At 47.3% G+C, this 144179-nt stretch overlaps 1 protein-coding gene across 8 annotated transcripts; it reads left to right on the plus strand.

Annotated features, from left to right (window-relative positions):
• Positions 1 to 27665: 27665 nt before the first annotated feature.
• On the plus strand, positions 27666 to 78426 carry LOC143784328 (NEDD4-binding protein 1-like). 8 transcript variants are annotated; one of them, XM_077272481.1, is made up of 10 exons: positions 50480 to 50631; positions 56409 to 56490; positions 62198 to 62365; positions 63723 to 64297; positions 64376 to 64646; positions 66853 to 66983; positions 67403 to 67499; positions 68062 to 68169; positions 68545 to 68716; positions 77067 to 78425. In XM_077272481.1, the coding sequence occupies exons 3-9, from the start codon at positions 62253 to 62255 to the stop codon at positions 68711 to 68713; spliced, it is 1464 nt and encodes a 487-aa protein (XP_077128596.1). In that variant the 5' UTR covers positions 50480 to 50631; positions 56409 to 56490; positions 62198 to 62252; the 3' UTR covers positions 68714 to 68716; positions 77067 to 78425. The 8 variants fall into 8 exon arrangements, with proteins under 8 accessions (XP_077128591.1, XP_077128590.1, XP_077128592.1 ...); XM_077272476.1 differs by lacking the exons at positions 50480 to 50631; positions 56409 to 56490 and adding an exon at positions 27666 to 27961 and having other exon boundaries at positions 63772 to 64297; positions 68545 to 68650; positions 77067 to 77420; XM_077272477.1 differs by lacking the exons at positions 50480 to 50631; positions 56409 to 56490; positions 77067 to 78425 and adding exons at positions 27668 to 27961; positions 68764 to 68942 and having other exon boundaries at positions 63772 to 64297; positions 68545 to 68650.
• The last annotated feature ends 65753 nt before the right edge of the window (positions 78427 to 144179 follow it).

Below are 144179 nucleotides of genomic sequence, written 5' to 3' on the forward strand. Positions count from 1 at the left end.
CCATAACAGTTAGTTCTCCGGCTGGCGCGAGACGTCTAGAATCAGCGTAGGTACGTTCCCCGGCTGCTGCTATTTGTGTGCTAGGATCAGGTATACGGTCAGCCCAGTTACCACTGCCCTATGAGCTGGTTTTAATGTTTGAAAACTTGGCTATAACCTCTGAGACCCTCTGCCACTGGGGTCATAACAGGTGACCCACCCAAGGTAGCTGGAATATTGGGTATAGGTAGGTTAGTAAAAGGAGAAAACACAAGAAGTGTCAGATAGAGGGAGGACATGACATTAGAGAGAGTGGAGAATCCCTGGCATTTTGTAGTAAACCAGGGGTGATGTCAGGCGACGAGGTGCATAACTGGGTGTCATCATAGAGATGATACTGGAAACCAAATCTATTGATGGCTTGTCCAATAGGGGCTGTGTATAGAGAGAAGAGTGGGGGGCCTAGTATGGAACCCCAACAGAGGAGGACTGAGCCCTGAGGAACCCTGATAGTAAGGGGACGAGGAGGGGAGTAAGAGCCGTCAAACGGTACGAGGAGGGGAATAAGAGCCGTCAAACGGTACAGTGAAGGAGCGGTCAGAGAGGTGAAGAGCAGCTGGTGATCCACAGTGTCAGATGCTGCAGAGATCCAGGATTGTCAGCAGGGAGCACTAACTATTGGATTTTGTGGTTAGTAGGTTATTAGAGAATTTAGTGAGGGCAGTTTCACCAGAGTGTGAAGAACGTCATGAGGAAACCTCCATGGAAGGTTTTAGGAGACACTCAAAAGGTTTCAGACATTTGCCAGTTTTCATCAAATCAGAGTCGATCGGAGACAAGAACACACAACCAGTGTCTGTTAGTGTACCGGCTTGTCGGACTCTCAGCTAACCAGTCACAAGTTTTGCATAAAGATAAGGAGAAGTGGGAATGGCTTCTTACATTACATTACCTACGACAAAAGATCTTTCAATTGGGAAAAACAACATCGTAAATTATGGATTCTGTCAAATTCCTTTCACACTGGTTTTACCCAGATTACTATACTATCAGAGACAAAGGAATGTTTCACACACAGACACCTCTATTTAAGATATGATGCCCTGTGTTATTGGTTTATTAATAACACTTTTAAAGCTAATACTAAAATATATAAAATTATCAGAGATATACCGGTAGGTTTAATTGTCTAAATAACAATAAAAGCAACATATAAATATTTTACCACAACAAGCAGAAACCAGATTGTAAAGGGTCAAGAAGAGAGTGATCTGAGAGATAGCGGATCAGATGGGAGTGAACCAAGCTTGGTTTGGAGATAAAGGGAAGATTAGAGACCAGTCTGTAGTTAGCAGCGCAGTTCTGATCCAGGGAAGGCTTTTTAAGTAAAAGGGTTATGATGGAGTTTTTGAATGAAGAAAAAAATACCACATGAAAGAGGTTCAATATTTTGGTTAGGTGGGTAGAGACAGCTGGGGAGAGGGACTGAAGGAGATGTGAGGAAATAGGGTCACTGTTGCAGTAGTTGTAGGACGCAAAGTAGCAAGGAGTCTGGTCAGTTCTTCTGTGACTGGCTTCTAGATGGAAAGAGAACTTGAGGTGCGAGAGGAAGGGGATCCAGGCTCTGCGGGTTTGCATGAAAATGTCTTGGATAGGATTGTTTGTGGGAAATAAGTGGGCAGAACGTCAGCACTTAAGGCCCCGTCTCACACAGCGATTTACCAACGATCACGACCAGCGATACGACCTGGCCGTGATCGTTGGTAAGTCGTTGTGTGGTCGCTGGGGAGCTGTCACACAGACAGCTCTCTCCAGCGACCAACGATCAGGGGAACGACTTCGGTATCGTTGAAACTGTCTTCAACGATGCCGAAGTCCCCCTGCAGCACCCGGGTAACCAGGGTAAACATCGGGTTACTAAGCGCAGGGCCGCGCTTAGTAACCCGATGTTTACCCTGGTTACCAAAAAAAACAAACAGTACATACTCACCATCTGATGTCCGTCAGGTCCCTTGCCGTCTGCTTCCTGCTCTGACTGAATGCCGCCGTACAGTGAGAGCAGAGCGCAGCGGTGACGTCACTGCTGTGCTGTGCTCTCACTGTACGGCCGGATCTCAGTCAGAGCAGGAAGCAGACGGCAAAGGACCTGACGGGCATCAGCTGGTGAGTATGTAGTGTTTGTTTTTTTTTACATTTACGCTGGTAACCAGGGTAAACATCGGGTTACTAAGCGCGGCCCTGCGCTTAGTAACCCGATGTTTACCCTGGTTACCAGTGAAGACATCGCTGGATCGGTGTCACACACACCGATTCAACGATGTCAGCGGGACCTCAACGACCAAAAAAAGGTCCAGGCCATTCCGACACGACCAGTGATCTCACAGCAGGGGCCTGGTCGCTGGTACGTGTCACACATAGCGAGATCGCTACTGAGGTCGCTGTTGCGTCACAAAACTTGTGACTCAGCAGCGATCTCGCTAGCGATCTCGCTATGTGAGACGGGGCCTTTAGTTTAGTGATGGGAGTCTGTACTTTAGGGCTCAGGAGGGAGTGAAAGGTTTCAAAGAGTCATTTTGGATTGTTGGCTAGAGATGTGATAAGGGTGGTAATGTAGATTTGTTTAGCAAGCAGAGTTATAAGTTTCAAGCTAAACTTATAGTGGATGAAGTCATCGTCTGATAGTGATTTTCTGTGTGTGTGGTAAGTGGGGGTGTCTTGGGTGTTGAGACAATTCTTGACAGAGAAGAAAGGAAAGAAGGTTGTGGTCAGAGAGTGGTAGAGGGGAGTTAGTGAAGTCGTGAAGTGAGCAGAGTCTTGAGAATGCCAGGTCCAGAGTATTCCCGTCTTCATGTGTAGGAGAGTTAGTAAACTGTGAGTGGCCAAAGGAGGAGGTTACAGAAAGAAGATGAGAGGCAGATTGGGGGAGGGGATCATCGATGAGGATGTTAAAATCCCCCATGATGAGAGTGGGAATATCACAGAATAGGAAGTGTGGAAGCCAAGTGGCAAAGTGATCCAAACACTGACGGGAGGAGCCTAGAGGGCCATACACAACCGCCACTCGCCGGGAGAAGGGTCTGAAGTGTCTAACGGTGTGGACTTCGAAGGAAGACAACATATGTGAGGGAACCAGGGGGATGACCTGGAAATCACATTGTGATGAAAGGAGCAAACACCTCCACCTTGTCTGCTCTCAAGTCTGGGGGTATGTGAAAATTGTAGCCCACCATATGAGCGAGCAGCAGCGGCAGTGGCATCAGACTGCTGGATCCAGGTTTTAGTGAGAGCAAGAAGGTTGAGCGAATTTGCAAGGAAGAAATGTTGGATGTAGAGGACTTTGTTGCACGCTTATTGTGAGTTCCAAAGGGCATAATTAAAAGACACAGAAGAAGGCAAGAAACAAATGTTTATAAGATTGGTAGGGTTCCTATGTGCTGCAGGATGAGAGTTAGATATAGCAGTGTATGGAGGTCCAGGATTGGGAGAGATGTCGCCAGCGAGTAGGAGAAGGAGACAGAAGAGAAGGAGCAGGTGGCTCAATGATTTGTGTGAGCGTTTTGTGCGCTGTATGGTGGTAGTGGATGGTTTTGCATGGTTGAGAAATATCACCAGAAAAGGGGACAGAAGGCCAGAGTCACACGGAGACAGGTAAGGCTACTTTCACATTTGTGTCCTTTACTCGCCCATCACAAAGTGTCGGCGCGACGTACTTACGGAAGTTTGTCCTTTCACATTTCCGTCTGTAGTCCCGGGGAGAAAAGAGAGTGAGTGCGAGATTTCCTGCTGGGCATGCGTAGTCAGAAACACTGGATACAACGTACAGAAAAACGTTCCCTTGAACGCTTTTTGCCAAAGACGGGCCGTCTTCACAGGATCCAGTGCACAACGGACGAAACGTGTGTCCATCCGTCATGATAAATTGCTAAAACAAGTGTATGGGAAAATGCAGGATCCTGCAAATTCAAAAATCGACGTATTGTGAAGGCAGAAGAAAGACGGAAATGTGAAAGTAGCCTAAGAAGTATAAGAATGGGGGAAATGAACAAACAGAAGATAATAAGAGACAAATACTACTAACACAGCAGAGAACTGAATGGGAAGAAGCCATAGCAGCAAAGACACAGATGTGAATGGGGATAATGAATCTGCAGAGTATCAGATGTGAACAGATGGATTGGCAGGAACGATGGTGGTACTGAAGAATATAAGATGACATTTCTGTAGATACTCTCCAGATCCCCTGAGATAATACAGGAATGTGGAGATTTGGTGTTAATCATCTATTGTGCACGAAAACAATGTAAATGTCACCAGAACCGGATTTTCTTCTTCGGAGGAGGAACAAGATGTACACGAATACTGCGAGACAGGTGTAACGGGGGTAATTCCCAATCACTAGGCTGCTCTTCCACTGTCAGCCATGGGCAAGAGCCGTGGAGACTATTAGTGTATCATGTGTATCACGGTGCACATACACAGGGCCGCCATCAGGGCATTACTGCCCTGACTGGCGTATGGGGCCTGGTGGGCAGAGGGGGCCCGCGTTGGGCCCCGTCTCATCTGCCCATCGAACTCCGCAGCAGCAGGCTTCTGACGGTACACTGAACCTGCGTCCGAGACGCAGGTTCAGTGTCCTCTATTGCCATGCGGGCCCCTCCGGGCCTGCAAGGCAACAGTTAAAGCTGCTAGCCAATCGGAGGCTGGCAGCTGACGTCAGCGAGCACGTCGCCGGCGTATGATGTCATTGTCATTCGCCGGCAAGTCCGCGCTGAAATGCCTGGTATGGACGTCGGCGCTGGACAATGGCCAGGTAAGAAAGGTGGGTTTTGTTTTTTTTTACTGAATGAGGCAAGCCTGGGGCATGATGAAGACACGGGGCAGGAATGAAAACACAGGGGGCAGGAATGAAAACACGGGGAAGGAATGGAAACATGGGGCAAGAATGGAAACACTGGGGGCAGGAATGAAAACACTAGGAGCAGGAATGAAAACACAGGGGGCAGGAATGAAAACGGGGCAAGACTGAAAATACAGGGGGCAGGAATGAAAACGGGGCAAGAATGATAACAAAGAGGGCAGAAATGAAAACACAGGGCAGGAAAGAAAACGGGGGGTAGGAATGAAAACACGGGGGGCAGGAATGAAAACACAGGGGGCAGGAATGAAAACGGGGCAAGACTGAAAATACAGGGGGCAGGAATGAAAACGGGGCAAGAATGATAACAAAGAGGGCAGAAATGATAACACAAGACAGGAAAGAAAACGGGGGGCAGGAATGAAAACACGGGGGGCAGGAATGAAAATATGGGGGGCAGGAATGAAAACACTGGGGGCAGGAATGGAAACACGGGGCAGGAATGAAAACACAGGGGGCAGGAATGAAAGCAACTCGGGGCAGGAATGAAAACTACACAGGAGGCAGAATGTGTGACAGAGGGCAGAATGTGAGACACGGGGCAGGATGTGTGACACGATGAGCAGGATGAGAGACGGGGGGGCAGGATGTGAGACGGGCAGAATGTGGGACACGGGGCAGAATGTGTAACACGGGGCAGAATGTGTGACATGGGGTAGGATGTGAGACACGGGGCAGGATGTGAGACACGGGGCAGGATGTGAGACACGGGGCAGGATGTGAGACACGGGGCAGGATGTGAGACACGGGGCAGGATGTGAGACACAGGATGGAGACAGATGGGTCAGAATGTGAGACAAATGGGGCAGGAATATGGTGCAGGATCAAGGGGCAGGATGGATACGATGGAAACAGATGGGGCAGGACCATGGGACAGATGGGGCAGGATCATGTGACAGATGGGGCAGGATCATGGGACAGATGGGGCAGGATCATGGGACAGATGGGGCAGGATGGGGAGATCATATGGGGGCAGAATGGATACTCCTGAGGGCAGGATGTGAGAACAAATGGCTGGAGCCAGGAATGAGATACACGGGGCCAGGATGGGGGATATTATTACCATAGGGGCTAATTAAGGGATATTATTACTGCAGTGATGTATTTATTTTATTTTTTGAGGATACTGTTTTAAATAAGGGGGCGGTCCTGTTACTGTGCAGAGTGACACTAGGTTGCCTTTTTTCTTCATCTGGTGTAGTGTAGAAGTCGGGAAAAATTAAGCAATTTGTTCTGCAAGCGGAGCTCTAGATAACTGTTATTTCCTGCAGAAATGAGTCCTGGCTAGAAAACGTGATGGTGGTCTGTGCTGAATGCTGGAAGTGATGGAAAGCGAGGCTGAAGGATGAAGGACTTTGCCTAGAGACGTCACTGGTGAGTTAGTGTGTTACCTGTACACAGACACGGCATACTAAGTACAGATCTCCTATGTATAATGGCACTTATGGTGATAGTATTGTGTTTTTTTATTAATGATTAGTATTGCAGTATTCAGTCACTATGTGGTGGTAACATGTGGTCTGGTCATGGTGTGGCGGTATTTGTTCCCTGTATGTGGTATTATTGGTCACTATGTGGTGGCAATATGTGATCTGGACATGGCATGGCTGTGTTTGTTCCTTGTATGTGGTATTGTAGGTCATTATGTGGTAGTAATATGGTGTCTGATCATGGTGTGGCGGTATTTTTCCTTGTTTATGATATTATTGGTCATTTTAAAAATTGAAAAATAAATAAAAATATACCTAAATTGTATTGGATATTTTAACAAATGTTTAGTAAGTTACATTAGAATAGAGTCCAGCCAGAAGAGAGTACCTTGTCTTGATGGTGGATTAAAAATTCTTTTGGCGAAAACAAAAGCTGCTGGCTATGTATGTGGTGATGGGAAATGTAAGGTTATGTGCACAAGTTGCGGATTGTATGCGTTTTTGCCGCATTTTTCCACTACTAAAACGCATACACAAAACAACCCATTGAATTCAATGGGATTCCGCAATGCTGTGCTAATGCTGCATATTTTTCCGCGGCGGAATCGCATTGCGGAAAAATATGCAGCATGCTCCTTCTTTGTGCGGAATTGCGGCGATTCCGCACACATTGGAATGCATTGATCCGCTTACTTTCCACATGGGGCTATGCCCACCATGCGCAAAGTAAGTGGAACATGTGCGGATGATGATACCCAGGGTAGAGGAGAGGAGACTCTCCTCCAGGGACTGAGCACCATATCCTGTGTAAAAAAAAAAAAGAATTAAAATAAGAAATGAGAATATACTTACCTTCCGATGGCCCCCGGAGTCCTCCTGCCTCTCAGCGGTGCACGCGGCGGCTTCTGTTCCCAGGGATGCATTGCGCAGAGCATCCCTGGGAACGGAAGCCGCCGGGAGCGCTGTTGAGGAGATCGGCAGCCATGAGAAGGTGAGAATAACCATTTTTTAAATTATTTTACACATTCTATCTTTTACTATTGATGCTGCATAGGCAGCATCAATAGTAAAAAGTTGGTCACACTTGTCAAACACTATGTTTGACAAGTGTGACCAACCTGTCAATCAGTTTTCTGCAAGCTAATTACGCTTGCAAAACACTAGTGTTTAGCGGTAATACACATGCCAATTCCACATGCATTTTACCCGTGGCAGGGACTTCCGGAATTGCAGCGGAAATTTCCGCGGCAATTCCACAATGTGTGTGAAGCCCCCCCAAACGCAGGGCAGCGGGGCACTCGGTACCAGGTCCCTCGGTCTCGGTTCTAGGGGTGTCATGGTGGCCCGACCCGGTCCGTGGCCCTGCTAAGGGGCGCCCAAATAAAGGTGTAGGTGAGAGTTTGTCAAGTGTTCGTGACGCCACCTGTGGTATTCGGTCAGGGTGACCGACGCTGCTAGGGGTCCGCTGGGGTGGTGGAATGGCAGCTAGATGGTATAACTTCCCACAGGTGAAGTATGTCCCCAGGGCTTCCCTTGATGAGTAGATGGTAATGGTGTAGGTCGCAGTAAATGACGAGGACACAGGGTTGCAGTCTCTTTACCTTTTTACTGAAGGCTTCGGCATCCACAATCCAGAGCACTGCTAACAGGGCTGGCTGAGACTGGCCGGCCTGAAGGCACATCCAGAGTTCCATTTGCAGGTGGAAATCAGTAGCCTTCCTACTAGCGCCTGTGTGTTGTAGTACTTCCCTGCTGAGCACCACGGGATAGTCTTCACAACTGGCGTGTATGTTTCTGTTCTCTCTCTCCGTCCCCCAGATGGTATGGATAGGACGCACCCGTATGACGGGGTAGGCCTGGAGTTATTTTATAGGGACCCTAGAGACGCCCCTCTCCCACAATTGCCTCCGTTGTCTTCATTAGGTGTAAAGGTGAGACAGCCAACCTAGAGTTAACCGCCCTGCCGTAGTTCAAAGTAATGCGTAGAGCCTATTACTTCCTCGGCGTTCCGGCCGCCAGCTACGCGCCTCAGAAGGATGTTGCCGATCTTGGGGCACGACTCCTCCTGGTTCTATCGCCTTTGTGCTGTGATCTCGTTTCTCACTTCTCCACAATATACTTCGCTTCGTGTCCTTTCTTAGGATGCCGCCGCAATGAGGTGCAGGCACGGCTCCGTAACGATCTGTCTCGTGCTAGGCCACTGTCAGGATCCCACCCCTGACAGGGACCTCCCTGAGTCTTCCCAAGCAACTCTCTCTCTCGCTAGATGTTACCTGGGCAAAACCTAGTCAGCTTCTCCCTAACTTCCTATCCGACTCCCAGTTTTACCAGAGTGTGAGGAGTGGCCTAATACATAGAACCTTTTGCTCCCCCTGGTGGCCGGAGTGTGAAGTGTAGTGTGTGACTGTGATACCTGGTCAGGTGAACTCCTTTAGTGCCATCAGACGTACCATCACTCCCCCATGTGGAAGAGCGACAATACTGCAACGACCAGGACTCTGGGGCGCTGCATGTGCACATAGCCTAAATCTGTGATTGGTGAGGATGTGGTGCAGAAGTGGAGTTTTCCAAAAGAGGGCAGTGGGACTGTGGATTGTAGAGGGGTGGAGCCTGAGCAAAGTCTCAAGGGGGGCCCCGACAATTTTGCCAGTATGAGGCCCCGAAATTCCTAGTGGCAGCCCTACACATACACATAAATGCCCCAGATCCGAGCTCTGCGGAGATCGGGGTTGCAGAAGAGTAAGCTCCTGCCGTTAACCCCATGTCTTGCCACTCATGCCCCAGATCCGGGCTGTGCGGAGATCGGGGGTCAGAAGCGAAAGCTCCTGCCGTTACCCCCATGTCCTGCGCCTCATGCCCCAGATCCGGGCTGTGCGGAGATCGGGGGTCAGAAATGTAAGCTCCTGCTGTTACCCCATGTCCTGCGCCTCATGCCCCAGATCCGGGCTGTGCAGAGATCGGGGGTCAGAAGTGTAAGCTCCTGCCGTTATCCCCATGTCCTGCGCCTCATGCCCCAGATCCGGGCTGTGCGGATATCGGGGTCAGAAGTGTAAGCTCCTGCCGTTACCCCCACGTCCTGCGCCTCATGCCCCAGATCCAAACTGTGCGGAGATTGGAAGTCAGAAATGTAAGCTCCTGCCGTTACCCCCACGTCCTGCGCCTCATGCCCCAGATCTGGGTTGTGCAGAGATCGGGGGTCAGAAATGTAAGCTCCTGCCGTTACCCCCACGTCCTGCGCCTCATGCCCCAGATCCGGGCTGTGCGGAGATCGGGGGTCAGAAGTGTAAGCTCCTGCCGTTACCCCCATGTCCTGCGCCTCATGCCCCAGATCCGGACTGTGCGGAGATCGGGGGTCAGAAGTGTAAGCTCCTGCCGTTACCCCCACGTCCTGCGCCTCATGCCCCAGATCCGGGCTGTGCGGAGATCGGGGGTCAGAAGTGTAAGCTCCTGCCGTTACCCCCACGTCCTGCGCCTCATGCCCCAGATCCGGGCTGTGCGGAGATCGGGGGTCAGAAGTGTAAGCTCCTGCCGTTACCCCCACGTCCTGCACCTCATGCCCCAGATCCGGGCAGTGCGGAGATCGGGGGTCAGAAATGTAAGCTCCTGCCGTTACCCCCACGTCCTGCGCCTCATGCCCCAGATCCGGGCTGTGCGGAGATCGGGGGTTAGAAGTGTAAGCTCCTGCCGTTACCCCCACGTCCTGCACCTCATGCCCCAGATCCGGGCTGTGCGGAGATCGGGGGTCAGAAGTGCAATCTCCTGCCGTTACCCCCACGTCCTGCGCCTCATGCCCCAGATCCGGGCTGTGCGGAGATCGGGGGTCAGAAGTGTAAGCTCCTGCCGTTACCCCCACATCCTGCGCCTCATACCCCAGATCCGGGCTGTGCGGAGATCGGGGGTCAGAAGTGTAAGCTCCTGCCATTACCCCCACGTCCTGCACCTCATGCCCCATGTCACGATATGGTATGAAATCTCATATAAGTAGTTTCTCTTGCTAGCAAGCTGTGGGCTAAAAAGCCCCCCTTCCCTTTCACTCAGCCAAGAGCTGCCTTGCCAATGTACATGGGGGAAGAGCGTTTTATTGCCTAAAGGAATTTTTACGACCAGGTTAGAAGCTTCCTCCAGCAAGAACTGGATTCTATGTCTCTAGAACCATGCGGTCCTTTGTTCCATTTTTGTAAGATATTAGGCAGACGATGTAAGATAGGAAAATGGTAGATATATCTTCTTATTCTCCCTCGGTAGATCTACGCATCACTCTAAATACGGGCATCTAACTCCATCGGGTGAAGAAGTAGGGATTGCTCTGTAAATAATAGGACATATTTGATCTCATCGGAATGCCCACGATAATACGAGATGTATGCTGGGTATGGTACGTTTATGACATGTGCTGTAGCGAAGTTATAGAAAGTAGAGAAATTTAAGGTTGCCTTACTCAAACTGAAGAAAGGGGAGGGCGATCCTAACTCAACCCTTTCTGTGAGGTCACAGGCTGTAGGTTATAAAGTTGCTGGCAGGCTTCCAGGGGGGAGTTGTGAGTTTTTACCTGAAGCGACCTGACTGCGGGTGCTAATGCACTGGGATAGATGGAAACCCCCCTAGCCTGGTTGCCTGCAATGCTCTGAACAACTGTAAGTGTATTTCTCATGTTATTCCCTGTTTTTTTATAATTACCTTGTACATATTTGCAATTGTCTCATTTGTAACATCTTTGTAAAATATTTTGATAAAGCACTGCCTAACCTTTCTGGAGTATAATATTCAATACTAGTTCGTTCTTTATGCTCTAAAAACGTACCCTGTCTCTTGAAGGGAAATTACGCTACTGTTTTGGGTTAGCTCCGGACCCGTTTAATCGGAGCTGGTGGCAGCTTACCGTGTGCAGGCTTTTGGGGGTTGTTTCAGCAACTGCGGCTTGATAATTATTGTTCCTGCCTGAGTGGGAGTAGTTATTGCGTCGCTGCCGCGCGCCCAATAGCCAGTACATGGCAGGCAGCGTTTCTGGCGACTAATCGCCCTAGGTGCAGTACCTAATCTGACCTGACAGAAAGGGGGGCGCCAGAGAGCTGCAAGGTTTAAGTGGAACTGTAAGCGGGATACACAAATCCCTGCAGTTCAAGGTATATTGAAGAGCAGTGGGATACCTAAAATAAGCCCCTGCTGTAACCTAAGAGGTCAATAAACATGTGTTTTTTTATCACATTGTGACAGTGGAGGGATAACTAAGATAAGCCCCCTGCACATGTGATAGCCGTCTGTTGGTCTAAAGTCACCCCAATCCGGGACATATTGGTGGCAGTGGTCAGAAATCCCTGTGGATTTCGTGACAAACTGCTGGCCGCAGCTAAGGGATCTTGACAGTCACGGTGTGAACTGTTGTGAATTTACCTTTTGGCTCCCTCTAGTGGCTACTAGTGATTTGACTCTGGGTATGTCTGTCATCCCTTGTATGCTCACCTGGGTCGTTAGGTCAGGGGTGTTGCTATATAAGCTCCCTGGACCTTCAGTTCAATGCCTGGCAACGTTGATATCAGAGCTAATCTGTAGTGCTCTTGTCTGCTGATCCTGGTTCCTGCTTGATTAAGCTAAGTCCGCTTTCTTGCTTTTTGCTATTCGTTTTTGTTTGCATTTTTGTCCAGCTTGTATATAATCTGTATCCTGACCTTGCTGGAAGCTCTAGGGTGGCTGGTGTTCTCCCCCCGGGCCGTTAGACGGTTTGGGGGTTCTTGAATCTCCAGCGTGGATTTTTGATAGGGTTTTTGTTGACCATATAAGTTATCTTACTACATTCTGCTATTAGTAAGTGGGCCTCTCTTTGCTAAACCTAGTTCATCTCTGTGTTTGTCATTTCCTCTTACCTCACCGTTATTATTTGTGGGGGGCTTGTATCCTACTTTTTGGGGTCTTTTCTCTGGAGGCAAGAGAGGTCTTTGTTTTCCTCTTCTAGGGGTAGTTAGCTCTCCGGCTGGCGCGAGACATCTAGCGACCAACGTAGGCATGTTCCCCGGCTACTTCTAGTGTTGGCGTTAGGAGTAGATATATGGTCAACCCAGTTACCACTGCCCTATGAGCTGGATTTTTGTACTTCGCAGACTTGCTGATATCGCTGAGACCCTCGCCATTGGGGTCATAACAGTTTGCCAGGCCAGTATTAAATGTTAAATACATTGCAGAAGCGGGATTATAAGAAAGAAAGTTCTGAGTTTTTTTTTTCTCTCTCTCATTTTTTTTTTTTCTTTTCCCCTTTACCTCTGAGTGGCTTGTGATTGCTGCAGACATGAATGTCCAGACCTTGATTACAAGTGTGGACCAGCTTGCTGCTCGTGTGCAGGGCATACAAGATTATGTTACCAGAAATCCTATGTCAGAACCTAAGATACCGATTCCTGAACTGTTTTCCGGAGACCGATTTAAGTTTAGAAATTTCAGGAATAATTGTAAATTGTTTTTGTCCCCGAGACCCTGTTCCTCTGGAGACTCCGCTCAGCAAGTGAAAATTGTTATTTCTTTTTTACGGGGCGACCCTCAGGATTGGGCTTTCTCGCTGGCGCCAGGAGATCCGGCATTGGCTGATATTGATGCGTTTTTTCTGGCGCTCGGTTTGCTTTATGAGGAACCCAATCTTGAGATTCAGGCAGAAAAAGCCTTGCTGGCTATGTCTCAGGGCCAGGACGAGGCTGAAGTGTATTGCCAAAAATTTCGGAAATGGTCCGTGCTGACCCAGTGGAACGAGTGTGCATTGGCTGCAAATTTTAGAAATGGCCTTTCTGAAGCCATTAAGAATGTGATGGTGGGTTTTCCCATTCCCACAGGTCTGAATGATTCCATGGCCCTGGCAATTCAAAGTGACCGGCGGTTGCGGGAGCGAAAAACCGCAAATTCCCTCATGGTGTTATCTGAACAGGCACCTGATTTAATGCAATGTGATAGAATCCTGACTAGAAATGAGCGGAAAATTCATAGACGCCAGAATGGCTTGTGTTACTACTGTGGTGATTCTACACATGTTATCTCAGCATGCTCTAAGCGTCTTACTAAGGTTGTTAGTCCTGTCGCCATTGGTAATTTGCAACCTAAGTTTATTCTATCTGTAACTTTGATTTGCTCACTGTCATCGTATCCTGTCATGGCGTTTGTGGATTCAGGTGCTGCCCTGAGTCTTATGGATCTGTCATTTGCCAAGCGCTGCGGTTTTGTTCTTGAGCCATTAGAAAATCCTATCCCTCTTAGGGGCATTGATGCTACGCCATTGGCAGAAAATAAACCGCAGTTTTGGACACAGGTTACCATGTGCATGACTCCTGAACATCGGGAGGTGATACGTTTTCTTGTTCTGCATAAGATGCATGATTTGGTTGTTTTGGGTTTGCCATGGTTACAGACCCATAATCCAGTCTTGGACTGGAAGGCAATGTCAGTGTCAAGTTGGGGCTGTCATGGAATTCATGGAGATTCCCTGCCCGTGTCTATTGCTACTTCTACGCCTTCGGAAGTTCCGGCGTATTTGTCTGATTATCAGGATGTCTTCAGCGAGTCTAGGTCAAGTGCATTGCCTTCTCATAGGGAATGTGACTGTGCAATAGATTTGATTCCAGGCAGTAAGTTTCCTAAGGGAAGACTGTTTAATCTGTCGGTACCTGAACATACCGCGATGCGTTCATATATCAAGGAGTCTCTGGAGAAGGGGCATATCCGTCCTTCTTCCCCTCTTGGTGCGGGATTTTTTTTTGTGGCCAAAAAGGACGGATCTTTGAGGCCTTGTATTGACTATCGGCTTTTAAATAAGATCACTGTCAAATTTCAGTATCCTTTGCCGCTGTTGTCAGACTTGTTTGCCCGGATTAAAGGTGCCAAGTGGTTCACCAAGATAGACCTTCGTGGTGCGTACAACCTTGTGCGCATTAAGCAAGGAGATGAGTGGAAAACCGCATTCAATACGCCCGAAGGTCATTTTGAGTACTTGGTGATGCCATTTGGGCTCTCTAATGCACCTTCAGTTTTTCAGTCCTTTATGCATGACATTTTCCGGAAGTATCTGGATACATTTTTGATCGTTTATTTGGATGATATTCTGTTTTTTTCTGATGATTGGGACTCGCATGTGGAGCAGGTCAGGATGGTTTTCAAGATTTTGCGTGAAAATTCTTTGTTAAAGGCTCAAAGTGTCTCTTTGGTGTACAGAAGGTTCCCTTTTTAGGGTTTATTTTTTCCCCTTCTGCTGTGGAGATGGACCCAGTCAAGGTCCGAGCTATTCATGATTGGACTCAACCCTCGTCAGTTAAGAGTCTTCAGAAGTTCTTGGGTTTTGCTAACTTCTACCGTCGTTTTATCGCTAATTTTTCTAGCGTTGTTAAACCGTTGACGGATATGACCAAGAAAGGCTCTGATGTGGCTAACTGGGCTCCTGCTGCCATGGAGGCTTTCCAGGAGTTGAAACGCCGGTTTACTTCGGCGCCTGTTTTGTGCCAGCCTGACATCTCACTTCCCTTTCAGGTTGAGGTGGATGCTTCGGAGATTGGGGCAGGGGCCGTTTTGTCGCAGAGAGGCCCTGGTTGCTCTACTATGAGACCTTGTGCCTTTTTCTCTAGGAAGTTTTCGCCGGCAGAGCGAAATTATGATGTGGGCAATCGGGAGTTGTTGGCCATGAAGTGGGCATTTGAGGAGTGGCGTCATTGGCTCGAGGGTGCTAAGCATCGTGTGGTGGTCTTGACTGATCACAAAAATCTGATGTACCTCGAGTCTGCTAAACACCTGAATCCTAAACAGGCCCGCTGGTCATTGTTTTTCTCCCGTTTTGACTTTGTGGTCTCGTATTTACCAGGTTCTAAGAATGTGAAGGCCGATGCTCTGTCTAGGAGCTTTGTGCCTGATGCTCCTGGAGTCGCTGAACCTGTGGGTATTCTTAAGGAAGGAGTTATCTTGTCAGCTATTTCTCCAGATCTGCGACATGTGTTGCAGAGTCCACCTGACAGATTGTTTGTGCCTGCTAAATGGACCAGCAGAGTCATTTCCGAGGTTCATTCCTCAGTGTTGGCAGGGCACCCGGGAATTTTTGGCACCAGAGATCTGGTGGCCAGGTCCTTTTGGTGGCCTTCCTTGTCAAGGGATGTGCGGTCATTTGTGCAGTCCTGTGGTACTTGTGCTCGAGCTAAGCCTTGCTGTTCTCATGCCAGCGGGTTGCTCTTGCCCATGCCTGTCCCGAAGAGACCTTGGACACACATCTCTATGGATTTCATTTCGGATCTTCCGGTGTCTCAGGGCATGTCTGTCATCTGGGTGATATGTGATCGTTTCTCCAAGATGGTCCATCTGGTTCCTTTGCCTAAGCTGCCTTCCTCTTCTGATCTGGTTCCTGTGTTCTTCCAGAGCGTGGTTCGTTTGCACGGCATTCCTGAGAATATTGTGTCGGACAGAGGATCCCAGTTTGTTTCCAGGTTCTGGCGATCCTTTTGTGGTAGGATGGGCATTGATTTGTCGTTTTCGTCCGCTTTTCATCCACAGACTAACGGACAAACGGAACGAACTAATCAGACTCTGGAGGCGTATTTGAGGTGTTTTGTCTCTTCTGATCAGGATGATTGGGTGACCTTCTTGCCGTTGGCCGAATTTGCCCTTAATAATCGGGCTAGTTCTGCCACCTTGGTTTCGCCATTTTTCTGCAACTCTGGTTTCCATCCTCGTTTTTCCTCGGGACATGTGGAGCCTTCTGACTGTCCTGGAGTGGATTCTGTGGTGGATAGGTTGCAGCAGATCTGGAATCATGTGGTGGACAACTTGAAGTTGTCACAGGAGAAGGCTCAGCGTTTTGCCAACCGCCGCCGCGGTGTGGGTCCCCGACTTCGTGTTGGGGATTTGGTATGGCTGTCTTCTCGATTTGTTCCTATGAAGGTCTCCTCTCCCAAATTTAAGCCTCGATTCATTGGTCCTTACAAGATATTGGAGATCCTTAATCCTGTATCCTTTCGCCTGGATCTTCTGGTGTCGTTTGCCATTCACAACGTATTTCATAGGTCCTTGTTGCGGCGGTACGTTGTGCCTGTGGTTCCTTCTGCTGAGCCTCCTGCTCCGGTGTTGGTTGAGGGCGAGTTGGAGTACGTGGTGGAGAAGATCTTAGATTCTCGTCTCACCAGGCGGAGGCTTCAGTACCTGGTCAAGTGGAAGGGCTATGGTCAGGAGGATAATTCCTGGGTGGTCGCCTCTGATGTGCATGCGGCCGATTTAGTTCGTGCCTTTCACGCCGCTCATCCTGATCGCCCTGGTGGTCTTGGTGAGGGTTCGGTGACCCCTCACTAAGGGGGGGGTACTGTTGTGAATTTACCTTTTGGCTCCCTCTAGTGGCTACTAGTGATTTGACTCTGGGTATGTCTGTCATCCCTTGTATGCTCACCTGGGTCGTTAGGTCAGGGGTGTTGCTATATAAGCTCCCTGGACCTTCAGTTCAATGCCTGGCAACGTTGATATCAGAGCTAATCTGTAGTGCTCGTCTGCTGATCCTGGTTCCTGCTTGATTAAGCTAAGTCCGCTTTCTTGCTTTTTGCTATTCGTTTTTGTTTGCATTTTTGTCCAGCTTGTATATAATCTGTATCCTGACCTTGCTGGAAGCTCTAGGGTGGCTGGTGTTCTCCCCCCGGGCCGTTAGACGGTTCGGGGGTTCTTGAATCTCCAGCGTGGATTTTTGATAGGGTTTTTGTTGACCATATAAGTTATCTTACTACATTCTGCTATTAGTAAGTGGGCCTCTCTTTGCTAAACCTAGTTCATCTCTGTGTTTGTCATTTCCTCTTACCTCACCGTTATTATTTGTGGGGGGCTTGTATCCTACTTTTTGGGGTCTTTTCTCTGGAGGCAAGAGAGGTCTTTGTTTTCCTCTTCTAGGGGTAGTTAGCTCTCCGGCTGGCGCGAGACATCTAGCGACCAACGTAGGCATGTTCCCCGGCTACTTCTAGTGTTGGCGTTAGGAGTAGATATATGGTCAACCCAGTTACCACTGCCCTATGAGCTGGATTTTTGTACTTCGCAGACTTGCTGATATCTCTGAGACCCTCGCCATTGGGGTCATAACAGTGAACCATGACAATTGGTGGCAGCGGTGGGATATTAGAGCATTAGTGATTTGGTTTGAGCAATCATTCCTCTCACTAAAAACTTGCAGAAAGTTCTTGCGAGAACTCTGCACAAATAAGTTTGGGAGAACGAACTCAGTGCTTATTAGTTGTGAGACAATTGTGTACTGGTAATTATCCCCTCCCTTTCTCTTCGTTTTTCTATCCTATCTTTTATTTGGCAACCATGGTTGAGCTGGGAGAAACCTTCTATGAGCAGCAGACCAAAGACACCCTTGTGGCCTTATGCAAGTCACAGCACATTGACTATGCAAACAAAAACAAAAGCCAACTGGTCGCAGTCCTGATGCAATGGGAAGCCACTCTAGACCACTCACAGAGCCCAGAGGCCGCAGATGCCAGCACCAGCGAACATGGTGCTGCAGCAGAGGTCCAACCACTGAATGCTGGCCCTGTTAGCAATCCGGGCGAATTGGACCCCCACCTGCAGGCGGTCTTGAAAGAATTCCCCACTGACGACCATGAGGGACGTCGGCAGCTGATTCAGCAATACCGGAAGGAGGCTGAGGCCCAAGCCCAGCGAGAGGCAGAGAGAGCCGAGCGAGAGGCCCAGCGAGAGGCAGAGAGAGCCGAGCGAGAGGCCCAGGGAGCCGAGCGAGAGGCCCAGGCCCAGCGAGCCGAGCGCCAAGCCCAGCGAGAACATGCACTGGAGATGCTCCGGCAGGGGGGGACGCCTTCCACCGCCCAGAGCCGTGAGCCCAGCAGCGCTCAGACACCAAAGCCCCGGCCCGACCACTTTCCTGTTATGGAAAAGGATGGGGACTTGGACACTTTTCTGCGGGCCTTTGAGAAAGCCTGCAGACAGTACCAGCTGCCTACACAAGAATGGGCACGATACCTGACACTAGGGCTGAGAGGAAAAGCTCTGGAGGCGTTTGCTGCACTCCCTCAAGAACAAGATGGTGACTATGAGGCTATCAAGCAGGCCCTCATAGCCAAGTACCAGCTTACACCCGAGGTGTACCGTAAAAAGTTCCGGACCCTCCAACGTGGCCCACACGACAGTTACAGTGATGTGGTGCATGGACTGGGGACCCACTTTGACCAGTGGACCCAAGGACTGTCAGTGACCACCTTTGCACAGCTGCGAGACCTGATGATCAAAGACTAGTTCTTCCATCTTTGCCCAACTGAGATGCGACAGTTCGTGATGGACAGAGAACCCAAAGACGTGACGAAAGCAACGCAGATTGCCGATGCCTATGTGGCCAACCGTAGATCGGAAGTGCGGAAGCCAGTCACCCCCAGCTGGAGAGGGGGTAAGCCTGCACCCAACGCCAGTACCCCTGCCAGCCAACATACCAGAGGTCCTGTCCCCGTGGCCAACAGCCCCAGACCTACCACCGAACTTCGCCAGTGTTACCACTGCAGGCAGACTGATCATATCAGTCCCCAATGTCCAGCCAAGCAGAAGAACTCCTCATCCAAGGCCCCAGGGCCTAATGCAGCAGTTCTTTTGGTGGGTGGTGTGGCTGGGAGGGGGTGTGATAACGTACAGCATGTCATTGTGGGAGGTCATGTTGCTACAGGCCTCAAGGACACCGGGGCTGAACGAACCCTCATCCGACCCGAACTGGCGGCCCCTGAAGAAATCATTCCGGGGAAAACCCTAACTGTCACTGGGATTGGGGGCATCAGCTGTCCCTTACCGATGGCCTGGGTTTTTATTGATTGGGGTGCCGGGAGCGGGGTGAAGGAAGTGGGGCTGTCTGATAATTTGCCCACTGATGTTTTGTTGGGGACTGATTTGGGGAGGTTGGTGGCACACTTCGTCATTGACACCCCTCCCAATCTACTAATGAGGGTAAAGTTAACCCTGATGATGATGATGGGAAATCGCATGTGTTACCTGACCATGCTTTATCTTGTAATGTTGCATCTGATAACCATTTTTTCCCTAGGATTGATGGTGGAAATGTTGTACCTGTGCCATCTGTATCTGATAATGATGTTTCTGTGAAAGTTGATGTGTCCATAGGTACAGGAGTGCTCAGCCACGTCGCTCTGCGGAGTGAGACGGCTGAGGAACCCCTAGCAGGGGCAAGTGTCGGTGCTACAAGAAATGGGGAGATACATGGGAACCGTGAGGAAGGTGATGCCATGCAATTGACCAGTGCCACCGAGGAAGGTAACTGGCCCATAAGTAGCAATGCTCCTGAGGTAATGGGGGTGGATGGGGAGGTAGAGCCCATAGCAGCGTCGGCTGATGGGTCTGTAGAAACCCCCGGGGAGACAGCCTACGTAGCTGCTGTCACCCGCAGTCAGAGTGCCCGGAACGCAGATAACTGTCTGCCTCCCGGACCCTCCTCAGTCATCAGTATGACTGAACCAGAGGTGGACCCAGAGCAGGTCCCAGAGGGCTCCCGTGGGGAAGGGACCCTGACGTCGCTTCTGGCTTCCCCTAGCCAGGAGTTTCAGGCCGCTCTGCACACCGATGCGAGCCTAGAGAGTTTGAGACAACTCGCCGGGACGTCATTCTCCGAGACTGATAAGGAGAAGGTGTTCTGGGAAGGAGGAAGGTTGTACCGGGAGACAGTACCCGGAGAATCACAAAAGGAGTGGTTGAGGGAAAGACAGCTGGTCATCCCGCAGCAATTCCGGGGTGAGTTGTTGCGGATTGCCCATGAGATCCCGCTAGCTGGACACTTGGGGATAAGCAAAACTAAGGCCCGGCTGTCTCAACACTTCTATTGGCCTAAGATGGGGACAGATGTGTCAAACTACTGCCGCTCATGTGTCACCTGTCAAAGAGTGGGGAAGGTGGGGCCTGCTCTTAAGGCTTTCCTCATCCCTTTGCCAGTGATAGAGGAGCCTTTCCAGAGGATCGCGGTGGACATTGTGGGCCCGCTGGCCATCCCCAGCAGCTCTGGAAAGCGATATATCCTTACTGTGGTAGACTACGCTACCCGGTACCCAGAGGCAGTAGCTCTGTCGTCAACTAGGGCAGATAAGGTGGCGGATGCCCTGTTGGCCATCTTTTCACGTGTAGGATTTCCCAGGGAAATGCTTACTGATCGAGGGACCCAATTTATGTCTCACCTAATGGAGGCTCTCTGTAAGAAAATGCAGGTGAAGCACCTGGTATCGAGTGCGTATCACCCACAGACCAATGGCTTGTGTGAACGCTTCAATGGTACCCTCAAACAGATGCTACGCATGCTGGTTGAGACACAAGGGCGCGACTGGGAGAGGTACCTCCCACACCTGCTTTTCGCTTACCGAGAGGTTCCGCAGGCCTCGACGGGGTTCTCCCCCTTCGAGCTCCTGTACGGCAGGCGAGTCCGGGGACCCCTTGGGTTGGTAAGAGAATCCTGGGAAGAGGAGCCGAACCCTTCTGAAATGTCCATAGTGGAGTATGTCATGCGCTTCCGTGACAAGATGCAGACCTTGACGCAGTTGGTGCATGACAACATGACGCAGGCTCAGGCTGATCAGAAGCACTGGTACGACCAGAACGCCCGGGAGCGGACCTACCACGTGGGTCAAAAGGTGTGGGTGCTGGTTCCCGTACCAACGGATAAGCTTCAGGCAGCCTGGGAGGGCCCGTACGTCGTCCACCAACAGCTCAACCCGGTCACCTATGTGGTCATGCTTGACCACACTCGGGGTAGGCGAAAGGCCTTTCACGTCAACATGATGAAGGCTCATCACGAACGTGAACCTTTCGTCCTACCGGTCTGCAGCGCACCCGAAGAAGGGGAGGAAGACACCCTCCTGGACATGCTGGCCCAAGCCAAGGCCCATGGGTCCATTGAGGACGTGGAGGTGAGCGCCTCGCTAGATGAACCACAGCGGTTGCAGTTGCAAACCACACTGGAACCCTTCCGGGTCGTGTTCTCCAACCGGCCGGGAAGGACTTAGTTAGCCGTCCACGAGGTGGGCACCGGGAATCACGCCCCACTACGGCGAACAGCCTATCGAATCTCTGACCAGGTGCAGCAGATTATGCGCCAGGAGATCGATGAGATGTTACAGCTGGGGGTGATTCGACGGTCAAAGAGCGCGTGGGCCTCACCTGTAGTTCTCGTGCCAAAGAAGGACCGGACCACCCGGTTCTGCGTGGACTACAGGGGGCTCAACGCCATTGCAGCCTCTGACGCGCACCCAATGCTGCGCATCGAAGAGCTGCTTGAGAAGTTAGCTGGCGCAAAATACCTGACAATAATGGATCTGAGTCGCGGATACTGGCAGATTCCCCTGAGCCCCGAGGCGCAGGAGAAGTCCGCCTTTATCACACCCTTTGGACTGTACGAGTCCACGGTCATGCCCTTCGGCATGAAGAATGCCCCTGCCACTTTCCAGCGGATGGTCAATCTCCTGCTTCAGGGACTGGAGAAGTACGCCGTGGCGTACTTAGATGACATTGCCATCTTCAGTCCCTCCTGGGATGAGCACCTGCAGCATCTCGAGGAGGTGCTCAGGCGAATTCACCAAGCAGGACTGACTATCAAGCCGGGAAAGTGCCAGATGGGCATGAGGGAGGTCCACTACCTGGGGCACCGGGTAGGTGGAGGCACCCTGAAACCAGAGCCTGACAAAGTGGGCATGATCGTGAACTGGCCCACTCCTGGGACCAAGAAACAGGTGATGTCCTTCCTGGGCACTGCAGGGTACTATAGGCGCTTTGTGCAGCACTATAGTAGCCTGGCAAAACCTTTGACGGACCTCACCAGGAAGAAGCTACCCCACATCGTCAACTGGACAGATGGCTGTGAGGGGGCCTTCCAGGTGTTGAAAACAGCACTGTGCAACGCCCCTGTGTTGAAAGCAGTCGACAGCAGTCGACCGTTCTTGGTACAGACCGACGCCAGCGAGTTTGGCCTCGGTGCTGTGCTCAGCCAGGTTGACTCGGAGGACCAAGAGCACCCCGTGTTGTACCTGAGCCGGAAACTTTTGCCGAGGGAAGTGGCCTACTCCACCATCGACAAGGAGTGCCTGGCCATAGTCTGGGCCCTGCAGCGCTTGCAGCCCTACTTGTACGGTCGCACCTTCACTGTGGTGACCGACCACGACCCTCTGCGCTGGCTAAGCACCATGTGTGGAACCAACGGCAGGTTGCTACGCTGGAGCCTTGCCATTCAGCAATTTGACTTCACCATTAAACACAAAGCGGGCAAAGAGCATGGGAATGCAGATGGACTGTCCCGCCAGGGTGAACCCACTGAGGTGCGCATGGAGGCATACCATGGGGTTCTACCTCCCTAGCGCACGCAAAAAGGGGGAGGTGTCACGATATGGTATGAAATCTCATATAAGTAGTTTCTCTTGCTAGCAAGCTGTGGGCTAAAAAGCTCCCCTTCCCTTTCACTCAGCCAAGAGCTGCCTTGCCAATGTACATGGGGGAAGAGCGTTTTATTGCCTAAAGGAATTTTTACGACCAGGTTAGAAGCTTCCTCCAACAAGAACTGGATTCTAAGTCTCTAGAACCATGCGGTCCTTTGTTCCATTTTTGTAAGATATTAGTCAGACGATGTAAGATAGGAAAATGGTAGATATATCTTCTTATTCTCCCTCGGTAGATCTACGCATCACTCTAAATACGGGCGTCTAACTCCATCGGGTGAAGAAGTAGGGATTGCTCTGTAAATAATAGGACATATTTGATCTCATCGGAATGCCCACGATAATACGAGATGTATGCTGGGTATGGTACGTTTATGACATGTGCTGTAGCGAAGTTATAGAAATTAGACAAATTTAAGGTTGCCTTACTCAAACTGAAGAAAGGGGAGGGCGATCCTAACTCAACCCTTTCTGTGAGGTCACAGGCTGTAGGTTATAAAGTTGCTGGCAGGCTTCCAGGGGGGAGTTGTGAGTTTTTACCTGAAGCGACCTGACTGCGAGTGCTAATGCACTGGGATAGATGGAAACCCTCCTAGCCTGGTTGCCTGCAATGCTCTGAACAACTGTAAGTGTATTTCTCATGTTATTCCCTGTTTTTTATAATTACCTTGTACATATTTGCAATTGTCTCATTTGTAACATCTTTGTAAAATATTTAGATAAAGCACTGCCTAACCTTTCTGGAGTATAATATTCAATACTAGTTCGTTCTTTATGCTCTAAAAACGTACCCTGTCTCTTGAAGGGAAATTACGCTACTGTTTTGGGTTAGCTCCGGACCCGTTTAATCGGAGCTGGTGGCAGCTTACCGTGTGCAGGCTTTTGGGGGTTGTTTCAGCGACTGCGGCTTGATAATTATTGTTCCTGCCTGAGTGGGAGTAGTTATTGCATCGCTGCAGCGCGCCCAATAGCCAGTACATAGCAGGCAACGTTTCTGGCGACTAATCACCCTAGAGCATAAACTCACAGACATAATATGGAGAGGCGGCTGGTGAAGAGAGGGGTGCATGAGGAGGCAAGAGGACGACGGCCGTTTCGCGCCTACGCACTTCCACGGGTCCTGGACCCGTGGAAGCGCGCAGGCGCGAAACGACCGTCGTCCTCTTGCCTCCTCATGCACCCCTCTCTTCACCAGCCGCCTCTCCATATTATGTCTGTGAGTTTATGCTCTGAATAAAGGACACTATTATACAGCATCATCGGGTGAGTGCCACTTCTGTTTCTTCATGTTCTGGATAAGATAAGCCCCCTGCACATGTGATAGCCGTCTGTTGGTCTAAAGTCACCCTAATCCGGGACATATTGGTGGCAGTGGTCAGAAATCCCTGTGGATTTCGTGACAATCTGCTGGCCGCAGCTAAGGGATCTTGACAGTCACGGTGTGAACCGTGACACCCCAGATCCTGGCAGTGCGGAGATTGGGGGTCAGAAATGTAAGCTCCTGCCGTTACCCCCATGTCCTGCGCCTCATGCCCCAGATCCGGGCTGTGAGGAGATCGGGGGTCAGAAGTGCAATCTCCTGCCGTTACCCCCACGTCCTGCGCCTCATGCCCCAGATCCGGGCTGTGCGGAGATCTGGGGTCAGAAATGTAAGCTCCTGCCGTTACCCCCTCTGGGGCTGTGCGGAGATCGGGGGTCAGAAATGTAAGCTCCTGCCGTTACCCCCACGTCCTGCACCTCATGCCCCAGATCCGGGCTGTGCGGAGATCGGGGGTCAGAAATGTAAGCTCCTGCCGTCACCCCCACGTCCTGCGCCTCATGCCCCAGATCCGGGCTGTGCGGAGATTGGGGGTCAGAAATGTAAGCTCCTGCCGTTACCCCCACGTCCTGCGCCTCATGCCCCAGATCCGGGCTGTGCGGAGATCGGGGGTCAGAAATGTAAGCTCCTGCCGTTACCCCCATGTCCTGCGCCTCATGCCCCAGTTAGAAGTCCCACATGTGGGGGTCATTCTCTGTGGCTTTCTTGATACATGAAGCATTGGAAAGTCACCAGCAGATAAAAGGAGGAGTTTCTCCAGTTACAGGTTTCTACATGTGATGACTGGAAACATATTGTACTTCTTCACTGCACTGGTCTGCAATCTGTCGTATCCAGCAGCTGGGAAATGCCTTGATGTCAATGCTGGGGACAGGACATGATGGCATACCTCCCAACTTTTGAAGATGGGAAAGAGGGACAAAGCTTGCGGCGCGCTTTGCGCGCCGCGGCAAATTTTAGGTCACACCTCTGACCACACCCATTCATAACTAGCCACACCCATATCCACGTCCCAATCACACCCATTTAGCACTGCTGATCACACTTTCATGAAGAATAATTATAAACAAAAAACTATGGCCACACAGTGCTCCATACTGTATAATGGCCACACATGATGCTCCATACTGTATAATAGCCCCACATGATGCTCCATACTGTATAATGGCCATACATGACGCTCCATACTATTATAATGGCCACACATGACGCTCCATACTATATAATGGCCACACATGACGCTCCATACTATATAATGGCCCCACATGATGCTCCATACTGTATAATGACTGCACATGATGCTCCATACTGTATAATTTCAAAAAAAGCAGTAAAGCCGCACCCTATAATTATATAGTCTCTATGGACATCGGGGCGCACGTCCTCACCAGGGGGTCTATCCCAGACAGAACAACCAAATCCAATTTGAAGAAAAGGACAGCGCCACACCGGATAGTGAAAAGCAGCTCACATATTTATTCTGCCTCCTGCAGCAATGTTTCGGTCCAAAGACCTTTGTCAAGCATGACAAAGGTCTTTGGACCGAAACGTTGCCGCACGAGGCAGGATAAATATGTGAGCTGCTTTTCACTATCCAGTGTGGCGCTGTCCTTTTCTTCAATTTGGATTTGGCCATACTGTATAATGACTGCACATGATGCTCCATACTGTATAATGGCCACACATGACACTTCGCACCGTATAATGGCCACACATAGCTACTCCTACACACGCGGCTGCGCTCCGTACACACACGCTCTACTCCATACACTTCGTACACACGCGGCTCCGCTTCGTACACCTCGTACACATTTAGCTCTGCTCCATACACCTCATACACACGACTCCGCTCCGTACACCTCATACACACGGCTCCGCTCTGTACACCTCATATACACGGCTCCGCTCACCTCATACACTCAGCTCCGCTCCGTACACCTTGTACACATTCAGCTCTGCTCCGTACACCTCGTACACATTCAGCTCCGCTCCGTACACCTCATACACACGGCTCCGCTCCGTACACCTCATACACACGGCTCCGCTCCGTACACCTCATACACACGGCTCCGCTCCGTACACCTCATACACACGGCTCCGCTCCGTACACCTCATACACACGGCTCCGCTCCGTACACCTCATACACACGGCTCCGCTCCGTACACCTCATACACACGGCTCCGCTCCGTACACCTCATACACACGGCTCCGCTCCGTACACCTCATACACACGGCTCCGCTCCGTACACCTCATACACACGGCTCCGCTCCGTACACCTCATACACACGGCTCCGCTCCGTACACCTCATACACACGGCTCCGCTCCGTACACCTCATACACACGGCTCCGCTCCGTACACCTCATACACACGGCTCCGCTCCGTACACCTCATACACACGGCTCCGCTCCGTACACCTCATACACACGGCTCCGCTCCGTACACCTCATACACACGGCTCCGCTCCGTACACCTCATACACACGGCTCCGCTCCGTACAACTCGTACACACTCCGCTCCGTACACACACACGGCTCCGCTCCATGCACCACACACACACACGGCTCCGCTCCATACACCTCGTACACACACGGCTCCGCTCCGTACACCTCGTATACACACGGCTCCGCTCCGTACAACTCGTATACACACGGCTCCGCTCCGTACAACTCGTACACACTCAGCTTCGCTCCGTACACATTCAGCTCTGCTCCGTACACCTCGTACAGACACGGCTCCACTCCGTACAACTCGTACACACTCAGCTCCGCACACATTCAGCTCCGCTCCGTACACCTCATACACACACGGCTCCGCTCCGTACACCTCGTACACACACGGCTCCGCTCCGTACACCTCGTACACACACGGCTCCGCTCCGTACACCTCGTACACACACGGCTCCGCTCCGTACACCTCATACACACACGGCTCCGCTCCATACACCTCGTACACACACGGCTCCGCTCCATACACTTCATACACACATGGCTCGGCTACATCCACACTGTAAACACCTCCTGACCCCACACATAACAGGCAGCACATCACCAGGGCACGTGCTTCTCACCAGAGAAGGGGCTGTGTGAGCCCTGTGCCAGTGCTGCATGGCGCTCACCTGCGGGTGCCCTCACCAGGGCATGTCTGGCTTCCCTGGCAGTGATGGAGGGGCAGCGACAGCACAAAGCCTCATTAGGTGCAGATCAGTAAATCTGGACACATTTCTCTGCACGGTGAGAACTAGTTTCCTTACAAGCAGAGCAACAAGCAGCCTGCTGCAGCACATGGCTACTGAGCACGCCCACTCCAGCTCATTATCCTGCTGGCACCGCACACAGGGGCAGGAGGGTCGGTGTGCCTGCTCGTCCTGCACAACATCCAGCAGAGCTCCTCGTCTTCCTCCTCCAGCAGATCATGACCCCGTGCCCAGCGCTGGCAGCGCCTCCTTCATGCCACAGGCAGGAAGCCCTAAGAGTAAGACTCAGGAACATGGGGAAGGGGCGTGGCCTAACGCAAGGGGGCGTGACGGCAGCTTCTCCTGTGTTGTATGCGGGATCAGCGCGTCGGGCGCTGGACAGCAGGACAAAGCATCAAATCCGGGGCAATCCCGCAGAATGAGGGACGGTTGGGAGCTATGTGATGGGGGGTTGTAGTTTTAGAGCCACAGGTTACGGACCAGCACTATGCACAGCACTGTTATCTGCGACTGAGCGCCGCCATCTTGTCGGAGCCCGACCGCACAACGTCCGCTGTGAGGAAGAGGCAGTGCGGCCTCTAGTGACGGGATCGGTGACCCGCAAACCCGGAAGTGCTTCCTCGGACGAGAACTGTTGGGCTGAGACAGTTTCAGTTTGTGCTGCGGAGACTGACGAGAAAACAGAGTCCGGACACCGGCGGCTGCATGGACCGGTGAGTATCCGTGACCGGGCCTGTGGTGTACACACGGATATACGCCTGCTGTATACTGCTCCCCTGTATACCTCCCCCCCACCGTCACTGCCCTCCACAGTCACTACGGTTGTGGCTAAATCCCAGTCGGCTAAAGGACCAGGTCCTTCTGTGCACTGGGATTTAGCTTTCTCACACAGAGTGGGCTATTTCCCAGTCGGCAGAGGGACCAGGTCCTTTAGCCGACTGGGATTTAGCCTGCTCTATATAAGAATGCTAAATCCCAGCAGATAGAAGGACCCTTATTGTATATAGATAGATATGAATACTGTCATGTGATTTTTTTGAAGTAATATTGAGCCGCAGCCTGGATATGACATCTGATTACATATTTATTTATATGTGACAATTATACACACAAATTTTCCCCCTAATCCCAGTGTGTACAATATTCTGTGCCAATCTCATCTGCGACACGTTTTATTTACTGGTGATCATTTTTGTAGATCACACAACCACAGATTTTTTTTCCATGCATGCACCTAGGAGTGTTTTAACCCTCGGGTGATTTTCCGTTTTTTTTTTTTTTTTTTTAATTTTCTTCCCATAACTTATTTTTCCATCCACATCGCCATTGGGATTTTTTATTTATTTTGGCCCCGAGACGTTCTTATTTATACCATTTTGGCGGGGATTTTTTATTTTTTTTTGTAATGGAGCAAATGCGATTTTTTTTTTGTTTCTTATATTTTTATGATATATGACGTAACTTGTAGATCATGCAACCACAGATTTTTTCCATGCATGCACCTAGGAGTGATTTAACTCTTTGGCGATTTTCATTTTTTTTTACATTTTTCTTCTTTCCCATAACTTATATTTTCATCCACATCACCGTTGGGAATTTTTTTTATTTTGGCGGGACGTTCGTATTGATACCATTTTGGCGCGGATACCATGTTTTGATCACCTCTTATTTCATTTTATTGCAATGTTGCGGCGACCAAAAAAAACGTAATTATGGCGTTTCTAGTTTTTTTCTCATTATGCCGTTTACCGATCAGATTATTTTACATTTTGATTGGTCAGACCTTTCTGAACACGTCAATTCCAAATTTATTTATTTTTTTAAATGGAGCAAAAGCGATATTTTTTTTTTCTGCTATTTTTATGTTATATGATGTAACTGCATCATGCGTTGTGAAGGGGTCAATACTATAATTATTGGCCAAATGGACCAGGTCCTTCTGCCGACTTGGATTTAGCCTGCTCTCTGTGAGAAAGCTAAATCCCAGTAGGCTAAAGGCCCAAATCCTTCTGTGCACTGGGATTTAGCTTTCTCACACAGAGTGGGCTATTTCCTAGTCGGCAGAGGGACCAGGTCCTTTAGCCGACTTGGATTTAGGGTATGTTTCCACGTTCAGGAAACGCTGCGTTTTTCCGCAGCGTCAAAAACGCAGCGTCCAGATGTTACAGCATAGTGGAGGGGATTTCATGAAATCCAGACTCCACTATGCGTTAAAAAACGCATGCGTTTTTGCCGCGAAAACGCATGCGTGGTGCGTTTTTTCTAAACGCAGCATGTTGCTACTATGAGCAAAACACGCAGGCACACAGCAGGTGACCTGCCAGTGACCTCAGGTGCAGTTTTGGTCAGGATTTTACCTGCATAAAATCCTGACCAAAGCCTGAAGCAAAACTGAACGTGGAAACATACCCTTAGCCTGCTCTATATAAGAATGCTAAATCCCAGTAGATAGAAGGACCCTTATTGTATATAGATAGATATGAATACTGTCATGTGATTTTTTTTGCAGTAATATTGAGCCGCAGCCTGGATATGACATCTGATTACATATTTATTTATATGTGACAATTATACACACAAATTTTCCCCCTAATCCCAGTGTGTACAATATTCTGCGCCAATCTCATCCTCGTCCCGTTTTATTTACTGGTGATCATTTTTGTAGATCACACAACCACAGATTTTTTTCCATGCATGCACCTAGGAGTGTTTTAACCCTCAGGCGATTTTCCGTTTTTTAATTTTTTTTTCCTTCCCATAACTTATTTTTCCATCCACATCGCCGTTGGGAATTTTTTTTATTTTGGCGGGACGTTCTTATTGATACCATTTTGGCGCGGATACCATGTTTTGATCACCTCTTATTTCATTTTATTGCAATGTTGCGGCGACCAAAAAAAGTCATTATGGCGTTTCGAGTTTTTTCTCGTTATGCCGTTTACTGATCAGATTATTTTACATTTTGATTGGTCAGACATTTCTAAACATGTCAAGTCCCAATTTGTGTATTTTTTTAATTGAGCAAAATCAATATTTTTTCTTATATTTCTATGATATATGACGTAACTGCATCATGCGTTGTGAAGGGGTTAATACTATAATTATTGGCCAAATGGACCAGGTCCTTCTGCCGACTTGGATTTAGCCTGCTCTCTGTGAGAAAGCTAAATCCCAGCTGGCTAAAGGACCAGGTCCCTGTGAGTGTTTTAATACTAGACCTAGCAGGCTAAAGGACCAGGTCCTTCTGCCGACTTGGATTTAGCCTGCTCTCTGTGAGAAAGGTAAATCCCATTTGGGTAAAGGACCAGGTCCCTGTGAGTGTTTTAATACTAAATCTAGCAGGCTAAAGGACCAGGTCCTTCTGCCAACTTGGATTTAGCCTGCTCACTGTGAGAAAGCTAAATCCAAGTGGGATAAAGGACCAGGTCCCTTGGAGTGGTTTAATACCAGACTTAGTAAGCTAAAACACCAGGTCCTTCTGCCCACTTAGCTTTAGCTTGCTGTATATAACAGTCTAGTGGGCAACGCAGTCCACCAGTGATTCACCAATCTGATGCACTGTGATGATTCCACGGTTCACTGTCGGACATCCGTACTGTAGTGCCCCTGTCACGCAGGGGGCAGTCCGGCAATCCAACCTACTACAATGTTTCCGCCAGGTTATGCATATTGCCGGTCACTGTGCTCCTTGACTTCACCTCAAGTGACAGCTCAGAGGGTGCTGTGATAACCGCAAACTGTCATCTCCAGTGACCTCACAGGTGGCGGCTTCCATGCCACCCTTAGTGTGTGTACGGCGGACACGGGGAGGGGTCACGTTTTATGATGTCACTATGGCTTCTGTATGTATTGGAGCAGGGGATCGTCTTGGGACCTCGATGTGGATTACACTGGACCTTGTGGATCTCATTGAACCTGCAGGTGTTTTTTGGGGGGGTAAATGGGTGAAAGAGGGTGTCTGTTTTTATATTTTAATTACATGTTTTTAATCTGTGTTTCTTTAGTTTTACTTACAGTGTTAGTAAACGGGGTGTTTCATAGGCACCTCTCTTTTACTAACCCTGGGCTTGATGTCAGCTGTGATTTTTGACAAATCACAGTTGTAATTATACTTACAGCCCTGGCAAAAATGAAGAGACCACTGCAAAATGTCCAGTTTGTCTGATTTTTCTCTTTATAGGTATATTTTTGAGTAAAATGTAAATTGCTCTTTTATTCTATAAACTTCTGACATGTCTCAGAATTTTCAAGCAATAAATTTATTATTTTTTTCTAACAAAGAAAAATGGTCAAAATAAAAAAAACCCAGTGCTTTCAGACCTCAAATGATGCAAAGAAAACAAGTTCATAATCATTTAGAAACAACAGTACTAATTTTTTAATTCAGGAAGAGTTCAGAAATAGTGATGAGTGAAAGTGCTCGCCACTACTCGTTACTCGCCCAGGTATCGGTGTACTCGGCGAGCAGCGAGCATTTCCGGTATTATTCGGCGGTAACTGCAGTCTCCACCCAGCAATTTTGGCGGACTTAAGAGACCCAATCACGGTGCAGGGATTGTCTGCCAGGCCATGAAACGCCGCAGCCATCTTTGTTGTGGTCGTGCAGTGACTGGCTTGGCCGTACAGCATCATCCCGAGTATAAGAGACCTTGTGCCGCCCTGCTCGCCGCATGCTGTTCCTGTTTCAGCGAAGAATAGGGAGAGCTGCTGCCGAGATAGGGTCAGAATCGTGGTTTTAGAGTTAGTGTAGGCCTGCAACTCTTACATCCACAACTCCTCAGAAACCAAAAGTCCTTTGTAGGGCTAATTTGTGGGTCCCGATATTGCAGCGCTAGGCAGGCAGGGCACAGCATATCCACATCAATGCAAGGTCTGCAGGCACTGTATGTGCGTCTGCAGCGCCCCAGAGTCCTGGTCATTGCAGTAATGTCGCTCTGCCACTAAGGGGAGTGATGTTATGTCTGATTGCACTAAAGGAGTTTCTCTGACCAGGTAACACTCGCACTACACTTCACACTCCGGCCACCAGGGGGGGGTGGTTCTATCTAATAGGCCACTCCTCACACTCTGGTAAAACTGGGGGTTGGACAGGAAGACAGAGAGAAGTAACTGGGAAGAGCTAGAGAGAGGACCTGTCAGGGATGGGATCCTGGCAGACTCCTAAGAGGAAAAAAGGAGAAGATCCAGCTCAACGATATAGTGAAAAGTCCATAGTTTTATTTCACCTCGAAAATAGCATGGTGTAAGGACAAAACATCAGCATACAAAAGGGTTAAAAACCAAGATCAACGCGTTTCCGGTGACTAAGCACCCTTAATCATGATACCTGGCACATGTCATGTCTCGTACTTTTATACTGGTATCCGGTCGGCACACCGGCATGACAATTAATCAATCCAATAGAATGGACACACATGAAAAATAAGCACAAAACAAGCATGGTAATAGAACTAAGGCAAATGTTCTAGTTGGATGGAATTACAAAAAAAGGAATACAGAAAAAGCATAAAAAAACTACATACAAAATTTAACACTGAAATAATTAATTAAATAAATAGATCTATACAAAGTTTAATTATAATTGTGATTAAATAACCTAAAATATATTGAAAAAATTATTTATATGATATATAATAAAATATATTCTAATGACAATATGAAAAAGATACTATTTTTACATATAAATTAAATTTGTGGAAGCAACCTAATCCACTTGAGTTGATGACAATTTTACATGGGAGGGAGAGAAATTTGCAAGGGAAAACAAAATTGCCTGAAGTGGGACACGAACTCATATGAGTTCTTTATTCGGAGGTGAAACATGCATATAAATCTCGTAATGAACGGAGCTACAAGCTTCTTTGACTCGAGAGTCGGCCTTGGAATATTACGGACTTATAGATGGCCAAGGCTGAAAGAGCAAAATAAACAAATTAGAGGCAATCAAAGTCGAAGTGAATTAGTGCACAGCAGGAGACGCCGTTACAATGTAGAAGCGGCCGACAAACAGGGAACTTTAAAAGAAGGGGGAAAAAAAAGGAAGGAATCATTTTAAATGGATAGTAAATAATAGATAAATGAATGAAAAAATATTATACATAACAAGAAAAGCAGGGAAACATACAGAAAATGTAACCTATACATATAGTAAGCAGATAAACGGATGCACAGTCCATAAGCTGTCAGAAGATTAATAGAAGAGCATTAGATCCTTTCTTTTGTTCAAGCTTGGTACTAGAATACCACATGGCTTAAAGATCCACCATGTTTCTCTATTTCTAAGGATCACCTCAACATCTCCTCCTCTAAATGATCTTTTAAAGTTCCCTGTTTGTCGGCCGCTTCTACATTGTAACGGCGTCTCCTGCTGTGCACTAATTCACTTCGACTTTGATTGCCTCTAATTTGTTTATTTTGCTCTTTCAGCCTTGGCCATCTATAAGTCCGTAACATTCCAAGGCCGACTCTCGAGTCAAAGAAGCTTGTAGCTCCGTTCATTACGAGATTTATATGCATGTTTCACCTCCGAATAAAGAACTCATATGAGTTCGTGTCCCACTTCAGGCAATTTTGTTTTCCCTTGCAAATTTCTCTCCCTCCCATGTAAAATTGTCATCAACTCAAGTGGATTAGGTTGCTTCCACAAATTTAATTTATATGTAAAAATAGTATCTTTTTCATATTGTCATTAGAATATATTTTATTATATATCATATAAATAATTTTTTCAATATATTTTAGGTTATTTAATCACAATTATAATTAAACTTTGTATAGATCTATTTATTTAATTAATTATTTCAGTGTTAAATTTTGTATGTAGTTTTTTTATGCTTTTTCTGTATTCCTTTTTTTGTAATTCCATCCAACTAGAACATTTGCCTTAGTTCTATTACCATGCTTGTTTTGTGCTTATTTTTCATGTGTGTCCATTCTATTGGATTGATTAATTGTCATGCCGGTGTGCCGACCGGATACCAGTATAAAAGTACGAGACATGACATGTGCCAGGTATCATGATTAAGGGTGCTTAGTCACCGGAAACGCGTTGATCTTGGTTTTTAACCCTTTTGTATGCTGATGTTTTGTCCTTACACCATGCTATTTTCGAGGTGAAATAAAACTATGGACTTTTCACTATATCGTTGAGCTGGATCTTCTCCTTTTTTCCTGTTTGTTTACGCCCTGACACAGCGGTTCCGTGCTCCGAGACCTGGGGAATGTCGGTATGGTGAGCTGGACTTTGTTCCTTTACTCTGTTTATTTGTGTCTCCGTGCTTGCCTGGACCCCCATTATTTATTGTGGCAAAAGGATTTATCTTATCTAAACATCAGCATAACGGACTTTGATGCAACAAAATGGATAGGTCAAAAAGACAAAACAAAGCAGAGAAATTGTTTGCATAGTCAGCCACGGAGGAAACTCCTGTGACTAGTAATAAGGATGGATTACTTGATAATTTATTATCTTCAATGCTTAAGGAGAACCGCCTTTGGTGGGACCTTAGTTCACTGAAAAACTATAAAGAAAAAAATGTCATCCCAAGAGGGTTGAGAGTGAAGAAAATTCCTAGCACTGTGTTTTCAGACACCTTTGTTCAGGAGTGGAACACAATTTTATCTGACTGCTCGTTGAAACTAATTGCACTGATAATACAACACGAGGAAAATTCTCTGATTCAGTTGCAACAAAACATCGAGACTATGACCAGAGAAGTGAAGGACAAAATGACATCAGCACAATTCGATGAGTTCATTAACACCAGTAACTCTAAAATCTCTAAAGCGGAGGAAGCTATTATGGACATAAAAAAACGCAAGTTGGATCGTGATCTTTATGACTATGCTAATGAACAGGTTTATGAGTGGGGAAGGTGGGACAAAATGAACCAATCCCAAAGCTCAATCCTTAAACCCCACAGAAACCGCACGCATAGAAATCGCATGCGAAGACAGGTCACTTTCAGCTCGTCAGATTTGGATACTTCAACTGGAGCCACGGAGGACTCAGACTCTGAACCTGCACAGAGTTCAAAAAACTCCTATTACAAAAAAAGCAAACCTCCGTTTTTCAACAGAAGAAGATCTATCGAAGAAAAGGAAGGAAACACCGAAGCAAACAGAAATCCTCCGAGATATCATCTCAGACGCCAGCGTTAGGTCATTACAATGTTGTCAATATGTCTTCTTTTTCCCTTACAGATGACCAACAAGAACTTCTATCATATGGCCTTAATTTTGTACCAAGCTGCAATTTTGACCTTTTTTCCACGGTTTGTGATGTGAACAGATTTATTAGAAATATCACTCTTAAACTGCATTTTAAGGATGATTCATCAGAGGTAAAAAGTAATATTAATTCTCATAATAATGTATTCAGGTCTCTTGACTTCTCAGACCAGTTATCACTCATGTGTCTATTAGAACTACAGGAAGAAAGTTTAGAGGCGAGTAAAGATTTAACTATTCCAAAAAATGTAATTAAAGTGCCTAACCCTCATTATTATCCTGTCCAAGCACGCAAACCTGCTATGGACAGATTTCAAAATGTGATGGAATCTCAGTTGAGAAATCTCTCTGAAGGCACGCGGGACAGACACCTGCACAATAGTAATCTTAAACCCAGGTTACAGAAGGCATTTCGTGAACTACAAAATAATGACGACCTTGTCATTAAAAACTCTGACAAGGGTGGGTCCGTTGTTATAATGGACAAAGCTAATTATATCACATGGGTTAATGACATGCTCATGGATTCAACTGTATACAAGTGCCTGCCCGCCAATCCCACTTTACAAATACAAAATAGAATCCATAGTCTGATAGACGAGGGGCTTAATTTGGGATTATTTAACAAAAAGGAAGGTGACCATTTGAAGGTTTTAAATCCAGTAACTCCAATATTGTATGCCTTACCCAAAACCCACAAAAATAAATATCCACCACCCATGAGGCCGATTGTATCGGGTATTGGATCTCTGGGTGAGAGGCTGGGGGAGTGGCTGGATCTGCTCCTCCAGCCTCTCGTCCAGAGAACTCCTGGTTATCTTAGGGACAGTACTGATGTCCTCAACTTCATGGAGGAGTTCATATGGCAGCCAAACTTTTCATGGATCACCTCAGATGTCACTTCGTTATATACCTCTATACCATATGAAGTGGCGTTATTTGCTCTTAAATTTCACATGCAGAAATATAGTGATTTCTCTGCGGACCTTCAGTCCTATGTCATAAAGGTTACCTCTTTTCTCATGACCAACAATTTTTTCTGCTTCAATCAAATGTATTTCATGCAAATTAGCGGAGTGTCAATGGGTGCTAAATACTCACCTTCCATTGCCAATTTGGTAATGAGTTGGTGGGAAGAATCCTATATATACAATGACGAAAACCCATTTAAGGACTGCATATGTTGGTACGGTAGATACATCGATGATTTGATATTAATCTGGAATTCTGATGTATCTACCGTACAGGATTTAACAAATTATTTCAACGGCAATCCCTTTAATCTTGAATTTATTTCCCGCCAAGATTACACCTGTATAGAGTTTCTAGACCTAAAATTGAAGGGCATACCATATGCTCCTATTGTTACCTCCACATTTCGGAAAACCACGGCAGGAAACACGATATTGCGCGCAAACAGTCATCATCCCAAACATACAATTAAAAGTATTCCTGTGGGGGAAATGGTAAGAGCAAAACGTAACTGTAGCACACAGAAAGATTATTCACAAGAAATCGAGGGTATAAAAGAAAGACTTTCACAGAGAGGCTATAGTGACTGGCACTTAAAAAGAGCAGAAAAAATCGTCGCACGACGACCACATTTTCACAAAAAACAAAACCAAAGTCTACTCCCTCAAGATCCAATCACTATAGTTCTCCAGTATAGTAATCAGTTCAATTTAATCAAAAAAACGATTATCAATAATTTGACTATTCTAAAAGAGGATCCTGATATAGCCGAAATTTTGAGTAATGTATGTAGAATTGTATCCAGAAAAGCACCTTCTTTGGGTTCCAGCTTATCACCGAGCTCTCTCAATACCCCTATTGCACAGCCCTCTCATTGGCTTAGTACAAAAGGCTTTTACAAATGTGGTGCGGGGACATGCAAAACTTGCAAATTTTCGGGAAAACGTAATTTTACTGATGCCAGTGACCAGAATACTTTCCCTATCAAAACATTTTTGAATTGCAACACCAAAAATGTGGTATATATCATGGAATGCACAATGTGTCACCTCAAATATGTGGGGAGTACCATACGTTCCCTAAAAACTCGCATCCGTGAACACATTTATGATGTTGAGAATATCAATGTCAACAGAAACATATCACAAGTTTCACAACATTTTATTAATTTTCATCATTCAAATCTTGAGTCACTTAAAGTTTATGCGATTGAAAAAATTCATAAATCATTTAGAGGAGGAGATGTTGAGGTGATCCTTAGAAATAGAGAAACATGGTGGATCTTCAAGCTTGGTACTAGAATACCACATGGCTTAAACAAAAGAAAGGATCTAATGCTCTTCTATTAATCTTCTGACAGCTTATGGACTGTGCATCCGTTTATCTGCTTACTATATGTATAGGTTACATTTTCTGTATGTTTCCCTGCTTTTCTTGTTATGTATAATATTTTTTCATTCATTTATCTATTATTTACTATCCATTTAAAATGATTCCTTCCTTTTTTTTCCCCCTTCTTTTAAAGTTCCCTGTTTGTCGGCCGCTTCTACATTGTAACGGCGTCTCCTGCTGTGCACTAATTCACTTCGACTTTGATTGCCTCTAATTTGTTTATTTTGCTCTTTCAGCCTTGGCCATCTATAAGTCCGTAACATTCCAAGGCCGACTCTCGAGTCAAAGAAGCTTGTAGCTCCGTTCATTACGAGATTTATATGCATGTTTCACCTCCGAATAAAGAACTCATATGAGTTCGTGTCCCACTTCAGGCAATTTTGTTTTCCCTTGCAAATTTCTCTCCCTCCCATGTAAAATTGTCATCAACTCAAGTGGATTAGGTTGCTTCCACAAATTTAATTTATATGTAAAAATAGTATCTTTTTCATATTGTCATTAGAATATATTTTATTATATATCATATAAATAATTTTTTCAATATATTTTAGGTTATTTAATCACAATTATAATTAAACTTTGTATAGATCTATTTATTTAATTAATTATTTCAGTGTTAAATTTTGTATGTAGTTTTTTAATGCTTTTTCTGTATTCCTTTTTTTGTAATTCCATCCAACTAGAACATTTGCCTTAGTTCTATTACCATGCTTGTTTTGTGCTTATTTTTCATGTGTGTCCATTCTATTGGATTGATTAATTGTCATGCCGGTGTGCCGACCGGATACCAGTATAAAAGTACGAGACATGACATGTGCCAGGTATCATGATTAAGGGTGCTTAGTCACCGGAAACGCGTTGATCTTGGTTTTTAACCCTTTTGTATGCTGATGTTTTGTCCTTACACCATGCTATTTTCGAGGTGAAATAAAACTATGGACTTTTCACTATATCGTTGAGCTGGATCTTCTCCTTTTTTCCTGTTTGTTTACGCCCTGACACAGCGGTTCCGTGCTCCGAGACCTGGGGAATGTCGGTATGGTGAGCTGGACTTTGTTCCCAGACTCCTAAGAGCAGAACTAACGAGTGAACAACGGGAATACAGAAAAGAGGCATTAGGACCAGAAGGAGTCGTGCTGTTAGACCGAGGCAACATCCTTCTGAGGCGCAAACAGTCGGTGGCCGGAACGCCGAGCAAGTAAGAGACTCTAAGTACTACTGCAAACCACGGCCGGACAGCCAATTATAGGTTGGCTGTCTCACACAAATCACCTAAGCAGACAACGGAGGCAGCTGTAGGAGAGGGGCGACTCTAGGGTCCCGGAAGAACTCCAGGCCTACCCCATCATACGGGTGCTTCCTACCATATCACCTGGGGGACAGAGAGAACGAACATCAGAGACAGACAGAATCAGTTGTGAGGACTATCCCAGGAGCTCAGCAGGGAAGGACTACAACACACAGCGCTAGAAGGGAGACACTGATTCCCACCTGTAAAGAGAACTCCTGATGTGCCTTTGGACCGGCCGGTCTCAAACAGCCCTGTTGACAGCGCTCTGGACTGAGGACTCTAAAACCTTCAGTAAAGAGGTAAAGAGACTGCAACCTGGTGTCCTCGTTATTTACTACGACCTACACTGCGCTGCAATATCACCACCATTTACCACCACCTTTCACTGGACGCCCCTCAGCAGGGTCACGGACCGGGTCTAGCCACCGTGACAACCCCAGAACAGAGACTCAGAGGCCCGGTACCGGGTGCCCCTCGGCCATGCGGCAGTGGGGGCGCTCCACGTCCATTGCTCCCACTGCATCCCTCCCAAAGCTCCATAACCGCCTGCTGCTGCTGCAGCTTCTTTACTGTCTATATACCTATTTCTCCTTCTTTTTTTTTCCAAAAATCCCCCCCCCCCCAAAAAAAAAAAAAAAAAAATACAGTCTGTTCTGTCAGACTGAGGCCTGTTGAAAAGTTATAGTTTGTCAGGCATACGTAGCATAGTTGTCTGTGCGATCCTTGTGCTCCCTTTTTTTTGGTGTTTTAAATTCACTGAAAAAGGCCTCATATATCTGCGTCCTCCATGTTTGGTCATTGGAGGCCTGTGTACTTATTTTTTGACTGTGTGATACTCAAATTCTATACGGCGCTATTTCGTATCAAAAAATTCAAAGGCCACAGATTTGCCAGTGTGGTATTTCCGTTAGAGCCGTCATATATCTCTGTGCTCCTAGTTTGGGCATTGGAGACCGGTGTACTTATTTTTTGGCTGTGTGATACTCAAATTCTATACAGCACTATTTTGCATGAATTAACTTAAAAAAATTGAATACAGTCTGTTAGGTCAGGCTGAGGCCTGCCTGGTGTTTGGGTTTGAAAAATCATAGATTTGCAGGCATACTGATCACATATTATTTCGCTACTAATAAAGACATTTGTGTTGAGCATTTGAAATAGTGCAGTAGTCCATTTAAAATGGTTAAGGCAAGGGGCAAGGGACAGGGAAGTGGATGTGATGCTGATGGTGCATCCAGAGGATGAGGCCATGGGCAAGGTGAAAGTGGGCAACAACAAAGACCCACATCTTCTCTCTCGACATTCCTGTCCCAGTTTCTAGGGGACCACAGGACACAACTATTGAAGCCAGAGCAGTGTGTATCGGTGGTTGGCTGGATAGCGGAAAATGCTTCCAGTCACTTAGCCACCACCACCTTGTCTTCCACACAGTCAAGTCTGAGTAGCCGTGAGTGAGGCCAGGATATTCCTCACCCTGATCCTCCTTCCTCCCACCATGCCGAGTGCCCTGAGACAACTGATCCCACACTTGGACACTCTGAAGAGCTGTTCAGTTTTCCATTTCAAGATTCAGAAATCTCTCCCAGTCAACTTGAAGTGGGGAAAGATGAGATCGCATGTAGAGCTGCCCAAAGCTTTGACCAGCCCCAGTCACACGAAGGCAATGGTGGGAAAGTGTCACAAGAGGTGGACCATGATGAGACACAATTTCTAGAAAGTCAGGAGGAGGATCAGAGTGCAGATGTGGAAGACGAGGTGGTGGATGACATAGTAACTGACCCAAGCTGGCAGGAGGACATGCGTAGCGAGGACAGCAGCACAAATGGGGAAGGAGGCATATCCCTCAACAGGCAGGAAGAAGCAGTGTGGTGGCCACAGACAGAGGGCATGCATCCGTTCCCTGTAACGCCAACATGAGTGAAGTTGCCATTCCACCTGTGAGATCTTCCAGAGTCTGGCTATTTTTTCAAGACTCTGCCGATAACCCTAAACAGGCCATTTGCAGCACCTGCCGTGCCTGCTTCAGCAGGGGTAGTAAAACAACCAGCCTGACCACCAGCATGATCAGGCACATGCAAGCAAAGCACCTGACTTTGTGGGCCGAACCCCCAGGCTCGAGGACCACTGCCTGCTGGTCACACCACTGCTTCTTCCACTGTTTTGCATAGAAGCCAATCCCAAGTACACCGTGCATGTGAAGATGCCTCTAGCCCTGCACCTGTTGTGGCCCACAGTCAAGCAGCACCATCAGCAAGCCCGTCCACGTCCTTGACCCAGCACAGCGTTCAGTTGTCTATAACCCAGTCTTTGGAACGCAAGCAGAAATACCCAGCCAACGCCCCACAGGCCACAGTCCTCAATTCTAATATTTCTCTTCTGCTTGTGCTAGAAATGCTGCCTTTTAGGCTTGTTGAGACAGAAGCATTCCGCAACCTGATGGGGGCTGTTGTCCCAAGGTACTCGGTCCCCAGTCGCCACTATTTCTACCGGTGTGCCGTACCGGCATTACACCAGCATGTGTCCCACAACATTACCCGTGCCCTCAACAATGCTGTTACCGGGAAAGTCCACCTAACCACGGACACGTGGACAAGTGCTTGTGGGCAGGGACGGTACATCTCAATGACGGCACACTGGGTTAACATAGTGGAAGCCGGGACCCAGTTGGACCTTGAGATGGAACACTTCCTCCCCACGCTGAGGATTGCTGGCCCTATGTCAATCAGGGTTGCCCCCACAGTCTACAGCTCCTGCACCTCCTCCTCTTCATCCTCCATCTCTGAAGTCAACACATCAGTCAGAAACTGGAAGCACTGCAGCACTGCCTCAGTCAAGCGGCAACAGGCTGTGCTGAAGCTAATCTGCATAGGTGACAAACCGCACAATGCAGAAGAGTTGTGGACAGCGCTGAAAAAGCAGTCAGATGTTTGGATGACACCACTGAACCTACAGCCAGGCATGGTCGTGTGTGACAATGGCCGTAACCTGATGGCTACTCTGAGGCAAGGTGAGCTCATACACACACCTTGCTTGGCCCATGTGCTTAACCTCTTGGTTCAACGATTTCTGAAAAGCTACCCGTAGCTGCCGGATCTGCTAGTGAAAGTATGCCGTCTGTCTGACCATTTTAGAAAGCCAGCTACAGCTTCAGCCGCCCTTGCCATGCTTCAGCAGCGTTTTCAGATTCCAGCTCACCGACTATTGTATGATGTCCCCATCCCCACGCGCTGGAACTCTACGCTGCATATGTAGGAAAGGATTTGTGAGCAGAAGAGGGCCGTTGTTGACTACCAACATCAACAAGGCCATCGAATTTCAGATCAGACTCCACACATAAGACCTCAGTAGTGGACATGGATGTAAGACATATGTAACATCCTCCAAAACTTTGAGGACTGCACTAAGATGGTGAGTGGTGATGATGCCATAATTAGCATCACTATCCCGCTTCTCAGCATTCTGAAAAACTATCTGCTCACAATCAGAGAGGATGCATTGCAGGCGGAGCACGAGGACATGGAGCAAGGAAACATACAGGGAGATTACACTCAGCCCAGCCTCATGTCTTCTCAACCTGGATTGTTAGGCAATGAGGAGGAGGAGGAAGAACAGGAGCTACTTTCATGTGCTATAGATGGTACTACAAACACATCTGTATTAGCTTCTGTTCAGTGGGGATGACCTGAGGACAGGGAGGAGGATGAGGACAGCATCATCAGGCGTCCTGTTGATGAGGACACGGAAGTCTTGCCTGTTAGCAGTCTGGCACGCATGGCTGACTTTATGTTGCACTGTATTTCACGTGACCCTCGGATTATCAAAATTTTGGGTGACACTCATTACTGGTTGGTGACACTTCTAGACCCACGCTACCAGGAGAACTTTCAATCTCTTCTGCCTGAGGCAGAGAGGTGTGCTAAAATTTTGCAGTACCACAGGGCCCTTGTAGCGGAATTACTTAGAAAATTCCCATGTGAGAACGCTGGCAGCAGACGTCAAGGGTTTGTTGTACAACCAAGGACTCCAAGCAAGAGAGAGACAGAAGTACAATCCAGCTCAGGCAGGGGAACAATGGCCAAGTTCTGGGACAGTTTTCTCAGACATTCCCATTGTGGCGGCACAGAGGCAAGGGGCGCTGTCACAAGAAGTGCAATGTTTGGGAAGATGGTGAGGGAGTACCTTGCAGATCGTACAAACATCCTCCGGGATTCCTATGTGCCTTTGAATTATTGGGTATCCAAGCTGGACACGTGACATGAACTGGCTCTCTACACCTTGGAGGTCCTGGCCTGCCCTGCTGCTAGCGTTCTGTCAGAGAGGGGTTTTAGTGCCGCTGGTGGAATTATAACAGAAAAGCGCATCCGCCTGTCAACTGAAAATGCTGACAGGCTGACTCTTATAAAAATGAACAAGGCCTGGATTGGGAAAGTCTTCTGTACACCACCAAGTGAAAACAGCGAAACATAACCTCAAATACATTCTCTCTTTTGGGGAGGCGTATTCTCATGCACCTCTTCACAACCCCACATGGGTATACGCTTACAGATTTGGTCTGTTTGTTCTTATCCTCATCCTCCTCATCCAGAACCAATATATCACCAGGGTGAACATGGTCTGTACGGTGCATTTTGGCCAAGGATGCTGTGATGGCACTTATTTTTTTTTAAAAAAGGACAACACATTGGGGAACTGGGCATGACATTACATTGGGCCTACTTCTTAACTCGGTCGCCTGCAATCTATCCTGTGTCTGCCAGTAGATCACCAGGGTGAACGTGCTCTGTACGGTGCATTTTGGCCAAGGGGGCTGTGATGGCACTCTCTTATTTTTTTTAAAAAGGATCCCACATTGGGGAATTGGGCATGACATTCCATTGGGCCGACTTCTTAACTCGGTCTCCTGCAATCTAAAATGTTCCTGCCACTAGATCACCAGGGTAAACGTGCTCAGTACTGTTATAGGCCGTTGATATTTGGGCTAGGGGCATGCGATGGCACTAGTGTACTTTTAAAAAAGGTACCCCCATTGGGGAATTGTTTGGCAGATCATGCACTGCATTACAAGTCTCAGAGACCCACACCACTACATTGGCCCTAATTCTTAACTGTCTCCTGCAATGTCTCTTCCTTATCTCCGACGACATGACCTGGGTGAACATGCTTTGAATTGTTATAGGCCCGTAAAGTTTGGGCATGGGTGGCTGTGATGGCAATAGTATATTTTTAAAAAAGGTACCCCCCATTGGTGAAACCAGATCCTTGATGGCAAACACTTCACATTTGTGTACCTTAAAGAGCTCACTGGAAAAGCTCCTTTTTGTGTTGCCTGGTTGCGCAAATTGGACACAATACACTTCATATAAATTTGATAATGCAATGATGTTAGTTTGGCTCAGTAGTTTATTACAAATATTTCTTTGTCCACTATATTAGTTTCTCTCCTTGAGAGCCATAACTTTGGCTGCCTCAAATGTACAAACAAGATTTAAATACTGTATACCGAATGCATTCAGACAATCACATAGCTGCATTTCTTGTAAAACATTTACAGATGTGACAGACAATGCTCATAGTGACACAATCTTGATAAATGTTTGTTTTCTCACTTCAGAAACAGTTCGAAGCCTCTATATGTTTGCTGTTTGTCATTGTAAAACATTAAGGTTTACTGAAACTCTGCCTGTGGTGGTTTGGTCTAATTCCTTGTGGCTTTTATATTCTAGTGGTTTATGGCCACTTGTCTGATGACTCCATGATATCTCAGTTTAACCCTGTTTTCTATTTTCTGTAAAAGTACTTTAGTTAGAATTTTGAAAATCTAGGTAATCCTCAGGTATATAGTTGTTAGTAATTTCCAGTTAGTCATATATTTTTATGTTACAGACATTTCGGTATAACAACCTTTTTTTGGGACTACCCCATATTCACGCTCCTGGGGCCCTTTAGGCCTGTACTAGGTTTACATGTGATACTCAATCTTTTTGTCTGTATTGTTGCTGGGGAAGAACTTTTATGACTCTGCTATTGCTGGGAAGAGTGTGGATTCTGCATGACAGCGCTGCTATGTTTGTCCAGCAAAGAAGGAAAGAAAATCGGAGCGTTTCTGTTCTACTTGCGGACAAAATGTATGCAAGGAACATTCAGCCGAAAAAATAATATGCGAGAATTGTCGGGGGAATATGTAAAGTTACAAATAAATATTCCTGCACCAAGTTTGCTACAACCAAAAAATGTTTTCATAAAAAAATTGCATATAAAATGCCTATATTTGGCGTGCCCATTTACTTACTTTTTTGTTGTTTTATGCACATAATTATGTTTTGAAATATACACATCTTAGGCTGTGTTCCCAGTAGCGCTGGGGTTCGCCAGAAGGGTATCCATAATGGATCTGACCTCTTGGTAACTCCAGGATTCTGCCAGCCTTAGCTGGGGTCACCAGGAGGTCAGATCCATTACGGATCACCTCCTGGCGGACCCCAGCGCTAGTTGGAATGCATCCTTACCTTGCAATTGTAAAATCAATTTTGAAAAGTATTTTTGACATTTCCCAGTGAATGCATTTGTAGTGGTTGAAAGCAATGTTAAAGTTGAAAAACGCTTCAAAAACGCTGCGTCTGAACTAAGCCTAAGAGGGAGAGGAAATTTTCGGTCTGGGGTTAAATATTTGGCCTTACAGGCAAGTGGTTAACCTACAAAGGATGTACCTTGACATATTTCGCAGCAAAACCTGTTTTGGTTTTGTTTTTAATGTGGTTTTTGTGGCACCGGGAAAAATGGCATGAATCTCGGAAAAAAATGATTAAGGCCGGTTTCACACTTGCATTGGTAGCAGCTGCGGAGGGCTGCGGACTTCCTCCTTGAAGCCCCGCCCTCCGCTGCTAGCTCCGCCTATTTCTGCATGCGGCCGGTATGCAGCCTGTGTACCTATATTTAACATTAGAGATTAGAAAAAGGAAGGCAGCACTCCAATATTTGTAAAGGTGAAAAAAGCTGTGACGTTTATTTCAGACCCACATCTTCATACGACGTTTCGGCTCACACTGAGCCTTTCTCAAGCAGTGGGAGGTTACAATTCATATGCTTATGTACATGTGATTCACAATTATTTGCATACCATATAGCCATAAAAGTGTTTGCAGTGTTAATTAAAAGTTAATTCATTTCATAAGTGTTTGTTTGATATATAAAGTGCATTGTGCTAAGGTGCTGTTTATGGACTGTTTAGACTCCATTAATCCTCCAATCATTTACTTCCAACTTATTACCTTCTCCTATAACCAGATATTGCCATAATGCTTCATATTTACCGGTATCATTAAGGTTTTTAGCGCTTACCCCACCAAATGAACGAGACCCACATGGAGGACTGCATGGACGCCAGTCTCGGCGTTCCCTATACTCTACTGCGCATGTCTGAATATTAACTTCCTGGTGTGCGAGTCAGTGAGATTGCGCCTGCGCATAGGTGCCTTGTCAGTGCCGCTCCACCATCTTAGTTGTGGCATTCCACTTCATGTTGCTTATTATTTAGCGCTTCTGCGCTGGGCACTATATTTGCCACACTGCACCAACCTGTACGTTAATGATGGTATTAATAGCATTGGTCTAATAATTTTTATTACTTATATGGTTCACTCTTGGCTAGCAGGAAAATACCTTATTCAGGCTATCTCCCACTGCCAATGAGCCTCTGCACTGATCCATGTCCTTCTCAGGTCACATGACCACCGCAGCAGGACCCATATGAGTGTATAACTAAAAAATGAGTATTCCTTAGACCAAATTAGTTGAAATTTATTTTATTGACGCCATATTTGTATATTATTCTCATTTCAATCTCACTGGCTAGCAGACCAAGACATTTTTTATATATATGATAAATTACCAAAAATTATACCATATTTTTTGTTTTTTTTATTTTTTTATTTATTATGTCCTCCTCTGTGGATTTCTTCCATATATCAGTAGGGCAGGGGCCTTTTTGTTGAGGATGGAGTCGTATCTAAAATTACAAACAAAACACTTAGTAAAAATGAAATAATAGAACAGTCCACATTCCATATATTCCATATATATCCAACAGTGTAAAGACACCAAATTTGAAGAACACATAATTTTAAGACTTTTTTCCATATTAATGAATTTTAAACTCTACATTTAGGCCTCTTGGCTTCAGTGTGTCCAACTCATAAATCCAACGCAGTTCCAATTTTTTCAATAGGTATGCTCTATCCCCCCCTCTCCTTTGGACAGGGACTCTGTCTATGATTCTAAATTTCAAGTCCTTTTCCGTGTGGTTAAAGTCCAAGAAGTGTTTTGAGACTGGCAAGTCCTGTCTTTTCTTTCTTATCGTATGCCTATGATTATTCATACGCGTTTTAAGCTCACACGTTGTCTCCCCAATATACCACAGTTTGCAAGGGCATTCCAATAGGTAGATGACATAGTCTGAGTCACATGTGACATATTCCTCAATAGTATATTGTTTATTTGTTACTGGGTGGCTAAACTTAGATCCCTTTATCATATGTTTGCAGTTCACGCATGATAGACACGGGAAGCTACCATGCTGTTTTGCACCTGTTATTGTGGTTTGACCAACAGCCTTTAGAGGGCCAATATCCGATTTAACTATCTGGTCTTTAAGATTTTTACTTCTCCGATATGAGAAGAGTGGAGGTTCTCTAAATTCTTTAATTTTTGGAAGGCACTTTCCCAGCATACTCCAATGTCTCCTAATCACCTCAGCAATGGGCCCACTTTCCTCCGTATATGTTGTGACAAATGGTATTCTTTTTAACACTTTTTTTGCTGTACTGTTTTTAAGCAACTCCCTTCTATTTCTTTTTAGGGTATTGTCTTTTACTCTATTTAACAATTCCTTCGGATATCCTCTCTCCAAAAATTTTTTTGTTAAGCCATCTATTACTTCCTCAATCTCATTTTCATTTTTGACAATTCTACGCACCCTCAACAGTTGGCTAAGAGGAATTGATCTCACCATACTGCGAGGGTGTTGGCTATCAAATACCAAGAGGTTATTCCTGTCTGTCTCTTTAACGAACAGGGTTGTTGTCAACTCCCCATTCTCTTGCTTTATCAGTACATCTAAAAATTGTATACTGGACTTTGAAGAGGTTAGTGTAAACTTAATTGTTTCATCAATTTCATTTAGATACTCATGGAACGTGTTGAGTTCTTTCTCTGTACCTGTCCATAGGAGGAAGATGTCGTCTATGTATCGCCACCACACCAACACATGTTGGAAGTGGTGGGACACATAGATGAGATCCTCCTCCAGTACACTCATTACAAGATTAGCATAAGCGGGGGCCATACTGGCCCCCATTTCTGTTCCGCGTTGTTGCGCATAAAATGTATCACCAAAGAGGAAATAGCTACGCCTCAAAATAATTTCCAATAATTTTAGTATAATTTCTTTACCATCCACAGATATTTCAATTGTATTTAGCTTCTTTTCTATTGCTTTCAACCCAGATTGGTGTGTTATTGATGTATATAGAGAGATGACATCATAAGATGCCATAATCACCTCCCCTTTTAATTTCACGTTTTCCAATTTGTTTAAAAAATCTGTTGTGTCTTGGATGTAAGATTTGCTTTCTTTGGCTATCGGATTGAGGATTCTATCAAGAAATGTTCCTAACCCACTGAACACTGAGTCCACCCCCGACACTATAGGGCGTCCCGGGGGGTCCCTCAGTGACTTATGGATTTTTGGTGTAGTATATAGTACTGGCGTTCTAGGAAATTTAACATATAAATAATCCATAAGTTCTTGATCAATTATTTTTTTATTAACTGCATCTTCTAGGCAATTCTTGATTTCCGCCATAATGCTGAATTTAGGGTCCCCCTCTAGTTTTTGATACACTTTTTCGTCTTGCAATTGGCTGTTAATTTCTGCTATATATTTATGCCTGTCCATGATGACGACCGCACCACCCTTATCTGCAGGTTTAATGATGAGGTCGCCATCATGGACAAGTTCCTGCAACGCTTTAGATTCCTCAACAGTCATATTGGGATGTTTAAATTTTTTTATTCCCCCTTTTCTTATTTCCTCAATCTCCTCTCTTACAGCTTTTTCAAAAGCATTAATCACTGCTGAATTAACGGGCGGCGTAAATTCACTACGTTTTTTAAGTTCCAAAGATCTAGAATTAAATTCACTTTCCCCCTCCATGGTTTTTGTATCCTTATTCTGAAACCACTCCTTTAATTTTATGGATCTAAAAAACCTCTCCAAATCTATTTGTAAATTGAACCAATTGGTATGTGCACATGGAGAGAAAGATAGTCCCTTGCTCAGGATAGAGACCTGTGCTGGGGAGAGTACCTTGTCAGAAATATTGATTACGAGGTCTGCTCCCGCTTCTTGTTGGCTGCCTGTCTCTGGGGCTGTGATCTGTTTTTCTCCGGTTTTCTTTTGTTCCCGGTGGTGCCGCTTGCCTCCTCTCCTCTTACGTTTGATGCTCCTTCTTGTGTCTTTTCCTGGTCTATAAGAAAAATCAACATTATATATCTGCCCAGTTCTTTCATCACCATATCGATTTTGCCCATGGCCACCTTTCTTTTTCCATATGGGTTTGTTATTTTCTCTCTGCCATGTATAAATATTCCCTGCTTCATAATCTTCTAAATCTCTATTCCACTTTTTCCTTTTGATTTCTTCCAAATCATTACGTAATTTAATACTTTCTTTCTCAACTTTTTCTTTAAAAATATTCCATTTATATTTATTCCGTATACTTGATCTCAAGCCAAACACCATCTACATTAGAACTTAAACGCAAGTATGAAAGTGATGTCAAACGTATGATTAATTTGCAGTTACATATGATAACCTTAGGCCAATATTATAAAGAAGGTAAAATTCCAAGAGGCTTGAGATCAAGTATACGCCCAAATTTATTTCAAAGTAACGCTATATACTGTGCACGTTTTGTTATGTTATCCAATAAGTATGCCATGGACACTATCCTGTTAAACATTGAATTTTTGCAAGAAGAAATCAAGAAATTACAACAGAATATAGAAGGATTTGAATGCAAGATTAAATTATTAATAACAATTGAAGAATGGAATATTTTTAAAGAAAAAGTTGAGAAAGAAAGTATTAAATTACGTAATGATTTGGAAGAAATCAAAAGGAAAAAGTGGAATAGAGATTTAGAAGATTATGAAGCAGGGAATATTTATACATGGCAGAGAGAAAATAACAAACCCATATGGAAAAAGAAAGGTGGCCATGGGCAAAATCGATATGGTGATGAAAGAACTGGGCAGATATATAATGTTGATTTTTCTTATAGACCAGGAAAAGACACAAGAAGGAGCATCAAACGTAAGAGGAGAGGAGGCAAGCGGCACCACCGGGAACAAAAGAAAACCGGAGAAAAACAGATCACAGCCCCAGAGACAGGCAGCCAACAAGAAGCGGGAGCAGACCTCGTAATCAACATTTCTGACAAGGTACTCTCCCCAGCACAGGTCTCTATCCTGAGCAAGGGACTATCTTTCTCTCCATGTGCACATACCAATTGGTTCAATTTACAAATAGATTTTGAGAGGTTTTTTAGATCCATAAAATTAAAGGAGTGGTTTCAGAATAAGGATACAAAAACCATGGAGGGGGAAAGTGAATTTAATTCTAGATCTTTGGAACTTAAAAAACGTAGTGAATTTACGCCGCCCGTTAATTCAGCAGTGATTAATGCTTTTGAAAAAGCTGTAAGAGAGGAGATTGAGGAAATAAGAAAAGGGGGAATAAAAAAATTTAAACATCCCAATATGACTGTTGAGGAATCTAAAGCGTTGCAGGAACTTGTCCATGATGGCGACCTCATCATTAAACCTGCAGATAAGGGTGGTGCGGTCGTCATCATGGACAGGCATAAATATATAGCAGAAATTAACAGCCAATTGCAAGACGAAAAAGTGTATCAAAAACTAGAGGGGGACCCTAAATTCAGCATTATGGCGGAAATCAAGAATTGCCTAGAAGATGCAGTTAATAAAAAAATAATTGATCAAGAACTTATGGATTATTTATATGTTAAATTTCCTAGAACGCCAGTACTATATACTACACCAAAAATCCATAAGTCACTGAGGGACCCCCCGGGACGCCCTATAGTGTCGGGGGTGGACTCAGTGTTCAGTGGGTTAGGAACATTTCTTGATAGAATCCTCAATCCGATAGCCAAAGAAAGCAAATCTTACATCCAAGACACAACAGATTTTTTAAACAAATTGGAAAACGTGAAATTAAAAGGGGAGGTGATTATGGCATCTTATGATGTCATCTCTCTATATACATCAATAACACACCAATCTGGGTTGAAAGCAATAGAAAAGAAGCTAAATACAATTGAAATATCTGTGGATGGTAAAGAAATTATACTAAAATTATTGGAAATTATTTTGAGGCGTAGCTATTTCCTCTTTGGTGATACATTTTATGCGCAACAACGCGGAACAGCAATGGGGGCCAGTATGGCCCCCGCTTATGCTAATCTTGTAATGAGTGTACTGGAGGAGGATCTCGTCTATGTGTCCCACCACTTCCAACATGTGTTGGTGTGGTGGCGATACATAGACGACATCTTCCTCCTATGGACAGGTACAGAGAAAGAACTCAACACGTTCCATGAGTATCTAAATGAAATTGATGAAACAATTAAGTTTACACTAACCTCTTCAAAGTCCAGTATACAATTTTTAGATGTACTGATAAAGCAAGAGAATGGGGAGTTGACAACAACCCTGTTCGTTAAAGAGACAGACAGGAATAACCTCTTGGTATTTGATAGCCAACACCCTCGCAGTATGGTGAGATCAATTCCTCTTAGCCAACTGTTGAGGGTGCGTAGAATTGTCAAAAATGAAAATGAGATTGAGGAAGTAATAGATGGCCTAACAAAAAAATTTTTGGAGAGAGGATATCCGAAGGAATTGTTAAATAGAGTAAAAGACAATACCCTAAAAAGAAATAGAAGGGAGTTGCTTAAAAACAGTACAGCAAAAAAAGTGTTAAAAAGAATACCATTTGTCACAACATATACGGAGGAAAGTGGGCCCATTGCTGAGGTGATTAGGAGACATTGGAGTATGCTGGGAAAGTGCCTTCCAAAAATTAAAGAATTTAGAGAACCTCCACTCTTCTCATATCGGAGAAGTAAAAATCTTAAAGACCAGATAGTTAAATCGGATATTGGCCCTCTAAAGGCTGTTGGTCAAACCACAATAACAGGTGCAAAACAGCATGGTAGCTTCCCGTGTCTATCATGCGTGAACTGCAAACATATGATAAAGGGATCTAAGTTTAGCCACCCAGTAACAAATAAACAATATACTATTGAGGAATATGTCACATGTGACTCAGACTATGTCATCTACCTATTGGAATGCCCTTGCAAACTGTGGTATATTGGGGAGACAACGTGTGAGCTTAAAACGCGTATGAATAATCATAGGCATACGATAAGAAAGAAAAGACAGGACTTGCCAGTCTCAAAACACTTCTTGGACTTTAACCACACGGAAAAGGACTTGAAATTTAGAATCATAGACAGAGTCCCTGTCCAAAGGAGAGGGGGGGATAGAGCATACCTATTGAAAAAATTGGAACTGCGTTGGATTTATGAGTTGGACACACTGAAGCCAAGAGGCCTAAATGTAGAGTTTAAAATTCATTAATATGGAAAAAAGTCTTAAAATTATGTGTTCTTCAAATTTGGTGTCTTTACACTGTTGGATATATATGGAATATATGGAATGTGGACTGTTCTATTATTTCATTTTTACTAAGTGTTTTGTTTGTAATTTTAGATACGACTCCATCCTCAACAAAAAGGCCCCTGCCCTACTGATATATGGAAGAAATCCACAGAGGAGGACATAATAAATAAAAAAATAAAAAAAAACAAAAAATATGGTATAATTTTTGGTAATTTATCATATATATAAAAAATGTCTTGGTCTGCTGGCCAGTGAGATTGAAATGAGAATAATATACAAATATGGCGTCAATAAAATAAATTTCAACTAATTTGGTCTAAGGAATACTCATTTTTTAGTTATACACTCATATGGGTCCTGCTGCGGTGGTCATGTGACCTGAGAAGGACATGGATCAGTGCAGAGGCTCATTGGCAGTGGGAGATAGCCTGAATAAGGTATTTTCCTGCTAGCCAAGAGTGAACCATATAAGTAATAAAAATTATTAGACCAATGCTATTAATACCATCATTAACGTACAGGTTGGTGTAGTGTGGCAAATATAGTGCCCAGCGCAGAAGCGCTAAATAATAAGCAACATGAAGTGGAATGCCACAACTAAGATGGTGGAGCGGCACTGACAAGGCACCTATGCGCAGGCGCAATCTCACTGACTCGCACACCAGGAAGTTAATATTCAGACATGCGCAGTAGAGTATAGGGAACGCCGAGACTGGCGTCCATGCAGTCCTCCATGTGGGTCTCGTTCATTTGGTGGGGTAAGCGCTAAAAACCTTAATGATACCGGTAAATATGAAGCATTATGGCAATATCTGGTTATAGGAGAAGGTAATAAGTTGGAAGTAAATGATTGGAGGATTAATGGAGTCTAAACAGTCCATAAACAGCACCTTAGCACAATGCACTTTATATATCAAACAAACACTTATGAAATGAATTAACTTTTAATTAACACTGCAAACACTTTTATGGCTATATGGTATGCAAATAATTGTGAATCACATGTATATAAGCATATGAATTGTAACCTCCCACTGCTTGAGAAAGGCTCAGTGTGAGCCGAAACGTCGTATGAAGATGTGGGTCTGAAATAAACGTCACAGCTTTTTTCACCTTTACAAATATTGGAGTGCTGCCTTCCTTTTTCTAATCTCTGATACTTGGGTGGATAAGTGGACTGTCCTGCCTGGAAGGCCTGGCACCCGTCGGTGAGCTTGTGCTGTTTTCACTTTTTTTGTATATATTTAACATTAGGTACGCAGGTCGTGCCGCAGTATGCAGATGTTGCCGCATGCGTCGTTTTGACGATGCGGAGACCAGCGTAGGACGCAGCTTGTAGCAATTTTTCTTCTCTGCATCGTCAAAACGACGCATGCGGAAGCATCCGCATACTGCGGCACGACCTGCGTACCTAATGTCAAATATAGGTATACAGGCTGCATGCCGGCCGCATGCAGAAATAGGCAGAGCTAGCGGCGGAGCTTCACGGAGGAAGTCCGCAGCTGCTACCAACGCAAGTGTGAAACCGGCCTAAGGGTATGTTTCCACGTTCAGGATTGCATCAGGCTTTGGTCAGGATTTTATGCAAGTAAAATCCTGACCAAAACTGCACCTGAGGTCACTGGCAGGTCACCTGCGGTGTACCTGCGTGTTTTGCTCATAGTAGCAACATGCAGCGTTTTGAAAAAACGCACAACGCATGCGTTTTCGCGGCAAAAACTCATGCGTTTTTTCACACATAGTGCAGTCTGGATTTCATAAAATCCCATCCACTATGCTGTAACATCTGGACGCTGCGTTTTTGACGCTGCGGAAAAACGCAGCGTTTCCTGAATGTGGAAACATACCCTAAGGCTGTGAACTAGGAGTCAGGAATGCTTCTAGGGCTTATCCCCATGATGTTCCTGTGTCTTTTGAGCAGTGTTTCCATCATTTTCAGATGTTTTTAGAAATTAAAAGGACCCCCGGGGGGATCGCAGTAAAAATACTCTGGTCTCACGTAGACTTATATTGGGTTCGCTGTTCTGGCCGAGTACCTGAGAATTCCAATTTGCCCGACCCGAGCAACGAGCACCCGAGCATTTTAGTGCTCGCCCATCACTATTCAGAAATTAATATTTTGTGTAATAACCATAATTTTTAATCACAGCTTACATGCATCTTGGCATGCTTTCCAGCAGTGTTTCACACTGCTTCTGGCGCAAAAATGTAAGCAGTTCTTCTTTGTTTGATGGCTTGTGACTATCCATCATCCTCTTGATTACATTCCAAGTTTTCCAATTGGGTTCAGGTCTGGAGAATGGGCTGCCCATGACAGGGTTTTGATGTGGTGGGTTCTTAATTTTGGCCAGAGCTGTATATATTACCCCAATTGCCACTGCACAAAAGCAATCAGGATGCTCCATTTCTCGTGCAGCTGAGGACTAGTCTTATTAGTGTTGGTAGGGGCCAATATCCATGGACCTTCACAGCTATTTAACATCAGCCCTTAGCGGTCTGTTTTGCCTTAGCTGGTTATTAAAAATGGAGGGGGCCCAATTAATTTTTTGGGTGAGTCCACCCATTTTTTAATAACCAGCTAAGAAAAAGCAGAGAGCTGTTCACTGATTAATAGGCTGAAAAGGTAAATGTTTATTGGGCCCTTCCCAGCATAATGAGACCAGCTCACAGCCAATGTGGTCTCGAACTTTCGTGCTGTAAAATGGGGGTAGTAAGCGGTAAAGGTGAAAAATGGAACAACAGAGAATAAAAAGTAATAATAATAATCTTGAAAAAAGAGGCATAGGTCCAAATGTAGGAGGTGTAGTAGGTGGAGGAGCTTGAGGCGAATGTGGCGATGAAGGTGGAAGAGGCAGGGGATGAGGTATCCAAGTTTGTTTTTTTTTCTTCTAGGGACAGCACTTAGAAGAACATAATATAAAATAAAAAAGAACAATGTAGATACAGTAGTCGGATGTCCTAGTGGAGGAGGAGGTGGTGTAGGTGGACTAGCAGGAGGTGGACATTGCAGTGTAGGTGGAAGAGGCAGGTCTGATGGTATCCAACATTATTTTTGTGGATTTTATTTCTCTTCCTTTTTGGTAAGGCCCCAAAATAAAACAAATGGCAAATAAAATATAACAATGTCTGGGTGCAGATGGTACATTTGTCTGGTTTGCCAGAGGTACAGAAAAGTCCTGTGGACTCCACTCCTGGTTTCTTTTAATGAATGCGAGAGTGCTTATGTTGGCTTTGGACAGGTGGATGCGCCTATGTGTGATATCCCCTGCTGTGATTAACACATGTTCCAACATTACACTTGCAACGGGGCATGCTGGCACTTCCAAGTCAAAAAGTACAAGCCTAGGCCATGTGTCCAGTTTGGAAACCAAGAAGTTAAATGGGCAGACCCAACTTAGACATGTACTCTTCCACCATGTTGTTATAACGCTGGCACCTGGTTGTATAGACCGTATCAGATGGTGGTGCTGGATGATGTGTCATGCTGATGAATTTTTTTCACATTTTAGCCATGTTAACGCTCCCTTCTGAGGTGGTGCCCCAGCTGCGTTGGCGACTTCCTCCTCCTCTGCCTTGTGTTTCTTCTGTCAGGTGGGAATGCCGTCAGTAGTGCCCCTACCAGCATGTGCTTGTATTCACACATTTTGCCATCCCGCTCCAGTGACGGAAGTAATAATGGTACTTTGCAGCAGGGATGCAGCAGGGTGGCCACCCAGTAATCAGTAGGGGTATGATCTGGGCAACTCTGCGGTCGTTGGGCAGGCACAGCAGACTGTATTGGCTCATTCCGCCCTCTCTCTGTTGGAGTCCCTCAAGGCTCTGTCCTGGGGACCCTAATTTTTTCCATCTATACCCTTGGCCTAGGATAACTCAAAGTCCCATGGCTTCCAGTATCACCTGTATGCTGATGACACTCAGATCTACCTCTCTGGCCCAGATGTCACCTCTCCGGTGTCCAGAATCCCGAAGTGTCTATCAGCCATATCCTCCTTCACCTCTCGCTTCCTAAAACTCAATGTAGACAATGCCAATCTCCCCTACCTGATCTATCTATTATGGTAAGCAGAATCACGTTCTCTCCCACACCTGAAATCCGCTACCTCACGGTAACTCTCGACTCTGCCCTGTCCATCAAACCGCACGTCCAAACTCTTGCCGCCTCCAACTCAAACATATTGCCAGAATCCGTCCCTTCCTCTGCCCTCAATCTACTAAAATGCTTGAGCATGCCCTTATCTCTCACCTCGACTACTGCAACATCCTCCTCTGCGGCCTCCCCGCTAACTCTCTTGCACCACTCCAGTCTGTCTTTAACTCTGTTGCCCGGCTAATCCACCTCTCTACTCCCGTTTCTCCCCTCTGCAAATTTCTCCACTGACTCCCAATTCCACATCGAATCCAGTTCAAACTACTAAAACTGATCTACAAAGCCATCCACAACCTGTCCCCTCCTTATATCTCTGAACTAATCTCCCAATATCTTCCCTCACGTAATCTTCGATCCTCCCAAGACCTCCTACTCTCCTCCACACTTATTCATTCCTCACACAACCGCCTCCAAGATTTCTCCCCAATATCCCCCATCCTCTCGAATTCCACGCCTCAACACGTCCAATTATCCACCACCCTTGGATCCTTCAGACGGAACCTGAAAACCCACCTCTTCAGGAAAGCCAACAGCCTGCAATAACCATTCTGCCGCCTCACCACCACCCGAGCTGCTGCACCCCCGACCTTTTGTCTCTTCCCCATAGAATGTAAATCCGCAAGGAAATGAAATTTCAACTCATAGCTGTCAAACAAGTTTATTACAAGTCAAATAGTTAGAAATAAAAAAAAAGAGAAATATAAAAGTATGCATACATACAAATCAATAATAAAGAGTTTTAGAAATTAAAACAATGAATTAAACATTAAAGACAGATTAATTACAAAAAAGAAAAACACATTTTGTACCAAAGTCCCCTGTGCTTTAGCTGCAAAAATTGTATTGTGGTGCTTAAAGGCAACCTGTCACCCCCAAAATCGAGGGCGAGCTAAGCCCACCAGCATCAGGGGCTTATCTCCAGCATTCTGTAATGCTGTAGATAAGCCCCCGATGTATCCTTAAAAATTAGAAAAAGAGGTTATATTATACTCACCCAGGGACAGTCCCAGTCCTGTCCGATGGGCATCGCGGGCCGGTCTGGCGCCTCCTATCTTCATCGGATGATGTCCTCTTCGTGTCTTCACGCTGCGGCTCCAGCACAAAGTACTGCAGTGTGCAGGCCCCAGGCCTCTCTGACCTTTCCCGGCGCCTGCGCACCGCAGTGTGAAGACAAGAAGAGGAAGTCATCCTATCAAGATGGGAGGCCCAGGACCGGACCGCGACTTGGATGAGACCGCCCGCTTGAGTATAATATAACCTCTTTTTCTCATCTTTTAGGATACATTGGAGGCTTAACTACAGCATTACAGAATGCTGTAGATAAGCCCCTGATGCTGGTGGGCTTATCTATAGAGCGGGGAGACAGGGCGCGAGAGCGGGGAGACAGGGCGCGAGAGCGGGGAGACAGGGCGCGAGAAAATCGAGAAAAAGGGTTTATTTTTTGTTTTTTTTAAAGTAATTATACTCATCTATCTGACATTATCAGATGCACACAGTGTCATCCCTTTGGGTCCTCACATGGATTGTGGGGGCACCGCCATTCCACTTGGTGAAAAGAAGTCCAGTGATGTAACGACATCTGCAGGGAGGTCACTGCTCTGGGGGGGGGGGGGGGGGCACAGGATGGGGAAAAGTCAGAATACCTAGAATAAAACAGAAAAAAAAATCATGCAGAAAACTGGATACAAGTAGTGGCTGACACCAGTGGCCATCGGGCTAATACTGAGCAGCACAGCGTGCGAGGGGAGAATAAAGCCAGGGATCTGGAGACATTGTTGTAAAGCTGTTTCGCTCCCAGAGGTCATAGGTCAGTCATCAACCTGACAGCATGTGTCCCCAATAATATTAATAATATTAACAGGACCGACTCCTCACCATCAGGCAGAGATTCTCATGCCAAGTAATATCAATCCCTCAGATCTCCATCATCATTCATCCCCTCCCCTGTTCGCCCCCACACACGTAGCACTATACTTCCCTGCACCCCCCACCGCAAGTGACATCACACACACTGACCTGCACAGCACGTGACATCAGCCCCCCACACCACATAGACCCATGCGAGTAGCATCAGCCCCATTCTGCAGGTAGACCCCCCTGCACGCAGATCCCCCATGCAGGCAACATGACCCCCTTCCTAACAGAGACTCCAGCACACAGCCTCTCTTCCCCAGAGACCTGCAGCCCCCCTTCACAACAGACACCCAGCCCCACTAGCAAGAAACATGACCCCCTTCCCACTGAGACCCCCAGCATGCAGTCACCTTTCCCCAGGCAGGCCCCTCCAGCACGCAGTCCCATGCAAACAACAAATCCCCCTTCTCCCCAGGCGGACCCCCCCCCCGTCCAGCATGCACATGCAGCCCCATGCAAGCACCACCACCCGATTCTCCCCAGGCAGCCCCATGCAAGCACCACCACCCGATTCTCCCCAGGCAGACCCATGCAAGCAACATCCCCCCATTCTCCCCAGGCAGCCCCATGCAAGCAACATCCCCCCCATTCTCCCCAGGCAGCCCCATGCAAGCATCACCCCCCCATTCTCCCCAGGCAGCCCCATGCAAGCAACACCACCCCATTCTCCCCAGGCAGCCCCATGCAAGCATCACCTCCCCAGGCAGCCCCATGCAAGCATCACCTCCCCAGGCAGCCCCATGCAAGCAGCACCACCCCATTCTCCCCAGGCAGCCCCATGCAAGCAGCACCACCCCATTCTCCCCCAGGCAGCCCCATGCAAGCAGCACCACCCCATTCTCACCCAGGCAGCCCCATGCAAGCATCACCACCCCATTCTCCCCAGGCAGCCCCATGCAAGCATCACCACCCCATTCTCCCCAGGCAGCCCCATGCAAGCAGCACCACCCCATTCTCCCCAAGGCAGCCCCATGCAAGCAGCACCACCCTATTCTCCCCCAGGCAGCCCCATGCAAGCAGCACCACCCCATTCTCCCCCAGGCAGCCCCATGCAAGCAGCACCACCCCATTCTCCCCAGGCAGACTCATGCAAGCAACATCCCCCCATTCTCCCCAGGCAGCCCCATGCAAGCAACATCCCCCCCATTCTCCCCAGGCAGCCCCATGCAAGCAACATCCCCCCATTCTCCCCAGGCAGCCCCATGCAAGCATCACCCCCCCATTCTCCCCAGGCAGCCCCATGCAAGCATCACCACCCCATTCTCCCCAGGCAGCCCCATGCAAGCATCACCACCCCATTCTCCCCAGGCAGCCCCATGCAAGCATCACCACCCCATTCTCCCCAGGCAGCCCCATGCAAGCATCACCACCCCATTCTCCCCAGGCAGCCCCATGCAAGCATCACCACCCCATTCTCCCCAGGCAGCCCCATGCAAGCATCACCACCCCATTCTCCCCAGGCAGCCCCATGCAAGCATCACCACCCCATTCTCCCCAGGCAGCCCCATGCAAGCATCACCACCCCATTCTCCCCAGGCAGCCCCATGCAAGCAACACCACCCCATTCTCCCCAGCAGCCCCATGCAAGCAACACCACCCCATTCTCCCCAGGCAGCCCCATGCAAGCATCACCACCCCATTCTCCCCAGGCAGACCCATGCAAGCAACATCACCCCATTCTCCCCAGGCAGCCCCATGCAAGCAGCACCACCCCATTCTCCCCAGGCAGCCCCATGCAAGCAGCACCACCCCATTCTCCCCAGGCAGCCCCATGCAAGCATCACCACCCCATTCTCCCCCAGGCAGCCCCATGCAAGCAGCACCACCCCATTCTCCCCCAGGCAGCCCCATGCAAGCAGCACCACCCCATTCTCCCCCAGGCAGCCCCATGCAAGCAGCACCACCCCATTCTCCCCAGGCAGACCCATGCAAGCAACATCACCCCATTCTCTCCAGGCAGCCCCATGCAAGCAACATCACCCCATTTTCTGCAGGCAGACTCCCACTTACCTGATCTATGACTTTGGAGAATGACCCCCATAATACCCCAAATCTTGCACAAAAATCCTCGAAATCCAGCCATGACATCCACAGCTGCCTCCTGTCTGCTCTGCTCTATGGAGGAAGAGGCAAATCCTGCACAAAACACTCCAAATCCAAACCCTGCACGAAATCCCGCCATGATATCCACAGCTTCCTCGTGTCTGCTCTGTCTGTTCTATGGAGGAAGAGGCACCGCCCCTTCCGGTCACATGGGCAGAGGTCCTTTAGCCGACTTGGATTTAGCCTCTACCCAGTCACTACCCTGCTGTATACTGCCCCCCACCGTCACTACCCTGCAGTATACTGCCCCCTACCATCACCACCCTGCTGTATACTGCTCCCCCCGTCATTACCCTGCTGTATACTGCGCCCCACCTTCACTGCTCTCCTGTATACTGCCCGCTCACCGTCACTACCCTGCTGTATACTGCCCTCCACCGTCACTACCCTGCTGTATACTGCCCCCCACCGTCACTACCCTGCTGTATACTGTGCCCCACCTTCACTGCCCTCCTGTATACTGCCCCCCCACCGTCACTACCCTGCTGTATACTGCCCCCCCACCGTCACTACCCTGCTGTATACTGCCCCCCACCGTCACTACCATCCGGTATACTGCCCCCCACCGTCACTACCCTGCTGTATACTGCCCCCCTCCGTCACTACCGTGCTGTTTACTGCCCCCCACCGTCACTACCCTCCTGTATACCACCCCTCACAGTTATTACGCTCGTGTTTCACCTCTAGTGGAGCTCTCAGTGCACGTTGTGTCCTCGTTGTTGTACACTCCGGTGTCATCTTCATTATTCATTTGTTATTTGACATAATATTGTTTAGGGGATGAGATAATGCAGATTATTCTACTGACGCTACCTGCACCTATTTTGTCTGACACCTCTGCCGACAGCGCATGTGACAGCCTTGTTACAGTGTGCCATGAATCTGCTTAGTCAGTAGGAATTTCCTTCTGAAAAGGCAAATCGCCCCTTACCTTGTTTTCTCCCAACATTAGATGTTTCTGGGTTCACTTTTCACTCACGGGGTGTCATATTGTCCCTGAACCCCAGTGCGCCCCCTCTGGTTACAGCGGTGTTTGTGGTTTGTGCTGTACCCTCACACCTGTCCACTGTACAAGTAATGATTGGCTCCTGGTGATCGAGTAATCTGATGTTTGTTTTCTATCTCTTCTCGCAGGTCCGCAGCGTCTACAATGAGCACCATTCCGGACTGATCATAACACCAGGGATGGATGACGTGGCCGCGCAGAGCAGGGCAGAAGATGAGACCCCCGGCGCAGATGTGGTGGACAAATTCACCGCCCCTGGAGAACAGTTCTACTCATTGCAGCGGAGCCGCTGCCGGGTGCGTATGTTATTCCCGTTGATATTCACCGTTCTCGGGTCTTTGGAGAAATTTAACTATGAAGAACAAGGAAATGGAAAGAACCCCGGACGCATCTGGCTGCAACTTAAAGGGAAAAGACAAGCGGTGCACAAAGCCAAGGTGCGGTGCAGACAGGGAAAGGAGCAGGGAAAGTCTGACGGTGTCTGTGCACGCTCGTAGCGTCCTTGGGGTCCGACTCCTAATCAGTCTCCCTGCCAGTAATTTGGTGTAGGGTCCGTGTTCAGTCCCCTTCATTGTAGACCGAGCACAGCTCTACTGGTTGTTGCGGGTGATGCTGGTACTGATGTGGGACTTTCTCCCTTTCTGTCCTATGTGTGTGGGCCGGGTTCACGGCACATTACTCAGCAGTGCTGGCTCGGAGAGGGGTCACTAATGGGGGGATGTCTTGAGGAGACGACGACTTCAAGAACTGCCTTATTTTGTTGGCAGAAAACCCATTCAGGTGTCAGCAAATTACTGTAAATTCCCCATAAAATGATGAGCAGTCGTCGCAGAGCCGCAGCTTCTCTGCGTCATGTGTCAGAATGTCTTAAAGACGTAATTCCCCACGGAGGAAGCTGGAGTCTCACCAAACCTGTATGTCAGGTGCAGAGGCTCGGATTCCTGTGTACGGTGACACGCGGCGCTGTCATCCAGGGCTGAGAACGCACCTCCCCTTAAGTACCTGTAAAGATGGAAAACAAAGACATATGAGCGCAGCCAACATCTACTTCTGCCGTCTTTGAGTTTCATTCAGCGGACCGTTACTATTTGGACATGGGGGGGGGGGGGTTGGGCAGAGAGGAGTCTGGGGGGGGGTTGGATGGCGGTGTCGGACAGATTAGGGGTCTTGGGACTTAGGGTACCGTCTCACAGTGGCACTTTTGTCGCTACGACGGCACGATCCGTGACGTTCCAGCGATATCCATACGATATCGCTGTGTCCCAGATCGTTTGGAACTTTCTTTCGTCGCTGGATCTCCCGCTGTCATCGCTGGAGCGGTGTGTGTGACACTGATCCAACGATGCGTTCGCTTGTAACCGGGGTAAACATCGGGTTACTAAGCGCAGGGCCGCGCTTAGTAACCCGATGTTTACCCTGGTTACCATCGTAAATGTAAAAAAAAAAAAAACAGTACATACTCACATTCTGGTGTCCGTCAGGTCCCTCGCCGTCTGCTTCCCGCACTGACTGACTGCCGGCCGTAAAGTGAAAGCAGAGCACAGCGGTGACGTCACCGCTGTGCTCTACTTTCACTTCACGGCCGGCATCTAGAAAAATACCTCGGGCCCCCGTAACGGAGTTGACCAGCCAGCTGGATTCTGTGTTTTCCAGTGTACCCGAGACAGCAGCTCATCCCGCACTCATGTCGCTCACCCAACAGGACAGATTGTCCAAAAAGAGGCGATGCTCCGAGAATGAAGATCGATGTCCAAAGAAGCCGTTCTCCTTAGACTGCATCCAGAAAGACGGTCCCGTCTCAAGTGCCAGCGTCGCTACTACCAACTTGCCCATCTTAGATCTGATGACTGACTCTAGCGAAGACTCGTTGATCGACATGTACGAATACGATCCCATGAGCTCCGAATCCGAGTACAAGATCCTTGTAAACTTTTTCAAGAAGATGGGATATTCCAAGGAGGTGGTTGAGAAGGTTATCCGTGAGCTGGGGCAGTCCGAGGACATCTTAAAACTTCTTGATGAGATAGAAAAAGAAAGCAACAAGGTGCCGACGGCAAATATTGAGAGACGGCAAAATGCTAAAGACGGTAATGCATCAAAGCTGAGGCAGGAGGTGATGGAGGATCTGGTCAGGACACGCACAGCCGGCAATGAGGACTTGGGGAACGTCATGAAGAACAACCCAACAGCTACTCAAAGACTTCAGACTCAAGTATCAGGAACGGAAGGTAGTTTACCAAAGAATTTTACTTTTGTTGCAAGAGGTGCCTCCAGCCCTCCAAGGAATAATATCATTGTATTCCCAGACACACCGGGACCTTCCAACGTCCTCCCATGGCCGCAGGTAACAAAACAGATTCCCATAAAATGCTTCAATTCTACCCATCCACCGAAACCTGTGCAGAGTGACGTGAAGCCCTCGGCATCTGTGAGACCAGACAAGTACAACCCGCCGGTGACCGAGGAGCAGATATACCTCAACTCCATCAAGACCCCCTATAGGCTGGAGCTAAAAAATGAGCCGGGGAGAGTGGACCTGAAACACATAATCATCGATGGGAGCAACGTCGCTTTCAGGTCAGTGCTTGTTACCAGACTGGTGGGTGAATTACAGTGCATGTCAGGAGCAGCGCTCATTATATTACTGTGCAGGAGCAGCGTTCGTTATATTATTGTGCAATGCAGGAGCAGTACTCATTATATTACTGTGCAATGCAGGAGCAGCGCTCGTTATATTACTGTGCAATGCAGGAGCAGCACTTCTTATATTCCTGTGCGGGGCTGGAGCAGCGCTCGTTATATTCCTGTGCGTGGCTGGAGCAGCGCTCGTTATATTCCTGTGCGAGGCTGGAGCAGCGCTCGTTATATTCCTGTGCGGGGCTGGAGCAGCGCTCGTTATATTCCTGTGCGGGGCTGGAGCAGCGCTCGTTATATTCCTGTGCGGGGCTGGAGCAGCGCTCGTTATATTCCTGTCCTGTGCACCCAGGATTTTGTTTTTATTGTGACATATCTTTGTCTTAAATTTGGGCAGAAAATTTATCAGTGTTTTATGCGACTTATTACACCAATTTTTTTAAGTATCTGCGCCAAAACTTAAAAATAACAAAAGCAACTTGGTAAGCTTTTAGCACGAAATACCCGTATTGTGTATCAGATGTAAGATGTCGCCTGATGTTGCAGCGGGTCTCTCTCGGGGCGCTGCTGGATGTCGCAGGACACCACACTCAGGACACTGCCAGATGTATGCGATGCTTTCTCGGGGTCCCACCGGATGTCGCAGTGGGGCGCATTCAGGACACCACAGGATGTTGCAACAGGGCACTCTCAGGATGTCACGGGATGTGGCAGCGGGGTACACTCAGGGCGGTGGCGGATTTGGCAGCAGGGTGCTCTTAGGGTGCAGTTGGATGTGGAAGCGGGGTGCTGTTGGGGTGCAGCCGGATGTGGAAGTGGGGCGCTCTTAGGGTGCAGCCGGAGGTGGCAGTGGGGCGCTCTTGGGGTGCAGCTGGGTGGGGGGGAGCTCTTGGGGTGCAGCCTGATGTGGAAGCTGGGAGCTCTTAAGGTGCAGCCTGATGTGGAAGCTGGGAGCTCTTAGGGTGCAGCTGGACGTGGCAGCGGGGTGCTCTTAGGGTGCAGCCGGATGTGGAAGCGGGGAGCTCTTAGGGTGCAGACGGATGTGGGAGTGGGGCGCTCTTGGGGTGCAGCCGGATGTGGCAGCGGGGGCGCTTTTGGGGTGCAGCCGGATGTGGCAGCGGGGCGCTTTTGGGGTGTGGTAGCAGGGCGATTTTTGGGGATGCAGCAGGGTGTGGCAGCGGGGCACTTTTGGGGTGCAGCCGGGTTTGGCAGCGGGGTGCAGTAGGGTGTGGCAGTGGGGCGCTTTTGGGGTGCAGCCGAGTGTGGCAGCGGGGTGCTTTTGGGGTGCAGCCGGGTGTGGCAGCGGGGTGCTTTTGGGGTGCAGCCGGGTGTAGCAGCGGGGCGCCGTTGGGCTGCTGCTGGATGTGGCATGTGGTTCTTTCTTGGGGTGCCATTGGATGTGGCAGTGGGGTGCTCTTGGGGTGCAGCCGGATGTGGCAGCGGTGCTTTCTTGGGGTGCAGCCGGATTTTGGCCACGGGGCGCTCTCTGGGTGCTGCTGAATGTCACCGCACTTTTTTTTCGGGGCTCTTGTATTGGAAGGTGGACAGGATGACTCACATAATAGAAACTCGTGAGTACAGAGTCAGCGCTTCCCTCCTCTCCGCCGGCTGTGTAATGACTGTACTCCCATCACAACACATTGAAGACCAGTAAAGCGTTTAGTGAGTCCCAATACAAGAAAGAACGTGACCCTGTCTGAGGAGACGGAGCCTCCGCATATAGAAACCTGAGAAATACTGAAACCAAAACTTCTGTGGATAGACGTCGTCATTGGGGCGGCGGTGGCTCGCTCTCGCCATCGCTGTAATATATCAGTTTTTCTTTTTTAATAATTTTGCAAAAATTACTACATTTTTTTTTGTTTTGTTTTTTCAGTTAAGATGGGGTGCAGAATGTACATTAATGAGAAAAAATTAACTTTTTTTTAATTTACCAAATGGCTGCAATGAAACAGAGTGAAAAATATAAAGGGGTCTGAATACTTTCCGTACCCACTGTACATTCCTGACCCTGCACTGATACTGGGTTACGTCCTGTGCCGTATTATCCGGGTGCTATCTATGAGCCCATGATTGTCCAGATTGATGATTGTCCCGTGGTGACCTGATTATGGGGTCGGTGTTGTCTCACACTTTCTACTTCTTGCAGTCACGGGTTACGTAAGTTCTTTTCCTGTCGGGGAATCGCGATCGCCGTAGAATATTTCTGGAATAAAGGACACCGGAATATAACAGTGTTTGTTCCTCACTGGAGGACAAAGCGAGACCCCAACATTACAGGTAACGGGTGCCGTCACATGTCACTGATGTGTGTGTAAGGTCTGTGAGCTCTTTCTTCATTACAGCCCCAGATGTGTACACCCGGTACACACTCCAGTGAGCGTGCATGTGTGGAAGGAAAGCAGAATAAGCTGTGCGAGACACTCTGCACCCCTCCACCCCTACTTCCTTCCAGTGGTCTTCAGTACAAAGGTAGTGGGGGGTCCATGGTCTGACATTTCGACCAATCACCCGATTGCAGTTCCTGGATGTAGATGGTGAACACAACAGCGCCATACACTGTGTAGTGGCTATTCTCAGGAACTGCAGCCCAGCCCTTTACCTTCAATAGGTTGTCAGTATATAAATCGTGGATGGCCCCTTTAATTGCAGCCGTACTAACACATGACCATTGTGTTTCCCTTTCTACATTTCTACAGAGCAGCACTTCCTCCAGCAGCTGGAAGAGCTGGGAATCCTATCGTTCACCCCCTCAAGGACCGTGCTGGGCTCCCAAATCTGCTCTCACGATGACAGGTGTGTAGGTCTTCGCACGTATCTCTCCCCCCACCCCCATGGCATTGGCACGTATGTTTCCCCCCACACTCGTGGCGTTGGCACGTATCTCTCCCCACACCCTCGTGGCGTCGGCACGTATCTCTCCCCCCACCCTCATGGCGTCGGCACGTATCTCTCCCCCCACCCCCGTGGCGTCGGCACGTATGTTTCCTCCCACCCTCTTGGCGTCGGCACGTATCTCTCCCCCCACCCTCTTGGCGTCGGCACGTATCTCTCCCCCCACCCTCGTGGCGTCGGCACGTATCTCTCCTCCCACCCCCGTGGCGTCGGCACGTATCTCTCCTCCCACCCCCGTGGCGTTGGCACTTATCTCTCCCCCACCCTCGTGGCATGGGCACGTATCTCTCCCCCCACCCTCATGGCGTCGGCACGTACCTCTCCCCCCATGGCGTCGTCTCGTTGCCCCGTACTAACTAATCATCCTCCTGCAGCCGTGCATTAGATATCCGCACGTTAGGGTCTCGGGTATGACGTGCGATGTTCGGCTCCGGGGTAGACTTTATTTCTTCTTGTCCTGCAGGTTCCTGCTGCACTTGGCTGAAAAGACGGGAGGGATCATAGTCACAAATGACAATCTCCGAGAGTTTGTGGTGGAATCTCTGGCATGGACCAAGATTATAAAGGAAAGGTCGGTGCTCCTTGTTCTCTGGGTGCGGAGATCCGTGATTTTTTCATTTCAGTAATTGGTGGGATATTGATCGGATACGTCAGCACTTACTGATCCTGAGAATGGATGTAGTGCTCCGCCGCCTCCGTGCTGCAGATCCTGCACAGTGTTACCTCTGCTGCAGTCAGGGTTATACCTCCTCTGCTCACTCTGCACCCAGAGGCGGGTGGGCAGAGGATCCGAGCGTGATCAGCAGATATTGTACACATTCACAAGGCGTGGGATAGGTGCACAATACCTGCCAGACCGTGCCCGGTCCTGTGCCCTTACCGGACGCTAGTGGCTCGGTGTGGACTCCGCAGATTTCTCAGTTTCGTGTTTTTTCTATCTCTTCAGATTATTACAGTTTATATTTGTTGGCGACATTTTCATGATCCCGGATGACCCACTGGGACGACATGGCCCAAACCTGGATAATTTCCTCAGCAAGGACCGAGCACAGGTGAGAGGTCTCGCCATGTCTCCACGTGTCCTTTTACCCTCCATTCGTAGGATGAGGAATTAAAAGGTAAACTTCCAAGACTCTCTATTTTGTGCCTTGATTTGATTTTTCAGGGTGATGCGGAGGCACATACCTTATAATTACTGACGACCTCCAGTGCGGTTACTATACTGGGACCAGCAGACTGACACACCTGCCCATCAAAGCGCCCCTGTCCTCCTCTGTGTTTGTGTCTTGTTTATTAAAAATATTAAAAGCACATTAAAAGCTTTTCAGCCAAATAGGGCTTTTATTTATTTTTTTGGCTCTGGTTTATTTCTGGTCTCCAATCATCTCTGCGCTTTTTGCAGATGGCACTGTGCTCCAATGCAGATTTTGCTGCAGCCGATTCCTCCGTCATTTCCACTCTCGGCCTTAGGCTATGTTCACACTTTGCGGGTTTTGCCGCGGATCCGCAGCGGATTTGACACTGCGGATCCGCAGCAGTTTTCCATGCAGGGTACAGTACAATGTTACCCTATGGAAAACAAAACCCGCTGTGCCCACGCTGCGGATTTCCGCGGAAAAAGCCGCACGGCTTTTCTGCGGAAAAAAAGGAGCATGTCACTTCTTGGTGCAGAATCGCAGCGATTCTGCACCCATAGAAATGCATTGATCCACTCACTTTCCGCATGGGGCTGTGCCCACGTTGCGGGAAGTTAAGCGGATAATGTGCCGATGGTACCCGGGGTGGAGGAGAGGAGACTCTCCTCCAGGCCCTGGGAACCATATTTTGGTGTAAAAAAAAGAATTAAAATAAAAAATAATGCTATACTTGTCGGGGTCGTAAAACGACAATATACCCTTCCTTCACCAGTCATTCCAAATTAATATGTGTGCAGGGCATCTGGTACCGGATAAGAATAAATCAGACAGGTAGCTGGTTCAAACTTAGTTAATGCCCCGTGCATCCACACATGTCTGCAGCGGTCACACCAACTGGCTTTATTCTACAATACACAATACTATATTGAGTGTTAGGGGAAGGCGTGCATTGGGCGGGGTTTAAGCTAGCATCCAGTCTTCCTGATTTGTCCTGACGTCTTCTGGTGAATCCTCCCTTTCTTCACATTCCTGAGTTTCGATTCTGAAGAAATGAAAGTTATGTCTCCAGACACTAAAGGGAAACGAAACTGAACTCTGGCGGCCATCTTTAAATACAATTACATTTGCTTTAGCTAGCAAATAGGAAAAACTTATTGTTTCACAGTATAAAAGTATAGCAGTACAAAAAGAGTATAAAGATATATATTTTCACCTTGACAATCCCCCCTAAACACTAAGTTTTTCCCTTAAAGAAGGATCCTTCGAGACTGTCCATGTGATGGGAAAAGGGGAGGTGGATTTCTTCATCCAGACACCTCAGAAGCTCTCCCCTAGCGAGAGGCCTCCAGGCAACTGAACCCTTCACTAACCTCACATGGAGTTCTCCCACTGTCCCTAAACTAAATCTCTTGGCATCATCTGAGAATGGGGGGGTTCTGTCTACTCTCTTGAGAGGAATGTACTTAGGGATCTCCCCTGGATCAGTACCATTGTACTCTGGTGGGTCTTCTTCTTGATTGAGAAAGGTGTCAGTCGGAGTTGCTTTGGCAATAATCTTTTTGTACAAAGGAATAACACAACAGAGGATTATCGATTCAATTATGAGGAGGGCAATCAGTACTAAACAAACTTATTGAAGGAATCCCTTGATACCACCTAACCAATTGGAGAAGAAAAATGTGTCTGCTCCAGCATACAAGACACGTCGTCTTATTGTCCTAATTTGTTCAACTTCTTTAGAAACCTTCAGGTCTTTCGGATCTACATTTCGCCATTCAGGTCTGGCTGTATATATTTCATCTCGTATATCTTTGGTCATACCGTCAATGAATGTATTTACCAATACTCTAACATCAAGTGGGTTTATGGGACTGTACTCCATGTCTTCCCATTTCCGCTGTAACCGTCCAAAGTATAGCTCTACACTCTCTCCTTTGTCACATCTGTAGAAAATCTTAATTTGCGTCCTAGCACGTCACCTGTTTTTGTGCTCACTAACTACCTAGGCCTGCCTAGGTGCACTTAATATGTCCATCATATGGTCATTATTTGTCTGTAGAATGAGAAAGGTTGGTTCTCAGGGTCAGCCAATTATTTTTGCATAGCTAGCTAGTCAGAGGGCCTCCAGGGATAATACTCCTGTATCTGTCTTACCCTACCTGATGTGGTTGGTTCTCTGGTGGTGGGGAGTGACATGACATGCTGGTCTACAGCTCCTTCCCAAAAGGATTACTGTCAGCCTACTCCTAAAAGTTAATGTCCCCACTATCCGCCAACCACAATCCTGTGTCAGCTTCTTATATCACTACATGTGATCTTGTCTGGACAGGATTCAGTGTAATTCTCTTAGGTCGGGTTGCAGCACGAGTCATACAAGTGTTAGGGCCCAAGTCCTCAACTATATCCTGAAAGGCATCACAGCTATAATTAACAAATCTTTGTTCTCTGTAATATATATATTATTGATCCATTCAACATTTTTATTAATCTGCACCTGTGGGATTATAGAAGCAATGCCGGCATAAATCTGGTTCTGGGCTTTAAATTGGTCAGGCACCCCCCTTGGCACTCCAATGGCATCAATATATACTAGTGGATCTTCTTCATAACTCATATGGAGCTGATCGAGACTTCTCCTCTTTCTGGTAGGTTCATCAGGTATCTTTGGTGTACATATATTGTGTATGTTTAATTAGCAAATCAGTATCTAAGAAACTGTTCTCCTTGCAGAAACCTGTCTTGAAGATCCCTACTGGTGTACCTGTGGTGTCGTGGGATTTATAACAGGTGTAATTGTCAGCTAATACGGTTACTTCTCCTGGGACCTTTAGTTTAGGTTCCTTATGAAATAGTGGGACATAATCTGGGCAATCAGTGGACTTCAGACCTTTCAACAGATTCATGACACAGACAATGGTGTTGTCATCAGGAAAAGCAATGCATGTGTGTACAGATGTGTATTCGCAGCAGCACAAGCAATACATCCTACAGAGATATTCTGGACTCTTACATTGTATCTCACCCATTCTAACCATAGGTTTTTCCTTGGGGCTGTTTGTGTTTCTATGGAGAAAACCTCTCGCCAACTGAGACCTGGAATGGGGATCACTTCATTGACTACATTTTTCAAACGCTCACCTGGGCTTGTTTTAGCTGTACTGGTAACAGGGGTCATGGTTGGTCTAGAGCTAATATCCTGGAGCTGTACATGGCCTAAATACCCATGGCATCCACTATTAAATACATAATTAAAATGCCTTCCTAGTACAAACGTCTGCAGATCAGCAGATTGGGGGTTTTCAAGATTTAGGAGGAGGGGGTGACGACTTCTACCCCATTTACAGCCTCTAAGTGGTTGCAGAAGGGCTGTTAGATGCATTTTCTCACGGAGAATCCTACCCGTCCTATCCTTAGAGAACATGGCTTCACTAGGTTTATATCCCCAATCATCCCCCGTATTCCAGGCGGCATCAGTCCAATAATAACAATTATCGTTGTCATTTCTGGTAACACACATATTAAACTGGATGATCCCCTCTACAACCCGTTCAGTCTCGGGGCACTTGACTACATCACAAAAATCAAATCGCCAGATATTTGCCGGGGCTGTCCGGTTTCCCCAGAGAATAGTGGGACCAGAATTCTTATATTTACAATAGGGGCCGAAGAGGTAGGGGCGAGGATAGCCCTCAGTTCCAGGATCAAAAACAACAGCAACATTTCCCTTCAGTCACTTTTGTGACTAAACACTGGTTCGGTCTCTTTTACAGTGTGAGGCGTGGATCCAGGTGCTCTTTCCTTCAAGTTTTACTGCAGTGGGGGTGACCAGGATCACTGTGTGAGGTCCTTCAAATCTCGGCTTGAGACAATCTCTGCGCACAAACTTTTTCACATACACCAGGTCTCCTGGCACAAAGGGATGGTGTCCAGGAACCTTGTCTGGGTCTGGAAAAGAACTGAAAACGGTTAAATGCACTCTGGCAAGGTGTCCATGTAAGGCCTGCACATAGCTAGTCAAGTCCCGGTACTTGAGCTGCAACTGTTGTGGAAAGAAACATTCAAAATTGGGGCCCCTGCCAAACAGAATCTCATACGGTGACAGTCCTGTCCTCCTGTTTGAGGTATATCTTACTGAAAATAAAGCTAGAGGAAGGCATTCTGTCCGTGGTTTACCAGTCTCTGCCATTGCCTTCTGGATTTTAAGCTTAAGAGTTCCATTTAGTCTCTCCACTTTTCCACTACTCTGTGGATGGAGTATGCAATGCTTGACTTACCCCCAGTGCTGCCATTACCTCTGACATGATCTCTCCAGTAAAATAGGAACTCCGATCGCTTTCAATGACTTCAGGAACTCCATACCTGCATATGATCTCAGCCATCAGTTTCTTCGCCGTTGTCCTAGCCGTAGCTTTGGCAACTGGGTAGGCTTCTGGCCAACCTGAAAATAAATCAATGCAGACCAACACATACTCATACGTCCCTACCCTGGGTAACTGAATATAATCATTCTGCAGTCTCTGGAATTGGTTAAAGGGGCCGGGGAGTGTGTTTGGATGGGGTTTTCACTGTCCTACTCTGATTATGTGTGGCACATATCATGCAGCTCTGTACCTGCCTTTCTGCGCAGGTGGAAAACCCGGGGGCAATCCATTGTTTCTGTAGGGTGTCACACATGGCCGTCTTCGAGTGGTGCACATTCCCGTGCAGAACCTGTGCCATCATTGGGTACAGTACCTGTGGTAGGCAGACCTTTTTACCCCTCCCCCATAGTCCAGTAACGGTATCAGAGCAAGCCCCTATCTTTTGCCACCTATTTTTCTCCTCCTTACTTGCCTGTTCTTGTAACCGGGCTAAGATGTCTTTCAACACAAGTGGAGATGGTGGGGTGTCTAGGTGATGTACTTGAGAGGCTACAGGAGTGCTTGCTGCTTTCTTCGCAGCCTGGTCTGCCAGTGCGTTACCCTTTTGTCCGTCCATCAGTGCCTTTGCTATGTGCCTTTACCTTTATGATGCCTGCCTGCTTGGGTGGGAAACTGTAGTGCATTCATAAGTTGCTGGACTGCCTCAGCACGTTTAAAGGGGTGGCCATTTGCTGTCAGGAAAGCCCTGGCTCTCCAGATAGGCCCATAATCGTGTATAATGCCAAAAGCATACCTGGAATCAGTGTAGATATTTACAGTCTTACCTTCTGCTAGTTTGCACGCTTCTGTAAGCGCCTTGAGCTTCTGCTTCTTGTGCAGACATATGAGCTGGCATTGACTCTGCCTTGATTACCTCATGTTCTGAGACCACAGCATATCTGGTACAGTAGCGTCCTCGGTCATCTTGGTGACGGGATCCATCTACAAAAAGCTCAAAATCAGCATTAGAATAGGCACACTAGAGACCAGCCGTTTCCTGAGACATCAATTCTAGACAATCATATAATTTGGAAACCTAATCTTGTTCCTCTGGATCCATTCTAGAAAGAAAAAAAGTGTCCTTGCTCATGTCACCTACTCCTCCCCCCTTTGGATCCAGGGGAACTAGGAGAAAAGTAGCGGGGTTCAGGACAGTGCACCTTTTCAAAATCACATTAGTAGGCATGAGAATAGCACACTGAAGTCGCAGCTGTCTAGCCATGGACATGTGGCTAGGTTGTACCTGATTAGGGATACTATATACATCGTGTGGGGTGGCCATAGCCTCTCCTGGATGCAAGGGGCCATAAACGGCAAGGTAGACCTGACACTCTTGGGCTATGACTGGCCCCCCTTTGGCATAACTGTCCACGTCAATTGTCATCCCTGATAAATGAATGCAAACAGAACTGGCAATCTGGGTGTAATGGAATGCTGAAGAAGCATTGGCAAGATCGATAACTATGAACCAAGCAGCATCCTGAGATATCTGGGACAAAAGAGTATGTGGCTTAGGCACCACCGGAGTTTCTGGAACAGTAACTGCATTAAATGCCTGTAGATCTTGTACCAGCCGGTACACAGGGGGTTGGCCGGGTGGGGTGTGGACCATCAGTGGGTGATCCAAAACAATCTCTGAAGATTTGTGTAGCAACAGCTGGACAGACAACACAGCTCGAACACAGGAGGGCTTTCTCTCGCCACTTTATCCAGGTGGCCGCTGTAATAAGCAACAGGTCTCTGTTTGTCTCCATGAAGCTGAGTCAGCACACCTATAACATATCCTGCATAGATGAGCTCTGTCTGCAAGGCAGTCTGGAGACATAGGGTTAAAAGAAATATTTGAGTAGGGGACTGAATTCATATAAGGTGGGAGAACTGGAGTTGGAGTCTGTTACATAGAGATAAGAAACACTGATCTCGCAGCTGCAACGGTGGGGGCCAGTGAGCGAGCAAGAACTACTACGGCTAGTGATTTAACCCCTGTCTTTTCTGCTGGGCTAAATTCTTTTGACTAAACCAAGGACAAAGAAAACTTTGGAATGCAATACATGGCCCGCACCCCCCCCCCCCCCCCCCCCCTCTAGCCCACAGCACCGAGGGGAAGAATTGCAGGCAGGTCGCGCAGGGGTTCACACAGCCCCTCCCTTCTAGTAACACGGAGATAAGAACTTCCACTGCATTCTTCAGCGCTGAAGGGAGAGCAAGAGCCCAGATGTTTGCCCCCCTTCCCTACACTACATAGCACTGATACAAAGCTCCGTATCCTCTACAAAGTAACAAATTACGGCAGTTTTCAGACTTAATTTCTACAAAACTTTCCTATAATCCTCCGTGGTCTGGGCGGAGCCCCAAGGACGGTCCGTACGCACACACAAGACAGGTCTCCACCCAGGTTGGATTCTGCACAACACAAACAGGACACACCTATGCTTCTGGAAATCTCTTTCCGCCGCCATTACAGGGCGCTGGCTGAGACTGCATTTTCATCACCAGTGGCACGGCGGCCATTTTACAATCTGTAAGATCACAGTTCAAAGGCATTTTATAACCAAATACGGGCTCTATATTCTCCGATTCTCCCTCTCCACCAACCTATTTTCATCCTTTGTTCTTTAAGCTCCGCGCAACTCGCAGATAAGCTTCTTGACTGTCTCTTGCCCTCCCGTAACCATTGTCTTGACTTCCACAGCATCCTCATCTAACTTGTGGGGCACGGACTTCTACTTTAAGATACGCAGCTTGGCTCCCAGGATACTATGGCCTCCTGCAGTAGGCCACTGGCAGCGATCTTCAACACTGTGTTCCACAGTACGGAGCCTCACGTTCGACGTACTAGGAAAAGGGCCTCGCGCTCAATGTTTCCTGTCCATAACCTGAACACAGTGATTAACAGACTATCCTGCCACGATATCCCAAACAGTCGGGAGGCGGTCTCCTAGTGAGAGCCCTCCACAAAAATTCTGGTGGTCCCGTACGGAGCGTCTTAATTACCTGTTTCTGGTGGTCCCGTTCCGGGACGTCTTAATTACCTATTTGTACTCAAAATTCTGGTGGTCCCTGACTTGGGACGTCTTAATTACCGGTTAGTACAATATCACAGAGGCTGCGTCTCCTATCCCTTTCTGTAAGCTGCCCCACAATCTACAACTGGCTCAATCTTTCAGTCCACTTCACTACTAGACAATAGTCACGGGTAGGATGGTTGAATGGAGTGCAATGACCGGTAAAGGAGGTGTGGTGTACAGAGATCGCACAGGATGCGACGTCTCTCAGTTGCTGGTTCAGAGCGTGGCACAGGATCGCGTTCGATCTCACCACTCGATCGGTCACCTCCCGGACCCAAAGAGACCACAGACAAACCAATAACGGCTGAGACACTAGCAAGTGTGACACATACAGTGTATATGATATTTTCACCTTGACATACTCACCTCTCAGCGCTGCCCGCGGCGTCCGGTCTCAGTTGCTGTGCTTGCAGGACCTGTGGTGACGTCGCGGTCACATGACCGTGATGACGCCGCGGTCACATGACCGTGACGTCACGAAGTTCCTTGTCGGCACAGCCGCCTGCAGCACTGAGGAGATCGCGACGTCAGAGGGTGAGTATAGCCAATTTTTATTATTTTTTACATTACTATTGATGCTGCATATTGCTGCATATGCAGCATCAATAGTATAGGAGTAATCCCGCAGCAGAAACCGCAGAACAAACCGCGATAAATCTGCTGGGATAACCGCAGCGGTTTTGCCCTGCAGATTTATCAATTCCGCTGCGGGATTAACCCGCAGAACAGGCCGCAAAGTGTGAACGTGGCCTTACAGTCTCCGCACTCTTAGGATTTAGGGCAGAATCGGGATGGGGTGTATATGTTTCCTTATTTCTATATGTTGTACTGACACAACTTGTTTGTTCTCTCCCCTTTCCCCAGAGTTTACCCTCTCACTCCTCGCCCATCGGACAGCGGAGTGTTTTTTCCCAGCAATGACATCTCCGTTTCTGGGAATTTCCCAACAGGCATCGATCACTCCCGTCCCAGAGGTTTCCTACCCATAGACAAAAAACCCACATTCAGTCCAACCATCCAGAACATCCTGTGCCCGCAGGCCGTCGTCCCCCCAAAGAGGACTCCTCAGGAGACATTATTGCTAAAAGACTCGCTCCTAAAAATATTTCCTGAATCCCAACAAGGGGAGAAAATCAACCAGATCCTGTCCGCACATCCGTACATGAGGGATCTCAATGCCTTGTCCGCCATGAGCCTCGACTGAGCGCCGTCATGCTGTTTTATTATACCCTTTTTTTGTCCTTTTTTTTTTTTTTTTTTTTCTTTTCCTTATTCCGGACCCAACACTTATGGAATTGTCAGTTTTGCTGCTTTTGGATTACAAAAAAACCCCCAAAAAACGAAAAATCCGGTGGAAAGTGAGTAATCGGCATAGATTCTCCAGAAATATTCCTAGCAGCTGATAGGGAGAATAGGGCATGATATATGGAGGCCGCAGTTGCTACATACATAGTGTATGTGTATATGGATACAGAACAGTTTTATTTTTATAGTGCTTTGGAACAAAGCACTATATTGTAATCCGATCGTGGATAACTTCTTATTATTATAGTGCTTTGGAACAAAGCACTATATTGTAATCCGATCGTGGATAACTTCTTCTCCTTATTATTATTATTATTCAGTCCGCACGTAATGCGGCCCGAACCGCTTCACTCAGACTCCAGTGAGGCGTCATTTCGAAGCCAGCGTCCCCAAGAGGTGTGCTAAGTATTTTTCGTGTCGATCGGATTTGTAGTTTTGGCGCAATTTGCGTTTGAAATTTTTTTTCCCCCTCATTGTAATGCATTTTAATAGGGAAATTTTCCCATAGGTTATAATGGCCGGGTTTCTGAGGCAATTTGAAATGTAACTGCCACCTGGCTGATTAGCTCATTGATATGCGCAGTCAGGCCCAGTTACTATGCCAACGCCTATGAACTGTACATGACCACACCAGCACAGTTTTGCCAGATAATATCAGCTCTTAAAGTGATAGCACAAGCACAATTCAAAAGCACTATCTGTATTCTTATTATAATTATTGCCCCGCTCACCAAATCGCCCATCTAATCGGTCCCTGAGGTGCCCCCGCCCACCAAATCGGACCCAGTGCCCCCGCCCACCAAATCGGACCCAGAGTGCCCCCGCCCATCAAACCTGAGTGACCCCGCCCATCTAATTGGACCCAGTGCCCCCGCCCCAAATTCGGACCCCGAGTGCCCCCCCGCCCGCCAAATCGGACCCCGAGTGCCCCCCCCGCCCGCCAAATCGGACCCAGAGTGCCCCCCCGCCCGCCAAATCGGACCCAGAGTGCCCCCCCGCCCGCCAAATCGGACCCAGAGTGCCCCCCCGCCCGCCAAATCGGACCCAGAGTGACCCGACCACCAAATCGGACCCAGAGTGGCCTCAACCCTGAGGGGCTACAACTACCAAACCAGCGCCTGAGGGGCACCCAAGTGTGAAAGTCTTGCAGGGGCAACCAGGGCACCATTCCAAAGCACTATCTGTAGTTCCTTCAGGAACTCTTTTTTTTTATTAAAGTACAAAAAACATATACAAAACAACATCAAATAAATAATCATAAAATGGGGAAACAAAACAAAATTAACTTAAAAACCAGCCTTGAAGATGTCCATTAGACTATTGTCCATAAACAATGCTTGCGTCCTTTAAAACTTATTCAGCTTGAAAAGGACCCCCAGCAGGAACCTCCCTATGCATACTCTAAAAGAAAATAAAAAGAAAACATTAATTTAAACCCACTCATCCACATTCACACCTCCCCCATTCATACTCAAAAAGGAAAAAATAAAAGTCTGGCCCATACTGCCCAAAAGAATAGATGGCCTCACTGGCCGCAAAAACTAAGTTTAATCCTAATATATACAACTTAACCCTAATATATACACAAAACACTTTTTTTTTTTTTTTCTTTTTTCCCGCCACCCGCACTGCAATCATAGGTCCATGATTAGTCCATGCCTTTTACAAAACACCACAGGTCCATGTAAGTTCATGCCCTTATAACGCAAAACAAAATTTTTTTTTTTTCTTCCTTTTTTTTCCGTTTTACAAACACTACGGGTCCATGTAAGTTCATGCCCTTATAATTTTCTCAAAATGTTTTCCAGGGTCCATATGCCCCTTTACAACCCCCAACATACACCCCCCACCCAACCTAAACTACACCCCCCCACATCATACTAACTATGCACACATAAAGCACAAAAACACAAGAAAAATTACACACATGGTATCAAACAAATAAACAGCAACACTTTACAGAACATAACTAGCATCAATATGTTATACCATCATATCACGAAACAAAACAATAACTGAAACCTGTAAGGCCCAAGTTCAGCACCTGCAAGCCCAAAATCCATATATTTTCACCAGAAACAAAACAAAAAGCTAATCGTGCCACACATCAGCCCACCACCGTGAAAGGAGTCTGGAGAGGCCCTGACCCTAACACCAACACAAACACCCTGTCCCTACCCAACTAAGGCTGTCCCTCAAAAAGCTGACCCTAACTATCCCTACCTGCCCCTACCTATCCCTATTCTACCTAACTTAACAATGCTAACTATCTACCTATCCCTAATACTGTCCCTCCCTGCCCCTATCTATCCCTAAATAACTGTCCCTCAACACCCCACACCACCTTATCTCTCCCTATCCCAATCACACAACCAGTCTGTCCCTAGAGTAAAAAGAGAGACCCCTCCAAAGTGAAGAGGCCCTCCTCATACCCGGCCTCCCAAATCCTAGGAAGCTTTCCCTAATCACTCAAACCAAGCTTTCCCTCGGGTACGTATTAAAAGGAGAGACCCCTCCAAAGCCAAGAGGCCCTCCTCGCACCCAGCCTCCCGAACTCCAAAGAGCGCACCTTACCCAGGTCACCCAAGATGTTACTAACCACCTCACCCGGGGGAGGGTTTTATGCTGTATTGAAACTAGGCACCGTGCATTCCAGGTGTAGAACCTAACAACTACACTAACTAGGAATAAAGTGCCCCGATTTCGGCCACCAAGGGATCTGAATGCCCCATAATCCCACTCCGGATAGGAAAGGGATGCCAGCCTAGGCCAGCCTATGGAAGCACCCACCCGGTTATAGACCCCTGCATTAAAGGGACACTGAAGGAGGAAGTGCTCCATGCTTTCCAGCATGTCGCCACACTCTTCACGGGGACAACCCCGATCATCAGAGTTCCTGTACTTCAGATTGTCCCTCACATACAGCCTCCCGTGGAAGCAGCGCCAGGCCAAGTCCCAAAACTTCGAGGGGATCCGTGAAGAATTTAACAACCCGAGCCCCCCCTCCAGATCCCGGCCTGGGCAATCTCTGAGCACCAGGGGCTTCTGGAAATGGGTCAACAGGACCCTACTGTCAAGGGATTTCCTCGACATGGTCCTGATTTCCCACATTCCCAGACCCCACCGGCGGATCACCTTCAGAGCCGGGGTAGCATAAGCCGGGAGATGTCCATGTGGTGTTCGTAGGTCCTTCACCTGCCCTCCTGTCTCCCATTCCTGGAAGAAAGGCCGAAACCATCCCCTGCAGGAGAATACCCACGGAGGAGCCCTCTCTGTCCAGATGTTGGCAATGTTGGTCTTAAGAAAGGTGTTCACTAAGAACACCACTGGGTTGACCATACCCAACCCACCTAGTCTCCTCGTGCGGTACGTGACCTCCCTCTTGATTAGGTTAAGCCTGTTCCCCCATAATAGTTGGAAGAACAGGCTATAGACCCGCGTCCAGAGAGATTCCGGCAAGATGCAGACACTGCCCAAGTAAATTAACAAAGGAAGCAAATAACCCTTGGCCAAGCTGACCCTTTCCCTCAGGGTTAAAGACCAACCCTTCCACTGGTCCACCTTCTGGGCGGCAATCTTGAGCCTGCCTTCCCAATTTTGTTGGGGATAGTCCCCTGGGCCAAAATTGATGCCTAAGATCTTAGCGGAGGACTGGGGCCCTGGAAGGGTGTCCGGGAGATCAAAACTTGGATCTCCCCCTCCCAGCCAGAGACTCTCGCACTTTTCCCGGTTGATCATTAACCCGGATGCCTCCGAGTAGCGCACGACCTCAGACATGACCCAATCCGCCTCCTCTCTCGAGGATACAAAAAGGGAGACATCATCGGCGTACGCTACCACCCTCAGAGTGGCCCCCGGCTCCGCCCGGTCCATCCCGACTCCCACCAACGGTCCACGATCTACCCTCCTTAAGAAGGGATCGATCGCGAACACGTATAAAAGTGGGCTCAGAGGACAGCCCTGACGGACCACGGAGCTCACCTCAAAAGAGTGACCAACCCAACCGTTCACGAGCGGGAAAGTCTCAGCCCCCTCATACAAGGTCTTTAACCAATTGACAAACCTCCCCGGCAGACCATACCTCAGAAGGACAGACCAGAGGTACTCATGATCCACCCGGTCAAAAGCCTTTGCCTGGTCTAAGGACAGCAAGTACCCCTTCCAGCGACCCGCAATGCCCTGCTCCACTGCCTCTCGGACACCGAGCACAGCACTAAAAGTACTGCGGCCTGGAACAGAACAGTGCTGAGCCCCCGAAAGGAGCCGGGGTGCAAACTTCACCAGCCGATTAAACAACACCTTTGCCAGAATCTTTCGGTCCGTATCGAGGAGCGCTATGGGACGCCAATTCTCGATACGGGACGAGTCCTTACCCTTTGACAAGATAATCAGGGCCGACTTCCTCATTGAACTGGGAAGAGCACCCGAGGAGAGGCACTCATTAAACACCTCAGTCAAGAGGGGGACCAAGGAGTCCCTAAAAGTCTTGTAAAACTCGGATGTTAAGCCATCCGGACCTGGCGATTTTTTGGGCCGGAGCCCATCAATGGCCAGTCTCACTTCCTCTTCCCTGATTACCTCGGCCAAAACATGAAGAGAGGGGTCATCTCCTGGCTCAGGAACAGTTTCAGCCAGGAAAGCCGACATCCCATCTCGATCCAGATCCCTCTTCCTCAAGAGGCGTGAGTAAAAGGACCTGACCACCTCCAGGATCCCTGATTTGGATCTGTTCAGGGAACCCGTACTATCGATCAGTCCTGTCACCACCTTACAACTCACTGACATCTTACAGTTTCTGTAAGGGTCGGGCGAGCGGTACTTCCCGAAGTCCCTCTCAAAAACTAAAGATGCGTGCCTATCGTACTGACACCCCTTGAGTAAAGATTTCACTCTGGAGATTTCCTCTCGGTCACCTCCAGTCGAGACGAGCTGCTCGAGTTTCCTCCTCAGGTCCTGATACAAGCGATGCCTGGTCAGGCTTCTGAGGCTCGAGAGCTGATGGAAGAACCCCGCCACCCTTTTCTTGAAGATCTCCCACCACTCAGACTTAGTACTACAGAGATCCAAAAGCGGTACCTGGCTCTGAAGAAAAGCCTCAACAGCTGGACCTTGGTAATTTTGAAATTTTTGAATTTCAGCATGCCGCTCGCGTCGCTCGATCCCGGCGGCCCCCTGAGGAGGAATCAGGTGGCGGAAATTTGATAAACGCTTTCGCTTCCGAAATCATGTTTTCGGCCTCCCGACCGGCCGCGAGGCCGGGCTTGAGGCTGGTATCGCGCATGCCGCGGTCTTATGGCGTGCCGGATGTGGCGGTAACGTTTTCGCGCCAAAGAAGTTTTCGAAAGTCAAGTCCAAATAGCCAGACGTGAATGCTCAAAAAACGCACGTTTAACCGGGTCTCACTCAAAATAGCCAGACGTGAATGCTCAAAAAACGCACGTTGAGCCTGCTCTCACTCAAATTTTTTCTAAATTTCACCGCTGAGCGACGAAACGCGTGCCCATTTGCGGCCCAAAGGCCGGGGGGTGCGCCTGACGCCAACGCCGCTTCGAAGTGACGCTTCGCGGGCCCGTTACGGATGTGCAAACTTGGCTATTCTGTGGGATGTGCAAAATATGGGTCTTTAACCGGCTCTCACTCAACTGACCGTCACTGCTTCATTTTCACCACCAGGTGTCATCTGTCGCTTAAAAATCATTCAATCGTTGCCACACATAACTCAGCCGCATTTCTGGAGAATGAACACCGGATGGCAGCTGTGCTTTCTAAAAGCCATTTAGCATAGACGAATGTCTGAGCAAATGTCTGGGGCAGGGGAGGGTGTGGGACGAATCGAGTGCTTGTCACTAATCCCCGGTCCTCTGCACGGTCTGTCCGGTGCGGAGGGGGCGGGGCCAGTGCTGTGCATCCGGGGCCCTCTTCATCTCCCCTGCTGTGTGCAGTAACATCGGCAGTGGCGGGGGAGGGTGTGTGACGCCTCGGGTGCTTGTCACTAATCCCCGGTCCTCTGCACCGTCTGTCCGGTGCGGAGGGGGCGGGGCCAGTGCTGTGCGGTCGGGGGTCTCTTCATCTCCCCTGCTGTGTGCAGTAACATCGGCACTGGCGGGGGAGGGTGTGTGACGCCCCGGGTGCTTGTCACTAATCCCCGGTCCTCTGCACCGTCTGTCCGGTGCGGAGGAGGCGGGGCCAGTGCTGTGCGGTCGGGGGTCTCTTAATTTCCCCTGCTGTGTGCAGTAACATCGGCAGTGGCGGGGGAGGGTGTGTGACGCCCCGGGTGCTTGTCACTAATCCCCGGTCCTCTGCACTGTCTGTCCAGTTTTCGGGGTCATTTTTCCTTGAAGCAGATTTTAAATGTGTGCATTAGCATCAGCTAAGGATTCCTCAGATTTTCCAGCAAAAAACGCATTAAAAAAAAAATCGCATGCGGTTTTCATGCGTTTTTGCGGTAAAAATCTAAGGAAACCTTAGCTGATACTAATGCACACATTAGAAATCTGCTGCAATGAAAAAAGACCCCAAAAACCGGGGTCACAGTGACTTTTTTGTTGTAGATAAGTGTGTGCTGTCTGGTGCACGGTGGGCGGGGTCAGCGCTGTGTGCCCCCGGGGCTCATAGATGCCCCCCTGTGCTCCGGTGTGTGGCGCAGGGTGGGCGGAGTCAGCGCTGCGTGCCTCCGGGGCTTATACATCTCCCCCCGGGTTTTACTGTGTGTGGGTCGGGGTGGGCGAGGTCAGCGCCGTGTGGTGCGGTGTGGGCGGAGTCGGCGCCGTTTGCCCCCGGGGCTCATAGATGCCCCCCTGTGCTCCGGTGAGTGGCGCAGGGTGGGCGAGGTCAGCGCCGTGTGGTGCGGTGTGGGCGGAGTCGGCGCCGTCTGCCCCCGGGGCTCATAGATGCCCCCCTGTGCTCGGGTGTGTGGCTCAGGGTGGGCGGAGTCAGCGCCGTGTGCCCCCGGGGCTCATAGCTCTCCCCCTGTGCTCCGCTGTGTGGTGCAGGGTGGGCGGGGTCAGGGCCAGTGCTGCGCCCCTGGGGCTCATTCATTCCCCGGCTGTGTGCTGTTACGGCGGACAGTGGCGGGGGAGGGGCGGTGTGTGAGGAGGTTGTCACTCATCCCCCTCCTCAGCACTGTCTTGCCGGTGGGCGGGGTCCCCGCTGTGCGGCCGGAACCAGGAAGTCACTCGCCGGCCTGTGTGCATAGTGGAAGGGGGAGGAATCCTGTGACACGTCCCCTGTAGTGAAGGCAGCAAATTAATAATAACATCCTCTGCCCGGCTGTAAGGTGAAGCGGGGGAGGGGAGGCCGGGTTCTGTGTGACATGGCGCCGAGCCCGCCCGCTGCTTTCCCGTTCTGACTTCAGCAACAATGACGTGACCTGTGAGCGCCAGATTTGAATCTTGGAGCTGCCGGCCGGTAAGTATGAGCCCGTATCGGCACCACCGCTGCATGTCTGTATGGGGTCTGCTGTGGGAGGGGGCACTGCGGGGGGAGACAGGCTGTCCTTGGAGGGGGACCGGGAGCTGAGCACAGTGTATGGGGGGGGGGGGCACTGCGGGGGAGACAGGCTGTCCTTGGAGGGGGACCGGGAGCTGAGCACAGTGTATGGGGGGGGGGCACTGCGGGGGAGACAGGCTGTCCTTGGAGGGGGACCGGGAGCTTAGCACAGTGTATGGGGGGGGGCACTGCGGGGGAGACAGGCTGTCCTTGGAGGGGGACCGGGAGCTTAGCACAGTGTATGGGGGGGGGCACTGCGGGGGAGACAGGCTGTCCTTGGAGGGGGACCGGGAGCTTAGCACAGTGTATGGGGGGGGGCACTGCGGGGGAGACAGGCTGTCCTTGGAGGGGGACCAGGAGCTTAGCACAGTGTATGGGGGGGCACTGCGGGGGAGACAGGCTGTCCCTGGAGGGGGATGGTGAGCTGAGCGCAGTGTATGGGGGCACTGCGGGCGAGACAGGCTGTCCCTGGAGGGGGATGGTGAGCTGAGCGCAGTGTATGGGGCACTGCGTGGGAGACAGGGTCCCTGCAATGGGAAGTGAGGACAATGTATAGGGTCAGCTGTGGGGGGCATGGCAGGATACAGGGGTTCCCTGTGGGGTAGGGGAGGGTTAGGGGGAGCTGCGCACAGTCACTCAGCTGTGAACACTGATTATGAATGCAATGTTTCCCTTATTAATTATTGTTCTTTCTTTCCCTGTCTCTCAGTAGGTAACACTTGGGGCAGTCGCCCGCTCGCTGTGTGTCTGCTGGGAATATACTCTCGTGGAAGAACGGGTTAATGTACCAGTACAATTAATAGGGCTTAGAAGAAAAAATGTCAAAATTCAAAAATTTCCTTTTTTTTCTCCTCTTTTCAAATAGGTAACAAGGCATCGTGCAGACTAAACTCGCTCAAGACCTGGCGGGACAAGGACTCCAAGTTTCCCTAATGGACGACATCGCTATGGAGGAACACTGCTCTCCGGCCTCCATCATCATCATGTGGAGCAGCTAAACCTCTTCAGCCTCGGTTTGGGTAAGTGACAATCCATGTATGGTCTAAGGAGCTGTCATGGCACATGTACATACATGTATGTGTATACATGTATATACAGTCAGCTGTCATGGCACTCAGGAAGTCACACCAGGGGGCTGTGTGGCTCTGTAGTCCTCTACAGCGCCACACAACCCCCTCTACAGCGCCACACAACCCCCTCTACAGCGCCACACAACCCCCTCTACAGCACCACACAACCCCCTCTACACCACCACACAACCCCCTCTACAGCGCCACACAGCCCCATACCAGACCCACGGACTCCCTCAGCCCCCCTTTACTGGCCCCTGCAGCACGCCACAGGCTCTGACAGGCTGTCCCACAGCCCCTCAGAGCCAGCATCATTCTCAGCCCCTCAGAGCCAGCATCATGCTCAGCCCCTCAGAGCCAGCATCATGCTCAGCCCCTCAGAGCCAGCATCATGCTCAGCCCCTCAGAGCCAGCATCATGCTCAGCCCCTCAGAGCCAGCATCATGCTCAGCCCCTCAGAGCCAGCATCATGCTCAGCCCCTCAGAGCCAGCATCATGCTCAGCCCCTCAGAGCCAGCATCATGCTCAGCCCCTCAGAGCCAGCATCATGCTCAGCCCCTCAGAGCCAGCATCATGCTCAGCCCCTCAGAGCCAGCATCATGCTCAGCCCCTCAGAGCCAGCATCATGCTCAGCCCCTCAGAGCCAGCATCATGCTCAGCCCCTCAGAGCCAGCATCATGCTCAGCCCCTCAGAGCCAGCATCATGCTCAGCCCCTCAGAGCCAGCATCATGCTCAGCCCCTCAGAGCCAGCATCATGCTCAGCCCCTCAGAGCCAGCATCATGCTCAGCCCCTCAGAGCCAGCATCATGCTCAGCCCCTCAGAGCCAGCATCATGCTCAGCCCCTCAGAGCCAGCATCATGCTCAGCCCCTCAGAGCCAGCATCATGCTCAGCCCCTCAGAGCCAGCATCATGCTCAGCCCCTCAGAGCCAGCATCATGCTCAGCCCCTCAGAGCCAGCATCATGCTCAGCTCCTCAGAGCCAGCATCATGCTCAGCCCCTCAGAGCCAGCATCATGCTCAGCCCCTCAGAGCCAGCATCATGCTCAGCCCCTCAGAGCCAGCATCATGCTCAGCCCCTCAGAGCCAGCATCATGCTCAGCCCCTCAGAGCCAGCATCATGCTCAGCCCCTCAGAGCCAGCATCATGCTCAGCCCCTCAGAGCCAGCATCATGCTCAGCCCCTCAGAGCCAGCATCATGCTCAGCCCCTCAGAGCCAGCATCATGCTCAGCCCCTCAGAGCCAGCATCATGCTCAGCCCCTCAGAGCCAGCATCATGCTCAGCCCCTCAGAGCCAGCATCATGCTCAGCCCCTCAGAGCCAGCATCATGCTCAGTCCCTCAGAGCCAGCATTATGCTCAGCCCCTCAGAGCCAGCATCATGCTCAGCCCCTCAGAGCCAGCATCATGCTCAGCCCCTCAGAGCCAGCATCATGCTCAGCCCCTCAGAGCCAGCATCATGCTCAGCCCCTCAGAGCCAGCATCATGCTCAGCCCCTCAGAGCCAGCATCATGCTCAGCCCCTCAGAGCCAGCATCATGCTCAGCCCCTCAGAGCCAGCATCATGCTCAGCCCCTCAGAGCCAGCATCATGCTCAGCCCCTCAGAGCCAGCATCATGCTCAGCCCCTCAGAGCCAGCATCATGCTCAGCCCCTCAGAGCCAGCATCATGCCCAGCCCCTCAGAGGCAGCACCAGGCTGCCAGCATCATGCCCAGCCCCTCAGAGGCAGCACCAGGCTGCCAGCATCATGCCCAGCCCCTCAGAGGCAGCACCAGGCTGCCAGCATCATGCCCAGCCCCTCAGAGGCAGCACCAGGCTGCCAGCATCATGCCCAGCCCCTCAGAGGCAGCACCAGGCTGCCAGCATCATGCCCAGCCCCTCAGAGGCAGCACCAGGCTGCCAGCATCATGCCCAGCCCCTCAGAGGCAGCACCAGGCTGCCAGCATCATGCCCAGCCCCTCAGAGGCAGCACCAGGCTGCCAGCATCATGCCCAGCCCCTCAGAGGCAGCACCAGGCTGCCAGCATCATGCCCAGCCCCTCAGAGGCAGCACCAGGCTGCCAGCATCATGCCCAGCCCCTCAGAGGCAGCACCAGGCTGCCAGCATCATGCCCAGCCCCTCAGAGGCAGCACCAGGCTGCCAGCATCATGCCCAGCCCCTCAGAGGCAGCACCAGGCTGCCAGCATCATGCCCAGCCCCTCAGAGGCAGCACCAGGCTGCCAGCATCATGCCCAGCCCCTCAGAGGCAGCACCAGGCTGCCAGCATCATGCCCAGCCCCTCAGAGGCAGCACCAGGCTGCCAGCATCATGCCCAGCCCCTCAGAGGCAGCACCAGGCTGCCAGCATCATGCCCAGCCCCTCAGAGGCAGCACCAGGCTGCCAGCATCATGCCCAGCCCCTCAGAGGCAGCACCAGGCTGCCAGCATCATGCCCAGCCCCTCAGAGGCAGCACCAGGCTGCCAGCATCATGCCCAGCCCCTCAGAGGCAGCACCAGGCTGCCAGCATCATGCCCAGCCCCTCAGAGGCAGCACCAGGCTGTCAGCATCATGCCCAGCCCCTCAGAGGCAGCACCAGGCTGCCAGCATCATGCCCAGCCCCTCAGAGGCAGCACCAGGCTGCCAGCATCATGCCCAGCCCCTCAGAGGCAGCACCAGGCTGCCAGCATCATGCCCAGCCCCTCAGAGGCAGCACCAGGCTGCCAGCATCATGCCCAGCCCCTCAGAGGCAGCACCAGGCTGCCAGCATCATGCCCAGCCCCTCAGAGGCAGCACCAGGCTGCCAGCATCATGCCCAGCCCCTCAGAGGCAGCACCAGGCTGCCAGCATCATGCCCAGCCCCTCAGGGCCAGCACCAGGCTGCCAGCATCATGCCCAGCCCCTCAGGGTCTGCCTCATGCTGCCAGCATCATGCCCAGCCCCTCAGGGCCTGCCTCATGCTGCCAGCATCATGCCCAGCCCCTCAGGGCCTGCCTCATGCTGCCAGCATCATGCTCAGCCCCTCAGGGCCTGCCTCATGCTGCCAGCATCATGCCCAGCCCCTCAGGGCCTGCCTCATGCTGCCAGCATCATGCCCAGCCCCTCAGGGCCTGCCTCATGCTGCCAGCATGGCCTGCCTCTGACTTTGACTATATCTGCCTATTATTCTCTGTACCTTCATAGGACTGAGATGTCATATAGAACAGTTCAGCTGTAAATGCATCTTAGAAAGTATACTACACTGTTTAATATATATTTTTTTTCTCTCCTCAGGTCGAATGCTGGCAAGAAATATGTCACCTCTGCCAAGCTCGTTTATAACAGTTTTCTTCCTTTGCATGTTATTTTTGGCCTACGCCTAATTTCTTACAATAAATAAAATGTTATAAATGTTTGACATGTTTGTTGCCTCTTTAGTGTAGCAGTTGGGTGTAATGTTAATTGAATATAGTTGGGCATATTCAGGAACACCCCAATCACCACTGGTAGGGGACAGCGTGGCAATTCCCCCACAAATGGCACTGCATTCCTAGGCTGTGTCCACCAAAAGTAATGACTTGGGGTATCCCAAGATTTACTCGCCCACTGGAAATTAGTAATGCATGCTGGTGGAGAAAACTGGGGACACCCTGCATGTCATCATTGTGGGCAGGAACAGTCCAGGAAAGCCAAAACACACATCGTTATTGTGATGGTTCTGGAAAAGTTCCCAGGCTTCCCCTGCAGTAACGTGTGCATGGTGGATTTGAGTATCACAGCTTAGATGCAACAATAATACAAATTCAGATGTAATGAAGAATTTTGGTGGTTTATTCAACGCATTTTACGGTCTCCGACCCCTTCATCAGGAAAACACAAAGACAAGGGGCCTTTAGGAGGCAGTGTGGCCTGCCACACAGGCTCAGTAACACAAATTGAGAGACGTCACGGGACGGAAATATGCCATAATGAACTGCTATGATTGTTGCCGATCAGCAACAGAAGATGTGAGTCCTCTCTCTCGCTTTCTGTGCCTCTGCGAGCCCCTCTCTGCCTATATGTGCTTTTCAATGACTATCGGTGCCTTTCTCTGCCTCTCTATCATTCTCTGCCTTCATGTGCCTCTCTGCGCCTTTCTGTGCCTCATTGCGCCGCTTTGTGCCTCTTTCTGTGCCTCCCTGTGCCTCTCTCTCGCTCACTGTGTCTCAGCAATGCAAATTGAGAGACTGGTGAAGTGATTCAAATATGTCACATTGAACAGCCCAGCTTGTTGCTATTCAGCAACAGAAGGTGTGACTCTTTTCTCTATCGTGTTCTGTGCCTCTCTGTGTCTCACTGTGCCTCATTTTGCCTCTGTGCATCTGAAAATATTCAAAAGATGAGAGGCAGCTATTACGTTCATGTTTGGCACAATCAGCCAGCTCTCACTGTTTAAAATGACATAAGGCCCCGTCTCACATAGCGAGATCGCTAGCGAGATCGCTGCTGAGTCACAAGTTTTGTGACGCAACAGCGATCTCAGTAGCGATCTCGCTATGTGTGACACGTACCAGCGATCAGGCCCCTGCTGCGAGATCGCTGGTCGTGTCGGAATGGCCTGGACCTTTTTTTGGTCGTTGAGGTCCCGCTGACATCGCTGAATCGGTGTGTGTGACACCGATCCAGCGATGTCTTCACTGGTAACCAGGGTAAACATCGGGTTACTAAGCGCAGGGCCGCGCTTAGTAACCCGATGTTTACCCTGGTTACCAGCGTAAAAGTAAAAAAAACAAACAGTACATACTCACATGCGTTCCCCAGCGTCTGCTTCCTGACACTGACTGAGCTCCGGCCCTAACAGCAGAGCGGTGACGTCACCGCTGTGCTTTCACTTTCATTTTAGGGCCGGAGCTCAGTCAGTGTCAGGAAGCAGACGCTGGGGGACGCATGTGAGTATGTACTGTTTGTTTTTTTTACTTTTACGCTGGTAACCAGGGTAAACATCGGGTTACTAAGCGCGGCCCTGCGCTTAGTAACCCGATGTTTACCCTGGTTACCCGGGTGCTGCAGGGGGACTTCGGCATCGTTGAAGACAGTTTCAATGATGCCGAAGTCGTTCCCCTGATCGTTGGTCGCTGGAGAGAGCTGTCTGTGTGACAGCTCCCCAGCGACCACACAGCGACAAAACAGCGACGCTGCAGCGATCAGCATCGTTGTCTGTATCGCTGCAGCGTCGCTGTGTGAGACGGGGCCCTTACTGAGGATGAGAGCCGACTATTGTACTCATTTTTTGCACAATTAGCTGACTCTCACTGATGAAAATGACATACAGAGGATGTCACATTGAACAGCCCAGCTTGTTGCTATTCAGCAACAGAGGATGTGAGTCTTCTCTCTATTGCATTCTGTGCCTCACTGTGGCTCTGTGCCCATCCCAGCCTAAATGTGCCTTTCAATGACTCTCCATCTTTATCTGCCTTCATGTGCCTTTCTGCGCCTCACTGTGCCTCATTGCGCCACTCTGTGCCTCTTTCTGTGCCTCCCTGAGCCTCTCTCTCGCTCACTGTGTATCGGCAATGCAAATTGAGAGACTGGTGAAGTGATTCAAATATGTCCCATTGAACAGCCCAGCTTGTTGCTATTCAGCAACAGAAGGTGTGAGTCTTTTCTCTATTGTGTTCTGTGCCTCTCTGTGTCTCACTGTGCCTCATTTTGCCTCTGTGCATCTGAAAATGTTCAAAAGATGAGAGGCAGCTATTGCGCTCATGTTTGGCACAATCAGCCAGCCATCACTGTTGAAAATGACATACTGAGGATGAGAGCCGTCTATTGTACTCATTTTTTGCACAATTAGCCGTCTCTCCCTGAACAAAATGACATACTGAGGATGAGAGCCGACTATTGTACTCATTTTTTGCACAATTAGCCGAGTCTCACTGATGAAAATGAGATACTGAGGATGAGAGCCGTCTATTGTACTCATTTTTTGCACAATTAGCCGAGTCTCACTGATGAAAATGACATGCTGAGGATGAGAGCCGTCTATTGTACTCATTTTTTGCACAATTAGCCGAGTCTCACTGATGAAAATGACATACTGAGGATGAGAGCCGACTATTGTACTCATTTTTTGCACAATTAGCTGACTCTCACTGATGAAAATGACATACAGAGGATGTCACATTGAACAGCCCAGCTTGTTGCTATTCAGCAACAGAGGATGTGAGTCTTCTCTCTATTGCATTCTGTGCCTCAATGTGCCTCACTGTGGCTCTGTGCCCATCCCAGCCTAAATGTGCCTTTCAATGACTCTCCATCTTTATCTGCCTTCATGTGCCTTTCTGCGCCTCACTGTGCCTCATTGCGCCACTCTGTGCCTCTTTCTGTGCCTCCCTGTGCCTCTCTCTCGCTCACTGTGTATCGGCAATGCAAATTGAGAGACTGGTGAAGTGATTCAAATATGTCCCATTGAACAGCCCAGCTTGTTGCTATTCAGCAACAGAAGGTGTGACTCTTTTCTCTATTATGTTCTGTGCCTCTCTGTGTCTCACTGTGCCTCATTTTGCCTCTGTGCATCTGAAAATGTTCAAAAGATGAGAGGCAGCTATTGCGCTCATGTTTGGCACAATCAGCCAGCTATCACTGTTGAAAATGACATACTGAGGATGAGAGCCGTCTATTGTACTCATTTTTTGCACAATTAGCCGAGTCTCACTGATGAAAATGAGATACTGAGGATGAGAGCCGTCTATTGTACTCATTTTTTGCACAATTAGCCGAGTCTCACTGATGAAAATGACATGCTGAGGATGAGAGCCGTCTATTGTACTCATTTTTTGCACAATTAGCCGTCTCTCCCTGAACAAAATGACATACTGAGGATGAGAGCCGACTATTGTAATCATTTTTTGCACAATTAGCTGACTCTCACTGATGAAAATGACATACAGAGGATGTCACATTGAACAGCCCAGCTTGTTGCTATTCAGCAACAGAAGGTGTGAGTCTTTTCTCTATTATGTTCTGTGCCTCTCTGTGTCTCACTGTGCCTCATTTTGCCTCTGTGCATCTGAAAATGTTCAAAAGATGAGAGGCAGCTATTGCGCTCATGTTTGGCACAATCAGCCAGCTATCACTGTTGAAAATGACATACTGAGGATGAGAGCCGTCTATTGTACTCATTTTTTGCACAATTAGCCGTCTCTCCCTGAACAAAATGACATACTGAGGATGAGAGCCGACTATTGTACTCATTTTTTGCACAATTAGCCGAGTCTCACTGATGAAAATGACATACTGAGGATGAGAGCCGACTATTGTACTCATTTTTTGCACAATTAGCCGAGTCTCACTGATGAAAATAAGATACTGAGGATGAGAGCCGTCTATTGTACTCATTTTTTGCACAATTAGCCGAGTCTCACTGATGAAAATGAGATACTGAGGATGAGAGCCGTCTATTGTACTCATTTTTTGCACAATTAGCCGTCTCTCCCTGAACAAAATGACATACTGAGGATGAGAGCCGACTATTGTACTCATTTTTTGCACAATTGGCTGACTCTCACTGATGAAAATGACATACAGAGGATGTCACATTGAACAGCCCAGCTTGTTGCTATTCAGCAACAGAGGATGTGAGTCTTCTCTCTATTGCATTCTGTGCCTCAATGTGCCTCACTGTGGCTCTGTGTACCCGTCCCAGCCTAAATGTGCATTTCAATGACTCTCCATCTTTCTCTGCCTTCATGTGCCTCTCTGCTCCTCACTGTGCCTCATTGCGCCACTCTGTGCCTCTTTCTGTGCCTCCCTGTGCCTCTCTCTCGCTCACTGTGTATCGGCAATGCAAATTGAGAGACTGGTGAAGTGATTCAAATATGTCCCATTGAACAGCCCAGCTTGTTGCTATTCAGCAACAGAAGGTGTGAGTCTTTTCTCTATTGTGTTCTGTGCCTCTCTGTGTCTCACTGTGCCTCATTTTGCCTCTGTGCATCTGAAAATGTTCAAAAGATGAGAGGCAGCTATTGCGCTCATGTTTGGCACAATCAGCCAGCTATCACTGTTGAAAATGACATACTGAGGATGAGAGCCGTCTATTGTACTCATTTTTTGCACAATTAGCCGTTTCTCTATGAACAAAATGACATACTGAGGATGAGAGCCGACTATTGTACTCATTTTTTGCACAATTAGCTGACTCTCACTGATGAAAATGACATACAGAGGATGTCACATTGAACAGCCCAGCTTGTTGCTATTCAGCAACAGAGGATGTGAGTCTTCTCTCTATTGCATTCTGTGCCTCAATGTGCCTCACTGTGGCTCTGTGCCCATCCCAGCCTAAATGTGCCTTCAAATGACTCTCCATCTTTATCTGCCTTCATGTGCCTTTCTGCGCCTCACTGTGCCTCATTGCGCCACTCTGTGCCTCTTTATGTGCCTCCCTGAGCCTCTCTCTCGCTCACTGTGTATCGGCAATGCAAATTGAGAGACTGGTGAAGTGATTCAAATATGTCCCATTGAACAGCCCAGCTTGTTGCTATTCAGCAACAGAAGGTGTGAGTCTTTTCTCTATTATGTTTTGTGCCTCTCTGTGTCTCACTGTGCCTCATTTTGCCTCTGTGCATCTGAAAATGTTCAAAAGATGAGAGGCAGCTATTGCGCTCATGTTTGGCACAATCAGCCAGCCATCACTGTTGAAAATGACGTACTGAGGATGAGAGCCGTCTATTGTACTCATTTTTTGCACAATTAGCCGTCTCTCCCTGAACAAAATGACATACTGAGGATGAGAGCCGACTATTGTACTCATTTTTTGCACAATTAGCTGACTCTCACTGATGAAAATAACATACAGAGGATGTCACATTGAACAGCCCAGCTTGTTGCTATTCAGCAACAGAGGATGTGAGTCTTCTCTCTATTGCATTCTGTGCCTCAATGTGCCTCACTGTGGCTCTGTGCCCATCCCAGCCTAAATGTGCCTTTCAATGACTCTCCATCTTTCTCTGCCTTCATGTGCCTCTCTGCTCCTCACTGTGCCTCATTGCGCCACTCTGTGCCTCTTTCTGTGCCTCCCTGTGCCTCTCTCTCGCTCACTGTGTATCGGCAATGCAAATTGAGAGACTGGTGAAGTGATTCAAATATGTCCCATTGAACAGCCCAGCTTGTTGCTATTCAGCAACAGAAGGTGTGAGTCTTTTCTCTATTGTGTTCTGTGCCTCTCTGTGTCTCACTGTGCCTCATTTTGCCTCTGTGCATCTGAAAATGTTCAAAAGATGAGAGGCAGCTATTGCTCTCATGTTTGGCACAATCAGCCAGCTATCACTGTTGAAAATGAAATACTGAGGATGAGAGCCGTCTATTGTACTCATTTTTTGCACAATTAGCCGTCTCTCCCTGAACAAAATGACATACTGAGGATGAGAGCCGACTATTGTACTCATTTTTTGCACAATTAGTGGAGTCTCACTGATGAAAATGACATACAGAGGATGAGAGCCGTCTATTGTACTCATTTTTTGCACAATTAGCCGAGTCTCACTGATGAAAATGACATGCTGAGGATGAGAGCCGTCTATTGTACTCATTTTTTGCACAATTAGCCGAGTCTCACTGATGAAAATGAGATACTGAGGATGAGAGCCGTCTATTGTACTCATTTTTTGCACAATTAGCCGAGTCTCACTGATGAAAATGAGATACTGAGGATGAGAGCCGTCTATTGTACTCATTTTTTGCACAATTAGCTGACTCACTGATGAAAATGACATACAGAGGATGTCACATTGAACAGCCCAGCTTGTTGCTATTCAGCAACAGAGGATGTGAGTCTTCTCTCTGTTGCATTCTGTGCCTCAATGTGCCTCATTGTGGCTCTGTGCCCATCCCAGCCTAAATGTGCCTTTCAATGACTCTCCATCTTTATCTGCCTTCATGTGCCTTTCTGCGCCTCACTGTGCCTCATTGCGCCACTCTGTGCCTCTTTCTGTGCCTCCCTGAGCCTCTCTCTCACTCACTGTGTATCGGCAATGCAAATTGAGAGACTGGTGAAGTGATTCAAATATGTCCCATTGAACAGCCCAGCTTGTTGCTATTCAGCAACAGAAGGTGTGACTCTTTTCTCTATCGTGTTCTGTGCCTCTCTGTGTCTCACTGTGCCTCATTTTGCCTCTGTGCATCTGAAAATATTCAAAAGATGAGAGGCAGCTATTGCGTTCATGTTTGGCACAATCAGCCAGCTCTCTCTGTTGAAAATGACATACTGAGGATGAGAGCCGTCTATTGTACTCATTTTTTGCACAATTAGCCGGCTCTCCCTGAACAAAATGACATACTGAGGATGAGACCCGGCTATTATTTTCATTTTTGGCACAATTAGCCACCTCTCACTGAAGAAAATGACGTACAGAGGATGAGACCCGGCCATTGTATTCATTTTTGGCACAATTAGCCGGCTCTAACTTTTAAATATAAGTGTCGTAATGTAATGTGTCATTTTTCACAAAATCGGAAATTTCTCAAAATTTTTCTAAGTGTCAAGGACGCTTCCAGAAAATCTTCCCCAGGCTCCTGGAAGCGTCCTCGGTATGCCTCCAGCGGCTGCGCCCGCCTGGAAGTCTGACACACGCCTGAAATTTTGAGAGTATGAAAATATGGATTTTCATCCAAAATTCGACTTTCCGCCCGTGCACCGCAAACTTCACCCACAGGTCACTGCCTTGGGGTACTTTACAACAGAGGTCCCCAACCTTTTTTGCACCAGGGACCGGCTTTAAGCCAGACCAGTTTTCCATGGCCCGGTGGGGGTGGGGCAGGGGCGGGGCTTTGGTCATATGGGGGTGGGGTTATGGAGGGATGGAGCTTAGTGCATACTTATCATATAATTATGACATTTATAATGAGAATGTGATTCAACTTACCATAGGTTCAGAATGAGTGGGAGCACCATGCTTGTTTCCCTGGTGCTCTGCACCATTATTGCCCCATAGCTGTGCCATATAGTGCTCTGCACCATTATTGCCCCATAGCTGTGCCATACAGTGCTCTGCACCGTTCATAATTGCCCCATAGCTGTGCCATATAGTGCTCTGCACCGTTCATAATTGCCCCATAGCTGTGCCATACAGTGCTCTGCACCATTATTGCCCCATAGCTGTGCCATACAGTGCTCTGCACCATTATTGCCCCATAGCTGTGCCATACAGTGCTCTGCACCGTTCATAATTGCCCCATAGCTGTGCCATATAGTGCTCTGCACCATTATTGCCCCATAGCTGTGCCATACAGTGCTCTGCACCGTTCATAATTGCCCCATAGCTGTGCCATACAGTGCTCTGCACCATTATTGCCCCATAGCTGTGCCATACAGTGCTCTGCACCATTATTGCCCCATAGCTGTGCCATACAGTGCTCTGCACCATTATTGTCCCATAGCTGTGCCATACAGTGCTCTGCACCATTATTGCCCCATAGCTGTGCCATACAGTGCTCTGCACCATTATTGCCCCATAGCTGTGCCATATAGTGCTCTGCACCATTATTGCCCCATAGCTGTGCCATACAGTGCTCTGCACCATTATTGCCCCATAGCTGTGCCATATAGTGCTCTGCACCATTATTGCCCCATAGCTGTGCCATACAGTGCTCTGCACCGTTCATAATTGCCCCATAGCTGTGCCATATAGTGCTCTGCACTGTTTATTATTGCCCCATAGCTGTGCCATACAGTGCTCTGCACCGTCCATTATTGCCCCATAGCTGTGCCATATAGTGCTCTGCACTGTTTATTATTGCCCCATAGCTGTGCTGCTGCTGCAATAAAAATAATAAAACACATACTCACCTCTCTTGCAGCTCCTCGGCGCCATCTTCCCGGCGTCTCTCTGCACTGACTGATCAGGCAGAGGGCGGCGCGCACATTATATACATCATCGCGCCCTCTGCCTGCAGTCAGTGAGGAGAGAGAGACGCCGGGAAGATGGAGACAGCGGCGCCCGGCGTGTGGAACCAGGACAGGTGAATATGAGATACTTACCTGCTCCCGGCGTCCCGCTCCTTCCCCCGGACAGCTGCTCTTCGGTGCCGCAGCCTCTTCCTCTATCAGCGGTCACCGGCACCGCTTCATTAGAGAAATGAATAGGCGGCTCCGCCCCTATGGGAGGTGGAGCAGCCTATTCATTTCTCTAATCAGCGGTCCCACGTGACCGCTGAACAGGGGAAGAGCTGCGGCGCCGCGGACCGGCTGAAAAACCCCAACGGCCCGGTCCGCGGACCGGCGGTTGGGGACCTCTGCTTTACAACATATTGACGCCCCCCTGTGGTGGAAGTAGGGGAAATGTGTCATTTTTCACAAAATGTGGATTTTCTCAAAATGTTTCTAAGTGTCAAGGACTCTTCCAGAAAATCTTCCCCAGGCTCCTGGAAGCGTCCCCGGTACACCTCCGGCGGCTGCCCCCGCCTGGAAGTCTGACACACGCCTGAAATTTTCAAAGTATGACAATATGCATTTTCATCCAAAAATTCAACTTTCCGCCCGTGCACCGCAAACTTCACCCGCATTTAGGTCACTGCCTTGGGGTGCTTTACAACATATTGACGCCCCCCTGGGGTGGAAGTAGGGGAAATGTGTCATTTTTCACAAAATGTGGATTTTCTCAAAATGTTTCTAAGTGTCAAGGACTCTTCCAGAAAATCTTCCCCAGGCTCCTGGAAGCGTCCTCGGTACAGCCCCAGCAGTTTCTCCCGCCTGGAAGTCTGACACACGCCTGAAATTTTTAAAGTATGAAAATATGGATTTTCATCCAAAAATTCAACTTTCCCCCCGTGCACCGCAAACTTTACCCACATTTAGGTCACTGCCCTGGGGTGCTTTACAACATATTGACGCCCCTCTGTGGTGGAAGTAGGGGAAATGTGACATTTTTCACAAAATCGGAAATTTCTCAAAATTTTTCTAAGTGTCAAGGACGCTTCCAGAAAATCTTCCCCAGGCTCCTGGCAGCGTCCTCGGTACGCCTCTTAATTAGCCGGCTCTTACTGAAGAAAATGACGTACTGAGGATGAGACCCGGCCATTGTATTCATTTTTGGCACAATTAGCCGGCTCCTACTGAAGAAAATGACGTATTGAGGATGAGACCCGGCCATTGTATTAATTTTTGGCACAATTAGCCACCTCTCACTGAAGAAAATTATGTACTGAGGATGAGACCCTGCCATTGTATTCATTTTTGGCACAATTAGCCGGCTCTTACTGTTAAATATGACATACTGAGGATGAGACCCAGCTATTATTTTCATTTTTGGCACAATTAGCCACCTCTCACTGAAGAAAATGACGTACTGAGGATGAGACCCGGCCATTGTATTCATTTGTGGCACAATTAGCCGGCTCTTACTGTTAAATATGACATACTGAGGATGAGACCCGGCTATTATTTTCATTTTTGGCACAATTAGCCACCTCTCACTGAAAAAATGACGTACTGAGGATGAGACCCGGCTATTATTTTCATTTTTGGCACAATTAGCCACCTCTCACTGAAAAAAATGACGTACTGAGGATGAGACCCGGCTATTATTTTCATTTTTGGCACAATTAGCCACCTCTCACTGAAGAAAATGACGTACTGAGGATGAGACCCGGCCATTGTATTCTTTTTTGGCACAATTAGCCGGCTCTTACTGAAGAAAATGACGTACTGAGGATGAGACCCGGCCATTGTACTCATTTTTTGCACAATTAGCCGAGTCTCACTGATGAAAATGACGTACTGAGGATGAGACCCGGCCATTGTACTCATTTTTTGCACAATTAGCTGACTCTCACTGATGAAAATGACATACAGAGGATTTCACATTGAACAGCCCAGCTTGTTGCTATTCAGCAACAGAGGATGTGAGTCTTCTCTCTATTGCATTCTGTGCCTCAATGTGCCTCACTGTGGCTCTGTGCCCATCCCAGCCTAAATGTGCCTTTCAATGACTCTCCATCTTTATCTGCCTTCATGTGCCTTTCTGCACCTCACTGTGCCTCATTGCGCCACTCTGTGCCTCTTTCTGTGCCTCCCTGAGCCTCGCTCTCGCTCACGGTGTATCGGCAATGCAAATTGAGAGACTGGTGAAGTGATTCAACTATGTCCTATTGAACAGCCCAGCTTGTTGCTATTCAGCAACAGAAGGTGTGACTCTTTTCTCTATCGTGTTCTGTGCCTCTCTGTGTCTCACTGTGCCTCATTTTGCCTCTGTGCATCTGAAAATATTCAAAAGATGAGAGGCAGCTATTGCGTTCATGTTTGGCACAATCAGCCAGCTCTCACTGTTGAAAATTACATACTGAGGATGGGAGCCGTCTATTGTACTCATTTTTTTGCACAATTAGCCGGCTCTCCCTGAACAAAATGACATACTGAGGATGAGAGCCGACTATTGTACTCATTTTTTGCGCAATTAGCCGAGTCTCACTGATGAAAATGACATGCTGAGGATGAGAGCCGTCTATTGTACTCATTTTTGCACAATTAGCCGAGTCTCACTGATGAAAATGACATGCTGAGGATGAGAGCCGTCTATTGTACTCATTTTTTGCACAATTAGCCAAGTCTCACTGATGAAAATGACATGCTGAGGATGAGAGCCGTCTATTGTACTCATGTTTTGCACAATTAGCCGAGTCTCACTGATGAAAATGAGATACTGAGGATGAGAGCCGTCTATTGTACTCATTTTTTGCACAATTAGCCGAGTCTCACTGATGAAAATGAGATACTGAGGATGAGAGCCGTCTATTGTACTCATTTTTTGCACAATTAGCTGACTCTCACTGATGAAAATGACATACAGAGGATGTCACATTGAACAGCCCAGCTTGTTGCTATTCAGCAACAGAGGATGTGAGTCTTCTCTCTATTGCATTCTGTGCCTCAATGTGCCTCACTGTGGCTCTGTGCCCATCCCAGCCTAAATGTGCCTTTCAATGACTCTCCATCTTTATCTGCCTTCATGTGCCTTTCTGCGCCTCACTGTGCCGCATTGCGCAACTCTGTGCCTCTTTCTGTGCCTCCCTGAGCCTCTCTCTCGCTCACGGTGTATCGGCAATTCAAATTGAGAGACTGGTGAAGTGATTCAACTATGTCCCATTGAACAGCCCAGCTTGTTGCTATTCAGCAACAGAAGGTGTGACTCTTTTCTCTATCGTGTTCTGTGCCTCTCTGTGTCTCACTGTGCCTCATTTTGCCTCTGTGCATCTGAAAATATTCAAAAGATGAGAGGCAGCTATTGCGTTCATGTTTGGCACAATCAGCCAGCTCTCTCTGTTGAAAATGACATACTGAGGATGAGAGCCGTCTATTGTACTCATTTTTTGCACAATTAGCCGGCTCTCCCTGAACAAAATGACATACTGAGGATGAGACCCGGCTATTATTTTCATTTTTGGCACAATTAGCCACCTCTCACTGAAGAAAATGACGTACAGAGGATGAGACACGGCCATTGTATTCATTTTTGGCACAATTAGCCGGCTCTAACTTTTAAATATAAGTGTCGTAATGTAATGTGTCTTTTTTCACAAAATCGGAAATTTCTCAAAATTTTTCTAAGTGTCAAGGACGCTTCCAGAAAATCTTCCCCAGGCTCCTGGAAGCGTCCTCGGTACGCCTCCAGCGGCTGCCCCCGCCTAGAAGTCTGACACACGCCTGAAATTTTGAGAGTATGAAAATATGGATTTTCATCCAAAATTCGACTTTCCGCCCGTGCACCGCAAACTTCACCCACAGGTCACTGCCTTGGGGTACTTTACAACATATTGACGCCCCCCTGTGGTGGAAGTAGGGGAAATGTGTCATTTTTCACAAAATGTGGATTTTCTCAAAATGTTTCTAAGTGTCAAGGACTCTTCCAGAAAATCTTCCCCAGGCTCCTGGAAGCGTCCTCGGTACAGCCCCAGCAGTTTCTCCCGCCTGGAAGTCTGACACACGCCTGAAATTTTCAAAGTATGAAAATATGGATTTTCATCCAAAAATTCAACTTTCCCCCCGTGCACCGCAAACTTTACCCACATTTAGGTCACTGCCCTGGGGTGCTTTACAACATATTGACGCCCCCCTGTGGTGGAAGTAGGGGAAATGTGAGATTTTTCACAAAATCAGAAATTTCTCAACATTTTTCTAAGTGTCAAGGACGCTTCCAGAAAATCTTCCCCAGGCTCCTGGCAGCGTCCTCGGTACGCCTCTTAATTAGCCGGCTCTTACTGAAGAAAATGACGAACTGAGGATGAGACCCGGCCATTGTATTCATTTTTGGCACAATTAGCCGGCTCCTACTGAAGAAAATGACGTACTGAGGATGAGACCCGGCCATTGTATTAATTTTTGGCACAATTAGCCACCTCTCACTGAAGAAAATTATGTACTGAGGATGAGACCCTGCCATTGTATTCATTTTTGGCACAATTAGCCGGCTCTTACTGTTAAATATGACATACTGAGGATGAGACCCGGCTATTATTTTCATTTTTGGCACAATTAGCCACCTCTCACTGAAGAAAATGACGTACTGAGGATGAGACCCGGCCATTGTATTCATTTGTGGCACAATTAGCCGGCTCTTACTGTTAAATATGACATACTGAGGATGAGACCCGGCTATTATTTTCATTTTTGGCACAATTAGCCACCTCTCACTGAAAAAAATGACGTATTGAGGATGAGACCCGGCTCCTATTTTCATTTTTTGGCACAATTAGCCACCTCTCACGGAAAAAAATGACGTACTGAGGATGAGACCCGGCTATTATTTTCATTTTTGGCACAATTAGCCACCTCTCACTGAAGAAAATGACGTACTGAGGATGAGACCCGGCCATTGTATTAATTTTTGGCACAATTAGCCACCTCTCACTGAAAAAAAAATGACGTACTGAGGATGAGACCCGGCCATTGTACTCATTTTTTGCACAATTAGCCGAGTCTCACTGATGAAAATGACATACTGAGGATGAGAGCCGACTATTGTACTCATTTTTTGCACAATTAGCCGAGTCTCACTGATGAAAATGACATACAGAGGATGTCACATTGAACAGCCCAGCTTGTTGCTATTCAGCAACAGAGGATGTGAGTCTTCTCTCTATTGCATTCTGTGCCTCAATGTGCCTCACTGTGGCTCTGTGCCCATCCCAGCCTAAATGTGCCTTTCAATGACTCTCCATCTTTATCTGCCTTCATGTGCCTTTCTGCGCTTCACTGTGCCTCATTGCGCCACTCTGTGCCTCTTTCTGTGCCTCCCTGAGCCTCTCTCTCGCTCACGGTGTATCGGCAATGCAAATTGAGAGACTGGTGAAGTGATTCAACTATGTCCCATTGAACAGCCCAGCTTGTTGCTATTCAGCAACAGAAGGTGTGACTCTTTTCTCTATCGTGTTCTGTGCCTCTCTGTGTCTCACTGTGCCTCATTTTGCCTCTGTGCATCTGAAAATATTCAAAAGATGAGAGGCAGCTATTGCGTTCATGTTTGGCACAATCAGCCAGCTCTCACTGTTGAAAATTACATACTGAGGATGAGAGCCGTCTATTGTACTCATTTTTTTGCACAATTAGCCAGCTCTCCCTGAACAAAATGACATACTGAGGATGAGAGCCGACTATTGTACTCATTTTTTGCACAATTAGCCGAGTCTCACTGATGAAAATGACATGCTGAGGATGAGAGCCGTCTATTGTACTCATTTTTTGCACAATTAGCCGAGTCTCACTGATGAAAATGAGATACTGAGGATGAGAGCCGTCTATTGTACTCATTTTTTGCACAATTAGCCGAGTCTCACTGATGAAAATGACATGCTGAGGATGAGAGCCGTCTATTGTACTCATTTTTTGCACAATTAGCCGAGTCTCACTGATGAAAATGAGATACTGAGGATGAGAGCCGTCTATTGTACTCATTTTTTGCACAATTAGCCGGCTCTCCCTGAGCAAAATGACATACTGAGGATGAGAGCCGACTATTGTACTTATTTTTTGCACAATTAGCCGAATCTCACTGATGAAAATGAGATACTGAGGATGAGAGCCGTCTATTGTACTCATTTTTTGCACAATTAGCTGAGTCTCACTGATGAAAATGACATACTGAGGATGAGAGCCGACTATTGTACTCATTTTTTGCACAATTAGCCGAGTCTCACTGATGAAAATGAGATACTGAGGATGAGAGCCGTCTATTGTACTCATTTTTTGCACAATTAGCTGAGTCTCACTGATGAAAATGAGATACTGAGGATGAGAGCCGTCTATTGTACTGATTTTTTGCACAATTAGCCGAGTCTCACTGATGAAAATGAGATACTGAGGATGAGAGCCGTCTATTGTACTCATTTTTTGCACAATTAGCCGAGTCTCACTGATGAAAATGACATGCTGAGGATGAGAGCTGTCTATTGTACTCATTTTTTGCACAATTAGCCGAGTCTCACTGATGAAAATGACATACTGAGGGTGAGAGCCGACTATTGTACTCATTTTTGGCACAATTAGCCGACTCTCACTGTATAACATAATGCATAAGGAGCAATGCTGCCATCTGGTGGTTTTACACTCATGTTTTAAAAAATCAAGTTTTTAGGCAACAGTGTCACCCGGTGGAATTTCCAATTATTACACTTTCATAAAATTTCATAAGTTAGAGCTCGCTAATTGTCCAAAAAAGCAGCGTCCAAAAGCGTGCTAGCTGGCTCTAACGAAACAACTTTTTTACGTTTTTTCTGCGTAGATCCTCTCAGGAGTCCTATCGGAGGCCGCAGTTTGTGAGCTTCCGAACAGAAACTTTCCCGGACCCCAGAATAAAAACGTGCTATTTTTATCGCGTGCGTAAGCGTCCCGTAGCGCCAAATATAAAATTTTCCCCCGTCAGTCCCTATATTTTACTATAGAGAGATGGTGACTACAGTTTTGTGTAGACTATCGTAAGCTCAATGAGAAAACAGTGACGGATGTGTATCCCATGCCGCGTGTGGATGAGTTGTTAGACCGGCTGGCGAGGGCAAAGTATTTGACCACCATCGATCTATGCAAAGGATACTGGCAGATTCCCCTTAGTCCTGATGTTATTCCCAAGTCAGCATTTGTCAACCCGTTTGGCTTATTCCAGTTTCGAGTTATGCCATTCGGGATGAAGACGGCCCCGGCGACCTTCCAGAGGCTGGCTGACCGACTTCTGTATGGTCTCCAGGACTATGCGTGTGCCTACCTGGATGACATCGCCATCTACAGCGCGACATGGAAAGAGCATCTAAATCACCTAGAGACAGTGTTGGACAGGATCCACAAGGCTGGAATCACCCTGAACCCAAACAAGTGTCACGTGGGCAAAGCAGAGGTTCAGTATTTAGGGCATTAGGTGGGAAGTGGGAAACAGCGACCAGAACCAGCCAAGATTGAGGCAATAGCCAAATGGCCCACCCCACGCACTAAAACCCAGGTCATGGCGTTTCTAGGGACAGCGGGGTATTACAGGAAATTCGTTCCCAATTACAGCAGCGTAGCCAAGCCCCTCACTGATCTGACCCGTAAGAACCAACCCCGCCAGGTAACCTGGACCTCGGAGTGTGAGGAAGCCTACCGCCAGCTACAGGACGCCCTCACCAATACCCCTGTATTGGCCGCACCCGATCCAACTAAACGTTTCCTGGTTCACACAGACGCTTCTATGTTTGGATTGGGGGCAGTACTAAGCCAAGTCGGGCCAGATGGCCAAGAACACCCATAGCTTACCTGAGTTGGAAACTACTGCCCCATGAAGTGAGCTATGCGGCCATCGAGAAGGAGTGCCTGGCAATAGTATGGGCACTCAAAAAGTTACAACCATATTTGTATGGATGACAGTTTTCCCTCCTAACGGACCATAATCCCCTAGTCTGGCTTAATCGGGTCTCCGGAGACAACGCCAGATTACTGAGATGGAGTTTAGCCCTACAACCTCTGGACTTCACCATCCACTACAGACCCGGCAAACAAAACGGTAACGCCGATGGACTAAGTCAACAAACGGAACTTGTACCAACCCCATAAACTTCGGTCATCCCCAAACCGATCCGTTAAGGATCAGACTGTGTATGCCGATCGCGTCGCTGAAAAGGGGAGCCGTGTTACAGAACCCCCCAGCACCAAGAATATGTTATGCAGTATATGTATGTATAATAGGTTCCATGTGAAATGCATCAGTCCACAGGCTGCGCCCCTGGACAAGATATTCTCCTTCTGACCTCCCCCACCTTTGTAATTCCCACACTAAATATCGGCAGGCTCCGGCCACCTGCGGCTATTGTAATGTATGTCTGGCCTGCTGTTTTTCTATTGGCCTGCCCTCTGTATCTGTGTTATATATTCTGTGTGCTGTGAATAAAGTGTAGTTAAGGTACCTTCACACTAAACGATATCGCTAGCGATCCGTGACGTTGCAGCGTCCTGGCTAGCGATATCATTGTGTGTGACAGGCAGCAGCAATCAGGATCCTGATATATCGCTGGTCGTTGAAGAAAGTTCAGAACTTTATTTGGTCGTCAGACCGGCGTGTATCGTCGTGTTTGACACCAAAAGCAACGATGCCAGCGATGTTTTACACTGGTAACCAGGGAAAAAAAAGGGTTGCTAAGCGCAGGGCCGCACTTAGTAACCCGATGTTTACCCTGGTTACCATCGTAAAAGTAAAAAAAACAAACAGTACATACTCACCTTCGCGTCCCCCGGCGTCCGCTTCCTGCACTGACTGAGCGCCGGCCGTAAAGTGAAAGTACAGCACAGTGGTGATGTCACCGCTCTGCTGTTAGGGCCGGCACTCACAGTCAGTGCAGGGAAGCGGACGCCGGGGGACGCGAAGGTGAGTATGTACTGTTTTTTTTTTTTTACATTTTACACTGGTAACCAGGGTAAACATCGGGTTACTAAGCGTGGCCCTGCACTTAGCAACCCGATGTTTACCCTGGTTACCCGGGGACCTCGGCATCGTTGGTCGCTGGAGAGCGGTCTGTGTGACAGCTCTCCAGCGACCAAACAGCGACGCTGCAGCGATCGGCATCGTTGTCTGTATCGCTGCAGCTTCGCTTAATATGAAGGTACCTTTAGACTGGAAATACGTGGAGAAGCAGTGAGATTTTATATGCACCCATGTAACGAAGGAATTCCAGCCAGCGTCCTTCATTCAGAATCCAGCAAAAGCAGAGTGGACCTCCTGAACCACGGGGTGGTACTGAAAGAGGTACTACAGCATCTCCTCCCAGTCCTCCTCCTGAATGTTAGGAATCAAGGGTTGCCATTTTCCCTTAACCACCAAAGGGGTAGAGTCCATGTTTGCTGACAATTAGTGTTGAGCATTCCGATGCTGCAAGTATCGGGTATCGGCCGATACTTGCTGTATCGGAATTTCCGATACCGAGATCCGATATTTTTGTAATATCGGATATCGGTATCGAAACAACATTAATGTAAAAAGGTGTAAAAGAAAGAATTAAAATAAAAAATATCGCTATACTCACCTCTCCGACGCAGCCGGGACCTCAGCGAAGGAACCGGCAGCGTTGTTTGTTTAAAATTCGCGCTTTTACTTGCTTACGTGAATTCCCGGCTTCTGATTGGTCAGGGCGGCCATGTTGCCGGGACGCGGACCAATCACAGCAAGCCGTGACGAAATTACGTCACGGCTTGCTGTGATTGGTCCGCGTCACGGCAACATGGCCGCCATTAACCAATCACAAGCCGTGACGTCACGGGAGGCTGGACACGCGCTTATTTTGAAAAGCGCGCGTGTCCAGCCTCCCGTGACGTCACGGCTTGTGATTGGTCACGGCGCCATATTGCCGGGATGCGGACCAATCACAGCAAGCCGTGACGAAATTACGTCACGGCTTGCTGTGATTGGTCCGCGTCCCAGGAACATGGCCGCCATTAACCAATCACAAGCCGTGACGTCACGGGAGGCTGGACACGCGCTTATTTTGAAAAGCGCGCGTGTCCAGCCTCCCGTGACGTCACGGCTTGTGATTGGTCACGGCGCCATATTGCCGGGATGCGGACCAATCACAGCAAGCCGTGACGAAATTACGTCACGGCTTGCTGTGATTGGTCCGCGTCCCAGGAACATGGCCGCCATTAACCAATCACAAGCCGTGACGTCACGGGAGGCTGGACACGCGCTTATTTTGAAAAGCGCGCGTGTCCAGCCTCCCGTGACGTCACGGCTTGTGATTGGTCACGGCGCCATATTGCCGGGACGCGGACCAATCACAGCAAGCCGTGACGTAATTTCGTCACGGCTTGCTGTGATTGGTCCGAGTCCCGGCAACATGGCCGCCCTGACCAATCAGAAGCCGGGAATTCACGTAAGCAAGTAAAAGCGCGAATTTTAAAGAAACAACGCTGCCGCTTACAATCGCCGAGGTCCCGGCTGCGTCGGACAGGTGAGTATAGCGATATTTTTTATTTTAATTCTTTATTTTACACATTTATATGGTTCCCAGGGCCTGAAGGAGAGTTTCCTCTCCTTCAGACCCTGGGAACCATCAGGGATACCGTCCGATACTTGAGTCCCATTGACTTGTATTGGTATCGGGTATCGGTATCGGATTGGATCCGATATTTTGCCGGTATCGGCCGATACTTTCCGATACCGATACTTTCAAGTATCGGACGGTATCGCTCAACACTACTGACAATAGATAGGTGTAGAGAGTGGAGATAAGACCTTGTGGTCCCTGTGATTTAAGTATGCAGATCAGTGGGAGAGAAGATATCTGCATGCCTGTACCTATGTGAGATTGGATCGCTGACCTAAAGGCCCCGTCTCACATAGCGAGATCGCTAGCGAGATCGCTGCTGAGTCACAAGTTTTGTGACGCAACAGCGACCTCAGTAGCGATCTCACTATGTGTGACACGTACCAGCAATCAGGCCCCTGCTGTGAGATCGCTGGTCGTGTCGGAATGGCCTGGACCTTTTTTTAGTCGTTGAGGTCCCGCTGACATCGCTGAATCGGTGTGCGGCCCTGCGCTTAGTAACCCGATGTTTACCCTGGTTACCAGCATAAATGTAAAAACAAAACAGTACATACTCACCATCTGATGTCCGTCAGGTCCCTTGCCGTCTGCTTCCTGCTCTGACTGAGATCCGGCCGTACAGTGAGAGCACAGCACAGCAGTGGCGTCACTGCTGCGCTCTGCTCTCACTGTATGGCCGGCACTGTCAGAGCAGGAAGCAGACGGCAAGGGACCTGACGGACATCAGATGGTGAGTATGTACTGTTTTTTTTTTTTTTACATTTACGCTGGTAACCAGGCCCTGCGCTTAGTAACCCGATGTTTACCCTGGTTACCCGGGTGCTGCAGGGGGACTTTGGCATCGTTGAAGACAGTTTCAACGATGCCGAAGTCGTTCCCCTGATCGTTGGTCGCTGGAGAGAGCTGTCTGTGTGACAGCTCCCCAGCGACCACACAACGACTTACCAACGATCACGGCCAGGTCATATCGCTGGTCGTGATCGTTGGTAAATCGCTATGTGAGACGGGGCCTTAAGTTGTAGGTACCTGAAGAATTGAGCTGTTGGGACTGCGTACTGAGTCTGTATCTGTTCAAAAGACATTACAATGTTTTGATTATATAAGTCTTTTACTTTCAATACATTTCTGGAGCTCCAGAACGCAGAGGAGGGATGTTCTTGTAGAGAAGGGAAGTATGTGTTGTGCCATAGTGGCATTTCTGCCACATCATCAGTGAAATCATCTACTTTTTTTAGCTTGTCTCCAGATTGTGCGGGCAAGCTTAAGAGGTAACATTCTAGGAATGTTTGGTTTATCCGTTTCCAGAAATCCTAAAAAACAGTTTGTCCCTGCTGCTTGTGCCAAGTGATTCTCTGAGTTAGGCGGGAGTCACACTACAGCGAGATACGCTCGCAGGTTAAAACCAAGCTCTGGCACCGGCACTCCGGAGTGGAGCGTGCAGCTCCATGTATTGCTATGCGGCTGCACGCTCCGCTCTGGAGTGTCAGTGCCAGAGCTTGGTTTTAACCTGCGAGACTCAGCCGTTTCTCGCTGTGTGTGATCCCGGCCTTAGGGTACTGTCACACAGTCACACTTTGGACGCTACGACGGCACGATCCGTGACGTCGCAGCGTCGTATAAGTATCGCTCCAGCGTCGTAGACTGCGGTCACACTTTGCAATCACGGCGCTGGAGCGATGCCGATGTCCCCGGGTAACCAGGGTAAACATCGGGTTACTAAGCGCAGGGCCGCACTTAGTAACCCGATGTTTACCCTGGTTACCAGCGTAAACGTAAAAAAAACAAACCGTACATACTCACATTCCGGTGTCTGTCCCCGGCGTCTCAGCTTCTCTGCACTGTGTAAGCAGCAGAGCCGGAAAGCACAGTGGTGACGTCACCGCTGTCACCGCTCTGCTCGCTTTCCGGCCGGCAGGCGCTCACAGTGCAGAGAAGCTGAGACGCCGGGGACAGACACCGGAATGTAAGTATGTACTGTTTGGTTTTTTTTTTACGTTTACGCTGGTAACCAGGGTAAACATCGGGTTACTAAGCGCGGCCCTGCGCTTAGTTACCCGATGTTTACCCTGGTTACAAGCAAACACATCGCTGGATCGCTGCCACACACAACGATCCAGCGATGTCAGCGGGAGATCAAGCGACGAAAGAAAGTTCCAAACGATCTGCTACGATGTACGATTCTCAGCAGGGTCCCTGATCGCTGCTGCGTGTCAGACACAGCGATATCGTAACGATATCGCTAGAACGTCACGGATCGTACCGTCGTAGCGATCAAAGTGTGACTGGGTAACAGTACCCTTAGGCAGAGAAGTATCTGGCATCCACGATTCAATTGTCCTAAGCTGTCCTGCTAGGTAGTATAAAAAGAAGTCTGGTAGCGCCACCTCGCCTTGCTTTTTGGGCCTTTGTAAAGTAGACTGCTTAAGTTTAGACCTAGAGTTTCGCTAGATAAATCCAGTGATTAATGAGCTTAAGTTGAAAAGAAGGACTTAGGAATGGGTACCCCACTATGCTGAAATATATAGCTAAATTTAGGGAGTAGAATCATTTAACTAGATTTATCCTTCCAGTGCCTGAAAGTGGTAATTTTCTCCATTGTGTGAATTTAAGTTTAGCGAGGTCAAGCAGTGGGGAGATGATAGATGGGAACTCATTTCTGCTCTTTCTGTATAATAATGTCAGGTATTTAAATTGAGATACAGTTGGGAGCAGAGATAGCCGCTTCAAATGGACCCCTGCTGAATGTTGGAGGAATTAGTTCTGACTTATCCCAGTTTGTAGAGTCCGGAATATTTGCTAAACGTGTCTATAATGGATATGACCTGTGGTAAAGTTCATTCAACCCTGTCAATAAATATTACCATATCGTCCGTGTATAGGCCAATAGTATTCTGTTCAGTCTGCTAAGGTAATGCCCATAATTGTTGTTGTGGAGCGCACACTACCATTCAAAAGTCTGGGGTCACATAGAAATGTCCTTATTTTTTAAAGAAAAGCAGTTTTTTACAATGAAGCCAACATTAAATGATTCAGAAATACACTCTATATATTGTTAATGTGGTAAATGCCCTGTAGACTGTGAGCCCTCGCGGACAGGGTCCTCTCTCCTCCTGTACTTATGTGCGCCTTGTTTCACTCCTGTTTATTGAACTTGTCTATATTTGCCCCGTTCACATATAAAGCGCCATGGAATAAATGGCGCTATAAAAATGAATAATAATAATTGTAGCTGCAAACATCTGGTTTGTAATTCACTATCTTCATAGGTTTATAGAGGCCCATTACCAACAACCAGCAAACACAAGTGAAAAAATGAACGGCACTAGAGCTAATGTGACTAAATCGCTAGATTAGACCTGGAGTAGGATCGCTGTTTTTCTCAGGTGTCACGAACAAGTGTGGGTTATTGGTGCTCTGCATGAAATTGTCATATAGAAGCCAGAACCATTAAAGAAGAATAAATGCGGCACTCACCCCAGGATGATGATAATGTTTGTGAACTTTATTGGACCGTTGAAGCACATTTCTGTGCGAAACGGCCGTAGTCCGTACTCCAACACCGCACCCTCCAATTTACCTGCATAACTGATGTCCTGAAAGATTTCTTCCAGTTATTTTCTCCAATAAAGTTCACGAACATTATCATCATCCTGGGGCGAGTGCCGCATTTATTCTTCTTTAATGATTACCAACAACCATCACTCCAGTGTTCTTATGGTACTTTGTGTTTGCTGTGTAAGAAGGCTAATGGATGGTTAGAATACCCTTGAAAACCCTTGTGCAAGTAAGTTAGCACAGCTGAAAACAGTTTGACTGATTAGAGAACCTATAAACCTGACCTTCCTTTGAGCTATTAATCCCAAAAAGATATGAAGTGACTAAGAGGTAAATGAATAAAAGAATTCTTTATTGAAACAAAGATTAAAATAGTTTAAAAAGACAAGGAAAAGATGGAAAAAGGGACCTCCAAATGATATTAAGGAATGGTACAGATGGAAAATATACAAATTATCTGCATTTAAGACAATGTTTTCCTGAGAAGGTATATGGGCCAGTTAAATCGCGTTGACTACAGTGTCATAATATCCTTTTTTGCACCCCTGTTATGACCCCAATGGTAGGGGGTCTCAAAGACAATAGCGAAGTCTGCAAACATAAAACCCAGCTCATAGGGCAGTGGTAACTGGGCTGACCATATACCTGAACCTAGCACACAAATAACAGCAGCCGGGGAACGTACCTACGTTGATTCTAGACGTCTCGCGCCAGCCGGAGAACTAACTAACCCTAGCAGGGAAAAGAAAGACCTTTCTTGCCTCCAGAGGAAATACCCCAAAAAGTTGGATACAAGCCCCCAACAAATAATAACGGTGAGGTAAGAAGAAAAGACAAACGCAAGAAATGAACTAGGTTTTAGCAAAGAGAGGCCCACTAACTAATAGCAGAATATAGGAAGATGACTTATATGGTCAGCAAAAACCCTCTCTAAAACTCCACGCGGAATATTCAAGAACCCCCGAACCATCTAACGGCACGGGGGGAGAACATCCGCCCCCTAGAGCTTCCAGCAGTATCAGAAATCACATTTAGTACAAGCTGGACAAAAATAGGAGCACAGTAAATAACCAAAAACAAGAAAGCAGGACTTAGCTTAATTTTGCAAAGAACCAGGACCAGCAGGAAGGAGCAAACAGAAGGATCTGATTACAACGATGCCAGGCACCAGACTGAAAATCCAGGAAGTTCAAATAGCGACACCCCTGGACTAACGAGGCCAGGTGGGTGCCAAGCAAGGGAAGGAATAACAAAGTGTCATATCACTAGTGACCACAAGAGGGAGCCAAAAAGTCTAATTCACAACAGTACCCCCCCCTTAAGGAGGGGTCACCGAACCCACACCAAGACCACCAGGGCGATCAGGATGAGCAACGTGAAAGGCACGAACCAAATCGGCCGCATGCACATCAGAGGCGACCACCCAGGAATTATCCTCCTGACCATAGCCCTTCCACTTGACCAGATACTGAAGCCTCCGCCTGGAGAGACGAGAATCCAAGATCTTTTCCACCACGTACTCCAACTCGCCCCCAACCAACACCGGAGCAGGAGGCTCAACAGAAGGAACCACAGGCACAACGTACCGCCGCAACAAAGACCTATGGAACACGTTGTGAATGGCAAACGACACAGGAAGTTCCAAGCGAAAGGACACTGGATTAAGAATTTCCAAAATTTTATAAGGACCGATGAAGCGAGGCTTAAATTTAGGAGAGGAGACCTTCATAGGAACAAAGCGAGAAGACAGCCACACCAAATCCCCAACGCGAAGTCGGGGACCCACACCGCGGCGGCGGTTGGCAAAACGCTGAGCCTTCTCCTGTGACAACTTCAAGTTGTCCACCACATGATCCCAAATCCGCTGCAACCTATCCACCACGGAATCCACCCCAGGACAGTCAGACGACTCCACATGTCCCGAGGAAAAACGAGGATGGAAACCAGAGTTGCAGAAAAATGGCGAAACCAAGGTAGCGGAACTAGCCCGATTATTAAGGGCAAACTCAGCCAACGGCAAGAAGGTCACCCAATCATCCTGATCTGCAGAAACAAAACATCTCAAATAAGCCTCCAGAGTCTGATTTGTTCGCTCAGTTTGGCCATTAGTCTGAGGATGAGAGGCAGATGAAAACGACAAATCAATGCCCATCTTAGCACAAAAGGATCGCCAGAACCTGGAAACAAACTGGGATCCTCTGTCAGACACGATATTCTCAGGAATGCTGTGCAAACTAACCACATTCTGAAAGAATAACGGAACCAGATCGGAAGAGGAAGGCAGCTTAGGCAAGGGCACCAAATGGACCATCTTAGAAAAGCGATCACATACCACCCAGATGACAGACATGCCCCGAGACACTGGAAGATCCGAAATGAAATCCATGGAAATGTGTGTCCAAGGCCTCTTCGGGACAGGCAAGGGCAAAAGCAACCCGCTGGCACGAGAACAGCAAGGCTTAGCCCGAGCACAAGTCCCACAGGACTGCACAAATGACCGCACATCCCGTGACAAAGAAGGCCACCAAAAGGACCTAGCCACCAAATCTCTGGTGCCAAAAATTCCCGGATGCCCTGACAACACCGAGGAGTGAACCTCAGAAATTACTCTACTGGTCCATTTAACAGGGACAAACAGTCTGTCAGGTGGACAAGAGTCAGGTCTACCAGCCTGAAATCTCTGCAACACACGTCGCAAATCCGGAGAAATGGCCGACAGGATTACTCCCTCTTTAAGAATACCAACTGGCTCTGAGGCTCCAGGAGAGTCAGGCACAAAGCTCCTAGAAAGAGCATCAGCCTTAACATTCTTTGAACCAGGTAGGTACGAGACCACGAAGTCAAAACGGGAGAAAAACAATGACCAACGGGCTTGTCTAGGATTCAGGCGTTTAGCAAACTCGAGATCCATCAGATTTTTGTGATCAGTCAAAACCACCACACGATGCTTAGCACCCTCGAGCCAATGACGCCACTCCTCAAATGCCCACTTCATGGCCAACAACTCCCGATTGCCAACATCATAATTCCGCTCAGCAGGCGAAAATTTCCTGGAAAAAAAAAGCACATGGTCTCATTACTGAGCAACCAGGGCTTCTCTGTGACAAAACGGCCCCTGCACCGATCTCAGAAGCATCCACTTCAACCTGAAAGGGAAGCGAGACATCAGGCTGACACAAAACAGGCGCCGAAGTAAACCGGCGCTTCAGCTCCTGAAAAGCCTCCATGGCTGCAGGAGCCCAGTTAGCAACATCAGAACCTTTCTTGGTCATATCCATCAAAGGTTTAACAACGCTAGAAAAATTAGCGATAAAATGACGGTAGAAGTTAGCAAAACCCAAGAACTTCTGAAGACTCTTAACCGACGTGGGCTGAGTCCAATCATGAATAGCTCGGACCTTGACCGGGTCCATCTCCACAGCAGAAGGGGAGAAGATAAAACCCAAAAAGGGAACCTTCTGCACACCAAAGAGACACATTGAGCCCTTAACAAACAAAGCGTTCTCACGCAAAACCTGAAACACCATCCTGACCTGCCTTACATGGGAGTCCCATTCATCAGAAAAAAACAGAATATCATCCAGATAAACAATCATAAATTTATCCAGATACTTCCGGAAGATGTCATGCATAAAGGACTGAAACACTGAAGGAGCATTAGAGAGCCCAAAAGGCATCACCAAGTACTCAAAATGACCTTCGGGCATATTAAATGCAGTTTTCCACTCATCTCCCTGCTTAATGCGCACAAGGTTGTACGCACCACGAAGATCTATCTTGGTGAACCACTTGGCACCCTTAATCCGGGCAAACAAGTCCGACAACAGAGGCAAAGGATACTGAAATTTAACAGTGATTTTATTCAGAAGTCGATAGTCTATACAAGGTCTCAAAGATCCGTCCTTCTTGGCCACAAAGAAAAATCCCGCACCAAGAGGGGAAGAGGATGGACGAATATGTCCCTTCTCCAGAGACTCCTTGATATACGAACGCATTGCGGTATGCTCAGGTTCAGACAGATTAAATAATCTTCCCTTAGGAAACTTACTACCCGGAATCAAATCTATAGCGCAGTCACAGTCTCTATGAGGAGGAAGAGCACTGGACCTGGACTCGCTGAATACATCCTGATAATCAGACAAATACTCAGGAACTTCCGAAGGAGTAGAGGAAGCAATAGACACCGGCGGAGAATCGCAATGAATTCCCTGACAACCCCAACTTGATACAGACATTGCCTTCCAATCCAAAACTGGATTGTGAGTTTGTAACCATGGCAGACCCAAAACGACCAAATCATGCATTTTATGCAAAACAAGAAAACGAATCACCTCTCGATGTTCAGGAGACATGCACATGGTCACCTGTGTCCAAAACTGCGGCTTATTTTCCGCCAATGGCGTAGCATCAATACCTCTCAGAGGAATAGGATTAACCAAAGGTTCCAGAACAAAACCACAGCGCTTGGCAAATGACAGATCCATAAGACTCAGGGCAGCACCTGAATCCACAAACGCCATAACAGGATAGGAAGACAAAGAGCAAATTAAAGTCACAGACAAAATAAATTTAGGTTGCAAATTACCAATGGCGACCGGACTAACCACCTTGGTTAAGCAGTGTAGTAAAACACGGCACTCTGGGTATCTGGGAGGTGCTCAAGTTAGGTATCCAACCCGTGGTACATAAGCAATAATATACTTGGCACTCAGGAGAACTTTGTAATGAAGTATAACATGATTTATTCAGTGCATCCAGTTCAACATCAACATGAACGTTTTCGGTCCCAACATAGGACCTTCATCAGAAAGGATTTTTGAACACTGGACTGCACAACGTGTCTGAATGGGCCTGCAAGAGGTTCCAATATCAGACCGGGTTCAGGAGGTGTGGTACGGCCTTAAGCAGAAAAACTGAGGAAGCGCTGTGGACCGGCGAGATACTCGCTGAGGAGGGGAGCGCTGGTGCTGCCGCGATTAGAGCGCGCCGTGCTGCAGGGAGCCCTCCCGGAGAAGGCTTCTCCGGGAGGGCTCCCTGCAGCACGGCGCGCTCTAATCGCGGCAGCACCAGCGCTCCTCTCCTCAGCGAGTATCTCGCCGGTCCACAGCGCTTCCTCAGTTTTTCTGCTTAAGGCCGTACCACACCTCCTGAACCCGGTCTGATATTGGAACCTCTTGCAGGCCCATTCAGACACGTTGTGCAGTCCAGTGTTCAAAAATCCTTTCTGATGAAGGTCCTATGTTGGGACCGAAAACGTTCATGTTGATGTTGAACTGGATGCACTGAATAAATCATGTTATACTTCATTACAAAGTTCTCCTGAGTGCCAAGTATATTATTGCCTATGCACCTTGGTTAAGCGTTTAGAGCATGCTGATATAACATGAGTAGAATCACCACAGTAGAAACACAACCCATTCTGACGTCTATGATTTTTCCGTTCAATTCTAGTCTGAACTCTATCACATTGCATTAACTCAGGTGTCTGTTCAGACAACACCACCAGAGGATTAGCAACTTTGCGCTCCCGTAAACGCCGGTCAATTTGAATAGCCAACGCCATGGAATCATTCAGACTTGTAGGAACGGGGAAACCCACCATCACATTCTTAATGGCTTCAGAAAGGCCATTTCTGAAATTTGCGGCCAGAGCACACTCATTCCACTGAGTAAGCACGGACCATTTCCGAAATTTTTGGCAATAAACTTCAGCTTCATCCTGGCCCTGAGAGATAGCCAGCAAAGCTTTTTCTGCCTGAATTTCAAGATTGGGCTCCTCGTATAGCAACCCAAGCGCCAGAAAAAACGCATCAACATCTGCCAATGCCGGATCGCCTGACGCTAACGAGAAGGCCCAATCCTGAGGGTCGCCCCGTAAAAAAGAGATAACAATTTTTACTTGCTGAGCTGAGTCTTCAGACGAACGAGGTCTCAGAGATAGAAACAATTTGCAATTATTTCTGAAATTTCTAAACTTAAATCGGTCTCCAGAGAACAATTCCAGAATAGGTATTTTAGGTTCTGACATAGGACTGCTAGTAACAAAATCTTGAATACTCTGCACACGAGCAGCAAGCTGATCCACACTAGTAATCAAGGTCTGGACATTCATGTCTGCAGCAAGGCTCCAGCCACTCTGAGATAAAGGGGAGGAAAGAAAGAAAAAAAAAAAAAAAAAACTCAGAATTTCCTTTCTTATAATCCCACTTCTGCAATGCATTAAATATTCACTTATGGCCTGGCATACTGTTATGACCCCAATGGCAGGGGGTCTCAAAGACAATAGCGAAGTCTGCAAACATAAAACCCAGCTCATATGGCAGTGGTAACTGGGCTGACCATATACCTGAACCTAGCACACAAATAACAGCAGCCGGGGAACGTACCTACGTTGATTCTAGACGTCTCGCGCCAGCCGGAGAACTAACTAACCCTAGCAGGGAAAACAAAGACCTTTCTTGCCTCCAGAGGAAATACCCCAAAAAGTTGGATACAAGCCCCCAACAAATAATAACGGTGAGGTAAGAAGAAAAGACAAACGCAAGAAATGAACTAGGTTTTAGCAAAGAGAGGCCCACTAACTAATAGCAGAATATAGGAAGATGACTTATATGGTCAGCAAAAACCCTCTCAAAAACTCCACGTGGAATATTCAAGAACCCCCGAACCGTCTAACGGCACGGGGGGAGAACATCCGCCCCCTAGAGCTTCCAGCAGTATCAGAAATCACATTTAGTACAAGCTGGACAAAAATAGGAGCACAGTAAATAACCAAAAACAAGAAAGCAGGACTTAGCTTAATTTTGCAAAGAACCAGGACCAGCAGGAAGGAGCAAACAGAAGGATCTGATTACAACGATGCCAGGCACCAGACTGAAAATCCAGGAAGTTCAAATAGCGACACCCCTGGACTAACGAGGCCAGGTGGGTGCCAAGCAAGGGAAGGAATAACAAAGTGTCATATCACTAGTGACCACAAGAGGGAGCCAAAAAGTCTAATTCACAACACACCCCTTTTCAGAAAAATAGAATTATTCTTACCGTTAATTCGGTTTCTAGGAACCTTCCACGACGGCATATGGAGGTTGTCTCTTTGCCCTAATGGGGAACAGGAAACACAGAGAGGTTAAAAGGACCTCCCAGCTCCCACTTGCCAGTGACTTACAACTGAGACCATAGCACCGGTTTACCTTCTGAATCCCAGAATTAATCCAGGAATATATAGAGGGCGGGAATTAGTGCCGTCGTGGAAGGTTCCTAGAAACCGAATTAACAGTAAGAATAATTCTATTTTCTCTAGTCACCTTCCACGACGGCATATGGAGGAATACCAACTAATTTGGCACTAGGGAGGGACAACGGCCTGAAGAACCTTGCGGCCGAAGACTAAATCCTTATTGGATAACACATCCAATCTATAATGTTTAGAGAAGGTATGGAGTGAGGACCACGTAGCTGCCCTGCAGATCTGCTCCGGAGATGCGCCTGCTCATTCTGCCCAGGAAACTGACGTAGATCTGGTTGAGTGGGCCTTGATCCCTACCGGAGGTATTTTATTTTGAGCAAGGTAGGATTCTGTTATGGCTTTTTTATTCCATGTAGCAATGGTATTTTTGGCTACCTTCTTCCCCTTATTTTGCCCCGAGGAATGGACAAAAAGGTTATGATCAATTCTAAGATCTCGAGTTTGATCCAAGTAATGAAGCAGGATACGACGAACGTCCAGAGTGTTAAATTTCCTTTCCTCTGAGTTTGCAGGTTTGTTGCAAAAGGTAGGTAGAACGATTTCTTGAGAACAATGAAATTCAGAGACCACTTTTGGAAGGAAAGAAGGATCCAGACGGAGTACTATTGAGTCATCTCTAACCAGTAAATAAGGTTCTCTTATTGATAAGGCCTGTAATTCACCAACTCTTCTGGCTGAAGTTATAGCTACCAAAAAAACAGTTTTGTAAGCAAGATTTTGTGGGGAACAGGAAGACAGAGGTTCAAAGGGTGGACCCGTAAGACCTTGAAGTACAATGTTAAGATCCCATGGAGGAACTATGATTTGTTGCCTAGGGTTTATTCTGATTGCTGAGGTCATGAATCTTTTGATCCAGCGATGGCCTGCTAGATCTTGATCGAACATAGAACTGAGCGCAGAAATCTGGACCTTCAGAGTACTGGGTTTCAGGCCCATTTCCAAGCCTTTCTGTAAGAAATCTAATATCCTAGGTATATCCGGCCTGAGAGGGTCTGGAAGGATAGGTAGGCAAAAAGATGAAAACTTTTTCCAGATTTTATTGTAAATGGCGTTTGTTACTGGCTTCCTGGATTTTTGTAAGGTGGCTATGACAGGGATTGATAGCCCTTTTGCTCTCAAAACCTGGGCTTCAGAAACCACGCCGCTAAATTCCATTTCTGAGGGTCTGAGTGGAGAACTGGCCCCTGAGAGAGGAGATTGTCTTTTATTGGTAACATAACCGGCCCGTCCACTTGTAGTTGGATGGATGATCAAGTTGAACCAACTTCTTTTGGGCCAAAATGGAGCAATCAGAATAGTTCCGCAGCACCTTTGCAAGGATTGGGATTGGTGGGAATGCGTAGGCCAGATGAAAGTGCCAATCTTGAACTAGAGCATCCACTGCTCTGGGATTGCCTGTTGGATTCAGGGAAAAATATGTTTCGACTTTTGCATTTTGATGGGAGGCAAAGAGGTCGACATCCGGGAGACCCCACCTGCTTACTAAAAGATTGAACGTTTGAGGATCCAGACTCCATTTGCCCGGGTGGATATCTCGCCGGCTCAGATAATCTGCCTGAATATTGGCAGTACCTTTCAGATGAGTTGCCGTTAGGGACAGCAAGTGATTTTCGGCCCAAGCAAAGATTCGAGCAGAGACCTTCTTTAGGCTGGCGAATTTTGTACTGCCCTGGTGTTTGATATGAGCCATCGTGGTCATGTTGTCTGAGTGTATCAGAACATGTTGGCCAGAAATCTGATGATCTGCTGCTAAGAGAGCTTCTTCCACCGCTTTGAGTTCCCGGAAATTCGAAGATCTCCCTCTGATCGTCTGGTCCCAAAGACCCTGATAAGGAACATGATTTATCATGGCTCCCCTGCCCCTCTTGCTGGCATCTGTCTTGATTGTAGTTATTGGGGACTGAACCCAACTCACACCTCTGAGAAGATTTTTCGATCTCATCCACCATGTTAAGGATGCTTTCACCCGACCTGGTGTGCGAATCCTTTTGGTCAGTGAGCTGGGACGACCATCCCAATTGTCTAAGACATGGGTTTGAAGAATTCTTGAGTGGGCTTGAGCCCAAGCCACCGACTGAATGCAGGCTGTCATGGAGCCTAACAGCGACATTCCCTCTCGGAGTGTAGGAGATCTCATCTCCTTGTATTTCCTGATCTTTACTACTAATGTCAGTCTGTGATCGTCTGGAAGAAAGGACATTTGTTTTACCGAGTTCAGAACCACTCCTAAAAACTTCCTGGTTTTTGAGGGTTGAAGCTGAGATTTCTTCATATTCGGAATCCAACCCAGAGACTTCAATATCTCTAATGTAGCTGACACATGGGACATTAGGGTTGCCTCGGTGGGAGCTACTATCAGCAGATCGTCCAGATAGGGCACCACACAAACCCCTTGTCTCCGGATAAAGGACACTGCCTCTGCCATTACTTTGGAGAACACCCTCGGGGCTGATGAAATGCCGAATGGGAGGACTCCGAACTGATAGTGCTCCACCTGGTGATTTCCCTGTATCGCAAACCTGAGATATTTTCTGTGTCTCGGGTGGATAGGAATGTGGAAATATGCATCCTTTAGATTGATAGTTGCCATAAAGGAGTGTTGATTTATTAAAGGGATGGCTGATTTTACAGACTCCATCTTGAATCTTCGATATTTCACATACTGATTCAGACCCTTTAAATTTATAATAATCCGAACTTCCCCTGATGGTTTGGGTACCAGAAATAATCGGGAATAATGTCCCAGACCCTGTTCTGACTGTGGAACCGGGGAGATCACGTTTGATCTCAGAAGATCTCTGAGACCCAATGTTAACAAATTGTGATATCTTGCCGGAAGGGAAGTAATTTTTAGACCCTGAGGGGGGGGAGAAATTAACTCGATCAAAAGGCCCTGCTTGATAACATTGAGGACCCAGTGGGAACTGGTGATGTTTTCCCACTGATCCACATATTTTGAGAGTCTTCCCCCCACCGGGTCAGAGTCATTGTTTATCTTGTTGGGATGACTGCTGCTGCTGCTGTTGTTGAGGGACAAAAATATTTTTCCCTCTCCCTTTTGCATAGCTCCACCTGACGGTTTTGCCTTTACCCCTCGGTTGAGAGGGCTGCGACATTGGGGCACGAAAAAAACGTTTTTTCGGTTGTTTTTGCTCCGGGAGCGCCTTTTTCTTGTCAGTCGCTTTGTCAAGAATGTCGTCTAATGCTGGGCCAAACACATAGTCTCCTTTAAAGGGAATGGCGCACAATTTAGCTTTAGAGGTGATATCGCCACTCCATAGTTTGAGCCAGAGAGCCCTTCTGGCAGAGTTGGAAAGTACTAGAGACCTGGCGGCGATCCTAACGGATTCCAGAGAAGCGTCCACCAGAAAACCAGTAGCTCTAAGCAGTATAGGAAGTGAATCCAACATTTCACCTCTAGGAGTACCCTGCGATATGTGAGACTCTAGTTTTTCTAGCCAACAGGAGAGGGCCCTGGCTACGCAGGTAGAGGCAATATTAGCCTTCAGGACAGATGTAGAGGTTTCCCAAGACTTCTTCAGGAGACTCTCAATCTTCCTGTCCATAGGATCTCTCAATTGCGAAGAGTCCTCAAAGGGGAGTGCCGTTTTTTTGGCGACTCTGGCTACCTGCACATCAACTTTGGGAATGTCAAGTTTGACAAAATCACCCTCTAGAGGAAATCTATGTTTCATCTCTGTAGACATGCTAAGGCGCTTTTCAGGGAGTTCCCATTCCTGCTCAATCATGTTAACCACATTAGCATGAACGGGGAACCCTGTCTTTCTCTCCGATCTGAGCCCACCGAACATATGATCCTGTATGGACTGTGGTACAGGTTCCTCTTCAAGTCCCATCATGTTACGTACAGCAGAGACTAGGTCCTCAATATACTCTGAGGAAAAGAGGTATTTCCTGACCTCAGCTTTAGCGGATGCAGGATCTTCCCAGCCAACAGATGAAGTTTGAGAGTGGTCTGAATCAGAGTCCGATTCAATGACCTGTATCTTCCTTTTCTTAGCTGGGGAGTGTGGTGGCGGAGGTGGAGGTGTGAAAGCTGCCAAGGAAGATTGTACCTCCTGTTTAACAAGAGAGCGAATCTCATCTAGTAGCGATGGTTGCTCCGCTTTAATTATCTTGTCAGTGCAAGGCTGACAGAGTTTTTTATCCCAGTTAGGAGGGAATTTAGCAGCACAGACAGGGCACTTCTTCCTATAGTTAGCTTTAGGGGTAGACCTTTCTCCCTGAAATAAAGAGGGAGAGAGGAGTGAGGAGCTAAACCCCCTAAGGGAACTACCTCCCGGATCCCGTCCCTGCGTACTCACAGTAGCAGGGGCAGCGCTGGGCTCTGCAGACGCAGGGCATAAGGAACCGTCCATACTGAAGAATTTGGTCTTATCTCAGTGGTGGTTCAGCAGGCTTTTCTGGAGAGCGCTCCTAGCACCTGCCTCCAGCGGCGAATCTCCCCCTCCCCCTCCGGTATCCATGTGTGGGATGCCATTGCTCCGACAACGCCTGCCGGGGAAACCCGGAAGTACTGGCTTCAGGGAGCATACGAAAAACCGGAAGTGACGCGCGCGTGACCGCTGACGTCACTTCCGGAACGCCGAGCCGCATGGAGGGGAAGAAGCCGGGAAGCTCAAGGAGGATCCCGGCTGGGGATCCAGGCCTGCTTTACCCTCGCGGGGGCGCAGGAAGGCCTGGAGGGGGTCCTGAGGTACCTGGTATACAGGACGACGGGAGCAGCATAAGGGGAGGCACGGAGCGATGCCAGCTGCCCGGCTAAGCAGGTAAAAACCCGCATAAGAAAAAAACACACTGCAGCCGCCGGCCACTACAGCATATGGAAAGAAAAAACCTCTCCCTGTCCCAAAGGGGAACAGGAAAGACACCGGCAAGTGGGAGGTCCTTTTAACCTCTCTGTGTTTCCTGTTCCCCATTAGGGCAAAGAGACAACCTCCATATGCCGTCGTGGAAGGTGACTAGAGAAATATAAATGTAAATAGTATATATATTAAGATGTCTGACCAGTAGCAGCCTGCTAAGTGGGATAATGAATCATTATGCATCTCAGTAAACCCTTGCGGCTATTCCCCCCCCCCAAAAAAAAAAATAAAAAATAAATATATATATATATATATATATATATATATATATATATATATTGGGATCTATGAACAGTAGCAGCATACTAAAAGGGATAACAGATCATTATATACACTGTGTTCCAAATTATTATGCACAAAGAGTTTAGGAGTGATAAGGTTAGAATTTTTTTGTTTGTCATTTAAACTCATTGATGGTGATGTGTGTCAGGGCTCTTTATATCACTGAAAGCAATTGCAGATACCTGTGCAAATTAGTTTGGCAGGTGTGTCCAAATAAAGGCAAGACTACTTAAGAAGGCTGTTCCACATTATTAAGCAGCCTACATTTTTGGCCAAAATGGGAAAGAAAAAGGATGTGTCGCCTGCTGAGAAGCAACAAACTGTGGAGTATTTAGGTCAAGGCATGACTACAATCAACATTGCCAAGACACTTCATCGTGATCATCGCACAATCAAGAAGTATGTCGCTGATTCCCAGCACACACGTGTGCGTGCTGATAAGGAAAAATTGAGGACCCTTTCCAACAGGCAATTGCGTAAGGTTAAAAGAGCCGCTGCAAAAATGCCTTGTCATAGCAGCAGACAAGTTTTTGAAGCTGCTGGTGCCTCCAACGTCCCCAGAACAACAAGATTCAGGGTCCTTCAGAGGTGCGTAAGCCATCCTGTCGACCACCTCTATCCACTGCACACAAGCAGAAACAGCTCCAGTGGGCCAAACGATACATGAAGACTGACTTCCAAACTATTTTGTTCACCGATGAGTGCCGTGCAATGCTCGATGTTCCAGTTGGATGGAGTGGAGGATGGCTGGTTGATGGACACCCCATGAAAACACGGCTAAGGTGCCAACAAGGAGGAGGTGGAGTAATGTTTTGGGCTGGAATCATGGGGAGAGAGATTGTCGGCCCCTTTATGATCTCTGAGGGGGTAAAGATGAACTCCATAATCTATGTGGAGTTTCTAAAAACACTTCCTGCCATGGTTCAAGAGGAAGAACCGTGCTTTCCGCAGCAAGACCATTTTCATGCATAATAATGCACCATCTCATGCTGCAAAAAACACATCTGCATCTCTGGCTGCTATGGGCATAAAAAAGGACAAACTTATGGTGTAGCCACCATCTTCCCCTGGCCTCAACCCCATTGAGAACCTCTGGAGCATCATCAAAAGGAGTATCTATAATGGCGGGAGGCAGTTCACATCTAAGCAACAGCTCTGGGAGGGTATTCTGCCCACATGCAAAACAATTGAAGCAGAAACCATCCAAAAACTGACAAATTCAATGGACGAGAGAGTTCAGAAGCTTCTTTCGAACAAGGGGTCCTATGTGCAAATGTAACATCACCTAGAATAAAGTTTTCACTTGAAAACTGTTTGATTTCATTTTGTAATAAGCTGATAATGCTTATAACTTCACAATTGACCATTTTTTTGTTCAAAATAAAATAAAAAAGGTTGAAAACTCTGCTGTGCATAATAATTTGGAACATGCATTTTGAGTGTTTATTTTTTTTAAAAATATACTGTTTTCATAGGCAGTTTGTTCCAAAACATTGCAATTATACTAGAATAGTAGATGACTGGGAAATAACAATAACTGCAATTCAGATAGGTAATTTAGAGAAAATTTGAGGAAATATTATTTGCATAATAATTTGGAACACAGTGTATATCTAAATAAACCCTTGCGGCTATTTCCAAACAGCCCACTGGAGGGCAGAAAATGTCAAATCAAAGAATGGAATGGATAATATAAGCAGTGGCTGTTGAAAGCTTAAATCTGTAAGGCTATGTGCACACGTATTCTGGTCCACTGCAGATAAATCCGCAGTGCAAAACCGCTGCGGATTTATTGCAGTTTTTCTGCTGATTTCACTGCGGTTTTACAACTGCGGATTTCTATTGGAGCAGTTGCAAAACCACTGCGGAATCCGCAGAAAGAAGTGACATGCTGCGGAATGTAAACCACTGCGTTTTCTTCCGCAGCATGTGCACAGCATTTTTTGTTTCCCATAGGTTTACATTGTACTGTAAACTCATGGGAAACTGCTGCGGACCCGCAGCTGCGGAAACGCGACGGATCCGCAGCAAAATCAGCATCGTGTGCACATACCCTAAGGCTATGTGCACACGTTGCAGATTTGACTGTGGAATTTTCTCTGCAGATTCTGAATTTCTTGGCAGAAACCGCAGGTCAGAATCTGCACCTTTGTTTGGTATGTGCACACGCTGCAGATATTTGTGTGCGGATTTCTTCCTTTTTTTTACCCCTGCAGATGTCTATTATGGAAGAGGTGCATAAAAGGAATCTGGTCACAGAAACATCTCTTTACCTGACGTTAGATGCTGAAGTAATATGCAGTGTGGAAGGAGGACTGTACCAAAACCCTGCGCCTGACGAGCACCATTTCGCTATTCAGCTTCTTCACAAAGGGGGCGTTTCACATCCAGAAATTGGGCGTGATGTTTTCGTAGGTCCACCGAGAAGTCATGAAAAATTGAGATTGTGGCGTTATCATGCTTGATGGGGCATTTTTGTGTCACCAAGTGTAGAGTGGTATCTCGGTCCTTACAATTTAGAATACATGCAAGGAATGGATGTAGAGGGCACCGGGTGGGAGAGGTCTGGTTGGGATTCTATGCTCTTTCTACCGCAAACTGTTGAAAGTTTGTCCCCGCGTGTGTTGTTGAGCTACTCCTCCAGAAACCACTCAGGTTGTTGCCCTTCTGTGTGCTCTGGTAATCCGATCATGTGCAAATTATTGCGGTGCAGGTGATTTTCCAAGACATCCGCTTTTTGACGCCAGGCGTTTATTGATCCCGACTAGTGATGAGCGAATATACTCGTTGCTCGAGTTTTCCCAAGCACGCTCGGGAGTACTCCGAGTATTTGTTAGTGTTCTGAGATTTAGTTTTCATCGCCGCAGCTGAATGATTTACAGCTACTAGCCAGGCTGAGTACATGTGGGGGTTGCCTGGTTGCTAGGGAATCCCCACATGTAATCAAGCTGGCTAACAGATGTAAATCATTCAGCTGCGGCGATGAAAACTAAATCTCCGACCAATAACAAATATTCGGAGATCACCCGAGCAACGAGTATACTTGCTCATCACTAATCACAATGTTTCATGAGCTGTACACTTTTTTTTGTGAATCATCTTTTTTTGTAAAGTGGAATTGTCAATTTTGGCAACTTCTCAGAAATCGCACAAAAATAGGGGAGTCCTGTCCAACCTCACTGAATGTTTTTCTGTATGTGATATTGGGTTGTCCCATCATTAGAGCTCTGGTATCTAAGAACATCTAGGGTGCGTGGAGGGGCGATAACTGAAAATGAGGTACGGCAGTGAGCAACGAGTATATTCGCTCATCACTAATCCCGACACTTTTGTTAGTTTAGTGGCCAATCCACCCTGTCCTACAAGCTCCACAACCTATTTTCGGCCTCTGTTATACAGCCTCTCAGGGCCTGCATATCTTGCCGGAGAAGCCCCACTTCAGAATGTACCTCCTCAATCTTCCCTGATAGGGATGTTTTACAGCTAGAGATAGCGTGTAGAAGCTGTTCAGTTACTTGCTTCAGAGTCATATCCTCTTGATTTTCATTCCCCTCATTCTCGCTTATTTGAGATCTGCTCTAGTCTGTATTTTTAGCTGTTGAGATATGTTGTTCCCTTGAGGCACGGGGGAGTCACCTTGTTCAGCCCTGGCATATTTTTTAAGCTTTTCTGCCACATTTGAACTCTTCCCAGAACTCATTTTGTAGGGGGTGTGAGCAGTCTTTTAATGAAGTGAGTACAGTTAATGGCTTAGGCCTCTTTCACACTTCAGTAGTGTTGAGCATTCCGATACCGCAAGTATCGGGTATCGGCCGATACTTGCGGTATCGGAATTCCGATACCAAGTTCCGATACTTTTGTGGTATCGGGAATCGGTATCGGATCCATATTAATGTGTAAAATAAAGAATTAAAATAAAAAATATTGATATACTCACCTCTCCGGAGGCCCCTGCACCTTACCGCTGTTAACAGGCAGCCTCCTTTGCTTAAAATGAGCGCGCTTAGGGCCTTCCATGACGTCACGGCTTCTGATTGGTCACGTGCCGCTCATGTGACCGCCACGCGACCAATCACAAGCCGCGACGTCATTCTGAGGCCCTAAACTCCTCATTCTAGGAATTCAGGACCTGAGAATGACGTCGCAGCTTGTGATTGGTCGCGTGGCGGTCACATGAGCGGCACGCGACCAATCAGAAGCCGTGATGTCATGGAAGGCCCTAAACGCGCTCATTTTAAGCAAAGGAGGCTGCCGGTTAACAGCGGTAAGGTGCAGGGGCCTCCGGAGAGGTGAGTATATCAATATTTTTTATTTTAATTCTTTATTTTACACATTAATATGGATCCCAGGGCCTGAAGGAGAGTTTCCTCTCCTTCAGACACTGGGAACCATCAGGATACCTTCCGATACTTGGTGTCCCATTGACTTGTATTGGTATCGGTATCGGCGATATCCGATACTTTTCGGGTATCGGCCGATACTATTCGATACCGATACTTTCAAGTATCGGACGGTATCGCTCAAGACTACACTTCAGTCTTCTAGCGTTAGTCAATATCTGCCGTAGCGACGGAGCCATCAAAAATAGTGAAAAACGGAAACAGATCTGTTTGTTTTATACACCAAAAGAGAACGCCTCATATACCAATCTAAGAGGCAAAAGGGAACGAAGGATATATATACCTCCACATAACCATGTGTACCGATAGAAGAAAACAATTGGAGGAGCAAAATCCAATATAAATCATTTATTAATTAAAATATACATAATACAACATGTGATGAGCACAAAAATATATTGCTACAAAAGAGTACAACTAGATGGAACCATCCATCTGTAGATGGGTTTCAGCAGAAAATAGAAAATAACGGCAACAAAGCCCCCAGGCCTAAGAGACCAACTTGAAAACATCCATAGGGTAGTATGATAATCAATCCTAAGTGTTAAAGTGCAAAGAGCAGTACGATATTATAATGCACCTAATAGAAAAACAGTCAGCAATATCTAATACTGCTGCCTCTTAGGGCTCTTTCACACGTCAGTGTCTCCGGTACGTGTAGTGACAGTTTTCTCACGTACCGGAGACACTGACACACGTAGACCCATTTAAATGAATGGGTCTATGCACATGTGCGTGTTTTCACACGGACCGTATGTCTGTGCTGAAAACACGTCGACATGTCCGTTTTCTACCGGCAGCACGTACAGCAATACGGACAGCACACGTGCACACAGAGAACAGTGTGCACTCTCCTCCGTGTGCACGTAGCGCCCGCAGGAGAGACAGCGCTACAGTAAGCGCTGTCCCCCCCGCATGTGGTGCTGAAGGCAGAATTCCTCTCTTCTCCCCCGCCGGAGAGAAGAGATGAAAGATCAAGGTTCTTTTTTTGTTTTTTTTGGGGGGGTGAAAAATAAAGTTTGCATGTGATCCCGCGCCCCCCCCCCCCCCCCCCCGTGCGCCGCCTGGCCCCTTGCCGCAGAAATACTCACCCGGCCAGCTCCTGCGATGTCTCCTGTGTCCTCTCAGCGCTGGCCCCTTCTCCTGTGTGAGCGGTCACGTGGGACCGCTCATTACAGTCAGGGAATATTCACTTGAGCACACGGACATACGGACACGGATATCTCCGGTACCGGTTTTTCCGGTACCGGAAATATCAGGACGTGTGAAAGAGCCCTTATATTGCACTAGCCCTATAGCCTGAAAATGCCAGTTAGACCTAATTGTAACCATTTCACATGGAGGCATAAGGGAAAAGAGAAAAGGTATGTATAGTACCTGTGGTCATGATGGCCTGAGCGTCTGTCCCGCACTAATGCACCTCGACGCGCGTTTCTCCACGCCTGTGGCTTCGTCAGGAGGTAAATAGGCTATGAAGTGACGTCACCGCTGTGCTCTGCTTTACGGCCGGCGCTGACACAGTCAGTGCCGGAAGCTCTCGGCAGCAGCGCGTAACCCTGTGGACGCCGGGAAACGTGACAGGCATCAGAATGTGAGTATGTACGGTTTTATTTTTTAACTTTTACAATGGTAACCAGGGTAAATATTGGTTTCCCCATTCCTACAAGTCTGAATGATTCTATGGCGCTTGCTATTCAAATTGACCGGCGTTTGCGGGAGCGCAAAACCGCTAATCCTCTGGTGGTGTTGTCTGAACAAACACCTGATTTAATGCAATGTGATAGAATTCAGACTAGAAATGAGCGGAAAAATCATAGACGTCAGAATGGGTTGTGTTTTTACTGTGGTGATTCTACACATGTTATATCAGCATGCTCTAAACGCCTAACAAGGGTTGTTAGTCCTGTCGCCATTGGTAATTTGCAACCTAAATTTATTTTGTCTGTGACTTTAATTTGCTCTTTGTCTTCTTACCCTGTTATGGCGTTTGTGGATTCAGGTGCTGCCCTGAGTCTTATGGATCTGTCATTTGCCAAGCGCTGTGGTTTTGTTCTTGAACCGTTAGTAAATCCTATTCCTCTTAGAGGTATTGATGCTACGCCATTGGCGGAAAATAAACTGCAGTTTTGGATGCAGGTGACCATGTGCATGACTCCTGAACATCGGGAGGTGATTCGTTTTCTTGTTCTGCATAAAATGCATGATTTGGTCGTTTTGGGTCTGCCATGGTTACAGACCCACAATCCAGTCTTGGATTGGAAGGCAATGTCTGTATCAAGTTGGGGCTGTCAGGGAATTCATGCTGATTCCCCGCCGGTGTCTATTGCTTCCTCTACTCCTTCGGAAGTTCCTGAGTATTTGTCTGATTATCAGGATGTATTCAGCGAGTCCAGATCCAGTGCTCTGCCTCCTCATAGGGACTGTGACTGCGCCATAGATTTGATCCCAGGTAGTAAATTTCCTAAGGGAAGATTATTTAATCTCTCTGTACCTGAGCATACCGCAATGCGTTCGTATATCAAGGAGTCTCTAGAGAAGGGGCATATCCGTCCATCCTCTTCCCCTCTTGGTGCGGGATTCTTTTTTGTGGCCAAGAAGGACGGATCTTTGAGACCTTGTATTGACTATCGGCTTCTGAATAAAATCACTGTAAAATTTCAGTATCCTTTGCCTCTGTTGTCGGACTTGTTTGCCCGGATTAAAGGTGCCAAGTGGTTCACCAAGATAGATCTTCGTGGTGCGTACAACCTTGTGCGCATTAAGCAAGGTGATGAATGGAAGACTGCATTTAATACGCCCGAAGGTCATTTTGAGTACTTGGTGATGCCTTTTGGGCTCTCTAATGCTCCCTCAGTGTTTCAGTCCTTTATGCATGATATTTTCCGGAAGTATCTGGATAAATTTATGATTGTTTATCTGGATGATATTCTGGTTTTCTCTGAAGATTGGGACTCACATGTGGAGCAGGTCAGGATGGTGTTTCAGGTTTTGCGTGAGAATGCTTTGTTTGTTAAAGGCTCAAAGTGTCTCTTTGGAGTACAGAAGGTTCCCTTTTTGGGGTTTATTTTTTCCCCTTCTGCTGTGGAGATGGACCCAGTCAAGGTCCGAGCTATTCATGAGTGGACTCAACCCACGTCAATTAAGAGTCTTCAGAAGTTCTTGGGTTTTGCTAACTTCTACCGTCGTTTTATCGCTGATTTTTCTAGCGTTGTTAAACCTTTGACGGATATGACCAAGAAAGGTTCTGATGTTGCTAACTGGGCTCCTGCAGCCGTGGAGGCGTTCCAGGAGTTGAAGCGCCGGTTTACTTCGGCGCCTGTTTTGTGCCAGCCTGATGTCTCACTTCCCTTTCAGGTCGAAGTGGATGCTTCTGAGATTGGGGCAGGGGCCGTTTTATCACAGAGAGGCCCTGGTTGCTCGGCAATGAGACCATGTGCTTTCTTCTCTAGGAAGTTTTCGCCTGCTGAGCGGAATTATGATGTTGGCAATCGGGAGTTACTGGCCATGAAGTGGGCATTTGAGGAGTGGCGTCATTGGCTCGAGGGTGCTAAGCATCGTGTGGTGGTTTTGACTGATCACAAAAATTTGATGTATCTCGAGTCTGCTAAACGCCTGAATCCTAGACAGGCCCGCTGGTCATTGTTTTTCTCCCGTTTTGACTTTGTGGTCTTGTATTTACCAGGTTCAAAGAATGTGAAAGCTGATGCTCTTTCAAGGAGCTTTGTGCCTGACTCTCCTGGAGTCACAGAACCTGTTGGTATTCTTAAAGAGGGAGTTATCTTGTCAGCCATTTCTCCTGATTTGCGACGTGTGTTGCAGAGATTTCAGGCTGGTAGACCTGACTCTTGTCCACCTGACAGACTGTTTGTTCCTGATAAGTGGACCAGCAGAGTCATTTCCGAGGTTCATTCCTCGGTGTTGGCAGGTCATCCGGGAATTTTTGGCACCAGAGATCTGGTGGCTAGGTCCTTTTGGTGGCCTTCTTTGTCACGGGATGTGCGGTCATTTGTGCAGTCCTGTGGGACTTGTGCTCGAGCTAAGCCTTGCTGTTCTCGTGCCAGCGGGTTGCTCTTGCCCTTGCCTGTCCCGAAGAGGCCTTGGACACACATTTCCATGGATTTCATTTCTGATCTCCCGGTGTCTCAGGGTATGTCTGTCATCTGGGTGGTATGTGATCGCTTTTCGAAAATGGTCCATTTTGTGCCTTTGCCTAAGCTGCTTTCCTCTTCCAATCTGGTTCCTGTGTTCCTTCAGAATGTGGTTCGTTTACACGGCATTCCGGAGAATATTGTGTCTAACAGAGGATCCCAGTTTGTTTCCAGGTTCTGGTGATCTTTTTGCGCTAGGATGGGCATTGATTTGTCGTTCTCGTCTGCCTTTCATCCTCAGACTAATGGACAAACTGAGCGAAATAATCAGACTCTGGAGGCTTATTTGAGGTGTTTTGTTTCAGCAGATCTGGATGATTGGGTGACCTTCTTGCCGTTGGCTGAGTTTGCCCTTAATAATCGGGCTAGTTCCGCTACTTTGGTTTCGCCATTTTTCTGCAACTCTGGTTTCCATCCTCGTTTTTCCTCGGGACATGTGGAGCCTTCTGACTGTCCTGGGGTGGATTCTGTGGTGGATAGGTTGCAGCAGATCTGGAATCATGTGGTGGACAACTTAAAATTGTCACAGGAGAAGGCTCAGCGTTTTGCCAACCGCCGCCGCGGTGTGGGTCCCCGACTTCGTGTTGGGGATTTGGTGTGGCTGTCTTCTCGATTTGTTCCTATGAAGGTCTCCTCTCCTAAATTTAAGCCTCGCTTCATTGGTCCTTACAAGATATTGGAAATCCTTAATCCAGTGTCCTTTCGCTTGGATCTTCCGGTTTCGTTTGCCATTCACGTGTTCCATAGGTCTTTGTTGCGACGCTACGTTGTGCCCGTGGTTCCTTCTGCTGAGCCTCCTGCTCCGGTGTTGGTTGAGGGCGAGTTGGAGTACGTGGTTGAGAAGATCTTGGATTCTCGTCTCTCCAGACGGAGGCTTCAGTATTTGGTCAAGTGGAAGGGCTATGGTCAGGAGGATAATTCCTGGGTGGTTGCCTCTGATGTGCATGCGGCCGATTTAGTTCGTGCCTTTCACGCTGCTCATCCTGATCGCCCTGGTGGTCTTGGTGAGGGTTCGGTGACCCCTCCTTAAGGGGGGGTACTGTTGTGAATTAGACTTTTTGGCTCCCTCTTGTGGTTACTTGTGATATTACTCTGGGATTTTCTTCCCTCAGGTTGCACCCAGCTGGGTCGTTAGTTCAGGGGTGTTGCTATATAAACCTCCTGGATCCTTAGTCCAGTGCCTGGCATCGTTGTAATCAGACACATTCTGTTTGCTCCTATCTGCTGGTCCTGGTTCGTGCAAAATTAAGCTAAGTCCTGCTTCTTTGTTTTTTGGGTTATTTGCTTGCTCTCATTTTTGTCCAGCTTGTACTAAATGTGATTCCTGACCTTGCTGGAAGCTCTAGGGGGCTGGTGTTCTCCCCCCGGGCCGTTAGACGGTTCGGGGGTTCTTGAATTTCCAGTGTGGATATTTTTGATAGGGTTTTTGCTGACCATATAAGTTATCTTTCTATATTCTGCTATTAGCTAGTGGGCCTCTCTTTGCTAGATACCTAGCTCATTCTTATGTTTGTCTTTTCCTCTTACCTCACTGTTATTATTTGTTGGGGGCTTCTATCCAACTTTTGGGGTATTTTCTCTGGAGGCAAGAAAGGTCTTTCTTTTCCCTTCTAGGGTTAGCTAGTTCTCCGGCTGGCGCGACACCTCTAGAATCAACGTAGGTACGTTCCCCGGCTGCTGTTATTTGTGGTGCTAGGATTAGATATATGGTCAGCCCAGTTACCACTGCCCTATGAGCTGGTTTTTGTGTTTGCAGACTTAGAAATTATTTCTGAGACCCTCTGCCATTGGGGTCATAACACACGGCCCCGAAACAATCCATCATTATTACTACAAAAGCTGACATGTCAAATTTCAAAAATTAGGTTTGGTCACTAAAGAATTACAATGCATTCTTCCCAATGTACGGTAAGTTCTCTGATGTCTAAGAAGTTGAGATTTAGATAAAAAAATATCCCACATTCAGGACATGAAAATGGCTACTCTCCTGTGTGCATTCTCTCATGTGTAACAAGAGCTGATTTCAGTGTAAAACATTTCCCACATTCCAAACAAGAAAATGGCTTCTCTCCTGTGTGAATTCTCTCGTGTAACAAGAGATGATTTCAGAGTAAAACATTTTCCACATTCTGAGCATGAAAATGGCTTCTCTCCTGTGTGCATTCTCTCATGTGTGACAAGACGATATTTTTTAATAAAACATTTTTCACATTCTGAACATGAAAATGGCTTCTCGCCTGTGTGAATTCTCTCATGTCTAAGAAGAGATGATTTCTCTGTAAAACATTTCCCACATTCTGACCATGAAAATGGCTTCTCTCCTGTGTGAATTCTCTCGTGTGACAAGATATTTTTTAATAAAACATTTTCCACATTCTGAACATGAAAATGGCTTCTCGCCTGTGTGAATTCTCTTATGTTTAAGAAGAGATGATATCTCTGTAAAACATTTCCCACATTCCAAACAAGAAAATGGCTTCTCTCCTGTGTGAATTCTCTCATGTCTAAGAAGAGATGATTTCTCTGTAAACATTTCCCACATTCTGAACATGAAAATGGCTTCTCTCCTGTGTGAATTCTCTCATGTGTAACAAGACGTGATTTTACTGTGAAACATTTTCCACATTCTGAACATGAAAATGGCTTCTCTCCTGTGTGAATTCTCTCATGTGTGACAAGATGATATTTGTTAATAAAACATTTTCCACATTCTGAACATGAAAAAGGCTTCTCTCCTGTGTGAATGCTCTCATGTCTAAGAAGAGATGATTTCTCTGTAAAACATTTTCCACATTCTGAACATGAAAATGGCTTCTCTCCTGTGTGAATTCTCTCATGTGTAACAAGACGTGATTTTACTGTGAAACATTTTCCACATTCTGAACATGAAAATGGCTTCTTCTTTGTGGGAGCTTTTTTATTTTACAAACTTCTTCTGTGACTTTTATTTTGTTTAACAGTCTGTGATGAATTAGGACAGTGTACTTTAAAAGGATCCATGTCTGAGATGTTGGCATGTTCTTCATATGGGTCTTGTGCAATGCTTTTTTGGATTTTGGAGCTGCTGGTACAACCATCTGTTAAGAATTTAATTGATGTGATTTTTGAGTCAAATAACCTTAATACTTATATATATCTAAATATAAAAAAAAACATTAAGACAAGTAAAAATAAAAAAATACATAGAAATTGCAAAGTGTGTAGCAAAGTTCTATTATTAACGGACTAAAGGTGTAATTTACAAGATGTGATGTTTTGACGAAGAATGTTCATTCTCAATCATTGGCCAGTGCAAACATCAAATAAAACATTTGTCATTGGTCGCATATTTTATATGAGAGTAAAAATGATCGTTGTTGACAGCACATCATCCCCTTTGTATAAATTGAGGATGTTCTGCAATAATAAAGTCATGAGATAAGGAAACAAATCATCATTCTTTCATCGAAATGAAAGCTAATAAGCCCCAATCACCTTCCTATACCATCAATCACTGCTTACTGATGAAATTATATTCGCCTTGCAGCCACTCGATTTTATTCTTCAGAAGTAGTGGGATGTAGCAGTCACCTCTCTGTTAGAGCTCCATGCACCACCTCAATGACTTTAACCCCTTAACCCCCAGAGCTTTTTTCAGTTTTCCGCTTTCATTTTTCACTCCCCTTCTTCCCAGAACCATGACTTTTTTTATTTTTCCGTTAATATGGCCATGTGAGTGCTTGTTTTTTGCAGGACGAGTTTTACTTTTGAAAGACACGATTGGTTTTACCACGTCGTGTACTAGAAAATGGGGAAAAAATTCCAAGTGCGGTGAAATTGCAAAAAAGTGCAATCCCAAGCTTGTTTTTTGTTTGGCTTTTTTTTTACTAGGTTCACTAAATGCTAAAACTGACCTGCCATTTTGATTCTCCAGGTCATTACGAGTTCACAGACACCAAACAGGTCTAAGGCCATGTTCACACGATGCGTTTTTCACTGCGGATTTTTCCGGTCCTTTTTCGGGAAAATCCGCAGTGGAAAACGTCGGTGATTCTCTCTGCGGTTTTGTGTCCTTTTTCTACTGCGGATTCCACTGCGGGTTTCCAACTGCAGTTTCCTATTGGTGCTGTTGGAAACCCGCTGCGGAATCCGCAGAAAGAATTGACATGGTACTTCTTTTTTCTGCAGGCAAATCCGCTGCGGATTTGCCTGGGGAAAAAAGGATCGTCGGCACAGCGGGTTTTGTTTTCCATAGGGTAACATTGTACTGTACCCTGCATGGAAAACTGCTGCGGATCCGCAGCTGCAATTCCGCTGCGGATCCGCAGCAAAAAACGCATCGTGTGAACATGGCCTAAGTTCTTTAGAATTTAAGTGGTGGAAAAAAAAAATCCAAACTTTGTTAAAAAAAAATGCGCCATTTTCCTATACCCGCAGCGTCTCCATTTTTCATGATCTTGGGTCGGGGGAGGGCTTATTTTTTGCATGCCAAGCTGACATTTTTAATGATACCATTTTGGTGCCGATACGTTCTTTTGATTGCCCGTTATTACATTTTACTGCAATGTTGTGGCGACCAAAAAAACGTAATTCTGGCATTTAGATTTTTTTTCTCGCTACGCCATTTAGCGATCAGGTTAATTCTTTTTTTTTTTATTAATAGATCGGGCGATTCTGAATTCATCGATACCAAATATGTGTAGGTTTGATTTTTTTTGTTTTATATTGAATGGGGCGAAAGAAGGGGGATTTGAACTTTTTTTTTTTTAAATGTTTAATATTTTTAAAAACATTTTTCTTTTTACTTTTGGCATGCTTCAATAGTCTCCATGGGAGGCTAGAAGCTGAAAACCCGATCGACTCACCTACATAGAGGTGATGATCAGTTCGCCTCTATGTAGCTGAAGTACTGACTTGTTATGCAGGAAAGAAATATATCTTGGTACCGTGTTAGCCAGTAGATAGAAAAATATTTAGAATTGAGAGTCCTCAGTGGTTGATACCTTTGCCTGATGAAGAGACGTATGTAGTCTCGAAAGCTTGCAATTTGTTACCATCTTTTCAGTTAGCCATTAAAAGGTATCAACCACTGAGGACTCTCAATTCTGACTTGTTATGAGCGCCGACCACTGAGTGGAGCTCACAGCAATCCGGCACTGACAACCAAAGAGGTCTCCAGGAGACCTCTGGTTGTCATGCTGATGAACCGGTGACCCCCGATCACGTGACGGGGGTCACCAGTGTGCGTATTTCTGGCACGAGTGTAGGAAGCGCCATTTAAATGCTGCTGTCAAGAGTTTGATAGAGGCATTTAACTAGTTAATAGCAGCAGGTGAATCGCGATTCCACCCGTGGATATTGCGGGCGCACGTCAGCTGTTCAAAACAGCTGACATGTCCCGGGAAAGATGTGGGCTCACCGCCGGAACCAACATCAAAGGGAGGGATACTGACCTCGGAGTACCATTACACTCAATGTCAGTAAGGGGTTAAGCGAGTAGCTGCAAGGAACATATTTCCATTTCTCCTGGTAGCCGCTCTCCCAGTAAAACAGCCCAACGTGCTTTAAATACTATTTACTTACAGATTACCAATATACCTGCAGGTAAATAGCATTTTTGCAGCTGACATGTTCTCTTTAGGGGTTCATTTACACAGGCAGATATTGACCTGTAACAAGCACTGATTCATGATATGGGAGCAGCTTTGTTCTCTCTCCCCATAGAAAACAGATGAATGATTGGCCAAACCGTCATGGCTATGGTGGATTTCAGAGACAGTGCAGTCAGCAGACTCAGGTACAAGTAATGTCTATACTAACATCTATAATTACATGTCTATGTCTGTGGGCTGGACTATTTTAGAATAATAAAGCACAATTGGATTCCATATTGCATCCTGTGGTGTGTGCTGTGGAAATCTATCTAATATGAGTGCATGTGTGTGGGCAACCAATCATTAAGCATGTGTGTATCAGCCACGCCCACTCCACATAGCAACCAATCACTAAGCAGCTTTCATTTCACCAGAGCTGTTTATAAGAAGCTGAGCTGTGATTGGTTGCTATGAGCAACAGTTTTCCTTGTGGACAGTTGTGGTAACAGAGGCCTATTATTCTTATCATTTCTATGGTGTTATTGTCCCTCTGTAAAGATGGAAATAATTTATTACCGTGCTGACACAGACCACCCTCTGACAGACTGCAGGGGGAGCCCAGTATCACACAATATAGGATTAGATACATGGCTCAGCAGACAGTAGCACACAGGATAGGATTAGATACACAGGTCCGCAGACCGTATGAGACAGGATATGATTAGATACACAGGTCCGCAGACTATCAAACACGATAGGATTAGATACACAGCTCCGCAGACAGTAGCACACAGGATAGAATTAGATACACAGCTCAGCAGACGGTATCACACAGGATAGGATTAGATACACAGCCCAGTATCACACAAGATAGGGTAATTCCATATCAAGTGATCCAAATATGAATTTATTTTTTTTACCTGATGTCTATAGGTTATTTTTTTTTTTATTATTTAGTACAACTTTAGTTCATTACAAATTAAAAGTTTGGAATTTTTTTTTTCATTAGTTAATTTTTTACAGACTACTAAAGTTTTGAAAAACGGGCAAATTTTGGCCTGGAATGGCTTTACATTTTTTATCATATCTCGGGCTAGAATTAAGATAAAGAGGTGGGAGAGGCATCATTTTTCTCAGGACAGTACCAGCTTTCATTTGATATGTCACAAGACTATGTTTCTTTATATTTTGTTTTGGAGAAATCAAATTCAAAATTTTGAAGCGCAATTGTGAAAAAAACGTATGTTTTAAATTTGTGAAAAAATGCCTGTGTGTTACTTCTGTTCTTGTTTATATTTGTACAGGGATTCATCTTGGGACCTGTCAAAATTTTTATTTTATTTTTTAAGCCTTGAATCATCTGATTTTATGTTTGTGAGAGTTTCTTCCCTTTTTCTTTTCAAATTACAACTTATTGAATTCAACATTTATATGTAACAATAAAGAAACACAAAAAACAAATACCGAAGTGCCAGAATAAATACATCTTAATCATCATAACACAACTTGCACAGCATTTTTAACCTGAATGCATTGAACAAATCAAAAGAAAAAAGGTGATCATATCCTCAAGTGTGATTTTCGATATTCAGTCTCATCCTAATTATATGTTAAAAACAACATTAAAAGAACCAATATTTTTACCACCTATTTATACATGCAAATTATTTTCTACTATATCACTAAACATGTAATTTATGAAGTGTTTAAGAAGAATAGTACAGTAGTTAAATCCTCGTTCTATAAAATATGAACTAATCAATTTTTTTTATTGTGCCATAAATGCAACGTTTCAACCCCTAAGGGTCTTTGTCAAGCATACATAACAGTGACCATGACGGCCTTAAATAGGAAGTAGACACCTATCCCCAGTTAGGTCCGCCCATAAAAATTAACATACAACATAACCGGTGATCAAAATAACAAAAAAATGTGCAAATAATAACATATACATAGTTAAAAACACATCATAATGTCCATAGGAAACACATTGGTTGATAATTCCATCCATGATCGATTTAGTGAGCACATGTGTCAGGTTCAACATAAACAAACAATGTTAGCTGTCAGTTCTGAACCTATCAGTATAGTCACACATAACGTTAGACTGCCAATAGCTACAGCCGTTTCTCACCCTCAAACAACCCGCCTTTACAAAAGGCCAATCCTATGGTTTGTTACTTTAACGCTAAAGCCAATCCTGGCTCTATACCTGCTTTTTAGCCAGCGTCCCGCAGTACCTGATGACGAAGTCTGCTACTGTTCATATGTCTGACCGGAAGCAGGAAGCAAGATCCAAAGTTACTGCGCATGCCCACCGACTCCATGACAACGCTGTATATACACAAATGACAGCGCCGCAGCGTCGGTCACAAGGTCCACCCACCGACAGGAGGGATGACTATTCTAATTCCCGGAGTTAATCCAAACTACATCTAGAGGCTCAAAAGCTTAATCGCTGGGACTATAGCCCGCAATCAAAGGCCTCTGATCGCCATAAAGACTGGGATTTAGAAAACTTATTGCACATGTATGCCGGCCCCATGGTAACAAATATAACGTCACCACGGTTACCTGCAGGTCACGCCCCACCAGGGTAAAAGCTCATCGTTCAAACCCCCCACATAATATATCAGGCGAACAAAAGGCATTAAATGGCCAAAATAAAAATTAATGAACAACCATATTGTTTATAAACACCGGCTGTATGTCCAAATATCACAGATAAGTCATAGTTCTTAATGAATCCCTTAGGTAACAAACGTATCTATAAATAGAAAAAAACAGACAATGGGGAGGGAAAAAAACGGGAAACAAACAAAAACAAGGGGAAAAAGAAAGAAAAACAGGAAAAGAAAAAGGGGGAAGGGGGGAAAAAAGAGGGGGGGGAAGGGGGGGAAAAAGGAGGGGAGGGAAGGGGAAGGAGGGGAGGGAAAAAAGGGGGGGAAAAAGGAGGGGAAAAAAAATAAAAAATAGGAAAAACAAGGGAAGAAAAAGCAAGGGAAGAGAAAAGAGAACCTAAACACTAAATCAATATTAACCAATGTTATCAACAGGAATCCTCGAGAAAGACAAAATGATAACCAACCACCTTCTAAAAACATATCCCACAAAATCCGAACCGCATGAACCAAAAAAACGCCTATCAGAATAAGCCAATCAGGATATAAACAATAAAAGGTTGTAATCAATGTTTAACCCACCCGGCTGGCGAGAACCCAACTTAGAAATCCATTTAAGCTCCTTCTTTTTAAGCAACTTGACCCTATCACCACCTCTACGAAGAGGGGGTACACCATCAATTACTCTAAAACGTAACTGACTGACCGAGTGCCCACACTCTACAAAATGTTTAGGTACCGGTAAATCTATTTTTTTAGTTCTGATGGTACTCTTATGTTTGCCGATACGAGATTTAATCTCCATGGTGGTCTCACCTACATAAATAAGCGAACAAGGACAAATAATCAGATAAACAACGAAACTAGAGGTACATGTATATCTCTCTCTAATATAGAATCTCTGTCCAGTGTGTGGGTGACTAAAGTAATCCCCCTTAATCATATTCCCACAACATGCACATCCCAGACAGGGAAAATTACCCAATCTCGGGGGACCCAAAAACCTCTGTATGCTGCCTACTGACGACCCAACATCAGATTTTACAAGTTTATCTTTCAAATTACGTCCTCTCTTATAGGATAAAATCGGTGGTGAGGCAAATTCTTCAATATTAGGTAAGCCTTGATGTAAAATATGCCAATGCTTAAAAATCATATTTTTCACATACCCACTGGCCGTATTGAATGTAGAAACAAAGGGAATTCGCTTTTGCTTTACCTTCACTTTCTTTTCCCTGACCAACGCTCTCGGTGTCTCCTTAGCCCTATTCAAAAAATTTTTTACACCACTCTCAGGGTACCCTCTTCTCAAAAATTTATTACACATCTCATCAAGTCTAATGTCCAGACGGGTGTCATCCGAAACTATTCTCCTTACTCTGAGCATCTGGCTCCAAGGTAATGACTCTAACATATTCTTCGGGTGGTGACTGTTAAATTGCAACAAACTGTTCCTGTCTGTCTTCTTCACGTATAAATCCGTTTTTAGTGAGGACTAGTGTTGAGCGATACCGTCCGATACTTGAAAGTATCGGTATCGGAAAGTATCGGCCGATACCGGCAAAGTATCGGATCCAATCCGATACCGATACCCGATCCCAATACAAGTCAATGGGACTCATGTATCGGACGGTATCCCTGATGGTTCCCAGGGTCTGAAGGAGAGGAAACTCTCCTTCAGGCCCTGGGAACCATATAAATGTGTAAAAGAAAGAATTAAAATAAAAAATATCGCTATACTCACCTCTCCGACGCAGCCGGGACCTCAGCGAGGGAACCAGCAGTGTTGTTTGTTTAAAATTCGCGCTTTTACTTGGTTACGTGAAGTCCCGGCTTGTGATTGGTCAGGGCGGCCATGTTGCCGGGACGCGGACCAATCACAGCAAGCCGTGACGAAATTACGTCACGGCTTGCTGTGATTGGTCCGCGTCCCGGCAACATGGCCGCCATTAACCAATCACAAGCCGTGACGTCACGGGAGGCTGGACTTGCGCGCTTTTTAAAAAGCGCGCGTGTCCAGCCTCCAGTGACGTCCCGGCTTGTGATTGGTTGCGCCGCGATCAACCAATCACAAGCCGGGAGGCTGGACACACACGCATTTTAAAATTTTAAAATGCGCGCTTGTCCTGCCTCCCGTGACGTCACGGCTTGTGATTGGTTGCGCCGCGATCAACCAATCACAAGCCGGGAGGCTGGACACGCGCGCATTTTAAAATTTTAAAATGCGCGCTTGTCCTGCCTCCCGTGACGTCCCGGCTTGTGATTGGTTGCGCCGCGATCAACCAATCACAAGCCGGGAGGCTGGACACGCGCGCATTTTAAAATTTTAAAATGCGCGCTTGTCCTGCCTCCCGTGACGTCACGGCTTGTGATTGGTTGCGCCGCGATCAACCAATCACAAGCCGGGAGGCTGGACACGCGCGCATTTTAAAATTTTAAAATGCGCGCTTGTCCTGCCTCCCGTGACGTCACGGCTTGTGATTGGTTAATGGCGGCCATGTTGCCAGGACGCGGACCAATCACAGCAAGCCGTGACGTAATTTCGTCACGGCTTGCTGTGATTGGTCCGCGTCCCGGCAACATGGCCGCCATTAACCAATCACAAGCCGTGACGTCACGGGAGGCAGGACAAGCGCGCATTTTAAAATTTTAAAATGCGCGCGTGTCCAGCCTCCCGGCTTGTGATTGGTTGATCGCGGCGCAACCAATCACAAGCCGGGACGTCACTGGAGGCTGGACACGCGCGCTTTTTAAAAAGCGCGCAAGTCCAGCCTCCCGTGACGTCACGGCTTGTGATTGGTTAATGGCGGCCATGTTGCCGGGACGCGGACCAATCACAGCAAGCCGTGACGTAATTTCGTCACGGCTTGCTGTGATTGGTCCGCGTCCCGGCAACATGGCCGCCCTGACCAATCACAAGCCG

This window comes from Ranitomeya variabilis, chromosome 7 (assembly GCF_051348905.1).
Source record: "Ranitomeya variabilis isolate aRanVar5 chromosome 7, aRanVar5.hap1, whole genome shotgun sequence".
Classification (NCBI taxonomy): domain Eukaryota; kingdom Metazoa; phylum Chordata; class Amphibia; order Anura; family Dendrobatidae; genus Ranitomeya; species Ranitomeya variabilis.

What these genes read in the sequence shown, in the direction of transcription:
- LOC143784328 (XM_077272475.1), top strand. Translation starts at nt 27,692, where the DNA reads ATGGGGGGTTGTAGTTTTAGAGCCACAGGTTACGGACCAGCACTATGC. An exon ending in TCAAGTATCAGGAACGGAAG is followed by an intron (nt 64,298 to 64,375) that starts GTAGTTTACCAA and finishes TTGTATTCCCAG; the next exon opens with ACACACCGGGACCTTCCAAC. An exon ending in ACCAAGATTATAAAGGAAAG is followed by an intron (nt 68,170 to 68,544) that starts GTCGGTGCTCCT and finishes CTATCTCTTCAG; the next exon opens with ATTATTACAGTTTATATTTG.